This window comes from Rhamphochromis sp. 'chilingali', assembly GCF_963969265.1.
Source record: "Rhamphochromis sp. 'chilingali' genome assembly, chromosome: 10".
Lineage (NCBI taxonomy): Eukaryota > Metazoa > Chordata > Actinopteri > Cichliformes > Cichlidae > Rhamphochromis > Rhamphochromis sp. 'chilingali'.
Genome location: NC_137937.1, coordinates 15,534,124 through 15,668,917, shown reverse-complemented (window position 1 = coordinate 15,668,917; position 134,794 = coordinate 15,534,124). Strand labels below are relative to the sequence as shown.

The following is a 134,794-nucleotide window of genomic DNA, read 5'->3' as shown; positions in this document are numbered from 1 at the left end:
AATTAATTAATTCCAATTTTAATTAATTATTGACACATTTAATTAATTATTTAATGGTGTATTTAATTAATTCATTATGGCAGTCCTGGCGTTCCATAAACTAGCAAACATCATCATAGCTACATGCGGCTGTCTTCTTGTTTGATGGCAGATGCTCCCTTCACCCTGGCTAAAAAGGCTAAAATGACCAAAGAAAAAGTGGAAAACAGTTAAACATGAGAGGTTTTTGGACAAAGTTTGTGTTTTTTCCATTGTTTAAGCACTGCTTCCAGCCAAGAGTGATACCATATATGCCCCATAGCTGCAGAAAAGGCTAACATTGTTATCTTTTTACAAAAAACAGCTGAACATGAGAGGTTTTTGGACCAATTTTGTGTTCTCCATTCTTTAAGCACCGGTTTGAGCACCGTTTGAGCACCGGCACCGTTTCAAAAGTACCGATTTGGCACCGGTATCGGATAAAACCTAAACGATACCCATCCCTAGCAGTTACTGTTACTGGCATGTCAGTATCAACAAAGCTAGATCTCACACACTGTTAGAGCCAAATAGAAATGTCAGTTTTTTTATCTGAATATTCTAAGTCACATTTAAATGCTTTTCAATATTAGTTTTTTTTTTTCCTTCAGTTTGCATATTAAGATTTTTTTGCACAGTTCATCCTGTTATTGTTTTGCTGTTATAAAGTGTAGGTAATTCTGCTGATGTGCTCAGGGTTAAAGTTAATCAGAAAAGGAGTTTGAAAAGCAACAGTTTTCTTTTTATAGCTGTTTAATGTGTTTTATTGACAGGAATAGATAACCCGGACTTGAACTGAAAATGTTTTATTTTCAAACTGACAGTTTTGTGTACAATAAATTCCTTTCTTCAGTGTTTAATGTCTGCCTTGTTTTCATTATTGGATTACATTTAAGCTGCCTTTTGGAAATCACGAGTCAGAAACTTTATGTTCTGCAGAAGAGACAGAAGCTTATAGAAAACAATTGCTTTCAAAACACACGGGTCATGTGACTGTGACAAAATCTGAAGTTTTGGTGCACTTCACCCCAGTTCCAACACGTGGCGTACCTGCTGCTTCAAGGTACTGCCAGGCGCCAGAATTCACATTTTTATCAACCGGAGTGATTTGTAATAAAGATTTGTTTTAGATAGTACCGCTTTAATTTATTAAATGTGCATGTGTAAAAGAAAACAATACCCTCTCTCTGACCTGGATTTAAAGTGTAATCAAATAAATATTATATAGATAAATATTCTACTCGAATAATTACTGGCATAGAGATGTGAGAAGGCAAGATACTGCTGGGTGAGCTCATATATGCACTTGTATAAGCAGAGAGAGAGTGGCACACAGAGCTGCAAACTCTTAAAAATATCTCATTAAAAATATCTTCCTCACTACAACCGTATATTCACATACTGTGATCAAAAAATAAAGCAGACCGAGCTCAAAACCAACTGTAAACCTGTGTGGCTATTATAGTAAATGTAGTAATGTTACCCAGAGATATATTTGAGGGCTCACTTGTGACCCATCCCATGTCCATCCAAGAGAGGTGGGTTAGTGCAGCTCGAACAAGCCATTGTATCTCTGCCCAGAAAGCCAGTTAGCGGCTAGCTGACTAAGCTATCAGAGTTAGCTCCAACGACGGACACAAGTTATAGCAAGGACTGCATGGGACATAACACTTTAGACAGGCGAGGCTGCTTGTGACATTATCCACCAAATTTCCCCTTGTGGGACAATTAAAGGATTATTCTATTCTATCCACTCTGCCATAGCCTGGTTATAGACTCAGCACCCGAGTGCCTTCATTGCTATGTATGGGTGACTTCAACCATGTCAGCTTTGACTACACTGCTAACTTTCACACAGGGAGAGAATTGTAGACCTACTGTATGCTAATGTTAAGGATGCATACAGTTCCTCCTTCGTCCCCCGACTGGTACGCCATGTCCCAGTGGCCCCCAGAATTACAGGCCTGTGACTTACATGTCATGAAGACACTGGAAAAATTCATCCAGCTCCAGCTTATTGTCATGCCACAACAGGATCCCCTTCAGTTCCCCCACCAGCCCCGCCTCGGAGCTGAGGACGCCATCATGTACCTGCTCAATCATGTCTACGCCCATCTGGACCAGCTCTCTACCCTCTACACCACAGACTTCATCCACTGCACAGAGACCTGCCATCTTCAGAAGTTTTCTGATGACTCTGTGGTGGTTGGATACATGGGTGATGAGAGTGAGGCTGTGAGTAAGTCCTTTGTCACATGGTGCAAGCAGAATCCTTTGCAGCTCAATGTGACAAAGACCAAAGAATTGATTGTAGGGGTCCTCAGGAAGCACAAACTGGACTCCAACCTGCTGCTGACCTTCTACTGCTCGTCTATTGAGAGCCAGCTGACATACTGCATCACAGCATGTTATGACAGTTGCACTAAGGTGGATAGAGGAGTAGTCAAGGCAACACATATGATGACCTGTGGCCCTTTCCCCTCCCTGATGGACATCTATTCTTTCTGCTGCCTCAACAGAGCAACAAACATCAAGGACAGCTCCCACCCTGGTTTTGACCTGTTCAACCTGCTTCCCTCAAGAAAGTGCTACAGGTGCATCCACACAAAGACTGACAGACTCAAAAATAGTTTCTTCCCAAAAAGCTATAACCACCCAGAACTCACACGTTCACTGACTTCTTCTCTTTGGCTCTAACGGAGGCGGTTGCATCTCTCTCCCTCTCCCTCATCTTATCTTTCCTGCTTGGTTTCTTATGTCCTTGTCTAGTTTTGTCTAACTTTAACCCTCAGAGAGTCTCTCAGTCATGTTCTATAAAACCTAAAGATGGGCTCTGAGTACCCAGACTGTTCTTATTGAACACAGATCATTGACGGACATTTAGATCTGCTGTAAAATTGGATGCAGCTCGATCGCACTAAACCCAAACAACCACCATTTCTCTCATCTAACTACCCAAGTTACTGCTAGAAGGACCTCAAGGCCGAGGGTGGCTGAAAACAACAAATTCTTCTCCCTTATAACGAGACTGTGTTATGGCTCTCTGCGCTACACCCTTCAAGGCGCAGAGAGCCTAAAAGGTTGGCTGTAGGACTGTTTACTTCTGCCCAACCGGGTGAAGGGACACTCTCTCAGCTGAACACAGGATACACATGCGCACACACACACGTATACAGACACAGACATACCCTCATCCCCCTCCTCCCTCCAAACACCTCAGATACTTGCCTCCAGCGCAGAGATGCTGCAGGACTGGATGCTGCTGTCTACACCGGGAAACTCTTACACCATACCCACCACATGGTTTTTTTGTTTTCTGTTCTCATACTGATCTCCTACTAGAAGCTCAGTCTGAGATAAGTTCTCTTTTTCTCTCCTCCATGGATATTTAAAAAAAAAATACTGTCCATATGTATATAGCGCAGCAGAAACTTATAATCATAAAACTGGATATTTATAATTGAGCTATTTGTACATATTACATCTATTTCTTATATTTTGTAAACTTTGTACTAAATTAAAAAACAACATATGCAGTCTGTTACTGTTCTCATTGTCTTGGAGCAACTGTAACCTTATAATTTCCTTAGGATTTGATAAAGTATTCTCATTCATTAGAATCAGAATTTAGATTTGAACATTTTTATTTTTATGTACAAATATTATTTTAATATTATTATTGTGTGTGAGGGTGAAAAGCCCAAAGTTTTGGAAGAGGCATACAGGCACTGTGGAAAAAGTAAAAATGTGTGTGAGTTCTCTAAAACCGTTTTTGTGAACACTTTTCTAAGTACCGTATGTTTTAAAATGTGAAACATGATTTTATTGACATGATCATCAAAGAACATGATTTTTACAGGGAGTGCAGAATTATTAGGCAAATGAGTATTTTGTCCACATCATCCTCTTCATGCATGTTGTCTTACTCCAAGCTGTATAGGCTCGAAAGCCTACTACCAATTAAGCATATTAGGTGATGTGCATCTCTGTAATGAGAAGGGGTGTGGTCTAATGACATCAACACCCTATATCAGGTGTGCATAATTATTAGGCAACGTCCTTTCCTTTGGCAAAATGGGTCAAAAGAAGGACTTGACAGGCGCAGAAAAGTCGAAAATAGTGAGATATCTTGCAGAGGGATGCAGCAGTCTCAAAATTGCAAAGCTTCTGAAGCGTGATCATCGAACAATCAAGCGTTTCATTCAAAATAGTCAACAGGGTCGCAAGAAGCGTGTGGAAAAACCAAGGCGCAAAATAACTGCCCATGAACTGAGAAAAGTCAAGCGTGCAGCTGCCAAGATGCCACTTGCCACCAGTTTGGCCATATTTCAGAGCTGCAACATCACTGGAGTGCCCAAAAGCACAAGGTGTGCAATACTCAGAGACATGGCCAAGGTAAGAAAGGCTGAAAGACGACCACCACTGAACAAGACACACAAGCTGAAACGTCAAGACTGGGCCAAGAAATATCTCAAGACTGGTTTTTCTAAGGTTTTATGGACTGATGAAATGAGAGTGAGTCTTGATGGGCCAGATGGATGGGCCCGTGGCTGGATTGGTAAAGGGCAGAGAGCTCCAGTCCGACTCAGACGCCAGCAAGGTGGAGGTGGAGTACTGGTTTGGGCTGGTATCATCAAAGATGAGCTTGTGGGGCTTTTTCGGGTTGAGGATGGAGTCAAGCTCAACTCCCAGTCCTACTGCCAGTTTCTGGAAGACACCTTCTTCAAGCAGTGGTACAGGAAGAAGTCTGCATCCTTCAAGAAAAACATGATTTTCATGCAGGACAATGCTCCATCACACGCGTCCAAGTACTCCACAGCGTGGCTGGCAAGATATATATATATATATATATATATATATATATATATATATATATATATATATATATATATATATATATATATATATATACACACACATATATATATTTTTATCTTATTCTTTCCCAGTTAAATTTACCCTTCATTCTAATTTGTGTTGTACAGTTATTTCATTTTTAACCTTAATTTATATTTTATTCCTTCCTAGTTAAATTTACCCTTTTTAATTTTTCATATTTATTTCCTGTCTTATTCATAGCCTTTTCCTTTTTTGTTTTCTTTAGGTCACGAGCAGTTGTCCAAGCATTTCACTACATATCGTACTGTGTATGACTGTGTACGTGACAAATAAAATTTGAATTTGAAAGGGTATAAAAGAAGAAAAACTAATGACATGGCCACCTTGTTCACCTGATCTGAACCCCATTGAGAACCTGTGGTCCATCATCAAATGTGAGATTTACAAGGAGGGAAAACAGTACACCTCTCTGAACAGTGTCTGGGAGGCTGTGGTTGCTGCTGCACGCAATGTTGATGGTGAACAGATCAAAACACTGACAGAATCCATGGATGGCAGGCTTTTGAGTGTCCTTGCAAAGAAAGGTGGCTATATTGGTCGCTGATTTGTTTTTGTTTTGTTTTTGAATGTCAGAAATGTATATTTGTGAATGTGGAGATGTTATATTGGTGTCACTGGTAAAAATAAATAATTGAAATGGGTATATATTTGTTTTTTGTTAAGTTGCCTAATAATTATGCACAGTAATAGTCACCTGCACACACAGATATCCCCCTAAAATAGCTAAAACTAAAAACAAACTAAAACTTCCAAAAACATTCAGCTTTGATATTAATGAGTTTTTTGGGTTCATTGAGAACATGGTTGTTGTTCAATAATAAAATTATTCCTCAAAAATACAACTTGCCTAATAATTCTGCACTCCCTGTATAAAACTTTTATTCTTATGCTTTGAATAAACATGTCAGATTTTCATAAAACATTCATTTGTATGTTATAATGTTTTTCTACACCATGTGTAATTTTTATAGAACCTTTCTTTATTCTATGTATAATCATGTATCTTTGAAAAATAAAATATCTAATCTTATCTTTTGTACTTTGTGGTTATTGAATAAATATTAGCCACTGTGGTGGGGTGTGGTCTGCGGTGCGGCTGCAAGGTAGGCGGACGCATGTGGACGACAATCACACCTCGCTGGCTTAAAGTCTGAATTCAGTCCTGACTGTTTGTTCATGTTGGAGTTTGTGGCTGCAAGCTGGAAAGCTGCAGCCAGTGTGTGAACGACAAGCGTGAATAAAGTGCATGCTGAAAAGCATGGAAACATGGTCGGGTCTGCCGTAGATTAATTACAGCCACATATAAACTGATAAAAACAGATGGCTGAAAGAAATGTTTGATGGAAAAAGGAAAAAGAGTGTTGTGCTGCTAAACTTTGAGGTTCTAAGTCACCAATGTTTAAATAAGAAAATGCCAAGAGGAGACTAGCAGCCCTGAGTCTGCATGCAAAACATGAAAACTCCATAGCAGTGATACTTGTTCTTACATAAGTGCAAACATAGGTGGTATTGTTCAAGTGAAACAAGAACATATCATTTTACAGTACATTTTTGCCATCCTGTGATCTCATTTGCCACATTCTCCTAACATCTTAGAGCTATTTCCAAACAAGAATGTTTATGTTAGATTCTGTTTTAACATGTCACCAATTATAATTCTGACTTTGAAGTAAAGACACTTTTTGTTTTGGCTGTTTTTAATCAGTTCCAGTCGTGTTCAACCCCCATTTAGATTTACTTTCCCAAACTTTGTGGCACTAATGATTCTGTGTCCAGGTTTAAAACACCTGCTCTCTGAATTTGTACAGAAATTCTAGTGTAAGTCTGAGTTTTGGGCTGCTTTGGAGTATTAGTTGTTTTATATTACCCGAGTCCTGAGTAAAGTGTGGTATAAATGCAGGCATGGTCTCAGTGTTTTCTTCAGTGTTCTGGCTGATGTTGTTGAAGCCACAGTGAGCATTTTTGTCCGTTCACCAGTGTGGCGGTATTTGAAAAATATACATCACGGGTGAAATGAAGATGGTTAAACTGTTACATCGCAGCTTTAATTTGAATTAACGTGTTTGTCTGTCTGCAGGCTTCTCAGCCAGACGAGCTGACCATCGAGGAGCAGGAAATCTTGGAGGTCATCGATGATGGCGACATGGAGGACTGGGTCAAGGTACAAAAATAACACAAACACAGTTATGTAGCAGAAGCACTCTCATGTTTGAGGGTTGGTTGTTTTGTGTATTAGTTCACTCTCTGGCTCTTAGACTGTTTGACAAACATTTAGTTTCAGTTTTTATAAGACCTCGCACCGGTACGGACTATCTACTGGACGTTTTAGTGTTTCTCTGGGATCAGCTGGACTGATGTGGCTTCAGGAATTAGAATAATTCAACTAAAATGCGTGCGGTGCATTGGGGCAGGTCAGGTTGGCCTGGGTGGTAGAAGCTCTGCTGAACATAAAGACAAATCAAAAAATGTACAAATACACAGTTCTCTGCTTCTTTTTTTGGCCCCGCAGCTGTAAAGGGCTGATGGGAGATTCTCGTCACCCAGCCGGGCAGGCAGGTGGGCAGGCATGGCTGAGAGTCTGACAGGGGTCAAGTGGTGGAACGACACTTGACCCCCGACTTGAACGACACGTCTCCCTCATGCATGAGTAACACGAAGAACTTTGCCTACTTGGTGTTCAATGCTTTTGCTGTGTAATTATATTGTCTTCAACGTTCCAGCGAATAGGTTCAAGCTACAAACCTATCATTAATTGGTCCTTCGAGAGCCGGAGCCCTGGAGTCGACATTCACCGAGGGGAGAAGAGACACGCTGAAAGACTGAGGTCAGCCAGGAAGTTCCTGTAGTAAAGTCCCGAGACGTGAGAATTTGTCATCGGGCAGGTGGATTAGCTGTCTGTTTTCTCTCCTCGATGAATGACGATCGGCGGGATTCGAGGCTGATATTACATGCTAAGCAACACCAAGTAAGTTTAAGTCTTTGCCACTGTGTGCAGCAAAGCACGCAACCACTGTGTGAGTTTGCGTTGAAATTCTTTATCACTGTGTGCGATAAAGTGCATGATCATTGCGTTGTAAGTCTTTGCCACTGTGTGCGGCAAAGCACGCAGTCACTGTGTGAAAACTGCGTTGTAATGGATGATGGAGAAGCTGAATTGAATATGAAAGTGCAAGTCTATGCCACTGTGGGCAAAGCACGCAACCACTGTGTGAGGTTGCGTTGCGGTCTCTTCTGAGCTGATGAGCAAGCTACACATTATCAGATCGAGAGCTGGCTGAGAACTCCTCAAAGAGAGGGAAACAGAACTGTGATAACTGTGATAACTGGAGTGTGCAGCGTTTCCGTGAGCAGTTTTTCTGCATCTTGACTCATGTGTGTAGAGTGTTCATAGCATCAGCATCATGTTTTTGTTATTTGTTTTGTTGGGTTGAAAAATAAATAAACTTGCGATCATACTCATGGATCACCATGGCACATATCACCAGCCATATGATTTATTTATGCACATGAAAAAAGTGAGTGTGAATGTGTCTGACGTCACAGTGTTTTTGTGCGCTGTGTAAAAGTAATTGCCTCCAATTGTGAGAGCGGTGATTCTGCAGGTCACCAGCTATTGTAAAGAAAAAAAAGAGTGAAAAAGAGACAAAATTTACATTGTAGATGAAAAATAATCATAGGAAAAAGGTTTTGTGTTGATCAGCCAAGAACAACTACAATTTCATTTTCTGCTTTTAAGAAAGGAAACATGCAGGCCAAGTTTCTGGCTGACTTATTTACGGTGCCATGTGTTTCTCAAACTCACAAGCGAGCTCTCACTCCTCCCTGAAGACAAGGAATGCAGCTCCAAAGAGCAATAACATGGCAGATAAAGAGACAGCAGCAAAGTCCTGAGCAAAGAGTCCCAGCAAGCAGCAGCAGTGTGGACGAACAGCATCAGAGAAGAAGAGCAAACCCATCACCCTGCCTGATTGGATGAATGGCACTGTGTTTCCAACAAGCTGCAACTTCACTGTGCATGTGACAAGAACATTTGAGGAGAACTGAGGAGACTGTAGGAGTTTGACATTTGCCACTGTCGCGGTTCGAATTTTTGAGGAAGAGACATAGGACAGAAAGTCCATAGTGGGTCAACACAAATGATTTTATTAAAATACATATGTGGTGAAGATGGGCTCTGCAAAACATCAGGCTCAATCTCCCGCCTGACAATAGGTGGGTGTGATATTTATACTTATGATGACCAGTAACTCCAGTGAGGACATATTCTAAAAAAGGAACCGCTACTTCCTCTGTTCCTCCAGATGCTTCCTGTTATTCTACTCTCTGCACTTCAGAACAGAGCATGAGCATACCGTTTACAAGCAACACAAGTCTGTGTGCAGGCAGACTTATGTCTGTATTTTAACCTCAGTACATGACCTCACTCAACAAACAAAGACATTTTAGAAGTATACTTCCTGACTCCGTTTGAGTCATCTGTTACCAGGCAAACTCCAATGCAGCAGGCTGCTGAATGCACACAGGCAATATGTAGTAAATTATACTGTAAACATGTAGGCAACCTTTCAATAGCTGAACTTTGCTCCATTGATCGGCCAGACATCGCGCTGCCCGTAGCTTCAAACCATTAATTAACTTGACCAAGCTTCAACCCTTTAATTATGCAATATGTGTATAACATGATTACAGTTGCACCTGCAATGAAAGATTATTATGTGCTTATGCTAACACCTGAAATACAGACTTTAATATAACATCATCAGTTTCAATAAATGTGTCAATGAAATGACAATAATGATAAATCATAAATGATGCAACAGTAATAATAAGGATTATGAATAGTAACATAGATTATGAATGTAAAATAATATTTCATCTCTATACTCCTCCTCTTTGGCCTCGAAAAGGCCAACACTCCTCTTATTGTCTCACTCCTCGGGCCACGCAGCCACCTCCTCTTTGAGTGAAATGATGCTCTGCGATCCTTCTCTTCTTTCTTCAACTTCCCAGGTAGACTACTGGTTAGTCGTTGCACGGGTCAGAGGGTTTATTCTGCCTCTGTTTTGCCACCCGTGTTATTTGGAGATGAGCTTGTCTCCACCAAACTCTCATCTGCTACTGCACATTGAGACCAATGGAACTAGGTCCCGCCTGTCCCCTTCAACTGGACTGCTGTTGTGGTACGAGCCGTCACTTTTGGAGCTTGGCACGCTCCCTTCATCCCTCAGGTTCTCATGTTCCAACGCTGCTGAAGATTTAAGGCAGAGCACGTCGTACACCTTAGTTGTCTTCCTCAATGTCCACGATGAATCTCTCATTTTATTTAAAACGTTGCTGTGGGAAGACTCCTCTCAATCTCCTGCAAGCTCAGTAGCACAGCTGCCTGTACTATTTCTGCCGTTCCTCAAGATGATCACTGATCCTCCTCAAGCCTCTATCCTGGCCTCCGCTTCCATCCTGTAGGCGCCCTTCCTCACTCACTTCTCGTCATGGCACCTCACGACACCTACAAATTAAAATGACCCTCCTCTTGCACCTGGCTTCCGCCATGTGTCAACTCCCTACTGAGACCTGTACAAGAATGTTACACATTCTCTCTAAAACAATCTCCCGCCAACCTGTAACCCTGTGTAAAAACATTAGTCAGCAGTTACATGTTAAGCTCATTTAACTTCATCTGCTTCTCTCACCCCAACCGGTCGCAGCAGATGGCCGCCCCTCCCTGAGCCTGGTTCTGCCGGAGGTTTCTTCCTGTTAAAAGGGAGTTTTTCCTTCCCACTGTCGCCAAAGTGCTTGCTCATAGGGGGTCATATGATTGTTGGGTTTTTCCTCTGTATCTATGAAGCGCCTTGAGGCGACTTTTGTTGTGATTTGGCGCTATATAAATAAAATTGAATTGAATTGAATTGAATTAACTCCCAGCTCCACCTGGAACCTGTATCCTGGAAAACAAATCTGTTAAATCAAACATCTTATTTACAACCAACTATAAATCATGAAAGCGATAAAGTATTCAGCATAACAGACAAGTATCATGTTCAGGATTTCTCAAATCATTAAATCACTATTAGTGCCACAATTTATTTTATCCACAATTTAATCAGTGACTTCCTTAAGCAATGTCACTCCACTTGTTTTATCACTATGAGCCCCCTATTAAACTGTTCCATAAAAACTGCATCTCTTATTTGTTTTCTCATGTCCCTTGTCTGTTTTGTACCGAATCCTCCACATGCACTCTTAACAAAAGCAAAACAAACATTAGCAACACATTGACCATCTCGGGTTAGGTGTCAGCCCTCCACATTCCAGAGGTGCTATAAAAAGATTTCCTGTAAAAAGAATCACACTGTTTTCAAGACCGGATGTGTCTCCCCCCATATTCACTCCCCTGTAGTATTCAACATTTTCCCAAGAACACAGTTTAATAGCATCACCAACTCATAACCTATAAACACAGTTTCTTCACACATAAGCCCAGAAATCCTGTAGTAGGAAAACATTATTAGAAAACATTAACTATTTGTCCAGTTATAAATCACATATTCAAAGCACATTAAGAACTGTAATGCTGTAGAGAAGAAAATGCAAATGTTAACGCTGCACAGGTGTATACACCCTTTCTCACAGTAATCTCTGTGAGCAACACAAACCCCTGAACAATACACCTGTTAGATTCACAAACACAGAAAGTGGCATTTAAAAGTTAAATCGTCATGCAACCTCAGATGTTGCTGTCATCCTTCTGCTCCTGTAAAAAGAAACACACATAAATTCATCCACCCTTTTGGCCTATCTAGGTGGAGGTTAACCTTGAGTCGTGGTCAAGTCTTGTCAGCTTTTACCAGTCAGTCAGTTTGTTTTTATTTCCAGTCTTTCATTCATTCATTCATCCATTCTTTGCTGATAGTGGAAACCATCGCCGCATTTAGATTTCCGCGCTCAGCAAAATGACGTCATTTCAAAAAGAAAAACTCATGACTCATAAAGTCACAAACATGCTGCCAGCTGCTGTTTGCAGTAAAGTCAAGCTGTGTGTCTAGTATATTTGTCATGTGACTCCAGACCTTTATTATAAACATGTAAGTGACTAAACTGGGAAGAAAGTCAGTGTATTTCACCTGTATCTGTGTCACAGATACTAAAAACTTTCTGGTTTCTCAGCAAAAGTAAAGGAATATATTAAATTTCAATTCTATTTAATTTATATAGCAACAAATCACAACAACAGTCACCCCAAGGTGCTTTATATCATAAGGCAAAAACCCAATAATAATACAGACAAAATCCCACCAATTAGATGACCCCCCCCCTTTCCTTAGAGCAAGCACTTAGTGACAGTGGGGAGGAAGAACTCCCTTTTAACAGGAATAACACTCCAGGAGTTCCAGGCTCAGGGAGGGACAGCGATCTGCTGTGACTGGTTTGGGGTGAGGGGAGGAAGACGGGAAAAAAGACACACTGTGGAAAAGAGCCAAAGATTAATAATAAATAATGATTAAAAGCAGAGTGGAGCATAAGAAAATAAATCCAATAAAACCACATCATGGGAAGCCTCCGGCAGGCTAGACCTATTGTAGTGTAACTAAGGGAGGATTCAGTCACCTGATCCAGCCCAACTATATGCTTTATGAAAAAAAAACCCAAAAGGTTTAAGCCTTAACAGTAGAGTGTGTCTGACTCTGGTTGCACAGAAGAGGGCCCTGAAAGCTGAAGGCTCTGCCTCCCTTTCTACTTTTAAAAATCCCTCAGAACCAAAAGTATATTTGATGACTTTATGGTGTACATTTGTGAGTTATACCAGGGAGTCCATTAGCTCTAAATTTGAGGAGCACAGTATGCAGACTTGAACGCACTGAAGATGTAACACTATTAACAAGATAATCAACCTCTGTGGGAGTAGCGTTTAGGTAGCTCCCCTGCACTGTGTTGGCACATGGTTCATTGAAAGCATCAACTTTCCCTCACTGTGATGCACAACAGTTTAACAGTAAGACTTTATGCCTAAAACCAGGACTTTGAAACTTCATTTAACATTTTAGGTGAATTTCTTGTTTAAAAACAGTTGCTTCTGTAGTGTTATAACAACATTTTTGTAAGGACACTGTTTTCATTTCCCCTCCCTTTAGGACCCTGTCATCAAGATACCATTCAGCAATGTGTACCAGCATGTGTGCACATATCGGGACCTGTACTATAAAACATTTGAGCTTCCCGCCTGCCCACCTGGTGTAGACCCGATCGTCACCTACCCTGTGGCTTTGAGTTGCCACTGCGGTCGCTGTGCCATGGACACATCTGACTGCACCTTTGAGAGCCTGCAACCTGACTTCTGCATGAATGACATCCCTTTCTACTACTAAAAGAAGCTCAATCATATTTAAACACATTATACAGAGTATACGGAAGCTGCCCTGTTGTTTAGAATCAACCAGTAATTACAAAAAAAAAAAAAAAGTTTCTGCTATCGAAATAAACACATGATGAATATTTCTCTCAAACAGTGTCTTAAAAAAAGATAAAAGGTAATTGACGCCTGACGTCTGAAAGTTGACGCCACAGCTGGAGTAACTTTAACTTTCCTCATATCTTAAGGCCAGCAGAGATTCAAAATGACATCTGTGTAAAATTTACATGGAAAAAAGTTCTTTCTGTAAAGTGATATATAACCTAATTCAACAGTTTATGAAGAATTTATGTCCCATTGCTAGTTTCAAGTCTTACTGATGTGACACGATGCATTCACTTCATAAACTGTGGATCCGATTACAGTCAGCCTTAGTAACTCTAATTTGTGACTCTAATTGGATTTCATCTACTTTAATTGGACATTAAAGTAGGCAAGAAAACTACATTGAAGATGGTTGAGCTGGCTAAACGCTGGTGGTAGAGATGAAGATGGCGGCTTGAATGGATCACCTATTAGTGAAGAAACGATTTGACTTTTACCAATGGGATCTTAATATCATAGCTGTTAACCTCCCTTGTGGCCATAAAATGTGGAAGCTGCAATGCCCATCATGTTGAAAAGAAAGTTCAAGTTCTCTGTTCAGCTAAAAGAGACTTTTTCACTGGGATGTCAGACCTCAGGATCTTAAGCAGAGAAACAGCCAGTTTTTTATTGATGAAAAATGTATTTCTTTATTTCTTTATGTGAAATAATTATGGAAGATAAGCAGTCAGATCGGGGTGTCGCTTCAGAACGCAACAACTGACAGCACCTTGGGTCATCCCTTTGTCGCTGACAATGTACCACCTGTTGGTCTTTTCATCATAGCACTCCAGATTGCAGAATAAGCCGCCATTGTCGAAACCTCCAACCACATACAGCTGGTCCTCCAGCACTGCAATGCCGAAGTTTTTACGAGGGTGTAACATGGGAGCAACGTTGCGCCAGCGTCTTGTTCTTGGGTCATATGCGTTGACACTACGCAACCGAGTGATACCGTTAAAGCCACCAACCTGTGCAGACAAAGGACTTGTTACAGTCTGTAACGTAAAAATGTTCTGTTGTAAAAAAGTAAATAGGTCTCCAGATTCCAAAATATCTGATTCTAGGGTAATTATAGAAATCACATTCCAATAACCCAGTACATGGTACTTGGAAAATAATACAGACTCCCAAATACAGGTACAGTAAACATTCCATGTTTGAATTTCTGTCCGTAATAAGAGTATGTTTTAAGCTCTTCTTACTACAAAGATTTCGTTATTGTAGGCGACCACGGCTCCCCCAGTCCTCCCGGTTTCCATGGGTGTGATCAGTGTCCACTGGTTGGTGTCAGGGTTGTAGGACTCAGCACATGACAGAACTTCATCTTCAGTAAAACCACCACAAATGTACACCTAGAAATTAAAATCAAGTTTAAGTCAAAATTACTAGTTAGTTTGTTTGCTTGCTTGTTTTAATCAATTTTAAATCATGCCTTTTATCTGTTTTTGTTTCTAATGTCTCTGTAAAGCACTTTGAATCACCTTGTTGTTGAATTGTGCTATACAAATAAATTTGCCTTGCCTTGCCTTACTAGAATTAAATGTTTCAGCTTCCAGAAAAAACTTACAAACACTAAAAATGTCTGTGAAGGTTCTCAGTCATCCAGGTCATCGTATTCTAAGGAGCTTGGAAAGAAAAGCATCTGGACTTCTTTAAGTTGCTTGAAGACTTTTCACCTCTCATCCGAGAAGCTTCTTCAGATCTAAGAGTCAAATGGTGGAGAGTCCCAGATTTAAGCCCTGTGGGAGTTTCCCCCCAAGAGGGACAAAGGACCCCCTGATGATCCTCTACCTAATTACATGAGCCAGGGTGTGAAAGAGGGTGTGGGTCACAATCAGCCAGGGTTTCAGGTGAGCTCATTGTGAAACCTGGCCCCACCTTATCAAGCGAATTCCTGAGATCAGATGGCCCAGGATGTGAGTGGGCGTTAAGACGTCTGGGAAGGGAACTCAAAACTGGATTATAGATGGCAGACAGCTGGTGTCGTAAGCCACCGCCTCTGTTCAAAGATGGTCGCTCACAGTGGTCATAAATGGCTTCTTTCACTCCTCTTTCAAACAATCTGTCCTCCCTGTCCATAATGTGAACATTGGCATCCTCGAAAGAGTGACCTTTGTCCTTTAGATGCAGATGGACTGCTGAGTCTTGTCCCGTGGAGGTGGCTCTTCGATGTTGTGCCATGCGCTTGTGAAAAACTAAAAATGTTTTCATCAGATTTCTGTGTAGCTACTTTGCATAATAGTAGTAAAAATCTAAAAATGATGGTGTTATCCTAAAACATTTAGTTTTAGCAGAGGTTTGCTGCATTTATTTTCTGTATTTTGCAGACTTAAAAAATATGGATGCAGAAATTATAAAATTGCTATTTTTCACGATGTGAGGGTGAAGTAACCATAACCTTCTCCCTGAGCTGTTGGATTAATGGTAATAGAAATATTTAGCTTAAAAATAAAATATTATAAAACTGATACAATTCATAAACTATTCATATTTTCCACAGAAAGGTCCAGTGATGATTAAGCCCTCAAGCTGAAAAGTACATTTGCAAATCAGTGCCATGTTAAGCAAAACAAATAAAACAGGAATAAAGAAATTGCCAAGCCATAATATTCTTTAAAAAAAAAACATATATTTACTGAGATTAAATTAACAAAAAGATCCCAACCGAACCAAAAAAAACCCCAAAACAATCCTTTGCAGGATTGTTATAAGTTTGCAAGAAAAAAAGTACCAACCAAGGAAAGAATGTCTTTCTCAATACTCATGACATAAATCTAAAAAAAAATATTCACTTTTTAAAAATTACTCCCATTGGCCAGCTTTATAAGACTATTAAAAAAATGTTTTTTGCACAGAAGCTCACAGAAAAGTAATATTTTACTGTGGGCTCATGTTCCAGTGCATAAATACGTTGGTTGGCTGGCTCCAAAAGATAATAAATCCCCATATGTTGTAAATCCAACTACATAGCCTTAAAAATCATTTTTACAGCCAGACACAAAAGACCAAAAAAACCCTAATCCATATGGATAGCGTCCTGGCTAAAATTTGGGTTTGTGACTGCTTTGGGAAGTGTACTTCCCAACCCCCCTGAGCCAAGGTCACCCCGTTTGTGGGGCGACCTTGGCTCAGGGGGGTTGGGAAGCGTATCTGTAACCGGAAGGTCGCTGGTTTGATCCCTGGGCTCTCTGTCCTGATCGTTGTGTCCTTGGGCAAGACATTTTACCCTACCGCCTACTGGTGATGGCCAGAGGGGCCGATGGCGCGATATGGCAGCCTCGCTTCTGTCAGTCTGCCCCAGGGCAGCTGTGGCTACAACTGTAGCTGCCTCCACCAGTGTGTGAATGTGAGAGTGAATGAATAGTGGAATTGTAAAGTGCTTTGGGTGCCTTGAAAAGCGCTATATAAATCCAATCCATTATTATTAATCTATTATTACTGACAGATTAAGGCATTGGCATCTTTTGGTGCATTTCTAATGGAATTATTTGACTGTACATTTTATTGACGCAGCTTGTTAACCAAGGTTGTTAGCATTACCAGTTAACTTTGTCCACCACTTTCTCCACAAAACCAACATGGCAGAGATCTTCCACTACCTCAATTCCACTTACCTTGCCGTGTAGTGTTGCAGCACCAGCTTCTGCCCTGCGCTTGTGCATCGATGCAATCATAGTCCACTGGTTGGTGTCAGGATCATATCGTTCTGCATTTTTCAGTGTCTTTTGGTTTTGGCACCCGCCCATAGCATATATGCAGCCATTCAGTGTGGCCACACTGAGAAAGCCCCGCTCTTCATGCATCGGCCCCACCTCTGTCCAGGTTTGGCTGGTGAGGCTGAACCTTCTCACATGACTTGAATAGCTTGTGAAATCAAAACCTCCGATGCAATAGACACATCCATTGAGGTAAGCATAACCGTAGAATCCCAGATACGGTGTCAAGCTCAGCGGCACCCAGTAGTCAGCTCGAACATTGTACATCTCAATCTTGTCACTTGGTAAAGGACCACCAACGGCCAATAAGACTTCAGACGGCAGGCGTGTTTGGGGTATAGGTCTCTCCACAATGGACTCATTTAGCATCTTCATGGCAGTGGTTACCATATCCATGCATGCCGGACTACTACTCACCACATCATTTCTGCTCACAGTGCCAACCAAGTACTCAGTGGGTATTAATAGTAGGCGGACCTGGATGAAAACAAGAATCATAAGGGAAAAAGGCAAGAAATACAACATTAGACTGTATATAAGAGTTGGATGTAGCCACCATGCCACCACCCATTAGTGAAGTATAGCACTATCCCTATAATCAAAATGTCATGGAATCACCCAGATAGCTATGGTAGCTCCTGGCATTGCCTCCAATCAGCTGTGGCATTGCCCTTAAAGACCCTAACATTACCTGTAAAGAGCCACAGCATCACCTGCCAAACAACAAAGGCAGGTCATGGCATTACCTCCAAACAAGCAGTGGTGCCACAGTCAAGTTTCAATGCCATTATCTGAGCACTGAGTAACCTCCTGCTGTAGAAACAGGTCCCACAATGAGGGTTTGTCCTGTTGTAAATGCCTAAGGTCCAGTCAGTAAGTTCTGGCAGAACACGATGGGCATAGTCAACTTTTCTGTCAGAAAAGCTAAAGTGCAGTTCAGACACATTATCAATAATGCACTTCTGAAACTACAAATCAACGGCCAGTTTTATCTGGACGCAAGTGTAAATAATACTTTTACAATTTATTAAGGACTAAATGATGAGCACCTTCTGATGCACACTCCCAAGTGAATTAGAAACACCCCCCCCCCCCACCCCACCCCCCAATGTGATTAAGAATGAAGAAGAATGATTCCCCTACATTAACTCTATTACCAAGCCTTAAGTTTGAGTAATTCTGCCATTGCAATTTTAGCTTTTTACACGTCAGCCATAAAAGGCTGATGGGCGAGCAGGTGGGCGGCCTGGACACCCAACTCTGTAAACACAATAGTGTACAATCAAACTTCTTTTTTTTTTGCATCAGGCATCAAGCTTATGTTTTATTTTTTATTCCCAATTCAAATTGCTACAGCGGAAGTTGCTTTCTATACTTTCAAACTGTACCATTCATTCAACAGCCCCTCACTGAGTAATAAACAAAATAAATGCACTTAGAGGAGCAATTAAATTGATATCCCATTTTCAGTTACCTGCTTGAGCAGTGCGGGCATGTCACACCCACGTTCCACAGGGGAATAGTTGATCCATCTGAGAATGGCCTCAAACACAGTGCTCTCCTGCTTCACATTGAGCTCATCATTCTCGATAAGATCTGATAGTTGCTGCACAGAGAGCTGAAGGAACTCCAAGGAGAGTGCACCAACCTCTTCAAAGTGATGGAGGATGTAGAGAAAGGCCTTTCCCCTGAGGTCAGGACAGTTGTGTAAGTGTGCCAGATTGTAGATACTGACACAGTTATTTACACAAAGCTTCCTCTCCAGGAAGTCGCAGCAGGCTTGAATGATGCCAGTCACGATAAAGTGGTCTGCTTCCGCCAACAGCTCCAGTACATTGTCCTCCGTCACCACAACAGATTGGGTATAGGCATATTCCAAAATGAGGCTCATTGCTTTTGGAGACACAGTGGGGAAGTTGTAGACCTTGTTTGATGGTAGTGGTTTGTAGCAGAAGAGATCCCTGTGCAGATTCAGATCAGCATTTTCACATTGTCTCTCTGTCATGGAACTTAAAAAGTACCTGATGTCGTGCAGCTCATAGTTAAATAGCATTTGTATAATTTTTCAGCTGCATGCTTACTTGAGCAAGCTGTGATCAAAGAGATATGAAATTAAAGTAACAAAAATCTAAAATGACTTGATTTCAAATGGGCAATCTCCTATTTAAGGTCATCTATTCAGACATGTGCAGAAAAACATTCAGCATTGCTGCTATGTTTAGACAGACAGAAAGATATAGAGTTGTCTAGGCATTGTAGCAAATATTCCTATACAGTAACAGGGTTAGAGCGACAGGGGACAGCAGGCATTAAATAGCTGCAAATATAATAACTGAATTTCACATTATCAAATTTACTGACTAGACAGAATTGGAAAGAGCGGACATGTCCCACTGCAACAGAAATGGCATATCATTGGCCACCTCTCAGTCTGGCCCTAAATTGATTACCTGCCTATTTAGACATACAATTTCAGCTAAACTGGTGAAGGCACAGCTAATATCACCACTGATGTGGTCCTTTTGGTGCAGGCCAGTTTGTGCACAAATTTATTAGAACTGCTGCTGCTGTTGTCGTGCTGATGAAATATAATCAGAAAGCCAGTTTATAGCGTCTGTAATCTTTCAAACTACCTCTTAACGGCTCATTGTGGAGTCAAACACAAACCTACACTATATATGTATCCCAACAAACCTCCCAAAATAAATAACTAAATAAAAATACAGGACTGATTTTTTTCCCCCCTAAAAATTGCTCCAGAACATTTCTAGTGATCAAAAAGTACAGTGTAACATTGAAACCTCCCAATACCTGCTGCACTGTGTTACATGAAAACTTTGAAGTAGGATAAATGCAGAACCAAACCACAGCCAAACAACACAGGCCTGCTCACCTGAAGTATGCACTGCAGTTACAGAGGATGATCCTGTGAATTTTAAACTCAACATCTCCAGCTCGGATCACAGAGTCACAAAACTGTCCATCCAGAAAAAGCTCCCTAAAGACGGTCCTACGGGCGCTGGTCATTATTCAGATGTTACTCAAGCTGTTTAAACTTCTAAAAAATCTCCTGTTTAGTGTTTTCCTTTAGAGAGCCGCCTACAGTTTGTGAGGTACTTTGTCTAAATTACTGATTACGTTAACTTATGCTGCCTGGAAAGTGTCACTACTCTGTTTATATTTGAAAATCATAGTGCATCATTCCGTTAATTGACTGTGTGCACGTTAGCATATGCTACTTCCGGTGCGGAAACGCCTTTGGGGAGCTTTGTTTCCGGTGTCCTATTCGCGCCTGGTTTACGGTCCAAAACAAGTTAAGCAAATGAATGAATCAAGCAGCGATTTACATTTCTATAGATGTCTTGGGCATTTACCCAATATATCTGTAAATGATGTTCATCGACTTGTTAATATTTTTCCCTGCACCTCAGGGCAAAAGAGAAAAGGGATTCAAATGTTATATTTCTCAGCTGTCCCTCGTTTACAGCAGGTGTTATGTTCTAAAACTAACCAGCGATAGGTGAAATCAAGTAGCCAATTTTATTTTTTGACGCTGCAAAACGTTTCGTGGACATCCAGTAGTGCACTTCAGAGTCACCCTGCTAGCAATCGATGCAGCGATTCTGCACTGTACAGGAGAGACGTCACGGAGGAGATCGTCTGCAGTAGGGCTGCACGATTTTGCATAAAATGAGAATCACGATTTTTTGGCTTAGAATTGAGATCACGATTCTCTTTTCCAGTATAAATATTTATTGCACTTATTAACTGCACATCAACTTCGTAACAGTTGAGACTGAACATAAAAACAATAAATAAACATAAAAACAACAAATGTCTCACGTTTTGTTGTTGCCGCAAAATGTTGTACTGCTTGAAATTCCGTCTCCACCATTGCTCGACACTGCGTGTATAGAGCAGGTAGTGCAACAATAGAAAAATAGTTGCGGGACAGCGTTTGTCTAGGGTGTTGATCATTTTCCTAAATCCCTCGTTTTGCAGTGTTGATGGGAGCCATATCTTTGGTCAGGTGATAAGTGATAGCCTCCGTAATTTCTTTGTGCCTGCGGAAGTTCAGCGTGTATAGGGAAGCGCTGTATAAGGTTCCCGTTATTGATGTTTGGGTGGTTGACCGGGGCGGATTTTCTCCTGTCACTTTCTCGTCATCCCTGACGTGCTCTCCGTTGTTTTTCCCCTGCTAATTTTAGCATCCCACGGCACAGCTTCTGTATCACGTGGTATAAGGCTCCGCCCTTGTCATTTGTTGAGCAGAAAGAGTGAGCGCTTGTTTTCATGCAGATTACGTCCCGGATCAAAATGCGGTACAATCGTCGTCTTTTTTTTTTTTTTTTTTTTTTTTTTTTTTAAATCGTTGTCATTTGGAAATGAGATCGCACATAAATATGAATCGAGATTGTGATTTTCTAATGATTAATCGTGCAGCCCTACTGTGTAGGTGTGTACTTGACTAGCTGATCTCGACATAATGGGGGAAACATCTGGTTTGACTATTCTTCACCTGTAGTTTGAATGCTGAACATCTGCCTGTTTAAATCACGAGACCAGTCACTATACAGAGATGTGCTTCTGAATGTGGACGATGTGTCTTCTGCATGCAGTAATGCAGTTCTGCTTGTGTTGAGTGATGTAAACAACTGATCGATCTAAACTCTTTAAACGTAAAAATTGATCATTAGATTTTTTATGACACAACAGCGGTGAGTGTTCCCACCTTCTGCTCTTTGTAACTTAACGCGATCTTTCCGTTTTTGAGTTTTGGACATGATTTTGGAGTATATCTTTGCAGTAGCGATTGACCGCAAAGTCAAGCTACCGGAAATGTACAACCCCACATCCGGTCTCAAACCAGGAATTTAGCATTTTCTCGTACACAGGGTCAATTTGGTTCCACATATTTGTGTGAGCAAACATTCTCTGTCATGAACTTAAACAAGAACCGATTGAGATCAAGGATGAGTGACTCCCACTTGCGTGATATTTTATGCATCTCAACCACTGCCCTCAAAGCACACCTAATTGCTTTACTAAAATCTAGATCTCAGTATCACCCCTCTCATTAGTCCAGGGATGCCCAAATTCTGTACTGGAGAGCTGCTATGCATGTTTTAGTTCTTTCTGGTTTAGCACAGTTGAATCAAATGAAGAGCAGGCCTCCAGGAGTGACATCCCTGCATTACTCATGTGTTTCTCAACAGTAAAAAGCATAAAGCATGCTAATGCAATACACAAAAGGAAACGTATTTTGTTAAACTCTTAAGACTCATCCAGGCTGGAGAAACTGATCAGGAAGGCTAGCTCTGTGGTCGGCATGAAGCTGGACACTCTGGTGACAGTGGCAGAGAAAAGGACATTAAAGAAACTGCTGGACATTATGAACAATGCTGGGCATCCTCTGCACACGGCCCTAAACAATCAGAAGAGTCTGTTCAGTGACAGGTTGCTTCTCCCCAAGACAAGAACTAACAGACTTAAAAACTCCTTTGTCCCACACACCATCAGACTGTTTAACTCCTCTCTGGAGGGGAGAGGGAGGGGAAACAGGTGGACAAAGGAGGGGGGAACAACTAAGCTGTAGTGCCTCTTCACCTCACTGTACAATACCTTGTGCAATACTTTTTGTAAATAGTCAACAGTGCAATAGACTCAATACTTGAAATGTGCAATTCACTTGTATTTTTATTTTTTATTCCTATTTATTCTATTTATCCCCTTTGTATATTTTATTTATATTGTCTCTGTATTTATATGTGTGTGTGTGTGTGTGTGTGTGTGTGTGTGTGTGTGTGTGTGTGTGTGTGTGTGTGTGTGTGTGTATATATATATATATAACAATTCTGTAACTGTAACTTCGGTCGTTGCTGTGCTTTTTTTTTTTTTGGAAGTCGAATTTCCCAGAGGAACCCACCCGAGGGATTAATAAAGTTCTATCTTATCTTATCTTATCTTATCTTAGATTTGGTTTTAACTGTTGATGTTATGCTCTTAATTCATAGTTGAGTGTGTTGTGTACATATTGTGTAAATTTACAAATGTGTTTATTTCTTGCAGCAAGTGAACTTCCAGTTGTGCAATCTTCCAGTATGTGAAAAACTTTGGCTTCCTGAAAGGTCTTGTAAAAGTCAAAGGGCGAAATTCACTTTAAAAAAAACTTTATTGATAACAGAACACTTTTCATTACTTATAACGCCTGTTTAAATGTTCATTAGGCAAAGATATTGCAAACTCATGGAAATTTAGGGTATTCTATACAGTTTGTTCAATGTTGTCTGACTCTCCAGATATAAATGAAAGGCAGAATTGTGTCTTTAGAGTTGTAAATGCTTGCCTGAGTGTCTTTTTATTTAGGTACATTTCTATTTTAAAAATAACGGGTAATTGTGACTATTAAAATTGTTCTTCATTATATTTTCATGTAACTTTGTTATGAAAAAAAAAGTCAAAAGGAACCATTGGCCCCCAGGCGTCTTCACTTTATAAAATTTGGCCCTCTTTGCAAAAAGTTTGGACACCCCTGGCCTACATAATAAGAAGTACACACTTGGAGTTTTTTTTTAAATTAAAAAAACTGTTCGATACCAGGGCTGCCACGATTAGTCGACTAGTCACGATTACGTCAACTATCAAAATCGTCGAAGACTAATTTAATAGTCGACGCGTCGTTTGAAGCTTTGTAAGATCCCAAAAGACGCAGGAATAAGTAGTAGGATTTGAGAGTGTAATAACGGACTGAAACAGAAGATGGCAGCACTGCATGTACAACGATGCCAGCTGCCGTTAAACCCCGAAGAAGAAGAAGCAGTGTCCCAGAATTCATAGCGCGGCCCTGCTCAGTTTCCAAAAATGGCAGCAGCTAGTTAGTTTTAATATTACTCTTATTATTCTTTCTGGGTCACAAAATAAATGTTTAACATATTTCAGGAGAGAATGTAGCTGTGTAAACTTCAAATATCTGCTCAGTTTATCAAGACACCACATATTTTCAAAAGCGCCCCGACATTTTCGGAGACGTCTGTTACCCACTAGCTCGATAGCTAGCTGGGGTTCAAGGCTCACTAGAGCCGTGAGAACACCGGACTCCTGGCAAATCGTTTTCAAACCCACCGCCGTCTTTCGCTACTCAGGTTAAACATGATATATAAGTCACTTAGATAACTTAAAAATGTTATTGTTTGGGTTTTTTCAGTATTTTATTTGTTCCTGAGTAAATCGGTTTGGCTGAGATTAAAGTTATAGTTTATACAGTCATTGGTTTTTACACAGCTGAATAAACGTCAAGCAGACAACTGATCATCAGAAGTGTGAGATGCTCGAGAATATACTCCGGTGCCCTGTTATATTTTAGATAGCAAGGAGCAGACGGCTGAGTTTATTAAACTTCACCGAAACAATCTGCAAATTTAATTAAAATTTAATAAACTATCATCTTGTCTTTATTTTTTAGTTAGCACATACACTTAAAGCTGTAAGCTAATGATAGTTATATTAGAGCAGATGCATGCTGGTGCAGTAAGCTCTGTGTTGCATGATCTGATTAGTGGACTAATCGCAAAAATAATCGGGTGACTAGTCGACTATCAAAATAAACGTTTGTGGCAGCCCTATTCGATACTGTCAATCATGAAATTCTAATAAAAAAAATGGAAAGTATGGGTTTAGGGGAGTGGTTTTGGACTGATAAAAAGCTATGTAGTGAATAAGCAACAATATGTACAAATAAATGAGTAGGAATCTAAATTGATGGATCTTGCTTGTGACATACCTCAAAGATCAGTATTAGGTCCAAAAGAATTCATGGATTCTTTATTGTCATTCGCATCACATGTTTACATGAGGTGGAACGAAAATTACGTGCAGCGAAAGAAACAGAGTAACGAAGAAACAGAATAAAAAGAAAACAGAATAACAAGTAATAAGTATTACAATTAAATCTATGCAATATATCGGGTGTGACTGCTTTTATTTTCTATTTCTGGTACAATACTAGCCTGCAAGCAGGAAAGAAATGATAAGGCAGGGAGTACAACATTATGAGAAAACAGTGCTGAGCATGCTTCTGACTACTAACAACAGGCCAAACCATGGTCTCACACTGCCACCTACTGGTACAAAAATGGAGCATCAGCTACAAATATCCCAGACTAGTTACCAGGTCTATAGTTAAAACTAGTTAATTTAGAGGATTTTCAAAAGAAAATATCACTTACATTTAAAATAAAATAGCTTAAATATAAGTTAATTCACATAAATGTGATTAGACATTAGTGGCTATCACACACACACACACATTCATACTGTTGCTCTTTGATTAGATAACTCTATGGCTGCTGTCAATATACAGGCGAAGCTTACGGGTTATGCAGCCAACTTTGTAAGTTGGATCATTAAGTCTATGAATCACCCTGTTAAGCACAAAAAGGTGCTTACACAACTGAAAAAATCTGATATGTCTTTTCCACAGGGGACTCACCTTTGTATAGCAGACCGATATAGATTGAAGACTGGTTCGGTTGGCCAAATAGTCCATTCCAACTTTAACACTAAGACAGAGGGGTGGCCATCCTTATGGGTAAAAACGTCCCATTTCCCGTATCAACCATTTTATCTGATCCTATGGGTCCCTATGGGTCATTACTGTGGTTGGCCAACTTTATGAACTGATTTAAGCCAACATTTACGCCCCCAAATGGGATGATGAAACCTTAATTGTCTATTAATTCTCGTGAATTCTGGATATGACAACACACAATCTCATTTTAGCTGGAGGTACAAGCTGTGTGCTCTCTAACCTAGAAAGAAGCTCTAATAAGGATACTCATCCAGGGCATGCTCCGACTATATTCCTGTCCACAAAATGTTCTATTGGATAAATTCATTTGTCACTGATAAATGTCCTCTTCCACTTATTGAAACTTGCAATTATCAATCTATTGTTATTTCAGATCATGCCCCCCTATTGATGAGATGGGGGTTGGATGCCTCACTGCCCTCCGCCTCTGGCAGTGGCCCTTTCTACTAAGAAGGCAAAAGTTCTGCATGTCCTGGTGACCCTCCACCTGTTTCACAGGTGGGTGCAGCCTGATCTATCTAGTGGAAGTCTAGACAGACCAGACCAGCTCAACCACACAGACACTTCCTACCTGATTTGAGGACAAAAGCAGAGTATGCAATATGTGGGACAAACACACACAACAGAGGGGAAAGAGATAGAGAAATTGGCAAATGTGAGATCATGCTAAGCAGCTTGAACTGAAAGTGACTGGAAATAATTAGTCGAGCAGGAAAAGCCACTGGGAAAAACAGAAAGTGGTACAACGTGGAATACAGTAGGTCAGAGGAAATTGCTGGATCCATGGGTTCCATTGATGTGGAGCAAGTAAACAACCTTCAAGTGACACGGTCTGAAGATGCCAAGTCATGCACAGACAAAAACAGAGATGAAATATTAGTGGTAAAGGAAGATATCTTCTCGCAAGCCAAACAAACTGAACTGACAACTGACAACTGGAAAAGAAAAAATGTGTTTGAAGTGGAGAAAGATAAAAGTCAGAAATTTCTATCAACAAGGTGTGTGTGCACACTCAAGGAAACACCAGGGGGCATTGTACCCAAGCTAGACTGGTTGCAAGAGGCTTTGAAGAAATAAACACTCAAGAACTTTCCAAAGACTCACCAACATGTTCTTCCGAGTCCCTGAAGATGGTCATAGCAGTCATATGTCAAAATCAATGGAAACCGAACTCTATGGACATTAAAGCAGCTTTTCTACAACGTAAAGATTTAACCTGAGACATGTACATCCGACCACCTGAAGAAGCACAGAGCAAAGGAACTATATGGAAGTTGAATAAATGTGTTTATGGCCTGGCAGATGCTTCATTATTCTGGTACACCAAGGTGAAATACACCGTGCAGAAGCTGGGGGGCACAGTGTCAAAAGTCGATCCAGCTGTCTTCTACTGGCTAGATGATCTTTGTAAGGTGACGGGGTACTTGCATGTCATGTACAGTAGCAGTTTTTGATATGGGCGATACGGGCAGTTGCCCGGGGCGGCATCGTGGTGGGGGGCGGCATCACGGACATCGGCAAAAAAATAATAATTGCTCGTAGTCATGCTGCCCCGACGTCAGCCAGCGCATATTGGGAATGGTACAGGCACCGATCGGTTTTCTATCGCCCATTTGCTGAGAGCAAGGGCGCCCTCTGTTTGCGAGGTGCGCCTGCTGCTTGCGGCGCAGAGAGGAGAGGGCGGGGCGGCGGGGGATTCTCTGGCTGGCTGGAGCAGCATCTAATAACCAACTTGCAAAATAAAAACAAAACAACAAACACGAAAACACCAGACATTATAATACAGACTTATAATTTGCACCAATGTTTTTTCAAAATTCTATATGCAAAAAGTGAGCGCGAGAGCCCTCAGTGCGCCTACTTGCTGCTGAAGTCAAAGTAAACTTTATTGTCATCTCCGCTACATACAGTCCAGTACGACGAGACGAGACGACGAGGCTCCAGTTACAGCAGTGCAAGTAAACAACAATAAATATAAGAACAGTAAGAAAATAAATATACGCTTTAGGACTCGGGGTAAAGGGAGCAATAACAATTGAAAATTTATAATTTACAGTCTGATGATTTAAAGTCTCACACACAAGCCGTCGAAAGGGGAGGGGGGCGGCTGCTTCCAAATAGAGCACATTTCATTCATAATGTTGTAAATTATGTATTCATAATTTGAATCCTGGGTTGTGTGAAATCCCAGAAATACACCTTAGGCAAAGTTAATCTGTGAACTAAGGTGTAGGTCTATTAGGTTATGTTGTGGTGATCCCTGAGTTGGGGGATGGGTTTTCATACTGGAGTGCAAAATTAAAACCAATGGAAGATGGACAAGAAAAGTTCAAAGCCATTAGGTGCTCAATTTTTAAAAATGAGAAAAGAAGAGGAGGAGAAACGAGCCAAAGATACAGGTAAGCAGATGTGTCATTGGATAATTGACACATCTAACCCCTAACCCTAACCCTTTAACTACATCGGGATGGAGGTTTATTCTCTTCAGAATGAAATACAAGTACAACAAGATACGTACATAAAGAACCTACAGCCTATTCCTATTGATCCCAGGTTTCAGTTCTTGGGTGAAAGCAAATCCGTCAAATTAGTGGTGTTTAGTCATTTCTTGATGGAAAACCTCTCAGATGGAGGCACACAAGGTGGATATTTTATCATGTTGATGGAAGAAGGTGGAAAGTTTTTGCCCATATGTTGTCAGTCGAAACGGATCAGGAGAGTGGTACAGAGTACACTAGCAGGAGAGACTTTGGCCCTTGCAGGTGGGATCGACAGTGCTATGTCAGAACAGTGTGAGAATCTCCAGCATGTTCGTCACAAATGGAATGAGGGGGGGGATGGAAATAAGGAATTGTTGTGTCTGTTAAAGCACAGAATCAAATAAAAAGAGTTATGTATGCATTGCATTGATAAAAGATTAATAATAAATCATAATGGGTGTGCATGAATTAAACGGTCCTTAAGACATGAGAAAAAGGAGAAGTGATTTTTGTTTGTATGAAACTTAAGAGTTTTTAGGGAAGTTGAGCTGCAGCATTGTTGGGTGGAGTGGAAGAAAGGAAATGCACTAAAACTGCAAGTCATGCCAGTGCGTTAAAGATACAGTGGGGTAAAAAAGTATTTAGTCAGCCACCGATTGTGCAAGTTCCCCCACCTAAAATGATGACAGAGGTCAGTAATTTGCACCAGAGGTACACTTCAACTGTGAGAGACAGAATGTGAAAAAAAATCCATGAATCCACATGGTAGGATTTGTAAAGAATTTATTCGTAAATCAGGGTGGAAAATAAGTATTTGGTCAATAACAAAAATACAACTCAATACTTTGTAACATAACCTTTGTTGGCAATAACAGAGGTCAAACGTTTACTATAGGTCTTTACCAGGTTTGCACACACAGTAGCTGGTATTTTGGCCCATTCCTCCATGCAGATCTTCTCGAGAGCAGTGATGTTTTGGGGCTGTCGCCGAGCAACACGGACTTTCAACTCCCGCCACAGATTTTCTATGGGGTTGAGGTCTGGAGACTGGCTAGGCCACTCCAGGACTTTCAAATGCTTCTTACGGAGCCACTCCTTTGTTGCCCGGGCGGTGTGTTTTGGATCATTGTCATGTTGGAAGACCCAGCCTCGTTTCATCTTCAAAGTTCTCACTGATGGAAGGAGGTTTTGGCTCAAAATCTCACGATACATGGCCCCATTCATTCTGTCCTTAACACGGATCAGTCGTCCTGTCCCCTTGGCAGAAAAACAGCCCCATAGCATGATGTTTCCACCCCCATGCTTCACAGTAGGTATGGTGTTCTTGGGATGCAACTCAGTATTCTTCGTCCTCCAAACACGACGAGTTGAGTTTATACCAAAAAGTTCTACTTTGGTTTCATCTGACCACATGACATTCTCCCAATCCTCTGCTGTATCATCCATGTGCTCTCTGGCAAACTTCAGACGGGCCTGGACATGCACTGGCTTCAGCAGCGGAACACGTCTGGCACTGCGGGATTTGATTCCCTGCCGTTGTAGTGTGTTACTGATGGTGACCTTTGTTACTTTGGTCCCAGCTCTCTGCAGGTCATTCACCAGGTCCCCCCGTGTGGTTCTGGGATCTTTGCTCACCGTTCTCATGATCATTTTGACCCCACGGGATGAGATCTTGCGTGGAGCCCCAGATCGAGGGAGATTATCAGTGGTCTTGTATGTCTTCCATTTTCTGGTGATTGCTCCCACAGTTGATTTTTTCACACCAAGCTGCTTGCCTATTGTAGATTCACTCTTCCCAGTCTGGTGCAGGTCTACAATACTTTTCCTGGTGTCCTTCGAGAGCTCTTTGGTCTTGGCCATGGCGGAGTTTGGAGTCTGACTGTTTGAGGCTGTGGACAGGTGTCTTTTATACAGATGATGAGTTCAAACAGGTGCCATTCATACAGGTAACGAGTGGGGGACAGAAAAGCGTCTTACAGAAGACGTTACAGGTCTGTGAGAGCCAGAGATTTTCCATGTTTGAGGTGACCAAATACTTATTTGCCACCCTGATTTGGGGCGTGCAGCTCGGATCTCAGCTGACCCTTCTCACCCTGGACACAGTCTGTTTGACCTGCTCCCCTCAGGCAGGAGGCTCCGGTCCATTCGCACCAGAACCTCTCGCCATAAGAACAGTTTCTTCCCCTCTGCTGTCGGACACATGAACAATAACCGTATGACTGTTCCCACCACTAACACATGACCCTACGCTGTGTTCACTGCATCATTCCATGTTTAGCACTGATCACCACCTGCACTCATGTATATATCATGTATATATCTATCTACTTAGCACTTTTAATTCTTATTCTTATTTTATATTTTTATGACAGTATGTTTGCACTGAAGCACCGCAGCAATTTCCTAATGTTGTAAACCTGCTCAACATTTGGCAATAAACCCTTTCTGATTCTGATTCTGATTTACGGATAAATTCTTTACAAATCCTACCATGTGAATTCATGGATTTTCTTTTCACATTCTGTCTCTCACAGTTGAAGTGTACCTCTGGTGCAAATTACTGACCTCTGTCATCATTTTAAGTGGGGGAACTTGCACAATCGGTGGCTGACTAAATACTTTTTTGCCCCACTGTAAAAGGGTGGGCCTAAAGAGGAACATGACATGTCCGTAGATGTTGTTTCCACCGGTAGATGTCTAGACATGTCTAGATAGGTCCGTAGAGGTGTATAAAAATGAGAGGCAGAAGCAGAGAGGGGCTTTTTTACTCTAGTCCTGAGCCAGTGAGTAGGATGCGAGAAGACTGAAGATCTGCAGAGAAAAGACTTAGAGCGAGGGACGACAGAGGAGAAGTCATAACCCTTCACCGTGGATCGACTGATTGGATTATGAATTTTGAACTGCCTACTCATTGTATGCTGAGTTAGGATCGGAGTCAAGAAGGTGAAGTCCTGGAGCTTTGTACTGGGCTACACTTTATCTTTCCTTTGGACTTCTGCCAACACAGCGGGGAACTGGATTCTATCACTGCGCACGATGATCCTCCTTCCCTCCTAAAAGAAGACCCACCTCAACAACGGTTGTAGTCACTTAGCAACAGAATAGTTAGAGTTTATAGTGTGATAAATAGGATATTCTAGTAAATCGTTATAACACATCCTTGGGACCTACTGTCCAGGTCACTAAATTTTACTCAGCAAGTGCCATAGATCATTAGAGAGCTGCCGGTAACCTCTTAAGCCCCAAGCCTACCTGATCTCCTGCCTTTTGCCCCCGTATCAGGGGGCGTTGGGGCTTAAGAGGTTAATAAGTGTGGCTGACAAATATGTTTCATTAAGGTTGCCAATGAGATCATAGAGTCAGAGGGACCTTCAAGGACCTGCAGTTCAAAAAAGCTCCCTTCCGACAGCCAAACCCATCTGTTCTCTGATTGGATTGTTACATTTGTGATTCACATGACATTGACCAATCAGATGAAAGGAAGAAAAATAGGGTCAAAATTCGTACTTGTAACTTGCAGAGATTCACACGTTTGTTTTGGCTAAGTCCACACACTAATCTTTTGTACGCACACACAAATTCTTTTTACACATACAAATACTGATTTACAAGTACAAAATATTTATGACCACATTTTGAGCCCATAGACGAAGGCAGTTAGAGGCTGGGCAAGTCTCCTCGCCGCCAGCTTAAACTAGTCTCAACTTCACCTGTCAGGTAGGGTACCCGTAGAGATTAAGGGACTCTGACCCGAAGGATGGAGAGCCGGTCCAGACCACCTGTACAGGGGTAACTGGGAACTAACAGCCGTTTTTCTGGCTGCACTCTATTCTGAGCTCACCACTGGTGATGGTACACACAACATCTTCCCTATCGTCTGTGTAACAGACAACCATTCCCTTCTTGATGCTGTCAAGTCCACAAAATCTGTAACTGAGAAGAGGCTGTGGCTCAACATCAGTAGCAACAAAGAACTTATGCACACAGGGACTATTCAGCACATCATATGGACATCTACCAAAGAGCAGCTTGCTAACTGCCTGACAAAAGTGCACTGTAAAATATAACTTGTTGTTTCAACTTAAAAATATCAAGGGCTGCCTTAAAATTTTAAGTCAAGAAATAATTATAGAGTTTGTTCTTGTAACACAACCAATTGTTATCTTAATGAAAAATCACGTTGTCTAAACTTTCGTCTTAGTTTAGTTGACTGAGATTTGTTAGTCAGTTCAACTCCTTTAATTGTAATTTTTACTTGGGAAAACCCTTTCAGATAAATTAAAATAATCTATTGTTTAAACTCTTGTCAAAGTTCAGTTGACTTGGGTTTTTTAGTTAATTCAAATACTTTAGTACTTCTTTTAACTTAGGAATCTATTTTAGCTTAACTAACATAATCTGTTAGCTAAGTTGATTTAAGTTTATTAATTAACTGAGCTCCTTAAGGTAGCTGAGTAAACTTGTAAATCATTTTCATTTTAATTATCAGAGTTGATTGACTGGATGTAAAGAAAAATGTGTATTGAACATCTTAAGTTTTTTTTGGGTTTTTTTTTTAGCTTTCTAACATCCATTTCAGCAAAACTACCTGTTAGGTTTATCTTAGATCTCAGCTTTAAATATCTACATTCCTTTAAATTAATTTTCTGTTGTTTACAGAAAAAAAATAAAAACCCACAGATTCCATTAAAGTGTCTCTGATCATTTCAGGCAGAAAGTTTGTTTTAAGAACATGACAAGACAATTACTCATGAGCACCCAACATTCACCATTTATTGTGCCATCTTAGTCATCTGAGAAACAGAAAAATCAGTGACGTAGCTCATCAGGCTCACAATCCATCAAAACTCAAAAGTTGCTCGCTGTGAAACAATAAATTTGAACTTGGTCTTGAGCCCAGTTTGGGTGAAGATTAAATTCTGACCAATACTCTAGGAGCAGTAGTGATTCTTGTGAAGCAACAACATAAAGTCTGCATTAATGTAATGTATCAACGGGACACTTGCTATTTTAGAAAAGGTATTCTTTACATTTGCAAAATTTTTAAACTTCATTGTGCTCAGTCACACCTGTTAGCATAAAACTTGAAATATTAAAATAGTACAAAACCTTTGATAAGTGACTGTAAAGATCAGTTTATAACAACTAAGACATCAAACTCTTGTATTTGTCTTCGTTTACAATTGCAACAAATTCCACAGAACCAATATCTCTGAAAATGAGTGCATGCTCCTGAAACATTTGATAATATGAATATTTCAGAAACATTAGTTTGAGTCTGCTCAATTGCAAAACAAAGGAAAAACTACTGACTTGCATGAGATAAGTATCTGCAGAGTCCACCATTATATTGTTGTTCACATAAGTTTCTTAAACAATGAACAAATGAGCAATTGTTTAAGAACACTAAGGCAATTGTATGCTGTGAGCAAGAGTCTGTTTCTTAGACTATGCACTAGTGAGATGCACTGCCTTCCACCAATGTTCATTAGGACGTTCTGAATGACTTCAAAGATGTCCTTAAGTTCCGTTGGATAGTCTATGTTGAGGGCAAAAAGAAGGCCCAATAGCATGGAAATGGCACTTGAGACATCCCTCAGATTAGACAGGATTACTGCTGCCTCAAGGACAACCAACACATCGATGATGTCTTCTTCTGTCACCATCACAATGCCATCTTTCATCCTCTTAGAAAACGTGTCTTCAATACCTGTCGGCTATAAAAGGGTTCAAAGACAAAAAAAAAAAAAATTACACAATTACAATTACACAATATCCCTTGTGCTTAACCCACACCCCTCCGCATGCGGGCCAAATACACACCCCTTTACGACATCTACCAACACTTTACAACAACAACAGACTAATAAAGCAGGATTAATTTATGGAGCACAGCATATTACATTATAACATAAAATGATCAAGATTATAATAAAAACTTAAAGATCATGACAAATACTTAAATATGGCATGATGTAACTGAGTAAAATATTGGCCTGGACTTGGCTCCAACATCCTGGCCCCTAATTGTTCTTGTGAGCCACAAAACAATTACTCTTATACATACATTTATATATTGTTCAGAACAAGAAATCAAACCTTCCAGATAACGAACAGGCAAATATACAAAGTACTTTAACTGCTCATATGGCACATCAAAGTCCTTATTTCAACAGAAACGTCATTTTGTCTTGTTACAGCTGTTAGATTATTCTGTTATTATATGTTACCTTATATATGTAATCAAAATAGTTGAATTAGAATACTGCTGTAGATCACATTATACCCTTTAATATAGAGTGTGTGAGCTGTATGTAGTTTAGTTCTCGTTATACTTTTGAGTTAACAGAGAACCCCTTGATCTGCTGGGAATGTGTTACAATGTTTTCTTGACATGCTTAATTGTTGAATCATGAAGAGACGATTGTAAGCAGGAGACTCTGTGTCTAAGACAGGGGAGATAGACAGACCACATTCCATACCCCCACCTTACAGAAAGCAGAGAAACAACTGCCGAGGTCATAACTTAGGCGCTGTAACAGAGAAAGAATGTGATGTTTTGGCTTTTACGACTAGCTGGGGGCCACTAGAGACTATAAAAAGCTGAGCAACCCGTCACCATTTTGAGACATGTGCCTGACCCTCTGGTAGCATCTCTCCCGTCCGGACGTTGTAATGCTCTGACTGTTGAATTGTATGGAAATAAATGATTGTTGATTGAGCATTGATACACCGAGTATTGTCCCTCCTTCAGCCCAAAGATTCAAAGAATTGGGAGATTTCAACAACTTGGTGCCGTGTGACCCGGATCTTTGGTGTGCTGAGGAGGTGTAGATTTGGCCTTTGGTGAGATCGTGGGGCAAAGTGAACAGAAGGCCGGCCTAAAACAGAAAGGTAAGCACAGCCTGTTGTATTATAAATACCAAATGTGCATATTGGGCTTTCCAAATTAATCTGTTCGCTGAGTCACATGTATTTTCACAGTAAATTTGTCGGTGTCTGGTTTTTGGCGCAAGATACTAACAACATAAGTTGAGGCTGAATTCCAGTGTGTTAAATAAACTGCTTCTACCGAGATACTAATAACATACTACGATGGACTAGTTGCAGCCACTTTACCTTCCACATTTAATTTTGTCTAATACTGGCTTCTGTAGCAATAATACGTTAGAATTTCTTCTGAAGACGCGGCCATTAGTCCAGTACATTGAAGTCGAGGTTTGTTTATTTTGTTTATGGTGTCAGTGACGTCCTGGCTTTTGCCGGCTATGAAATAGAAGTTGATTTAAGGAAAAGCAGATGCTGGCTTCACGGTGCAGTTGAACGCTGGCAACGCGAGAGCGAAACACGTCCGTAGATTTGGTTTATGATACGGCCGTGTTCCGGTGGTGCGGCCATGAAGTGCAGTAGTGGTTGGTGCTAGTTTTAGTACATTGGATAGAGGTTTGACGGTGGTTTGTGGCGTCAGTCGAGTTTTAAGGGCTGCGGTCATAATACAAAGTAAAATTTTAAGTACATAGAGTAACACCTGGTTTATGATGTCAGGTATAACTTCGGGGATGCAAGCATCACTTTTATGATGCGACTTTGCCCCGTTGTGGCGGTCATAAGCGCAGAGAAAGGGGTATTTTGGTCTATGGTGCAGTGTGCTTTAAGAAGATCTAATAGTTGAGCTCAGAGGTTTCTGTGCAAATTTCTGCTGATGAGAGGCGCTCTCTGTGTGTCACACTGATGGTGTAACGCGCTGTGTGTGTAAGGCGCGCTCTGGCCGTGGGTGAGGCGCGCTCTGAGTGTGCTTTTTGTGTGTGTGAAGTCTGAACACAGTGACAGTGACGGTTGATGTGTTTGATTAGGAGGACATTAGAGCAAAGACACATTTTAGGATCAAAGGTTGATGCCTAGTGTACCTGTGGAAATAATTTTGCCCTAGGAGTGGCGACCCTCCTGTTCGTGGACGCGTGGCCAGGACCGGCGGCGTCCGGGTGCCGAGGTGGTGACTTGGGGAGGTGAGGGCCCCCGCATAGCTACGGAATAACACTGGGACCGCAGCGTAATCGCGGGTTCACATTTATTCCGGACTAGAACAAGACACATTTTGCGAACAAAGGTTGAGTCTAGATTAGTAAAGAAATATGAAAAGGTTGAATTCCTCGTTTCAGTGGTTGAAATTGTTGTGTGCCTGTCCCCTGACGAGTGTGAAATTAAAATAAAGAGGGAATTTGGAGCCACATAGAGATAGACGGGCATAATTGGGTGTATTACTCTGTGGTGTAATAAAAATAAAAAGGAGAGATAGTAAGAGGTGTGCAGTGGAGAATTATGGAGGAGTAGAGAGAGGAATGTGTTGGGAGACTGGCGTACAGTTTACGCTGTCAAGGTAGGCGGGTTGCCTGCTTATCGGTTTAAAAGTGATGAAAATGAAATTAAAATAAATCTCTTAGTGTGTTAATACAGGAAGCTGCGGACCTGGACCAACTGCCCCCACAAGCACAGCGGCCGAAGCAAAATTATAGGTAATGGGAACCACACCCAGCACGAATCAGCAGCTGTGAAACAGAGCAGCGAGGAGAGAATTAGAGGAGAAATTAAGAGAAGTTTTAACACATAAAATTGGGGCCAACGGACTTGTGGAGGTTGGGAAGGCGTCCGGAGCATCACAACAAAAAGGTGAAACAAAAACACACAAGCAGAGAAATCTGAGAGAAAGGCTCCTTTTAAGGTAACGCCTAGTTTGAGAAAAGATAAAATTAACCTGCTTTTATACAAATGCACATACAGGCAATGAAGAAACAGCTTACACTCATGAACACGTGAAGATTTTCCAGCAAGGCTACAGCAGCGAAACTTAACATACATCTGGTGTTAAAGGATAAATACATTACTGACAAATAAACTCTCTGGGTTGCAGGACAACAATTTAACTTAAAAAAAAAAAGACACTGGTCTGACCAACCAGTGAAGACATGACAAATTTAGGGGTTAAAAGATTCAAATTGTGACATGTTTTCTGCTGATTGATTGAGACAAGTGATTACTGAATGAAAGAAAATTTCCTTTTGGGCTTTTAAACATGATCTTAAGAATTTTAACAGGTGCATGTTGTCCTGTCAACTTGGTGGGTTAGGAGTTGATTATATCGGGAGAGAAAAAACAAAAAAAGGGGGAGAGAAGGCTGACACAGGGCCTGGCCCCGTTGTCTCCCCTCTGAATAACACAGCCAACACAACATCATTTTCCTGTTCGTTTGTTTTTGTTTTTGTTTGTTTTTGTTTTGTTTTTGTTTTTTCTATATATATTTAATTACAGGCTGCTTTGCCGGCCCTGAAAGCCGAGGCTGACTGGACTCCTGCTCTCCCCCATACGTGACACTGACCAAATGCTGCAACAGCTGGACCCACAACAACGACCTGAGAATGTCAACAGACCTGCAGGAATGTGATCTCATGCAGCCGAGACGGAGAGCACTAAACCTAAGGCCCGTTTCACTACACGGGGGAAAATTCCCAGACTGCGTCAACTGACAGAGCTCAGCTGTGACGAGACGCCCGCCAAGCCCGAATGAAAAGTAAGGCCGAGCGAAAGAATGCTGACCTTGATAACTTTGCATTCACACTGTGCAGGACAGTGATGGACCAACACGGATGATCGGGCGGCAAAAAGGGCGTGACCGAGACAGGAGGAGTAACTGAGGTCAGAAGGCACCTCAGAATGGACAAAAAACACAGAAGAAGATGCAGGTTTCACCTGCGGTGAACATCGACACTGGAGAAAGGACTGCCCCAATTGGGGTCAGAACCAGGACGGACAGAACTTTGGGCAGCAGCAGCAGCAATGGTCGCAAACAAACTGAAAAGGAGGGGGGCAGGACCCCAGGGCACGCTTCAGGCAGTGGTTTACCCAGAACACCAGAACAGGAAAGTGATGAACAAACACACACACACACATACACACACACACACACACACACACACACGTCTCCAAACACACAGATTCAGAATGAAGTGAAATACACACATGAACACGTGCACTCGTTGAGTGAGTGAGAAATGACACACACACACATATACACACACACACACATTGGAATGCTGATTCACTGAGAAGTGATCCACATACACACACACACACACACACACACGCTGATGCAATGAAGAATGCTTTGCTTATGCTGATATGCAAAATGCTGCACACAAACATCCCAATGCATAATTTTTATGAGGAGCCATTGATTACTTAGAATGTGTTATATGTCACCCAGAGGGCATTTATGTAGATTTTAGGAATAAGCTCTAAAACGGTTTGGTTATGAAAACAATGTCTGTGCGTGATGTCTGTTTATGGCTCAAGGCCTTGACTGAATTCTTTGCTGTGCTTCACACAGCCCTGATGAGGAACAGTGGCACAGAGTGAAAATGATGAATTAATAGTGTAAGTTTTAGGTCGGAGTACGGCATTTTCTGTGATTGAGTTTTAATTCAAGGAGGAACAAAAGGTGTTACGGCACCTGAGGTTCTCATTCCCACACAATATTGTCCCGGCAGGAAGCAAAATGTTCCTGTGAATTTCTGGTTGATTGTTTGGTTTTGTTTAGCGCTAGTTTGATGTTATCAGTGAGCTTTGGCTTGTGTTCTTTCTCGTAAGCGAGAGAGGGATAGTTTTATGCTTGGACATGTCTGCAACGGGCCCTAGTTTGTGTTATTTTAGTAGTATTTTGTTGGTTATGTCTGTTTTCGTTTTTGTTACAGTGCACTGAGATAAGAAAATCTGAGAGGTGTGATCCACCGGTGGTGATATGTTGATATTTTGTGAGTTCATGATTTAACAATCAGCTCTTTAAACCAGGCCTGAAAGATTGAAATTTAAAGCGCTATAAAATATTATTACTGTAAACAGTTGCAAAGTGTGCTTCTCCATGATTGTAATTGGCTTGGGAGAAATTCACTTATAGGGAACACTGAGAAGTTCTGAGTCTAAAAGGATTGCACCGAGTCAATCCGGCCCAAAAAACAACAAGGAATTGTTTTCCTTTAAAATGATGACGTCATCTTGCTGGTGATGGATGCTCGAATATGTTGCGCGTGAGACTCCATTATCAGCAACATCTGGTATGAATGTGTATGGAGGTATGCATGTGAATGGACTGTGATGGACTGACGACTAAAAGTTTTGACTGACTTGATACTGAGACAATGACTGCACCAACTTTAGGATTAGTAAATGCCAATAAACAATTCATAAACAATTCACCCAGCCGACAAGAGAAGGGTGGATGCTTCGCTTTGTTTTGTTTTGTTTTTTCAGGAGCAGGAGGATAAGAGAGACTGGAGGAGGAGACTCTAGCTTCACATAAGTATGAACTGCAGACTTAACACTGTGGTTGCTGATTTTGAGTTACTGATGTTTGCATTAAGAAAACTGTGCTATATTAGCTGTGTTTTGATTAAGGTATCATGTTATATTATTGGGAATGCCAAATGCTACAGTGGAGATAACTATTGATATCACTCATGACTGGAATATGTTACTATTAACCACAGCAGGCCACTGTAAAAAGTCAATTAAATTTTATAGAGGAAAATCGCCAAAACCTTAACAATACCTATGAATGGCTGGCCACATTCAGAATAGAGATATGCACTAACAAACATTGGTCCACGTGATTTAGGTTCTCATTTGAAATAGTAAGTTATTAGATGTAGAATATAATTGACAGGGACATTTGATAGGATGTGGTACTGCAAAAGAACAAGAGCAAAGTAAATAAAGAAAATATTGTGTTTAGTTTGGATAAATTCAAATTAAAATGTACCATTACACTCAGAGGATCAATATGGAATAAAACATATGCAAAATTTGTAGGAAGTACATGACTGATAACTGTTCTGTCCTGAGCGTTTGTTTCTAGAGCACCCACTTGACCACACCAACAGTTTCTCGCCACCGAGGAGGGGTACTTGCAAAAAGAATAAAATAAAAATCTGAGTTTAACAAAACATTTTAAATGTAAATATCAAGCTTACCTTTCTTTTTCCATGAAATGTGCTTGTGGGCACGCCAGCCATTTTGAAAAGGTGGGCAAAACAATTGGCAAGGCCACACCCCCACACATGTGATATAATTTTAAAGGTACTGTTGCCCTCTCTAAGAAACATCAGGACTTAGAGGAGTGGCAAGTAGAGTATGCGAGCTACAAGCAAAAACTAAAATGTGTACTACAGTGTGCAAAAAATGAAATACTGGGTCATCAGGGGGTCATGAGGGACATTTATAAAACTAAAAGTCCCACTAACCTTAAAGTGCACTTGAAAAGCTCACACAAGAAGGTTAACCTAGCTTACCTAGAAGACCTCATCAGGGGGAGCACACTCCCCCTCCTTGAAGAGCTCACCCACTCAACCCGCATCCCCAGAAAACAGCTAACCCCAGATAAGGCAGCGTGATGTATCCCGAGACAACAGGACTGGGACATCTAAATAAAGGTGTGAAACAATCGCCTTCAAAAGGTTATCAATTCACTCCAACCAAAATTAGGACCACACGGTGCGGCAAGAGTTAATAGTTATTAGTCTCAACACCCAAGGACAACCAGAAGAGCATGACTGATATGATGGAACTGGGATTTTGTTACACTTAATTTTTGCAAAACACAAATAAAACTAAATTGAAACTAAGGATTTTCAGAAAATAAAAACTACACTAAACTAGCAAAGAATTGGTAAAAACTAATTACAACTGGTAAAAATTGAAAATCTGGAGTCGAAACTAAATAAAAATAACAACTAATGGAAATGGCGAAAAGTTTAAAACCCTGGTGCAGAGATTGGCAAATCTGACCAGGAAATGTTATAAAATGGATTGTCAGGATAGTCAGCGTTAAAGCCACTTTTGACAGTCCATACTAGGATGGCATTGGACATCTTCGGGGCGGAAAAGGGTTGGTGTGACCAGGGTGTGGTTTGGCTTGTTGTATGTATATTTGAGATCATATGGCTCTGGATGGACCAGTTACCAGGGCATGCAAGGATGACAGACTTTATTACATGAGGAGAAGGGAAATTTTCGGGATTGAAGATCCTCTGAGATGACAAGGCTGGAGCAACGGTACTCGAGAGAAGAATTTCTGATACTTTCTGAGATATGATGTCACTAACCTTCTCTTTTAATTGTCTAGCTCCAATGAATTGACACATGGGAGTGTGTCAAAAAGGGGGGTTGAGTCCAAATATCAAACAATGGTTTTATGAACATCTGATGACTTTATTTTTGTGTTTAATAATTTAGGTATGGTAAAACTTAAGCATATAATGGGTTAGACTTAGAGAGGATTCATTAATTTTTGATTTCTTTTACACACACATAGATTATGATTAGAATAAGTCCTGAACATAATATTTTGAACCAAATTTGAATCATTAGAAGAACAATGGATAACAATATTAGATTATCAAGGCTAGGGAGAGAGGTGTTTTGGTTTTCTTGCAGAGAAAGGAACAGACACCAGACGGGGACCCGGAGATATGAGGACCCTTCACAGCAGGGACAGATGTAGGGACTGCCGAGACAGCAACTGGGGTCAAGTGTCATGGCGTTTGGGCTCCTGGAGAACATGGATCCCACAAACACAGCAATAACCATGAAGGGGTTGGCGAAAACCAGGAACACCAGACCAACGAGGTTCAAGAGGCTCTTGGCAAAAAGGGGGACACGCCGGTGAACCCAAAACACACAGATCTTTGTTTGAACTCAGGGCCGAATAATCCCCAGAACTGTGCAATGACTAAAGGGTGGTCTAACCCCGGAGGTCGAAGAAAGAAGCTGAGAATCACCCAACTGGAAGACACTGGTAGCTGCAGCCATAAAAAATAAAGGTTAAAAGCTCCTTAGACAGAGGTTCTAGTCTAAGTACATTTGAAAGGTATAAGGGGGCATTAAAAAGGGGGTGGAAAACTGGAGCACCAAAATAAAGCTGTGGGAAAATTGGGAATGATGGGAGTGTCATCTGTAACTGCTGTTATGGTTGTAAATCTAACTTTGCTTGCATCTGAACTGCGTGAACACAGAGGTCATCCCACATATGGTCCACCCGTTAAAGGGGACAGAGGGCCTCAGGATCAAGAAGACCTGGACCTTGTGACCCTGGAGTGTATGTTATAAGTGATCTCTTTCAGAGATCAAAAGGGGGAATTGTTAGATTATTCTGTTATTATATGTTACCTTATATATGTAATCAAAATAGTTGAATTAGAATACTGCTGTAGATCACATTATACTCTTTAATATAGAGTGTGTGAGCTGTATGTAGTTTAGTTCTCGTTATACTTTTGAGTTAACAGAGAACCCCTTGATCTGCTGGGAATGTGTTACAATGTTTTCTTGACATGCTTAATTGTTGAATCATGAAGAGAAGATTGTAAGCAGGAGACTCTGTGTCTAAGACAGGGGAGATAGACAGACCACATTCCATACCCCCACCTTACAGAAAGCAGAGAAACAACTGCCGAGGTCATAACTTAGGCGCTGTAACAGAGAAAGAATGTGATGTTTTGGCTTTTACGACTAGCTGGGGGCCACTAGAGACTATAAAAAGCTGAGCAACCCGTCACCATTTTGAGACATGTGCCTGACCCTCTGGAAGCATCTCTCCCGTCCGGACGTTGTAATGCTCTGACTGTTGAATTGTATGGAAATAAATGATTGTTGATTGAGCATTGATACACCGAGTATTGTCCCTCCTTCAGCCCAAAGATTCAAAGAATTGGGAGATTTCAACACAGCAGGAACTCTTCTTAAGCTGGAACATGTCTTCGCGGATGCGTGTATGTGTGTATGTTGGGGAGATTAGGGAATGGAGTCAGAGGTTCAAGCACATGATTCACCGTAGGAGACCAGCCTTTACCGCTGTCTCTTCAGTAATATGTAGAAGGGGCGCTACATATCACACTCTAGCAGCACACAAAGCTTCGCCACAGGTCGTAGGAGAATGTTTTTGCTGGTTTTCACCTTGGCTTGACGAACCCTACCTTTGGCATCCTCAAACGTCTGAATCACTCGACCCATTAGCCATGAATTTCTTGGACCGGAATCATCCACGATGAGGACAATATCACCTTGACTGATATTTCTTTGTGGCTGGGCCCACTTTTGTCGCCTTTGCAAGTCTGGCAGATACTCCTTGATCCACCGTGTCCAAAACAAATCCGCCAAGTACTGGACTTGACGCCATCTACGCCTCGAGTACAAGTCGCTCCTGCTGAATACTCCAGGAGGTAGCGGAGTTTTGGCTTTCATCAAAAGCAAATGGTTTGGCGTCAAGGCCTCCAGGTCGTTCGGATCGGTAGAGACTCTTGAGATAGGGCGGCTATTGATAATCGCCTCTACCTCACACAGCAGTGTGTGCAGACCCTCCTCATCAAGGATCTGCTGCTCCACAACGGAGCTGAGCACTTTGCGTATGGACCGTATCTGCCGCTCCCAAACTCCTCCAAAATGCGAGGCAGCTGGGGGGGTTGAATATCCATGTGATGCCTTTAACCAACAAGGCTTCTTGAATCTTTGCATTATCCAAAGCACGCACTGCTTCCCGCAGCTCCCTCTCTGCACTTACAAAGTTTGTTCCATTGTCAGAACGCATCAACTGAACCTGTCCCCTCCTAGCAACGAACCTCCGCAATGCATGAATACAAGAGTCCGTGTCCAACGAATTTGCCAGCTGAATATGCACAGCCCTCACTGTCAAGCAGGTAAAAACTACGCCATACCGTTTGATCATGGACCTACCCCTTTTGATTTCGAAGGGACCAAAGTAGTCCACACCGACACTTGTGAATGGTGGCTCATCGGGCGTGAGCCTTTCAGTAGGAAGATCTGCCATGATCTGACTTGCTGCTTTCCCATGATGCCGTCTGCAGGCGACGCACCGGGACAAAATCTTCCGGACAGCGGCATGAGATCTTAGTATCCAGTACTTCTGCCGTACCTTTGATAGGACATGATTCCTGCCACAATGCCCAAGATCCTCGTGAGTAGATCTGAGAATGAGAGTGGCTATATGCTGATCCTTAGCCAAGATTGCAGGGTGTTTTAACTCCTCTTGCATGCTAGATCTGCTCAATCTGCCACCCACTCTCAGAATGCCATCCTGTACAACTGGCGACAACTGACAAAGAGGGCTATCCTTAGACACTGTCTTTACTTGTTGCAGCTTGGCAATCTCTTTGCCAAACCGCTGCCCTTGACTGAAGCGCACTATCTCCACTTCCACCTCAGCTATGTCACTCACAGAAAGTGGCAAGATGGGAAGGTTAGCCTTGAAGTGTGTCATTTGCTTCTCCTGCTCCAACCTTCCATCATAGAGATTCGCTTTTAAATCTTTCCTCTTTCGAGCAAGATGCTTCAGCACACCTTTTAATCTCAGGACCCATGCAACGGCTCTTTTAACCCGACGCCAGCTTGAGTAATGATGAATGAGCTGAGAGGTGGCGTCTGCAGCTTCTTCAACCACGAGAGCATATACTGATGCTTCTTTGACTTCTGGGTCATTACAGATTGGCTGGCATACACTGTCTGGCATTTCTGGCCACTCCATTTCTGGTTTCAAAATGAAATCTGGACCCATGATCCATGTCTTTGCCTTGAGAAAGGCACCAACACCGAGCCCTCTGGAAGCAAAGTCTGCAGGATTGGCCGAGGTGTTCACATATCTCCACTGAGAGACAGCTGATCTATCCTTAATGGCAGCAACTTGATTGGCAACAAACGTACGAAACCTTGCTGTTTAATTCTTGAGGTACTTAATCACCGACGTGCTGTCCGTCCAAAAGACAGACTCCTCCAACTCCAACTCCAGTTCGGCTCTTACCATCCTGTCCATCTTTGCTGCCACCACTGCAGCAGTAAGCTCGAGTCGTGGTATGGTAACTGGCTTCAATGGTGTAACCCTGGCTTTACCAATAATGAAAGCACTATGTGGCTGGTTCAGATTGTTTTTTTGAAACCAGGTATGTGGCTATGCCATACCCCCTTTCACTTGCATCGGCAAAGTGATGAAGTCGAGCTGAAGAGATCTTGCCAAGGTTGACTGGTCTCACACACCTGTCTACCTCAAACCTAGCTAAGTGGTGCAAACTGCCGACCCATTGTTGCCACTGCAGAGACAGAGCTTCTGGCATGAAATCATCCCACGCACCACTGAACCCCTAAAGCTCTTTCAATAGGGAGGCAGTCCCTTTCAAGATCAAGCTCCTTGACTTCTTTGGCCCTGTCATCCTCAGGTATAGACGCAAGCACCGCTCTGCTGTTGGAAATCCACTTAGTGAGCTTGAAACCTCCTGCAGCGCACAAAGTCCTGAGGTCCCGAATCAATGAGATTGCCTGCTCTTCAGTGCTGACAGACTTCAGGCAATCATCCACATAAAAGTTCCTTAGAACAGTGTTCGTTGCAATATGGTTGAACCTCTCCTGATTGTCCTCAGCACACCTTTTCAGCGCGTAGCATGCACAGCTTGGTGAAGAAGTTGCACCGAACAAGTGAACTACCATTCTGTATTCCTTGAGGCCTTTACCAAGATCTCCCTGTGGCCACCACAAGAATCTCAACAGATCAGCATCTTCAGCGGGAACCCTGACTTGATGAAACATGCCTTCAATATCAGACATGAAGGCAACTGGTTCCTGCCTGAACCTCATCAAAACACCTATGAGGGAATTGGTTAAGTCTGGCCCCTGCAACAGCTGTGAGTTCAGTGACATGCCTTGATACGTGGATGCACAGTCAAATACCACTCTCAACTTGTGCTTGGTTGGGTGGTAGACCCCATGATGCGGGAGATACCATATTCTGCTACCACTTTTACAAGTTTCTGCCACAGGAACTTCTTCGGCATAGCCCCTTTCCAGTGTCTCTGTCATAAACTTTGTGTACTCCTGATGAAACTCACTGTCTCTTAACAGCCTCCGTTTCAGGCCTTCTGCTCTTTGTACCGCCACAACACGGTTGTTTGGAAATGCAGCCCCCTTGTTCTTTAAAGGAAGGCCAATGGTGTAGTGACCGTGAACCTGCTTCACTGACAGTGACACAGACTCCATAAATTGTCTGTCTCTGGCTGACATTTCCATTTTTTCAGATAACTCATGCTCAGGGAAGTCATACTTCATTTGCTGCTGCGAGAGCTCCTCTAGCTTTGTCACCGATATCCTGTTCACCATCACCGGTGACCACTCAACAGCTCCTCTTCTCTTAGCAGAGGTCCATTAATCGTCCAGCCTAGTGCAGTTTTTACAGCATATGGGCCGTTGCCCTCACTGTTGATAACCTTCCAGGGCTCAAGCGCCTTTGGTACATTCGTCCCTATTAACATTCCAATTTTTCCATCAATCTGCTTGAGCTGAACCTCCTTCAAATAAGGCCATCTGTCCACATCGCTTTGTTGTGGAATGTTCTCCTTTGTTACTGGAATCTCTGCCTGTGTGAAAACCTGGGGAATCTTCAAAAATTTGTCCTCATCCAAACCACTGACCTCGAGACCCTTAACGACATGAGTACTGATTGTCGCTTCCTTTCCCATGGTGCGGAGCAGAATGTTGGACTTTTTTCCTGTGACCTGTAAATCCCTCATCAGCTCGTTTGTACAAAAGGTTCCAGTGCTTCCTGGGTCTAAGAACGCGTATGATTCAACTGTTGTGTTGCTCTTTGAACATCTGACCTTCACAGGCACAATTGAGAGTGCACAGACTGCTTCGCCAGCCCCAGTGCAACCGCATGTTTCACTGCCTGCTGCTGGAGAAAAACTTGCTGCTGGTTCTCTGATACTTTTACTGTCACTATCAGGAGAAGAGTACTGCTCCTTATGCAGAATGATGGGATGTTTCTGAGAACAAGTCTCACACGTGTGTCTTTGCTGGCAGCCTTTGCTCAGATGCCCCTGTGACAGGCAACCAAAACACAAGCTCTTTGATTTGAGGAAATCAAGCCTTTCTCTGTGAGGCTTTTGCTTGAGGAGTCTGCAGGTACTGAGGTTATGCCCTCCCTTATGACAGAAAAGACACCGTCTTCCACCTGTAGAGCCTACATTTTCCCTTTCCCTCTTTGTCTGCTCTGCACTGTTTGACATAGGTGCTGTATTAGTAGCAAAGATGCTTTCCCTCTCCTTGAATTTCAGAGCATTCTCTGGGTCTCCCTTGGGTGAACTGCTCCAGGAAGCGCAACCTATCTCTATTGCTGTCCGTCCTTTCCTCAATCCCATGCTCGAACGCTTTCATAAAAAACCCAAACTCCAGTGGATCCCCACTGAATACTGGAACATCCAAAGGAGGGAGAGTGGATGCTTTCTGTTGTTTTACTAGGAGCTCTGTAATCTCGTTTTGTCGCTTCATGACATCCAACAAGTCTTTAACATCAGCCATCCTGCCTTGACTAGTAATAGACTGGCTATTATCCTTCTTATTCAATGGATGAGGAAGCCTGCTACTCCTTTCTGAGCCCTGCATTACCTCCGACTCACATTCTCGACCGACATCTCCATGTTCTGGCTGAACCAAACCAAAACTGGCCCCAATACTTTGGCCCGGAGCTCTTTGGCAGGTAGCCATTTTGTTGACCAAGTCAGCAGAAGTGTTATGGGCTGGCTCCTTCACAGTCAGCACCTCAAGCTTTGCGTTAGCTGCAGCAATAGCTGTTTGCAACTCCCATTCCTCCCTTTTTGCCTTAAGAACAGCTTCTTGTCTGTCAATCTTCATCTTTTTCTTTAATGCCTCAGCACGCGCTACCAGAGCAGCCCTCTCTGCCTCAATCTTTAGCCTGGCAGAATATGTGGTCAAAGACACAACAGAAGAGGTTCGACTGCTTCGATGTGCTTTACTGCGTCTGGACGATATTGCTGAAGCACTGTCTGCAGGCTCAACTTCAGCATCAACCATTCTTGCTTCATCTGCTTGCATTTCCACTCTGTTGGAGCTATTTGTTCTTTATTTTTGTTTTTGTTCTTATTTTTGAAATTAGTTAAAGTTTGTTGTTAGTGTTATGATATTTTGATACCACGGTAAGCATTTACAGGATATTGTTTTATACAGGAAAACTGTTACTCAATATGGCCCATCTACTAGTTGTTTTTCTCTTTCTCTGTGACCCAAGAATTAATGTGTAGGACTCACAAGCTGGTACCCCAAGGTCGAAAACACCACAGAGATGAGACCACTTCCTTACTCCCATCCTCCCTTTTTCTTTATCTCCTGGAAAAGGCTCGTTAAAGGCTAGGTGGTTCGTTTCAGAATTCACTAATGAAAGAACTCTGTATTTTATGTCTAGGAGTGTATTTTGCTGGGATGATCATAAATTATAGCTGAACTGATAAACTACACACAGGATACTTCTTTGCTCACAAGGCAGGAAGACGTTTCCTTATTTAGTCTGTACCGGTTTGAACTGGGAAAGCTGACACACAAACCTTTTTTTTCATCTATATAAACTGCTGTGTATCAAATAAACCTTTGAGTTGATTTGGGAAGGCAACCTGAAGCAGTCTGTGTTTCCTTGTTCTCCCAAGCTGCTCCCGGCGCTGTAACTAACCCAGCTGAACGGCATACCTGAGTGTTACTTTAAATAATTAGGAATCTTAGAAGGAAAGGACAAAACTCTGCTTATCGCTCACGCCACGGAGGAAACCCGGGACGGCAATTTCCTTCAATTTGGTGTCAGAAGTGGGATAACTGACAGAAGGTAAATATGCGTCTTTCATATTTATATAAAGACCTATTATACCTCTCTCAGTGATCGATCCATAAAGAAACGGGATATGCTGACGAAGTTTCACTTAGTGATCCAGAGAGATACACTGACGACTTCCTCAGTCCCCGAATAAAGTAAATTAACCCTTGTGTGGTGTTGGTGGACACAGGAAGTTGCCTGTTGTCTTGAAACGTACGTTAAAAAGTGAGAAGTTGCTCACTCAGAAAAAGTGACATAGGAAGTTGCCTGTTGTCTTAAATACTTCTCGTTAAGTGAGAAGTTGCTCACCAAAGAGTGACACAGGAAGTTGCCTGTTGTCTTGAAACGTACGTTAAAAAGTGAGAAGTTGCTCACTCACAGAAAGCTAGTAAATAATTAAATTTAATTTTGTTAAAAAAAAAAACAAAAAAAAAAAAAAAAAAAACGAAAGAAAACTGAAAACGGGTCTCACAGACCCGATTACCATACAAGGGTTAAAAGCAGTAAATTAAAAGCAGAAAGACACAGGAAGTTGCCTGTTGTTTTACGAGAAGTTGCTCGTTAAGCGAGAAGTTGCTCGCTAAGTGAGAGTTGCTCACACAAACAAAAAATTGCTAGCAATAAATTTAAAGTGACCTCAGCTGTGCCGCAGCGAAAATACTAACCTAAATCCTCCTAGCGTGTAAACCCCTCTGGAAATCACTGAACATGAGTCAGAATTATTCAAAGACCACAGACAGGTCCGATAAAAAATCTAAAGTACCTGTAAAACCAAAAATTAATAAAATACAAAATAAAGTCTCAAATAACGGCTCAGTACAACTCCCATTTCCGGTTACGTGTAACCTACGTCCGCGAATCGGTGAAGACGTCCATGATCACGTATCCAGAACATGCGGGAGTGCTTATGTGACTGACTTTGTTTACAACTTAAGAAGTTCAATGCATTCTAATTTATTTCTGGAGCCTTATCCCGAACGATTATCGCCAGAAAACAGGTCAGTAGAAATGTTGAATATCATTTGTGATAAGAAAAGTAGTCTGCTTAAAAAGTCCTGTAGAAAATATATGATAGAATGCCGCGACGTGATACATCAAATGTTACCACTATGGAAAAAGGGACCGGAACCAGGTGTAGATACTTTTACATCAAATAAAACTAGTGCAGGCTCTGGCATAGAAAATAAACCTACCGCAGGAAAAGCTAGTCTTGCATGTTCAGCCGTTCAGCCTACAGCCCCACACCCTTACGATGAGACCGAATTAATAGTCGCTGTAGCAGCTGCACGTAAACAATGTCAGCATTCTGATCCAACCAGCTCAAAAGAAAGCGACGAAAAATCTGAATCACATGCAACGGATCTTAGCCATCTCTTTAAACAAGATCAGGAAAAACAATATATACGCCGCAAGGAAGAATTAGCAGAACATAAAAAAAAGAGAAAAACTTTTGAAAGAAGAATGTGAGGAACTTATGAAAAACAATTTAGACGACTATGAAGAAAAACTTTTGCATCAGGCAGTGTCCACAATAGACACCCACATGAAACGCCACGATATCGTAGCTAGAGGTTTAGAGGTAGCTAAAGAAATACCTGTTACCCGAACTTTAATAAAGACTTATCTAAAAGGAAAAAAGGAAAAACAAAGCCGGAATGACAAAGGTCCTCACGCCAACACTCGCGGTAGTAAACAAACAGACCCAAAGCATGATAAAGCATCCACAACTGCAGAGTTTTTGTGGGTAAATAATGACAAAATCACCAATTTCTTTAAGAATCTAAAGAAATTCCTGCTAACAATGTCCAGAGACAAAATTGACTTAAATGCAGTAACTATGTGTAAACAGAAGCCTGATGAATCTATCCTAGTATTCATAAAACGCTTTATGCACTGTTGGACAAGCTAGAGGTGCAAATTTAGCTCAGTTTTCCAGCAGCCGCAGACACCCAAAGCAAAAATGAATTTGTGTATTTAATTTAACACAAAGGGTGAAATGTTTGCTGACACTGATAACAGCTTATGTTTTCTCTGCCCTATGTACCGACATGATGGAGAAGGAACATCCTCTGTGTCAGCTGGACCCTCAGCAGAGAATGAACTCAACATCCTTTTTGTCCGGTACTCTATGTCACACACTGTGCCAAAAAAACGTGTACAGACGCCACTACCAGGTAATCCCATGACTGGGAGCCACACTTTTGTTTCTCTCACACTGTTCAACAACATGATAACTGCTCACACAAGTGAAGGTCAAACAGTGATTTTGTCACATAACTCAGACATAGGTTATGATATAACTACACCATGTCGTCACATAGATCTAACCTATCCTATCCACTGTACTATTTCTGCACTTATGTTGCCAGCTGAATACCAGAATATGACATTGTGGTCAAGAAGTGAGAATGATATAGGATTTATTGACTGTACACTTTATCACGTACACCTATTAAAACACAACAAGCCAGTATATGTCAAGCAACATCCCATTTCTGCCGAAAAAGCCGCAGCTCTAGATGTCATCATAGGAGATTTATTGACTACAGGAGCAATAAAGCCCACACTCCTGTCAATCCTGTGCCAAAGCCTAACAAACCTGGCGTATGGCGTTTCATACAAGACTTAAGGCAAATTAATGCAGTCAACATTCCTCTGCCACCTCTCGTTTCAGATGTTCACAGCATATTGACATGCATTGCATACACATTTTACCGTGGTGGATTTATGCTCCGCTCCTTTTTCTCAGTACCTGTGACACACAGCCGTTATTTGCATTCACACATAGAAATAAGCAGTACACTTGGACTCGTTTGCCCCAAGGCATGATAGACAGCTCTGCTGCTTTCTCAATGGTGCTTCACTCCTCCAGGGCTGCACCCTGATCCACATGTGGATGACCTCCTCCTCTGTGCTGAAAGTGAAAAACTGTGTCAAACTGCTACACACATGCTTCTCCAGCACCTCCAAAAGACTGGCCACAAAGCATATGCAAAGAAAATGCAGTACTGTCAGACTTCTGTTCAATATTTGGGATTCACACTGTCTCACGGAAAACGTTCCATGACTGCAGACAGGGTCAAAGCTGTAACCTCTGTCCCTCGTCCCACTACACAGAAGGAAATGTTGTCCTTCCTGGGCATGGTGAACTATTGCAGACAGTGGATACCAGACTGTTCTTTTCATGACCACATTCTGCGTGACTGTTGTAAAAAAGACAAGCCTCCTCGAATACTGTGGTCCACAGAAATGACTGCCTCTTTCAATGCATTACAGGGAGTGCTGACCTCCGCCACTCAAAGGTGCTGCCTGAATTGTTCAGGAATGCCGGCCTGCCTGAGGGCAGTAGCAGCTTGCTCTATCATGATAAGGGACTGCGAGAAGCTCACACTCTCACATGACACTATTCTACACACCAATCACTAGGTCACGACCATTATAGCAAACATAACTATACAACACATGCAAATCTCACTATAAAAGCGAGCAGCACACCTGATTCGCCAGCACATTTATTGATCCTATGCTGTGTTCTTCTGACCGACAGGATGGCTCAGACAGGCTTGACGATCATGACTGCATGACACGTATACAGGAATCCACAGCACCACGTCCAGATTTAGAGCAAACACCTATCTCAGACTCAGCCACGGTTTATGTGGACGGGTCCTGTTCAAGGCCGAATGACAACTCATTTCTTTGTGGCTATTCAGTGGTGACATTGCCTGACATAATACTAGAGGCTCACTCATTACCATTTCACTCAGCACAAAAAGCAGAGCTCATGGCTTTAATACGCGCCTGTGAGCTACATTTGGATAAGCATGTGACAATTTACGCAGACAGCCGCTATGCATTTGGCGTTGTGCATGACTTTGGCACATTGTGGAGACAGAGAGGATTTAGATCTGCTGATGGAAAATAAATTGCTAAATTGTGATTTTGTTAAAAGACTTTTTCAGGCTATACAGCTGCCATCGGCCGTTGCAGTTGTAAAAACGAAAGGACACAGTACAGCTGACACAGACGAAGCAACAGGTAATGCCTTAGCAGACGTGACAGCCAAGGCTGCAGCTGCATCACAGCTCCCACCTCCGCAGGAAGTATTATCTGTGCCCCTACAGCTGCCACTTGTTACACTCCCAGACTATTTAGACAAAAATGTTGATTTAAAATTCATAAAAGAGCAAGCCTGTGCATGTGATTACACGTATTGGGAGAATAATGACTGTACCTTAGATGACAGAGATGGCCTATACAAAATCTTAAGGGTTTGATTGCCCTCCCATATTCCCTGATGCCAGTCCTTGCCCGACATTTTCACTGTGTGAGTCATGTCGGACAAAGAGGGGTAATAGGGGCAATAAAATCAAGATTTGTAATTGAGAAAACATTGCATGCAGTAAAAAGCATATTAGCAACCTGTCTAACATGTGCGCGAACTAATGTAGGTAGCTCAAAAGCAAAACATCAGCATTTACCACAACCAGATTTTCCATTTCATACATTACAAATTGATTTCACACATATGCCAGCACAAGGAAGCATCAAGTACTTACTGGTAATAGTGGATCAATTTAGTAAATGAGTAGAAGCTTATCCAACCTCAAAAGAAACTGCAGAAGTAGTCTGTCAAAAGTTGTGCAATGAAATAATACCCAGATTCGGAATACCTCACCAGATTAACAGTGATAGAGGATCTTCATTCACATTAGAAGTAATTCAAAAGTGTGCTAAAACTTTAATGACCTGGGTCAAATTACTTACTCAAGTCCTGTGTGAGATTAGAATGACTCAATCTACAGTAACCAAATTATTTCCATTTGAAATAAGACTATTTCCAACACCATGGTCAGCTTCCAGAGGGGCACCGCTAGTAGAAGGTGATGTATATTGCATTGTCCACTGATGTTCACAACCTGGTAGAAAAACTGAATAATAACTATCAGAAAGTTTGTCTCTCTCAGCTTTTCCCCTCCACAGTTCCACCAGTGGAGACAAGGAGATGCATGTTGGAGAAGCCACTAAAACCAAGGACTCTCTGGGAGGCCGCGCGTGTTCCAGCCCCAGACTGTACTGGCAGTGACGAAGAACCAGCATCCTCACAGACGGACAACCTCAGTGGATTCATGCCAGCAGGGTTAAGACCAGCCCAATCGGACCATCTCAGGCGTCGGATCAAGCAGACGACATCTCCGGCGAGCCAGCGCCCGGAACTAGAGCAAATAAACACACACGGGTAGATGACATCTCAGGCGAGCCAGCGCCCGGATCCAAAAGTTACATACACACACGCAATCACTGATTAACACACAACGTCTGAAAGAACAACAACAAGGTACTCAAACATCCAGCAGGAACAGAAAGCCAAAAGTACCACATGATGTCTAACCTGATAAAGCCAGACTCATTTCATCCTGATAATGGAGAAAATGAAATGCCCATTGTCATCATACGACGCTTATTCTGTGTCTCTCGAACCTGGGACCAGGCCAGGAGACGACTGAAGAACTGTCTTTCTTATATATTTAGGTTATTTATCACATCTATCGCAGTAACCTTAGGATTTCTCTTTGCTATTTTGTATTGTAAACTGCAACCATGTTCACATTTCTGCAGGTCATATTTTGCTGACTATACCTCATGCTCCATTTTGCAAGACACCTACTTAATGCACTCCTCACGCTCCCTAAAATCAGTATATAGCAACATAGACGCCACTAATAAACCATCTTATGCGCCCTCTAGAACAGGAGCTAACGCCTGGTATGAAAATGCCAGAACAGCCGCTCGTGATTTAGGAAACAGTAACTGTTATGTCTGTTCAAAGGCTAATCCAGAACAGGTAATAGTAGGATACCCCATATCCGGTTTCCCCCTCACTGAGGGACTAGAGAAAATCGGCGGAGATAATGCTCTCTTTAAAGACACTTTACAGTTGACTCTGAGCCCTCTCGACTGCCTACTTAGACACACACACACACCAACTAACCCTGAGACTCCATTAGGCGAATTATTGAAGTTATCTAATGACACCGCAGGGACCTGCGCCCCAATGAAACGCCCTAAGAATAGGTTAAAGCCCTCACTGCCCTTAGGACAGATCCCTCTCCATTTTAATACTAGTATGATATGTCTGCGCAGACTAAAGTTAACTGGCCCAGACACACACATAGATTATACAAAGGATAACTATACATTCTTCTCTGACTCCCCAGGTGCACGCTGTAATGAGACATGGCTAGCTGTCTCTGTGGCTGAAGTTGTATCATATCTGGAGGAACACACACACAGTTCAAGTTCGAGCAGAGAATCGATCATTGTTCCCCCAGATGGTGTATTAAATGACACTGACTGGGGGGAGTTAGTTAAATCACACATGGTCACGCGCCTAACTAGAGCAATCCCACATGCTTATTGGATGTGCAATAATACTCTTAGATTAGCTTTACCTGTTAATTGGACCGGTACCTGTGGTCTAGTAACCGTTGATGTATGCTGTACTTTCATTCCCAATAACACCGCTCCTAACGGTTCATTCACACAAGCTATGAATAAACTTGAAGCATTGCAGATAGAACTAATTGCCAATGCAGGTCACGGTCAGTGGCTACATAAGTGGCTACAGGACACGTTTGGAAGATGGAAGAAACTAATTGTAGCCTTTGTAACCGTTGCAGCATGTTTTTGATGATTATTGTCTGTTGTGTGATACCATGTATACGCTCTCGGAATTTTTGATATTAAGCTCACTCGAAGGACTAGTTACATTTATGATTTGTTTCACATTTATGATTTGTCTTTATATTATGTTATTACATTCTGTCTTTATACTATGTTATCATTTCATGATAAAAGGGGAGAACTGTTATGATATTTTGATACCACGGTAAGCATTTACAGGATATTGTTTTATACAGGAAAACTGTTACTCAATATGGCCCATCTACTAGTTGTTTTTCTCTTTCTCTGTGACCCAAGAATTAATGTGTAGGACTCACAAGCTGGTACCCCAAGGTCGAAAACACCACAGAGATGAGACCACTTCCTTACTCCCATCCTCCCTTTTTCTTTATCTCCTGGAAAAGGCTCGTTAAAGGCTAGGTGGTTCGTTTCAGAATTCACTAATGAAAGAACTCTGTATTTTATGTCTAGGAGTGTATTTTGCTGGGATGATCATAAATTATAGCTGAACTGATAAACTACACACAGGATACTTCTTTGCTCACAAGGCAGGAAGACGTTTCCTTATTTAGTCTGTACCGGTTTGAACTGGGAAAGCTGACACACGAACCTTTTTTTTATCATCTATATAAACTGCTGTGTATCAAATAAACCTTTGAGTTGATTTGGGAAGGCAACCTGAAGCAGTCTGTGTTTCCTTGTTCTCCCAAGCTGCTCCCGGCGCTGTAACTAACCCAGCTGAACGGCATACCTGAGTGTTACTTTAAATAATTAGGAATCTTAGAAGGAAAGGACAAAACTCTGCTTATCGCTCACGCCACGGAGGAAACCCGGGACGGCAATTTCCTTCAGTTAGTTTACTTATATTTTGGGGTTTATTTGTCGGTTAATATTTTGTTTTAAATGATTTGTTTTGTTTGTTGTTATTTTGTTAAATTAGTCAGTAAGAGCTGTAGGGCCATTTTGTTTCTATAAATAAAGAGACTGGTATAGGACCAGCATGCATTGGGGTGGGCCTATGGTTTTTTACCAGAGCAGGAGAAGCAGTAGGAAGGATCTTGTTATTGCTTGCCAAATGGATAAATAAACCAAAACTCTCAACTAAAAGGTTTGGACAATGGACTTCTTTTGCCTGCGTACGAAATATTACCTCAGTGCAGCAGTGGCTTGTGGACTTTAAGTTGTGGGATGTTTGATCTTACAAAAGTAAAGGAATTGCCACTACACAAAGTAAAAAACCTTCCCGTGGACAAAGGAATAATCCTTCATTAATGGATATAAGGATTTCAAGGATCACCATCGAACTCGAATAAAAGGTATTGGATCGTCTGGTGAGTAATCCAGACGGATTTGATGTTGAAGCCTGGATCAACATGTCACTCGTTCATCAAAGCTGGTGAGTGATAATATTGTTTAAGCCGTAAAGGAAAACGGTGAAACTATTGGAGTTTAAAGACATAATTTCACTACAAAGACTGATGAACTGAGTTTTGACGTACTAAATTGGTGCATAATTGGATTGCTAATTGAAACATGCCAACGCCCTCTGTGGAAATGTTTGTCCGCTGCAAAAGGCAGGTAAATGGATGTCATGTTTGTACTTTAGGCTATGGACTCTCAGTGTGCTGTGCATCTTTATAAAGTTTGAAATAATCCAAGAGGACAATAAAAATGTCGGATATTAAGAGTAAACGAGAGGATGACACTGAGATGCAAGCAGAGAAAAGAAGCGTTAAATTTACGCCAAAAGGTTTGGATTTGTATATAAAGACATGCCAAGAAAAGCGCAGTTCAATGTGTAAGCAAGCATCTAAGTACATGGGGAAAATTTCCGCTTTAATGACCTCACATGAAAACGTTAAGGAAGTGTCTTCTGAATTTGGGAAGTTTATTAAATGCTATCAAGATGCAAACGCTTTGCAAGAATCCTTTTTAAGTTTGCCACTGCCAGAAGATGAAGTGAAAAGGCAAGTTGCACATTTTCAGTCGAAGGTGACAGCATTCTCTGTTTTTATGGACAAAGTAAAGGTTTGGTTGCAGGAGGCGGGCGAGCCGTATACTGAACAAAACAATACTGTTCGCAATGATAAAGCTGTTGAAAGTTTGGATGAAATAAAACCTGAAGACAGTGTCTCTAATATCTCAAGTGTAAAACCACCTTCAAAAACCTTGTCACAGCAAAGTCGAATTTCATCAACATCTTCCGCATGCATTAAAGCTGCGGCTGACAAGGCAGCGCTCATGGAGCGACTCGCTGCATTAAAGAAAAAACATTCTATCGAAGCGCAAGAGGAAAAACTGAGAAAAGAAAAGGAGAAACTGAGAAAAGAAAAGGAGACATTATCCTTGGAAACAGAGCTGGCAGCCACTAATGCAAAGCTTCGTGTCTTAAAAATAAATTCAGTTTGTAGCTCTGAGCATTCTGATGGAATGAACTCTTATTTTGAAAGAGGGCACGTACAAGAAGCGCCTAGTTTAAATCCTTGTGCCGATACATTTGTTCCAACATCAAGAGATTACTCTGGTATAAATTCTGCATCTGAATCACAAGTAATCGTACCTAGACAAAGTCAAACCCAACATCAGGTTGATGATTCAGCTCAAGTGACGCAGCAAACACAGCCTCAGTCTCCTACTTTGACTGGGAACTGCACGAAGGAGATTGTAAATATTATGCAAAAACAAAATGACATCACTACTTTGCTTGTAAAACAAAACTTATCTTCTGTCCTCCCCGCCAGAAACATCCCTGTGTTTGATGGAGACCCTTTACAGTACAGATCATTTATGAATGCCTTTGAAAATGGAGTGGAAGCTAAAACTGATAACTGGAGCGACTGTTTGCATTTTTTAGAGCAGTTCACTAGGGGGCAGCCTAGTGATTTGGTGCATAGTTGTCAGCACTTACCACCTGAGCAGAGCTATTCCACAGCCAAAGATCTTCTTGAAGAACATTTTGGGAACGAAAATAAAATTGCCTCTGCATATATGGAGAGGATTGTGAGTTGGGTACCTATTAAAAGTGAGGATGTGAAAGGTCTACAGTCATTCTCTCTTTTTCTTCAAGGATGTTCGAATCTAATGCAGCAAGTTGTTTATATGAAGGAGTTGGATTTGCCCTCAAATATGAGAATGGTTGTTATGAAACTTCCATACAAATTGAGGGAAAAATGGAGAGTTGTTGCCTATGAACTGCAGGAACAAAATGGTTACAGAGCAGTATTCACTGATCTGGTTACCTTTATAATAAAACAGGTAAAAGTAGCATCAGATCCAGTGTTTGGCAACATACAAGACTCACAATCTGGAAGCAGCTTTAAAGCTTCAAGTTCTACCAAGCAAAGAAAAAAGGGAAGTAGTTTTGCCACTAATGTCAGTACAGTGCCAGGAATCAAAACTCAATCAACTGGAAGCAGAACAACTTCCGCCGTTCTGCATAGTTGTTTGTTTTGTTCACACAGCAACCATTTACTAGAGAATTGTAAGCAGTTTAAAGCTAAAACGCATCAGGATAAGTTGACTTTTATCAAGGAAAGGGGAATTTGTTTTGGTTGTTTAAAAGTTGGTCACACAAGCAAAGACTGTAGGAGTCGTTTGGATTGCGACGTGTGTCACCAAAGGCACCCAGGGGTTCTTCATATAGAGCGAAAGGATCCAGGTGCGTCTTCGGAACAAACTCAACAGAGGACAAACTCTAATGTCAACTTTTCAACTGCAACCACTCAGACATGTGGGTATATTGGGGCTGGTCATGAAGTTGATGCAATTTTTTCTATAGTTCCAGTTCAAGTTAAGAGCCAAAAGAGTAATAAAATTGTGCAAACTTATGCGTTTTTGGATCCTGGAAGTTCAGGTACATTCTGTACAGAAACTTTGGCAAAAAGGCTGAATGTAAAAGGTAAAAAGACCAATATCTTTTTGAGAACAATGAGTCAAGATAGGATTGTTAGTACACAAGTTCTGTCTGGTTTGGAAGTGTCTGGTTTGGAAGCAAATGATTTCATGCCATTGCCAGATGTTTTGACTCAAAAGACTATGCCAGTTTCTACAGTTAATATTCCCCAGCAAAGCGACATCGATCAGTGGCCTCATCTTAAACCTGTTAAACTGTACAACGTTAATGCAGATGTGGAGCTACTGATAGGCACTGATGCTTCCAATGTTTTGGAGCCATGGAAGGTGATAAACAGTGTGGGAGGTGGACCTTATGCTGTAAAAACAAAAGTTGGCTGGGTCATAAATGGTCCCCTGCGCACTGGAAGTAACAGTGGAAATAAAACCAACTGCACTGCTGTAACAGCCAATAGGATTTCTGTTGAGCGTCTTGAAGACATGTTGATTAAACAGTACAATCATGATTTTAATGAAAGATCATCAGAGGAGCAGACTGAAATGTCTAGAGAGGATCTGTGTTTCATGGATATTGTTAGTAGTTCAATAAAGCTTATTGGAAATCATTATCACATTGATTTGCCTTTCAGGAGAGAAGGTTCCAGTTTGCCAAATAACCTCTGTGTCGCGGAGCAGCGTCTCCAGAGTCTCAGACGGAGATTTGAAAAGGATACTCATTATAAGGATGAATACACTAAATGTGTAAACAACATGCTTGAACGAGGATATGCCGAGTTTGTGCCTGTAGATGAGTTGCACAAAGATGATGGAAAGGTGTGGTACATCCCTCATCATGGAGTGTATCATCCCACAAAGGGCAAATTAAGAGTTGTATTTGACTGTGGAACAACTTATAAAGGAGCATCATTGAACAGTCAGCTTCTACAGGGACCTGATCTCACAAACTCGCTGGTTGGGGTTCTGATCAGATTTAGACAAGAGCCTGTTGCATTAATGGCGGACATTGATTCCATGTTTCACCAAGTTCACGTCTCAGAAAAACATGTCAACTTTCTCCGTTTCCTGTGGTGGCAACATGGCAACACTTCAAGGTCTGCACAGGAATGCAGGATGAAAGTGCATTTGTTTGGAGCTGTATCTTCGCCAAGTTGTGCAAATTATGCTCTACAGAGAACTGCAGATGATAATGCACAACAGTTTCCAGCTGAAGTGGTTGATACAGTCAAAAGAAACTTTTATGTGGATGATTGTTTGAAATCTGTTGCTTCAGAAGAGGAGGCAGTGCACATGGTGAAGAGGCTGACAGATATCTGCGCTAAAGGAGGATTTAAGCTTTCAAAATGGATCAGCAACAGTCGCACAGTGCTCATGTCAATCCCAGAGGAAAGAAGAGCAAAGGAAATTAAGGATCTGGATTTGGACACAGATCAACTTCCAGTTGAGAGAGCACTGGGTTTACAGTGGTGCATAGCAACAGACAAGTTCCAGTTCAGAACCTCCCTGCAGGACCGTCCAACAACCAGAAGGGGCATTTTGTCTGTGGTCAGCTCACTGTATGATCCTTTGGGAATCTTGTCTCCCTTCAGTATGCCAGCTAAACTGTTGCTACAAGAGCTTTGCCGACAAAATTTGAAGTGGGATGAAGTTATTCCCCACTCTCTTTCCCAGCGGTGGCGTGATTGGCTGGAGGATCTCCAGCTGATTTCAAAGTTTAAAGTGGAACGTTGCATTAAACCAAATTGCTTTGGAAGACCAGATAGGGCACAACTTCATCATTTTTCTGATGCAAGTCAAGATGGGTATGGAACGGTGTCATATTTAAAGTTGGAAAAGAATAACGTCACGCATGTTGCTTTTATCCTGGGAAAGGCTAGAGTTGCTCCTCTCAAGCAAACTACAATTCCCAGGTTGGAATTGACGGCTGCAGTTCTTGCAGTTCGGGTGAATAGGCTTCTGCAAAAGGAGCTGCAAGTCAGGTTGGAAAAATCAGTTTTTTGGACTGATAGCACAACAGTACTGAAATACATCTCCAATGAAACCAGAAGATTCAATACTTTTGTTGCAAACAGAATTGCTGTTATTCAGGAAGCAACAGATGTGAATCAGTGGAGATACGTTTCTTCTAAGGAGAATCCTGCAGATGACGCATCCAGAGGTATGAGAGCTGGGGATCTCCTCAAATGTAGGAGATGGATAAAAGGGCCAGAATTTCTCTATGAGTCAGAAAAGGAATGGCCTAAACTGGATGTGGAGTACAGTGTAATTTCTGCAGATGACCCAGAGGTCAAAAGGGACCTGACAATGAATGCCATTGTGAGAGAATTACAAAATCCTACCAGCTATTTTATCCTCTACTTCTCGTCTTGGGCAAAACTTAAAATCTCTGTAGCCTGGCTTTTAAAGATGAAAGAGGTCTTGGTGTTGTTGGCACAGAAGAGGAAAGAGTTGCTTGCTGCAGGTTTGAATAAGAATGATCCGGAAGGTCAGAAAGAAGTGGCGATAAGAATGGAAAGATTTAAGACCACTTTGAAGAAAGGAAATCTCACTCCAGAAGACTTGGCAAAGGCAGAACAAGCTATTCTTCAATATGCACAACAACAGAAATTTACGACTGAAATGGCTTTAATCCACAATGGCCTCAAAGGAGTCTCTAAGGGAAATTGTCTCTATAAACTTGATCCAGTGTTGGATGCAGGAATCCTCAGAGTGGGTGGCCGATTGAATAAAGCAGCCATGCCTATGGAATTAAAGCATCCTGTAATTTTGACAAAAGATATGCATGTGTCAACACTGATTTTACGCCATATCCATCAAAGGTTGGGACATGCAGGAAGAGCACACATGCTGTCAAAACTAAGACAAAATTACTGGATACTAAATGCAAATTCTGCTGCCAGGAAAATCATCTCTCGTTGTGTCACGTGTAGACGCAACAGAGGAAAGTTTGTTGAACAAAAGATGGCGGATCTGCCTGAAGAGAGAGTCCTGCCAGACATAGCCCCATTCACAAATGTTGGAGTGGACTATTTTGGACCTATAAGTGTTAAAAGAGGACGAAGTCTCCTTAAAAGGTATGGAGTTCTTTTTACTTGTTTCACCAGTCGTGCAGTACATCTGGAGATTGCATGTACACTTGATACAGACTCTTGTATAAATGCTGTGAGGAGGTTCATCTGTAGACGAGGCCCAGTTTCGACCATCAGATCTGATAATGCTACAAATTTTGTTGGGGCGAATCGAGAGTTGAAAGAAAGTTTGACTGAGCTGGACCATGCCAAAATTCAAAAGGCTTTTGTTCAGGATGGCATGAAATGGAACTTCAACATTCCAGCAGCCTCTCACCAAGGTGGTGTGTGGGAGCGTCTCATTCGTTCAATAAAGAATATTTTAGCCTCAGTTCTTAAGGAGCAAGTTCTGGATGATGAAGGACTCCACACAGTCTTCTGTGAGGTTGAAGCTATAATGAACGACAGACCCATTACTAAAGTTTCAGATGACTCAAATGATCTTGAAGCACTGACACCCAATCACTTGTTGTTGCTGAAAAATAAACCAGTTTTTCCACCAGGACTGTTTCATCCAAGTGATTTGCATGTCAGGAAAAGGTGGAAACAGGTACAGTACATGGCAGAGTTGTTCTGGAAGAGATGGCTTTCTGAGTACCTACCTTTGATGCAAGAAAGACAAAAATGGATGAGGACTAAAAGATGTCTTATACCTGGAGATGTTGTTTTAATTGCAGACGCTACAGCTCCAAGAGGATCATGGATGATGGCGAAAGTCTTAAATGTAAACCAGGATGCAAAAGGCTTGGTGCGTTCTGTGAGACTACAAACAAGGACCAGTGTTTTGGAAAGGCCAGTGACAAAACTTATTTTGCTACTGGAAGCCTCATCGTGAAGAAAATCCTCAATGAAAATTAAGGATTTGTTTAAGGGAATAGCTCCTCCTTTTGGGACTTTAAAGTAATTGTGATTGTATGCACAATTAGGGGCCGGAGTGTTGGAGCTATTTGTTCTTTATTTTTGTTTTTGTTCTTATTTTTGAAATTAGTTAAAGTTTGTTGTTAGTTTACTTATATTTTGGGGTTTATTTGTCGGTTAATATTTTGTTTTAAATGATTTGTTTTGTTTGTTGTTATTTTGTTAAATTAGTCAGTAAGAGCTGTAGGGCCATTTTGTTTCTATAAATAAAGAGACTGGTATAGGACCAGCATGCATTGGGGTGGGCCTATGGTTTTTTTTACCAGAGCAGGAGAAGCAGTAGGAAGGATCTTGTTATTGCTTGCCAAATGGATAAATAAACCAAAACTCTCAACTAAAAGGTTTGGACAATGGACTTCTTTTGCCTGCGTACGAAATATTACCTCAGTGCAGCAGTGGCTTGTGGACTTTAAGTTGTGGGACGTTTGATCTTACAAAAGTAAAGGAATTGCCACTACACACTCCTTTTAACCATCTCTCAACTTTCTCCACAAAACTTTTCAAATAGCTAGCCTTTGGCTCATACCACTGTGTCTGATCATGAAGAAGTTCCGACTCAGTCAAGTGATTTTTAACTGCATCGTTGTTTTCACAAAACTCGATATATATTTTTGAGAAGTCAGTGGCTAATTTAACAGACACTTCCTCAAAATTGCCATCATCTTCCATAAGCTCCTCAATCTCTTTTATCTTTCTAGTAAGATAACCCAACTTGGTTTTCCTTGTCACTTTAAGATGCTGAAGCTTTTCCTCTTGTGCTTTAAAGGTTGGCTTGGAAACTCTTTTTTTCCTGCTGCTCCATATTAATTGCGCTGCCATAAACCTTTCAATGCAATTAATCCTTTACACAGGCCATGTACCACTTAACCATACAGGAATTTTCACAAACCGTAAAGCAGGCACAGCCTCTTACTTTTCAGATGCAGGGTTTTCTTACTGCCGAAAGGATCCGGAAAACACGGGAAGACTGAAGCGCATCCTCTTTCACGTCCCGTTTTCCAGTTTTCCCTTGCCGCGCAGCGGGCCGATTACCTCTGAGCGCCGGTGACGCGTGCGTAATCCTCTCACTTTCGGAGCAGTTTTCTGACTATTACAGCGGCAACCTTCGGTCCTTCTTTGACGCTTCTGCAGAACGTAAAGTTTCTGACTCGTGCTCTTGTTAAGTCGCTTGGATGCCTTCCGGTAGCAAAAAACGAGGCGAAGGAAAAAAAAGGGGCAAAACATTTATTTTCCATACAAATCGAAAGGTACAAAACAAATGCCTCTGGTGGGAGCTCCGTTTATATTCCCTTTATGTTACAACAAAAAATAACATTAAAACGGCGACGGTCAGAAAACTGTTGCTCCACGTCCTGCTTGCTTACCTAACCTTTAACCCACACCCCTCCGCATGCGGGCCAAATACACACCCCTTTACGACATCTACCAACACTTTACAACAACAACAGACTAATAAAGCAGGATTAATTTATGGAGCACAGCATATTACATTATAACATAAAATGATCAAGATTATAATAAAAACTTAAAGATCATGACAAATACTTAAATATGGCATGATGTAACTGAGTAAAATATTGGCCTGGACTTGGCTCCAACAAAAATGAAGAAAAGAATTACAATAAAATCTCTGACTTCGAAATGAGTCTTTAAACACTGAAAATCAAATAAATGAACATTTTATTTTAAAGCACTGAAAGTCCCGTTATCCTTTAGGATATCACATCACTCTCCTCCTAACTCTTTTTTTTTTTTTTTTCCCAAAAACGGTAGGAGATGCAGATGTACTTATTTATTTATTTATTTTAATTTATTTATTTATTTATTTATTTATTTATTTATTTATTGTCATTGTCAAGAACAATGAAATTGCGTTTGGGGCTTCCATACAACCCCCAAAAAAAGAAGAAAATAATAAATACCCCTTAAAACCCAAGTGTACATATTTAACCCAGTGTGACTCCAATGCAATAAGACAATCCTTAGCAATAATGTTCGTAGAAATTCAGACAAAGACCTGAGAAACATGACAAAATACAACAATGCAACCCATTCAATATTATTGTACTGTGAGATATGATATCAGATATGATAGTTATCTATTTAAGAAAGAGGGGGGGGGGGCAGGAGGGGGAAGAGAATAAAGATATGATGCACCAATGCAGACCAGTTCATTGCTATTAAGAAGTTGGATATGGTTATTGTCCGGGAGAGGGGGGCAGAGAGTTCAGGAGCCTCACAGCCTGTGGATACAGGCTGTTGGCCAGTCTGGATGTTCTGGCCTGTATAGACCTGTACCTTCTCCCTGAGGGCAGCAGATGGAAAAGGTGGCGCGCAGGGTGATGTTGGTCCCGCAGGATACTGTGCACCCTCCTCAGACAGCGAGTGGGGAAGATATTACTGATCTCTGGCAGACTTGTTCCAATAATTCTGCCAGCTTCTTTCACCACCCGCTGGAGTGCTTGCTGATCGGCCTTGGTGCAGCTGGGGAACCACACTAGAAATCCATACGTCAGAACGCTGCTGATGGCACAGTTGTAGAAGTTCAGCATCAGAGATCTGGGAATGTGTGCGCTCCGCAGTCTCCTCAGGTAGTAGAGGCGCTGTTGGGCCTTCCGTGCAACTAAGGTGATATGGTTGCCCCAGGACAGGTCCTCAGTCACAGTTACCCCCAAGAATTTAAAACTGCTCACCCTCTCCACCGCCTCACTGCCAATGAAGAGAGGCAGATGGTTGTTATGACCCTTCCTCCGGAAATCTACAATGATCTCCTTGGTCTTTTTGGTGTTTAAGACCAAGTTATTGTCGTGGCACCATGACTCTAGTTGTTGCACCTCTGTCCTGTAGTTTGTCTCATCGTTGTTGGATATAAGTCCGAGCACTGTGGTGTCATCGGCGAACTTAACAATGAGATTGGACGCGCAGGAGGAAATACAGTCATGGGTGAAGAGAGTGTATAGCAGAGGGCTCAGAAAACACCCCTGAGGGGCACCGGTGTTGACCACAAGGGTGGAAGAGGTGTTCTTACCCACTCTGACACTCTGTCTGCGGTTAGTGGGTCTAGTGGTATCAAACAGACGGACAGCCAGGAGGTCGACTGAGTGATGGGCCCCGAAATAGGAGGTAAGCACCACCTGTTGATGTATAATAATTTATACATGTATAAATGACTTTTATACAGTAATTGGTCCGTGCCGGGTTATGGCTGAATTCCAGTGGAATGACGGTCCCGCCATAATAGACGTTCCAGCCATGTGTTCCAGCACTAAACCTAACCTTATCCCTAACTATAACCTTATTCCTAACTTTTACTAGCAGTTAAATGACGTAAAATAGTGTTTTCCAAAGCAATTTTTAGAAAATGAACAAACATGTGTAGATTGAGTCCAAACGGTTCTCATGTGCTCTCCTTTTTCCGATGCCGTAATTTAGGAACGTGTTGGGTACCCGAAAGCACAAAATGTTGACAATTTGTCACCTAGCGAAAATCATTACGCTTTGGGAGTGAGAACGTGTCTGACCACTACCCGCACACTTTTGCACCGGAGGTTTTCGGAAAGCTTTTATTTTGGTATTTCCGCTGATCCATGCAATAAATTTGCATGTTAGCCTAAACATTTAGATTTAACATTTAGATTTAAATATAATATTTAGATTGAACATTTGACATTTAGATTTAACATTTAAAATTCTGTTTTAAATATGAAAGTTACAAATATTTTACTAAATGTTGTAAAAAATGACTTGTTTTGAGCTAAATGTGGAAAAATGTTGCCGTTAATTTCAGCATGTTTCACTTTACAAACGGCGCCCCATACTCACAAGCCAGTCATGTTGAATGGTCACGGTCGGGTCGCACCCTGTCGGTCAAACAATGCAGTATAAAGGCAACCAACGCTAGATTGCCTAGCCTGTTAACGGGAGTCCGAATCCCCGCGGAAGGCCACTCCGGGCTAAAAAATAACCACGCGTCCGCGGCTATTGGTCGGTGCCAAACGCTGAACAAAACTGCATTCCTCGGAGCCGCGCTCCGGTCCTAAATCAATATGTTTACATGTTTTAAAAGCATCACTGTGGGCTCTCAGCCCTCTAGTTATTACCTGATGCCCGAACCGCGTTCTGCTGGTCAATCTGACCAAATACCCTAAACTAAAACTTGCCTGACTGGCATCACAGTCAACGAATATAACATCAATTTAAACACATAACATCTTAACATAAACACCCCAAAATCCCCACGGACACAAACCAGAAGCTCATCTGAGTGAACATTTAATTTACCTTACATTCCAATTTAGCACCTTTGGACATTATTTTAAATCAACAGGTGGTGCTTACCTCCTATTTCGGGGCCCATCACTCAGTCGACCTCCTGGCTGTCCGTCTGTTTGATACCACTAGACCTCAGCCAAACCCCATTAGTCCCTCCTCAAACTGGTTTCGGCACCAGAAAGCACAAGTCATATTAGCCTACTGTAAACACAGTATACAACAATTATCTACACCATTTAGCATTTTTTTAGGTTACTGTGACAAGCTTAAACTATGGATTACAGCTTTAACTTTCATGTGCTAGTGTCTTGTTGTTCACCTTTTCAATCCACGATGGTTGTCACTGGCCAAATATTTGTTGTTGTTGTTTTGTTTTTTGTGATCTTGAGGATTTTGTTTAAGTGTGGTAATGAGATGATGATTCTTTTTTCTGTATAGCTGAACAGGCTCTTGAGATCCTACATGTGCTGCCATCACTGTTCCCATCCACCTCTGCTCCTCCAAAGAGGGCACGGGATGCGAGTGAGGCTCTGGTGCATGTCCTTGAGGTGAGTTGTGTAAAATGTAGTAGTTGTTTTTTGTTTTTGTTCTTTTTGGGACAACAGTATTAAAAAATGCTTCTGATGAGTGCCAAAGTATTTTATATTCACATATTATATGTTCTAAGCCTTCAAAAGGCACCTAAAACACATTTTTGGAATGAGGGTTCTCACAGGTTAGATCTCTGTGACCAGTAAATACAAAAATGGATGCATTACGTGGTAGCACATTTTTATCACCTCAATGATACCTAATTAAATGTAGCCTTGGTTTTCTGTTTTTCAGGAAGGCTAGACAGATGTGAACAGTAATTCCATCGAGAATAATTAAAAGTAGCAATTTCAGATGTGTTTTCTCAGAACCTCAACTTTTGTTGTAATTTAGCTTTAGTTATGTGTTTGAAACAAAAGTGCATCATCCTTACAAAAGTATGTCTGTGTTATGTGTTAAAGGACCAAGAAGACCCTAATACCTATCTGATGAAACGTCCTCTCTCCTGCCCAGTCCTGATTGTGAGTCCATCCAACTGCATCCTAGCGGTAGGAGATGTGCCAATAACCACATTTCCAAAAGACTTGGTTACAGAGGGTGCTTTATACCTTATGGCCTACTATTACACCCTTCACTTTACATACCCAAAGTGTGTAGCCACTCTGCTTTCCGTCATACAGACGGAGGTTCTCTTGGACAAAATCCATGAGAGAGATCTCACATCATCTTACAAGAAGAGCATGGCTGAGTGGACTGCTTTTATTGGCCAGTAAAGCCAATATGGTCAGATGGACTATAGGAAAGGACTTCCTCTCTCGTTCCACGGCTACTACAGTCCATGTTGGTTGTGATTGATTTTTGTTTGTAATTTGGCCAGGTTAGCCCAGTGTTATAATTAAGGGTGCACGATAATATTGGCTAACATGCCGACATTTTGTGTTTGGTTTGTGCAGTGCAGAGACAGCCTCGCTTTTAGTTAATTTTAAGATTTTTTTTTTTTTTTAATCTTGAGTTTAGACAGAAGACTATTCAGAAAATAGGCTCTACTGTGAAAGAGTAAATTGACTAAGCTGAGACTGACTAGTTTAGTATAAAAGTAAGAATTGCTTTATTGGGTATTGGCTAGTACAACTGTAAAATATTGGATACATCCTTACTCAAACCTATAGACTGTTACCAGACAGAACCGCAGCTGAAATAACAAGGGAGAGTGAAAACTTCCCTTTATTCTTATGGTGTTTACCTAGCAAGAGTTGAAAAGTCCGACATGCGGCTTATTGTGATCTGGTCACCCTGTGTGCATGTCTGGTATGGCTGCTCAGCAGCCATACATTACAGGGAATGAAAAAATCTTTTCAATTTGTTATTGTTGCAATTGCATTCTCTTAATAAAACCCAGTATCTACAGTGCAGGCTCTCCTACTGAAAGTTTTTGAGATACATACATAAAATGTCCAGTTCACCAGCAGTTTAATGCTCTAAAGATTTATTTCAGTCCTTCATGTTGGAGACTCACATGTTGACACATGGCAGTACTGCACTTTAAAGATTTTACGTGGACTCTGCTGACTCCATTGCTAATTGTAGAACGTTTTCAACTGGCAGGAAGTCACGAGGAAAGGTGTACTCAGTCAGGTTGGAAAGTCCGGACATCACACAGCAGCTCAAGTCTGTGCGGAAAATATCCATGTCGCACGCCTCATACCACTCATTGGTTAAAGCGGTGTAGTACTCGACGTCCGAAGTGGTGGTGAAGCCGTTGAAACCCCCGACGACAAAGAGGCGATCATCAATTACCTCAATGCCAAAGTTGCTGCGGGGGGTCAGCATAGAGAACACGAGGTTCCACGTGTTGGTATGCGGGTTGTAAGCCTCAGCGGTGCGCAGATAGTTGTTTCCATCGAAGCCACCAACCTAAAAGTAAATACGTGGCTCAAATGATTGAATGTAAGTGTAACCAGCTTCACCGTACCCCTGTAAGAAAATGCACCTGCTATATGTCTTTAGCTGCTTTTGCACAGATACTCCAGAAAGTGACGGAAGAATTAAGTTGCAATATTGTCCAAAGTTGCCCTTAATATGTAGCAGATACAAGGAAATTGTTTACCTTAGGTGTGATCTGACTACTGGAAATACTCTGATTGGTTTAGGGTTTTACCTGGATAAAGCGAACAGCTACCTGACATATTCTCATGCTGTTATATGGAGTTTACACATAAAAGTTGTTTAAAAAAGGCCCATTAACGTCCCAGTATTTGCATTTTCACAGGCCCGCATTTGTTGGGAATGTCTAGAAAAGATCAGGGTGCAGTGGTGTGTGAAAATGACTTCTGAATTAAAAGGAGAAAGTAAAATAAAGTAGAAGCCAGCTCTTGTGGAAGTCTGTATGAGACCTTTTTTCACTCAAGCCTCAACTACAGCTATTAAAGTGCTGTTGTCTATTACACCACGCTATTATCAACAAAGATGAATAGCCCTCGACAAAAAGTATTTGTGTTTTCAGTATAAATGTCTTCACAGCTCTTTTGCCTTTAGTCCAAAAAGGAACATTGAGTTCCAGTCCTTTCTTCCTATAACAGATTAAAATAGCCCTGACAGGCCTTGGTGCCTATAAGCCTGATCAAAGACCCTGAGGTCAGCACCAGGGTAAGGTCACTGCATTCTGCTGATGATAACTTTTCCTTTTTTTGAATAGAGACTTAGTCTGAATAGAAAATAAATACTAAACGGTAGCTAGCTAAATAAAGAAGTGTGTCTCAGAAGGTGAGACTAAAATCTTTGCTTTTTACCAAAGGGTGCAGCTGCAAAACAACTAAATAAGTGGTTTTAAGGCAAATAGCAAGATAAATTTACAGCTAAAATGCCTACCGTCCCCAGAGGATGAGTTCTAATCACTTGGCTTATTCCCTCATTTTTCTAAAGGTATTGCAGGATAAGTTTGAAATTGTCTCTAACATATGTCCTCTATGGAACGATGAGGATGACAATGTTGGTTTTGAATAAGTATTTCTGTTGTACTGAGTGAAATGTGAAATCATCAAAGACACAACATTTTGGGAATGAGGCACATGAAAAAAAAAAGAGAGGCAGAGACATCACTAATCAGTTAAATTAATACATAGAATGAGTAAGAATGCCTTCTCTGAACCTGTGGTCAGGATAGGAATCTGATCATTGATAAATACAAAACAAAGTTAGCCAAATTCTGTGTCAGCCAAATCTGTGTTAAACCTTGCTGATCAAAGCACATTACAGATTTGATTTGTATGTTACGTGAGTGTCAGCACTACTTTGTGGTCTTACTGCAAAGACATGATCCGCATATGCAATGACACCTATCCCGCTGCGGCGGCTGTTCATGGGACTGATCATCGTCCACTGGTTGCTCTCTGGGTTGTAATATTCAGCTGTCTGCAGACACTCGTTGCCATTGAGTCCACCACAAATGTAAATCTGAAAACAAAAAAGGGACATTAAAAATTTTTACATTTCTTAGATTTCAGTTGGAAACAATGTTACCTGTAAGTGAAATGTTTCCACATCATTTGTGAAGTAAGACCGATACTCAGTACCCAAGTGTCCAACTGAAAAATATGACAATTAACAAATGTGTGTGTTTTACAATTTTTTTAATATCTGTTATATTTTAGTTGACAAGTCAACTCAACTAAAGTACTGTACATAAATGCAAAGATGCACTTGTGATCAGTTAGAAACAAAATAGATATATATTAGTATATTTTTCAACTTTTTAAACTATACTTTTAAATTTGAAAACATGAACATAGAAACCAGTTTGTGACCTATCTTGCACCTCGCTTCACTGTAAAAATGTGTATTCCCTGACTGGTTGGCAAGTGGTTGCTGGAGGTTGATGGCTGTCACTACTGTGAAATTGTAACCAGGAAGGTTTTGCACCACAAGCCTCCTTGTGTTTCCTTTGGTCGTAAGCAGACTGTTGAGGTTTGCATGGAGTACTCTGACTTACTGCAAATACTCAAACTATTTGCTGTAGAAATCTGTAGAGTCTTTCATACAACCACTGCCTAACCAGCTGAGGAGTACACATTTTCCCCTAGCAACTGGTTGTTACCAAAGGTTTCTGACAGGTCTCTAGGCCTGTGTGCCTTAGACCCTACTCTATTTCTCTGCTACTGTTTTACTTCACCCACCCGGTTGTTAAGTGTTGTGCAGCTGGCGTGGCTCCTCTGTTCGTGCATCGGTGCAATAAGACTCCACTGGTTGATTTCAGGTTGATAGCGCTCTGCACTGCTGAGTCGTACATGCCCGTCGTGGCCTCCCAGGGCATAGATGAACCCGTTCAACACAGTCACGCTCACATAGCAGCGGCGGGAGTGCATGGGCGCCACCTCATTCCAGGCGTGAGTGGTCAGGTCAAACCTACGGACGCTGTTGAAATGCTCCACCCCGTCGAAGCCACCAACGGAGTAGAGGTACCCGTTGAGGAAGGCGGCTCCATGATAAGCACGAGGACACTCGAGGTTGTTCGTTACGTTGACCCAGCGGTTAGCCCGGCAATCGTAGGCCTCGATGCCGTTAGTTGGCTCACCACCACTCCACCCCCCAATGGCCAGCAGGATGGAATGAGGCAGGCGGGGACGAGCAAGAGGGTGATACAAGGCAGACATGAAGGGTCTGCTTCCTAGATCATGTATGTCTAAGATGGCATTACTTATCATGGACAGGCACTCAGAATTGGCCTCCACCAGCTCACTAGACAGCACATTGTCCTTTAGGTAGTCTGACGTCATCAATCCCAGTCGGACCTATAGAGAGATGACAGAAGAGAATGTGACTATGAATTTCAACTACATCAGTTTTAGTAAACTCAAGCTTCTTTAGGATAATGCTCCTAATGTTGTTTAATTTTCTTATTGCTAGCAAGAGAGCGACCAAAGTCAGACACCATTAGCCTTTTCGTCAACAGGGACAGTTTTTAGTCATAGCCCTAGCAACTATACTTAATAAATATAATTTATTCTATAGTATGTGTGTAGAGATCTGATACGGTTTTAATGCTCTTGAAGAGAATTTCTTAAATGTGGTTTGGCTACACCTGAAAAGAGCAACATCTCAAGATATTAAAGCATCCTTATACCCAGATGGATCGACTCAATCTATGACTTAAATGCTGAAGATTTAAGTCCAAACTAAATGTAGTAATGAAAGTTTATAGACCTTGGACAACAGAGCGGTGAGGTGTTGTTTCCGTTGTACAGGTACATGGCTAATCCACTTTGTAAGCGCTTCATACACAGTGGTCTCCAACTGCACATTGAGGTCCTCTCTATCAAGGATGTCAGCAAGTTCCTCCACAGTTAGCTGCAGGAACTCCTCCTCAAGAACAACCTGCTCAAAGTTACTGATGATGTAGTGGTAGGCCTTGGTGCGTAGTTCGGGTGATAAGCATACTTTTGTGAACTGCCAAATGCCAACGCAGTTCTCTGGGCACAGTTGCTCCCCGAGGAAGTCAGAGCAGAGTTTCACAATGTCCATTGCATTGAATTGATCAGCTGCCATGAGAAGTTCCACTACATTTTCCCCCGTTATGGAAACTGAGCCGGTGTATGCAAAGTTAATGATGAGTGCCATCATCTCAGAAGACAAGCCAGGTATGTTGAAGACCTGTTTGTCTGGGTCGCTGCAGTGGGTGAAAAGAGCCCTGAGGGTAGAGATGGAGACAGAGTAGAGAATATTAAAAGGTGTGGAGGCAACAAGATAATAAACTATGTCATGCACAAGTACTCCAAGTAACTCCAAAACAGAGTTTGTACATGTTTAGTGCACTTGATTGTTGGGTTTTCAATGTCTTTATTACATTGGCAGCATGTTTATGAAGCTATTGCCAAACACAATGCAGTCCCACACCATGACAGAGCCTCCACCGTGCTTTAAAGTTAACTCTAAACACTCACTGTTGTACCTCTATGACAAATATTGAAATCAACTCCATAGGGCCAGTTTACCCTGATATTTAGTCTAGTTATTGCGTAATTTGGCATACCTCAGTCTGTTTCCTTTCCTTATGGAAGTTCCAGTGCATGTTGCTTAATTACAGTCTCGGTTTCCCTTCCACAACCATTTCTTTTCTTTTCTTTTTTCTTAACATTTATTTATTGGTTTTAACAGGTTTTACATGAACCATGAAACCATTTCTGATGAGGATGAGGAAACCATTCCTCTGAAAATGATCGGGTACAAGCACTGGACTAAAAAGTGTGAAAATCGTCCAAACGAAACCTTTATAAGTCTTCAAAAAAACACTATTGCTCAAGTAGACTTTTAAAAAATCATCTGTTTCAAAGCAAAATATAAAAAAATGAGAGGCAACTCAAAACTTTTGCTCAGCGTATAACTGTATAACACAGTTCAACCTTTTTAGTATCAGGAAGTCTGGTGTGTCTTACTGTCTCAATAACAGTGGGGAAGATATTAATGTAACTTAATAAAACACTTCAATTAGACTTCACACAATCACCAAGTGATTCACAGTGCTTTTTAAATGGCACATTTACTGAAGTGGAATCTGGAGCTCTGTGAAGGTAATGATGAAATCTGCAAATGTTTGCATTATGTTTTGGGTGTATCTGTCAGTTGACCGTGACAAAGTCTTTCTATCAGAAAAGTTTTATGATTCAACCTGTTCCTTTTGGTTGGCACTGTTTCACCAACTAAGACCATGAATTACATTTTTCACAGGTATAAATCAGTCAACTGTCCTTCACATTATCAGGTAAGCAACTCACCTGAAGTACGGCGTACAGTTACATAGGATGATCCTGTGGACCGGAAATTCAACATCCTCCACTTTGATGATTGCATCACAAAATTGTCCCTCCAAACGGAGTTCATTATACACTGAGCTCGACTTGTATGGCAGCTGGCCTTCTTCACTCATCTTGAGTTTTGTGACTGCTTTTCTTAGTTTTTTTTGTCTGCAGTTTGTCTTGAAGTGTTCAGATCACAAAATCAAACCTAACTGAGGAATTTGGGGAATGGAGCCCATGACATCATCATGACTTGGCAACTGTTGCCATGAATTGTTTTGAAATGTATATTTACATTGTTTTAATGAACCTTTCATTGCATAAAAAAAAGCTTTGTTTTGATTTGATTTGGATTTAAGAAATTGCATATGAGCCTCACAGATAGCATACAGCATTTTGTATGTTTGCCTCACAGAGGTCACCTAGTAAAATAAGCACTTCAAAACACTCTTACGAATGGACTACAATATCATATTTAGCTCATATTTAACCTTAATAGGCCATTTTGTTTAATAAAATCACTTTGTAATATCCAAACAGATATTACAAAGTGTGATTCATGGCTAAGCTGTTTTCTTGGGTTGTATTAGACTTTTATCTAGTTGGAAAAATGGGCTCCTGCACTTTACTGATGTACAATAGTAGTAAGAAAGAAAGAAACAAAACACATATATACACTGTATGTATAGTACAAGACTGTTATAATGACGGTGCTTGACAGTATTACCTCAGACAGGTGCAAGCAGTCACCTGTCTGAGCACAGACTGCAGATCTGTTGTTGAGCAATTTCTTTCCATTCATAGATAAATGCAGCATCCAGCTGCAATGGGTTCTGGTTGCCTCTAATGAACATGCCAGCCCAAAATTACCCAGGCATATTCAGTGGGAAAGACATCAACACTAAATGCTGGCCAAGGAAGTGTCTGGATATGCTAGTGATCTCTGGCAATGTGGAGGCGACACGCAAACTGCCACAGGCCAGGTTGTTGTACAGGTTAGAGAACTTCATCTCGATAGCTCTGTCAAGTCACTTCCACCAAGAACAGTCAGATTGATAGGTTTGTAGCTTGAACCCATCCGCTGGAACGTTGAAGACAATATAATTACACTGCAAAGCAAGACACAAGTAGGCAAGCTTCTTCATGTTTCTCGTGCACGGGAGAGAACCGGACAGGCACCGTTCCTTCGCTTGACCCCAGTTGCTCTCGTCCGTTCTCCCGTACCACTGTTCTTTTATTGAGGTTACATGAATATGCATAAGTTCATTAACATATGACGTCTACATACACACAAAGAGTACCTTGCCTGTGTGTGTGTGTGTGTGTGTGTGTGTGTGTGTGTGTGTGTGTGTGTGTGTGTGTGTGTGTGTGTGTGTGTGTGTGTGTGTGTGTGTGTGTGGACTGCTGATCAAAGGGTCAAACATCCTTGGTCAGGAAGAGGGTAGCCTCCCCCTCACCCTAGATGGTTCATCCTAGATAACACGGTGAGGAAGTCCTGCAGTTCATCTAAACAAAGAGCACTTAGACTAGAACAGACGCAACTACGTTAATCCTACCATAAAACAATAAGACACGGTATGACCTCTCATGCTCCCAAAGTGCTGTCTAATACACACAAAGTTTGCAGACTATCAAGGATCAAAACCTCTACCAATCTACAACTAATTACAAAACTCTAAGCATATATAAGTAAATATTTCTAAGCATAAATGACAATCAACAATACAAATCTAACACAGATGGTCATGCAAGGGATCACGCGGGATCATGCGTCATGCATGCTCAGCCTGGCATCAGGATTCTTCAGTCAGTTGCAGCAGGGTGGCAGTGATGACAGTATAAGGCATAGGTGTCAAACTCTGGCCCGCGGGCCAAATGTAATTGTACCAAATTATTATTAGAGCTGGCCTACTGGTATTATACAACTAATATACATATTGTTTAGTATTAAACTTTGCTTGTTCCATATTCAGTTTTTCAGCAAAACTTGTTTGAGTCCATAAGAAGAGATTCATTCTTAAATCTGGAGGAAGATTTTTTTTTTCAATAAATATTAATGTTAGCCCGCGACCTTGTTCCAGTTTTGAATTTTGGCCCACTGTGTATTTGAGTTTGACACCCCTGGTATAAGGCATACACCAGAGAAGTCATTCCTTTGTCACTATCAGTGGCTTCATCCACCTGCAGAGGAAAGCAGCTACCATGCACCTTATCATTAAGCACTCGATAGGCAACTTTACAGGGGTAGAGCACAGACGCAGTTTTAGCAGAGACACTGTTGAGCACGACGGTTTAGAAGTGTGTGTCTGAAAAAGCCCTCTGACTTGTCTTTGTGCTCTGGATGTTTGGCGTCTTAGCTTGTTAAGCTTTAAACTGTCACAAACTTGCACTTTAAGACAGACACGCTGCGGCCTCTCCTCATCACCCACCGCTGCGCAGGTATGCTTCAATTCAATTCAATTCAATTTTATTTATATAGCGCCAAATCACAACAAAAGTCGCCTCAAGGCGCTTCATAGATACAGAGAAAAACCCAACAATCATATGACCCCCTATGAGCAAGCACTTTGGCGACAGTGGGAAGGAAAAACTCCCTTTTAACAGGAAGAAACCTCCGGCAGAACCAGGCTCAGGGAGGGGCGGCCATCTGCTGCGACCGGTTGGGGTGAGAGAAGGAAGACAGGATAAAAGACATGCTGTGGAAGAGAGACAGAGGTTAATAACAGATATGATTCAATGCAGAGAGGTCTGTTAATACATAGTGAGTGAGAAAGGTGACTGGAAAGGAAAAACTCAATGCATCATGGGAATCCCCCGGCAGCCTACATCTATTGCAGCATAACTAAGGGAGGATTCAGGATCACCTGGTCCAGCCCTAACTATATGCTTTAGCAAAAAGGAAAGTTTTAAGCCTAATCTTGAAAGTAGAGATAGTGTCTGTCTCCCGAATCCAAACTGGAAGCTGGTTCCACAGAAGAGGGGCCTGAAAACTGAAGGCTCTGCCTCCCATTCTACTTTTAAATACTCTAGGAACAACAAGTAGGCCTGCAGAGCGAGAGCGAAGTGCTCTAATAGGGTGATATGGTACTACAAGGTCATTAAGATAAGATGGGGCCTGATTATTTAAGACCTTGTATGTGAGGAGCAGGATTTTGAATTCAATTCTGGATTTAACAGGAAGCCAAAACAGGAGAAATATGCTCTCTCTTTCTAGTCCCTGTCAGTACTCTTGCTGCAGCATTTTGGATTAGCTGAAGGCTTTTCAGTGAGTTTTTTGGACATCCTGATAATAATGAATTACAGTCGTCCAGCCTGGAAGTAATAAATGCATGAACTAGTTTTTCAGCGTCACTCTGAGACAGGATATTTCTAATTTTAGAGATGTTGCGCAAATGGAAGAAAGCAGTCTTACATATTTGTTTAATATGTGCTTTGAAGGACATGTCCTGGTCAAAAATGACTCCAAGGTTCCTCACAGTGTTACTGGAGGCCAAGGTAATGCCATCCAGAGTAAGAATCTGGTTAGATACCATATTTCTAAGATTTTCAGGGCGGAGTACAATAACCTCAGTTTTATCTGAATTAAGAAGCAGAAAGTTAGCGGCCATCCAGGTCTTTATGTCTTTAAGACATTCCTGCAGTTTAACTAATTGGTGTGTGTTATCTGGCTTCATGGACAGATAGAGCTGGGTGTCATCGGCATAGCAGTGAAAATGTATGCTATGTCTTCTAATGATGCTGCCTAAGGGAAGCATGTATAATGTAAACAGAATTGGTCCTAGCACTGAACCCTGTGGAACTCCATCATTAACCTCAGTGTGTGAAGAGGACTCTCCATTTACATGCACAAATTGGAGTCTATTAGATAGATATGATACAAACCACTGCAGTGCAGTACCTGTAATACCTACAGCATGTTCTAATCGCTCTAATAGGATATTATGGTCAACAGTATCGAATGCTGCACTCAGGTCTAGCAGGACAAGCACACAGATGAGTCCACTGTCAGAGGCCATAAGAAGATCATTTGTAACCTTCACTAAAGCTGTTTCTGTGCTGTGATGAGCTCTGAAACCTGACTGAAACTCTTCAAATAAACCATTCCTCTGCAGATGATCTGTTAGCTGTTTGACAACTACTCTTTCAAGGATTTTTGATATGACAGGAAGGTTGGAGATTGGCCTATAATTAGCTAAGACTGCTGGGTCTAGAGATGGCTTTTTGAGTAAAGGTTTAACTACAGCCAGCTTGAAGGCCTGTGGTACATAGCCGATCATTAGAGATAGGTTGATCATATTTAAGATCGAAGAATTAATTAATGGCAGGACTTCTTTGAGCAGTTTTGTAGGAATGGGGTCTAAAAGACACGTTGATGGTTTGGAGGAAGTAATTATTGAAGTTAACTCAGAAAGATCAATTAGAGAAAAAGAGTCTAACTTAACATCAATGGTACTAAGAGTAGCTGTAGATAATATTACATCTGTGGGATGATTATTGGTAATTTTTTCTCTAATGATAAAAATTTTATTTGTGAAGAAGTTCATGAAGTCATTACTAGTTAACGTTAAAGGGATGGTTGGCTCACAAGAGCTCTGACTTTTTGTCAGCCTGGCTACAGTGCTGAAGAGAAACCTGGGGTTGTTCTTATTTTCTTCAATCAGTGATGAATAGTAAGATGTTCTGGCTTTGCGGAGGGCTTTCTTATAAAGCAGCAAACTATTTCTCCAGGCTAAATGATGATCCTCTAAATTTGTGACACGCCATTTCCTCTCCAGATTACGAGTCATCTGCTTTAGGCTACGTGTTTGAGAATTATACCACGGAGTCAAATACTTCTGATTAGAGACCTTAGTTTTCACAGGAGCTACAGTATCCAGAGTCGTACGTAGTGAGGAGGTGAAATTATTAACAAGATAATCGACCTCTGTTGGGGTAGCGTTCAGATAGCTGCTCTGCTCTGTGTTGGTACAGGGCATTGAAGATGATAACAGTGGGTGGATTATATTCTTAAACTTAGTTACAGCGCTTTCAGAAAGACATCTACTTTGATAAAGTCTACTCTCCACCGCTGTGTAATCAATTATTGTAAATGTAAATGTTATCAGGAAATGATCAGACAGGAGAGGGTTTTCAGGAAACACTGTTAAATGTTCAGTTTCTATGCCATATGTTAAAACAAGATCTAGAGTGTGATTAAAGTGGTGGGTGGGTTCTTTTACATTTTGAGAGAAGCCAATTGAGTCTAATAACAGATTAAATGCCATGTTGAGGCTGTCATTTTTAGCATCTACATGGATGTTAAAATCACCCACAATAATTATTTTATCTGAGCTCAGAACTAAATTAGATATAAAGTCTGAGAAATCAGACAGAAACTCTGCGTAAGGCCCAGGTGGACGATAGATGATAACAAGTAAGACTGGTTTCTGAGTTTCACAGCTGGGGTGGACAAGGTTAAGCATCAGGCTTTCAAATGAATTAAAAGTCTGTCTTGGTCTTTCATTAATTAATAGGCTGGTGTGAAAAATTGCTGCCACACCGCCCCCTCGGCCTGTGCTTCGAGATTTCTGGTAGTTAGAATGACTCGGGGGTGTTGATTCATTTAAACTAACATAATCATCCTGCTGCAACCAGGTTTCTGTAAGGCAGAGTAAATCAATTTGTTGATCAATTATTAAGTCATGTACTAACAGAGACTTGGAGGAGAGAGACCTAATATTTAATAATCCACATTTCACTGTTTTACTCTTTGGTTCAGATGTGGATACTGTATTGTTCTTTCTTTGTAATTGTTTATGTTTAAGTCGTTTGTTGCTGGTTTTTAGTTTGTTTTTTGTCTTTTTGGAAGCTGACACAGTCTCTATGGAGATGGGTTTTTGGGGGGGTAGCAGGAGGAGAGAAGCTGCAGAGAGGCGTGTAAGACTGCAACTCTGCTTCCTGGTCCCAACTCTGGATAGTCATATTTTGGGGGGTTTAATAAATTTGTCCATATTTCTAGAAATGAGAGCTGCTCCATCCAAAGTGGGATGGATGCCGTCTCTCCTAACAAGACCAGGTTTCCTCCAGAAGGTTTGCCAATTATCTATGAAGCCCACATCGTTTCTGGGACACCACTCAGACAGCCAGCAATTTAAGGAGAACATGCGGCTAAACATGTCACTCCTGGTCTGATTGGGGAGGGGACCAGAGAAAACTACAGAGTCCGACATTGTTTTAGCAAAGTTGCACACCGATTCAATATTGATTTTAGTGACCTCCGATTGGCGTAACCGGGTGTCATTACTGCCGACGTGAATTATGATTTGCTTGTGATTATGCTTCATCTTATCTTCTTTGGTTTGGAAACTGTAAGAAACTCCATTCCGGGTTTCTCTGAGGCGTGGGCTTTCATCATCAGAGTTCATCCTCCTATAACAATTAAAATATTCTCAAGCATGATCAACGGTTAATTACGGCACCGGCCGGAGTACCGGGAGCAGTTTGGAAGAACAAAAAGACGCGGAGCAGGTCGCAGAGAATGGGGGTGAGGGAAGACTCCAAACCTCCCTCCACCCGCTCATTGTAGTGTTGATGCATGTGTGTTCTAAGGTGCATTTAAAACCCAGGAGGGCATGGAGCTACCTGCCAGAGAGCAGCAGGTAAGCGCATGGTCCCTCCTGCTAGCCCTCAATGTCTACCGGTATGTGTATTTAACCTTGAGAGCACTTTGTTACTAGCGGCCTGTCACAAAAACACATTTTGTATAGTGTTTTTTTATTATCTTGTTAATAAAATGTATACAAATGTGTGTGATTAATCACAATGTGTTAGTGTGTAATCACCCTGAGACATGCATGCCTGTCTGTAAGAGTCAGATCTAAAGCCACTTGTGATTTGGAGATGCAGCCTGCAGATTCTGTCCAGATTATCCCAGCTCTCTTCACTATATATCCAGGCTTCACTTATCAAATCTGTAAAATTCAAGGCTGGTCCTTAAAAGTTCCCAACAATGCAAAAACTGCATAGCCACACAAGTCCCAGCGTTTCCCACCGCAGCAGCTGTGAAACGAAAGAGGAGAAAGGATGAATGAGTGTTTGCTTATCGGCTCTCCGCTCTCCCCCAAGCTGGCGTTGTTCTTGGTAGCCATGACAACGGAGATAGTCCCAGCTTTGTAAATACAGGCCCCAACACCCCAAAAAAGAAAAGAAAAGGATTGGGATTCCCTGCGCAGACCAGGAATCCCCCTAGCAGACTGAAGACACAGATAGGACCTGAACTCAGTGAGTGTGTTCGAGCCGAGGCTCGAACCAGGGCCTGTCTGTGCTTCAAGTTGCCAGGGGCCGGCAAGTGTTCTGCGCCACCTGCCCGCCGTGGAAGCCGTGCAAATTTGCTATATTTGACTTCTCTGAATATAAATTATTTTTGAAAAGGAAAACTAATAATTTTAATGTGAGGCAAAACATGTATGGTGCTCGATAAAGATGACACGCCGACTCACTTCTTCTTCTTTCTTTTTTTTGCAAAGTTTGTTTTCATATTAAACCAGTGTCAGTGACGTCATTCTATGCGACTACCACAGTAAAGGAAAAGCCTGGATCTGTACATCTTTTTCTTTTATTTTTGTTGTCTAAAACACAAAAATCGCGAAACAGTCAGCTCACAAAGTTGCAGGTTGGTGGCAATTTGGCAGAACAGCCAATGACTTAAAACATTTAAGTGCATATATCTTGCCACAAGACATGTGCGCTAAGCTAAGTCGGCTAACTACACAGCTAATTTCATCAGGCTGCTAATGAAACATCTAAAATGATAGATGGTTAACTACACAACGGAAGTAACAGCATTACAATCACTTGATTTAATTACATTTTCCCCCCAAACTTTTGATCCAAATTAGCAAAGTACTGCAGCCATCTGAACCTTCTAGGTGTTACATGTTACAGTGTTCCACTCTGGCCAGCTTTGAAAATGGAAAACTCTTTGCGTGGTTTACTCGGTTCTGTAAATAAGGCTCCTTTCATTTGTGAGACTGTATTCCACAGCCAGTTGTCTTCTCTCCCCTTTGGTCCGCCCTTACAAGGTGAAGGTGCTGCCCACCCATGATACCAGCAAGGTGCGTGCAAGTGGATCCGGCCTTAACACCACTGGAGCGCCCACCTCTCTGCCAGTGAAGGTCACCATTGATGCCAAAGATGCAGGTGAGGGACTGCTGGCAGTGCAGATCACTGTGAGTGCATGAACGTGGACCACACAATAATGTATTCAAAGCATTGATATTTAGGTAACAGTTTTTGTTTTCTCCTGAAGGACCCAGAGGGGAAGCCCAAGAAGCAGATATCTGTGACAGCCATGATGGGACCTACCTGGTGTTTTATGTGCCAGACATGACTGACAGATACACCACTCTCATTAAGTACGGAGGAGACAAGATCCCTTATTCACCCTACTGAATCAGGGCTCTGCCCACCGGAGATGCCAGCAAGTGCACTGTCACTGAATGTTGTCCAGTGGCCAGGTAGGACTCACTTCCTTGGTTGCTTATACACTTTTAGTTTTCTTTGAAAACGGCCCTTTAAGTCACTTGATCCATGACTTGAGCGAGCACTCTCCATTTGTTCATTTGATAGTTATTGTAGAAAAGATAAGAAATGATGCTTTAGTCTTTTTGTAAATTATAGTCAAACATACAATAAACTGAGGTATTCCCTTTGGTTAACAGAGCAATCCGATAATAAAAGTGGACAAAGCACATCGAGTTGCCACAAATATCTTTGTATATTACGCAGTGGGGCAAAAAATGAGGTGACCAAATACTTCTTTTCCACCATAATTTGCAAATCAGTTCTTTAAAACTCGGACAAGTTAGAGGTATACCTATGATGAAAATGACAGGCCTCTCTCATATTTTTAAGTGGGAGAACTTGCACAATTGGTGGCTGACTAAATACTTTTTTGCCCCACTGTATTTGATCCTGTCTCCCTCAATACTATTTAATATCTAAATGCTTGATTCATCATATTATAACAAATGTGCTGTTGTAGCTACTGACAGTGAGTTTGATTCCATTTTTTCCATCTACCAAAGAGAAATAATATCTCTTAGTGGCAGGTGGATCACACGTTGATTCTAACACTTTGCATATGACTGGGTAGGATGAGCATTTTATAAGCGCTTGTGTGACATTTTGGAGACGTTAGCTCTTTATACAGTAAAGTTAGAGTGGGATACAAAAAATATCAGGCTGATCCTGCCACGATTTGTTCCCCCGGTTCAAATCACGGAATAACAGTATCCCACTGTGACACACGCTAGGCACAGATACACCCACACACAGGTCGTTGTCATCAGATCCCACATTTATTAAGAGTGTGCACTGAATTACAACAGAACACCTTCTGACAGCGGTCGGTTTCCCCAGCGTCTCTCTCCTCCGCTCCTCTCCACCTCACTATATAAAGGAAAGGAAAACCACCATCAGTCCAAAATCGCCATCAGCTGTTCTTACCAGCATCGCCCCGTTGAGCTCACTGCACCACTCCTCCCCTGCAGCCGCGCCCCGGACCACACCTCCGCCACACCCACAGTTTATGTTTTTAATCCCATTTTGCACAGAGAAGCATTTTTTGAAAAATGTATTGATAGCAATGCTGAATATTATTACACAGTAAAAAAAACAACTACATGTAAAATTACACCGTAGGGGTGTATGTCTAAGGAGCTCAATGAGGTAGCTTGGAGCTATATCGTTAATAATTCGGAAGGTGAGCAGCAGGATTTTGAATTGAATGCGATACTTAACGGGAAGCCAATGCAGGTCAGCAAGGACAGTGGGTGATAGAGGCATTACATCGGTCTTTCCATCACATTTGTGGCTTCTTCTCCGCTGCTTCTAAGTGGAAATTGGTACATTTGACTTCACTACAATTATCTGACATCTTTAGTTGTTATTTTACAGATGAAGATTTGTGCTCATGAAACGCATGAAGTACAATTTTGTTTCTGTAGTTGATCAATCAGTTATTTGACTTGCATGAATTCAGCAACTATTATTATATGTTAAGTCTTTAAAAGTACTTACTGTTGATATTATTTTCTGTAAATTGTTCAAAATCATAAATGTGTGAGAAGCACTCAATCAGGGGCGACTCCAGCATCAAACCTTTAGGAGGGCTCAGCTCAGTCTTAATGTCATGCTTTTAGTGTTGCCTTCAAAAGAAATGTAATTTTTGGATGACCTACAGCAGTGTCTAAGAATAACAGATTTTAATATAATACATCAGCTTTACGGTGGTCACTTTAGTTTAAAACCCGATGCAATGGCACAGTCATGTTGACAGTAAATTTCAAAAACAGTTTAAGAAAAAGCAGATCAGAGGAGAAACCTGCACGGCATTGTTTCAGTCGCTTAACCACATAGAGGCAGGTCCACCAAATCATCAAGTATTTAAAGTACCATTATACAATACAGACAGTTCAAAATCCCCCTGCGACTCCACGTACCTGCACAAGAAGCAAACTGGTAATAGAGCTGATTTTAAATGACAGCTTTTGAATTCATGCAAACCCAAACACTTTGTTGTGCAGACTCAGCACAGAGACTCGTGTACACCAATTCAGAGAGTGGAGAACAGATTTGTAGTCTGTCACATCAGTATAGTGGCATTCATCCTGTTCAAGTTTACAGTGATGTGAATGTTGCTAAATGCTATTATTCACATTAATAGCAGAGTGCTACTGAAAAGCACACAACGCATCCATTTAATGCATGTAGATGTTGTGAAAAATCCACCTGATCTCTGTTAGTTCCAGTCTCTCTGTCCGCGCTTCCTCTTTGTACTGACAATCACACACAAACATTTTATATTCAACTAAAAAAATAACAAAAAAAATATGTATATATTCTTGTAATAATTATTTTAAGAGCAGTTTCGGATCATCGTTTGATAAGAGCATAGCACCCTGCTTAGTTATGAGCGATCACCATAGATGAATGTGGGCAAAGCAGAAGTGACATATATGTAGCCAGGTGGAAGGTCTTTATTATCGGACATGTCCCTGACTTTGACTTCATGTCCACTCTTACCTGTTTCTTATGTGTGCTGTGTTCCTCCATCTTTCTCCCTTTTTCTCCCCAGCCATGAAGTCTTTTGAATTTTCACTCAATAACAGCACCTTTTAAAGTTATTTGTTTTTATTTATTTAAACATATAGTAAAATTAATATAAAGTGGTACATGTTATGCACTACCTAAAGTGTGAAGTCACAGAATGATACTATTTAGTGCAGTTTTTAATCATTACCAGTCTTCATCTTAGAGCTTGTGCTCTTATTGTGCCATGATGTCTCCTTTTAAACTGTGTGGATATTCACCTCTTCTTCATCCTTCCTGTTCCTTTCACCAAACTGCTCACTCTTGTTCTCCTCTGATCTCACTTCCTGTTCTGGTTATAAGAAGAATGCAGTCAGCATGTGTCAAAGACACTCCCTTAGATTAGATATTTAACATTTTATTTATCAACTATTTTATGCACTAAATCAATCAATTATTAAACAAATATCATATTGTAGAAAAGCAAATAATAATGCACTAAGCAGTTTCATGCCACAAGAGCTAAATGGTCACTTCACTGTATTTATTTCCCACAAACTACTATACCTAGGATCTTCAAGTTTCCACTATAATTCATTAATCTGCAGCGACTGTAGAACATAAAGTATATTGACCTCTATTGCTTTCTTTATGACTTGGCCTGAATACACACACATACACATCTTTGAATAGCACAACAAATGAGGTAATTTTCCATGTGTTTTAATAGGTTTTAGTGATTTATGGGTTTTATGTATGTGTGTGTATTTTGGTCTTCAGTGTAAATTTATACAAACTGTAATTTTTTCAGATGAAAGATCCATTATTTAATGTTGCTTTATGTTGACTCTATGGAGAATAAAGCCTTGCATGAGTGTTGCTATTTTTAATTGTGGAGTGGAAGACCTACTGTACTTGTTGTTTAGTCTGTGATCTGAATGCCAAATTTAACCAAATTGAAAGCAAAGGTTACAGCTGGGATATTCCACACATTTGAAAGACTCATTGTGTAACTCAGATGTTTATGAGCTTTGATCACTCCAGCATAATAATTATCATGTAACTGCAAGAAGACTTAATGAAACTGAAACAATGCACCCTAACACAGGCATTTGAACTGTACGCTAAGGAGTGCATGAAGTGTACCTCTACAGCTGAAAAGAGTTTGACTCTATAATTTCTGGATCTACTGATTTGTTTCTGATGTATCTCTTCTTTTATTTAGCCTGTATTTGTATAGTGCTTTACTAGTCCCTAAGGTCCCCAAAGCGCTTTACACAACCAGTCATCCACCCATTCACACACTGGTGATGGCAAGCTACATTGTAGCCACAGCCACCCTGGGGCGCACTGACAGAGGCGAGGCTGCCCGACACTGGCGCCACCAGTAGGCAACGGGGGAAGTATCTTGCCCAAGGACACAACGACCGCGGCCGTACAAGCCGGGGCTCGAACCGGCAACCTTCCGGTTACAAGGCGAACTCCCAACTCTTGAGCCACAATCGCCCCATTATGAACAGAAAGATGATGAAATCCTCTTTATTTGAGAAAATGTCCTTAAACTATTTTTCCTCCTTCTTACTGAGTTTCCAAGCTACCTCTTTGTTAAGTGAATAAACTATTTGAACAAGAAAGATATCATGGCATTTATGATGATTGTGTGTGTGTGTGTGTGTGTGTGTGTGTGCGCGTGCGTGCGTGCGTGCGCACGCGCGCACGCGCAGAGGGGAGGTCAAGACAGGAGCTCGCTGAGTTGACCTGGTACATCAAGTTTGGATTTCCCCAGTTATTGGTAAACAAAAAAGATTTAAACTTAAAAGATTTTGAGTTCATGCACACTAGAAAAAAAAATTCTCTTCATCACAATCATTTGTTTAAAAATATGGCTATTTTACTGATCTATGGTTATTATTAAAGAGGAAGGAAAGAAGAAGAGGAAGCCTGAGCCCAGGTTCTGTCCATTTTCATAACAAGTGACAGCACAGACATCTGAGCTTTTTCGTCATAAAGATTGTGATGTGAAGCATCAGCAGGTAAAGTGTCGTTAAAGTGTCACTTCAATAATGCTGCTGGGAGAAAGAAGTGTTGACACATACTAGTTTTGAATAAAAGGTTTAAAACACAAACAGTCGAATCCTAGGTGTTGCTTTTAAGCTTAAAGAATATAATAAGTTCTAAGACAATTCAGTTTACTTCTTACTGTCCATGTTGTGTTGTGGTATTTACTTTATCATGAATGTACGCTACTTTGTTCTAGCGACTGTAAAAAAAATAATTGTATTCATGAAATAAACTAGACTTTCACAGTCTGCATCTTCCACAGTTTTTATGCTTTTTTTCCACTCCAAGTTTGACACAACCCCACAGACAACCAGAGTTAACTAACTATGTGAAGCAATCACAGACACTGTAATGGCTGATTTTTCTAATAAACACAATCAGGTTAACATTAAGGTTTAACATTGAAGGAGATTTGTTCCATAGTCACAGTTATACTTGTATTTCCTTTACTTACATCCAACACTACTATGTTCTGTTTCAGTCCAGGTGCTGGCAGTTTATCCTTTGTTGTTTGGACAAATAAGCTTAAAGCTAAACCTTCATGTTTTTGATGGGAAAGTTTGTTAAACCATTGCTCAACTTATGTCTGCATGAGAGCAGATAATTATGATGTACTTGTAAAAAGACTTGATAAGCAGGTCACAGCTGAATCAAGGGGTAATAAAAATAAGACCACGCGGTCTCAGCACGACTACACATGCAGTGGGTTATCGCACACATTTGAAAGACTCATTGTGTAACTCAGGATGTGACCCCTTATAAAGGAGACAGAGAAGTTCTGTTGTTCAGTCAAGTAAAACCTGGTGAAAGCGCAATTCTAAGACTCTGGTCGTTGCTTAAGTGTATAGATAAAAAATCTTTTCTTCATACATTCTTTTCTTACTATATTAGTATAATCGCCAAATCGATCATTTAATATTTATCTCCTGAAACGATCTACATTAACTTTTTATCCCTAGAAATGTGTTTCCAGAGTCCCAGGTTTAGTGACTTCCTGTCCACCATCACATTAGCCGAGTAGTTGTCAAATTTGAGGGGAGCAGAGAAGATCAGACACCAGTCAGCAGGTCAGAGGCCATCTCTCATTTCACAAATCAATCACTTGATTTATAAATGGAACAAACACCCCATCAGACCAGGTAATGACCCATTATGAGACAACAGCCGTCTGAGAGGAGATGTTCTGTATCACAAAACATGGGAAACAAACAAACTCTAGGCATTCTGAAATATATAAAGCTCAACAAAAAAAGACAACCATATCAGATCCTGATGTAATTCATGTTGTTGTTGTCTTTATTAGTCATTTAAAAAGAGGTCCAGAAAAAGTGTCCAGGAAGAGATTCTACTATTTATGCAGCACTGCCCCCGTGTGGCCACAAAGACACACAACAGCTTCATTTCTCAGCCTGTTGCCTTCTTTTTCCTTCATGATGTAAACAGTGAATGAACCGAAAGAAGTCAACCCATAAACTGTTAAACTGATACAACAGTCATGATGATTATGTAACAAGTTGTAGTTGACTTTCTGGTGGTCGTTTTGGTATACAATTTAAAAGCCATTTTCTTTTATAAATACACCATACACTTTGTTCTTGACCATTTCTTTTCCTCATATCCTTAACGGACAGTGGAGGAACACTACATCTAGCTTCTGTTTAACATTTATCCAGGCGCCCCCACACTGTACCTCTACAGAAACCAAGGGAGAGACAGACACACAAAGATTTCCACTTGAATCTTGATCTCAAAATAGAAAAAGTTTTATCACAAAATAATTACAAGAGCACAAATAAAAACTCGAAACCAAAGACAAATGAAATAAAAGGGCAAGGCCCTGCGACTGAACACAGCACATCTTGCACACCTTTAAAATTCACAAATTTCAGTTTTCTTTGTCAGTCTGTGGTATTAAAAAAATCTCAACATGATGACCAATGTTTGACCTTTCACCTCTAGCATAGTTTTCTCTGGATTTCAATCTGGCCACTCCTGAAATGACATTTATCAGTGTATGTACAGCATCCATTTTTGGTTTAGACAGTCTGACACAGACCGTCTCCATGGCAACCTCCGAGACTCTTCTTTTCCTAAAAAAAAAAAAAAGTCTCTATATGACCACCAACAAACCTGTTACACCATATTTTTTCACCAGCTCACCTTTGCTGAAGGTTCTCATACAAATCTAAACATCTTTTGAGAAAGTCCACATCACTCTGATCTGTAATGAAAACAGAAAAACAATGACAACACCAGCAGAGGCCTCCGACATAAACCTGGCAACATAAATCTAGATAACTTTGCTTATTTATCTCTTAAAACATTCAACAAAGATTAAAAATTCTAACAAATATACCAATATAAATATATATTCCAGAAACAGGACATTCCAGTTAGATCCTCTCCAAACTTATACTGGGCGGCTCAGCCCATCATCCACTTTCACAAAACAGAAAGCCGCCTGATACAACAGCCCCAAAAGTGACAAAAATCCACCTCCAAAAAGCAAAACTTCTCATAATGGAAAAACAAAAAAGATTGTCAATCCTATCAAACACTTTCTCTTAATCTAAAGAAATTATTCCAACATCAAACTGTACAATTTACAAATAACTACCAAGTCTCTCATGAGAAAACTCTTGTTCACATTAGAGCTGTGTGGTACACAGTACGACTGATCTCTGTGAGCGATTCATTTCACAAAGTGTTTCGGCCTGGTGGCCAGTACTTTTGAAGGAAGTTAGTAATCTGTGCATAACAGAGCCACGTCTCCATTTCTAAGCAGAGACAAATCTCTGTTTTTTAGGGAGAAGAGAGAGCCCCACATGATGGCTCGATGCCAGTAACAGTCTTTTACAGAAGTCTGCAGGCAGCCCACCCTGTGCAGGAGCCAGCTGACCAGCAGCAGCACTAATCTCCTCCAAAGAAAAGTTAGCATCCAGGACAGCTCTGTCCTCAGAGCTCAGCTGAGGAAGCCCCTGCAGCAGCTTCTCCACTCAAGCTTTATTACTTTACTCCATCCCTAACATGGTGGTGTAAAAGTCCACGGCATACTGACCTGCTCTGCATCCAGGAAAAACCACTAACGCCACATAAACTACGCTAACAACACCATACACAATTACACTAACTCATAATCAGCCTCACAACACACCACACATAAAAAAAACACAACTTTCAGCCAGACAAACCACACAGTCCACCAAACTTCCATCATTCACAAGAGAGAGGGAGAGATATAAAACGAGAGAGTTTAGTGGATGTGTGTTTGTGTGTGTGATACACACAATTTATGAATGTACTCTCCAATAAAGGTTATGTAGTTGATGAAAAGTGGGTTAGATTAAATGTTTACATTTCTTGTGCATGAAGTAAACTATAATATTTATATGTAAAATTCCACACCTACACCTGTGCGCCCTCACACTGCAGCACATTTTACTCCCCTGGTTGCAGAAACCATTCTATATTTTGTCACAGCTGCAAAAGAAGCTCCACTCAAAGAAACTCAAAGTTGATGGAGAGGAAGAGATTTCAGAACATGAGGCAGGAAGGTGGGGAGAGACTGAGGCGGTATGGCACACAGGAAACGGTCGAGGGCAGACTCAAACCCAAGCTCCTGCAGTGGGAACTCTAACGTTTAGTACATGTGTCCCCACTCAGCCAGGTGAGATATAGCAGAACCATCAATTCAGAGTCTGACAGTAAGGGTGAAGACGAGCCTGACTGTTGGTCTGCTCCAAAACAAGCCCATAAGCAAGCTTTGAAATAATATGTTACAAAAGTGTGAAACTGCGACATGAAATTTGATTTGAAAATGAAATTCATCCTGATCAGGAGCTGTTATGATCTAAATGGTGTTCTAGATCCAGTAAGCATTCATTCAACTTGTATGCAGCAAAATTAAAAATAAGTTACCACATGTTGTTTTTTAATTTGGTAAATAATTGATAAAATGTTAAAAGTACTGGTCGTACCTTAGCCACATGTTTTTTCTGTGTCCTGAGCTACAAGGTTTCTGGACAGGGTATTTTGCTATTATGTCAACTGTTCTTGGGGTAACTCTTCATCCTTGTCCTCTGATTGCTGTATTTGGGATTCCTGTTCGCTCACTTACACTTGATTCCACACAAAAGGATATTATAGCCTTCACATCCCTATTAGCGAGACGTCTAATATTGTTGCATTGGAAGTCTGTTAAGTATCCTACTGTTTCCCGGTGGCTTGAAGATGTCATGTTTTTTTTAAAACTTGAAAAAATTAAATATACGTTGAGAGGTTGCACAGCCAAATTTTTTCACAAGTGGCAACCCTTTATCTCTTATTTTGCTAGTCTAGAGGTATTGCCTGTTTAAATCTACTTTTGTTACTGTTATATTCCTCTAATATGTTTGATGGTTGTGTTGATCTGTGTGGGACTGGGGGGCGTTGTGGTTTGTTTTTTTTTTGTTACTTTTATTTATATTTTTATATATATACATACATACATACATACATACACATATACACACACACACTTAGGAAAATGAAGAAAGGTTGACTGTATTTCGGTAACTACTTACAGAAAAAGATTGATGAGCAGAAAAAAAGAAACAAACTTTAATTGTTTCTGATTAGAAGCTGTACAATCCGGACTGACTTTAACAAATGTGCTATAGGCTCACCTGGAAAATAGTGAGCTTTAAAAGACTGATTTTGTTCCAAAGGCTTGCACAGACCTCAACCAATCCTAAGGCTAATTAGCACGGCTAGAATTTTAAAAACATTTGTTAAATGATGTCATTGCTAACATATACCTGTTTTAGAGCATGGTGAGTAGCGAGAATGCAAAGTTATTGTTACCTCTAAAAAGAAAAATGTGAAGATGTGATATTAGCACGAGCTATATAGTATCTCCAAAAGTTGATTCTGTTCATCTGGACTTTACGTTTTGTGGGAAAAACGTTTCGTCACTCATCCAATTGACTTCTTCAGTCTCAGCTGACTGCAGGTTTCCCCAATCTTATAAACAGTGCATGTATATGGTTACCTGCCCCCTTGCAAAACTTTGCTAGACCCGTCCCTGCACAGTTACCAGCTGTCAGTAAAAAAGGATCCTGATGTTATTTGTCTCTCAGAAACAGTTCATAACTTCCCTTCAACTTATTCATGTCACCTAAAAGGTAAACCTGTTTCTCCATCACCTGTTCAGCTCTGATGATTCAGTAAGGACATCTCCTGGTTTCATCTTCACGTTTCCCTCTCACCATATATCCAAACCGATATCATGACCAGCAGCTGTTACAGCTGTGGCTCCAGCCAACATCAGCTGATACTAGAAAGTAATATTAAATAAATTCTAATAGCAGCTGATCAAGTTTTAACCTGCTGCTGTTGTTTAGAGCGACCACCGCTGGTTTCCTCTTTCTGGCTCGAAATGCACGATAAACAAACAAGAGAGAAAAGCGATCAGCTGATCATTGATCAGTTTCATCATTTAAGTAGCAACAGGAGAGAGAGGGAGAGAGAATGGGAGAAGAAGAGGCAGCTGGCCACGTAAAGACACAGAAGAACTCCAGCTTTGTGTATTTTTTTTTCATTCAAGCTGGACATTCAAGCACACTTTACTTTCTGAACCTTTTGTTCAGTTTCAGCAAGAGCTGGTTTTCTAAATTAACAGAGGCAATCCGACTTCGTTTGGCTGTGAAGAGTAGACCAGCACAGCTAAAAAGTCGTTCACACGCAGCAGAAGCAGGCAGAGCTGTGTTCAGTTTAAGAGAGAGGTTTTTGATACCTGAGAAGGAGTGCAGCAGCTCCATGGTGTCTGTGGCACAAGCAAGGTAACCATCAAGCTCAACTGCACTTTGCAGCCTTCTGGAGATTGGTCTGGAGAAGAATTCATCTTCATCAGATGACTCTCTTTGCTGATCCTCACTCTCATGCTCTGTCGTTTCAAGATGTTGTTTGATGTATGTCAAGGCTGTAATTGCAAGTAGATAACACAATTTTGTTATTTAAATTTCAGTGATTATTCCTGAACACAAATTTAAAAACGGCAAATTCTCAAAAAGGATTGTTTAGTATTCGGGACAGACCATCAATAACTTACAATGTATTAGGTGAAATACTCACTTAAGCATGTGTTCAAATGTAAAAATACACAAAAATGGGATCACATGAATCCTTACCAGCCTCTGTTACATCTGCTCTGTCAGTCCAGGAAGTCTTGAACTTGGGTAAGAGGACTGCAGCTGCAGCCAACTCTGGATCCTCCATCATCGCTCCAAAACGCTTTTGAAGGCCATTTTGCAGGACTCTGATGAGTGGCACGCATGTCTTGCTTGATGTCTCCAGCCTGCTAAGTTTGAACAGTAGTTGTTGGATTACTGGCAGGAGCCATCCCATAAAGGAAGTGGACTCAGACTGAAGAATGTTTGAAGCTTTCACCAGTGGCTTCATGGTGGTACAGTACTCCCTAAGGAATGCAACTTCTGCAGGACTCAACCTGTAAGACACAACAACAAAACCCACCATGACTATAACAGGGATCTTCTGATTTAATATTAAGAGTCTGCTCACGTTTTTAACCATCCATTAAGGAAAATTCACAAGATTTGCAACCATATTGGTAGGTGTCCAATTTTACTCACATTTTCACCTTGAACTCCTCACAAATGCTCCTGATGGCATTTTCCCCCTTCTCATCAATGATGCGTATTATCCTTTCAATGGCAAGGTAGGTTGAATTCCATTGTGTTGCATTGGGACGAATGATCTGTAGCTCACACTTGTCCTCTACCACTTCATTAGCCAAATGAGATCGGCCAGTTTTGTTCCAAATGGCCTGGCATTTTGCAAAGCATGCACGGGAGAGCCTCTCGTAGGTTTCATTCATGCTCTCTGCTAGGGCAGCATCAGATGTTGCCACAAGGTTTAGCAGGTGACATGCACATCGCTGATGAGACGGGAGTTGATACTCCAAACCAGAGTCTTCATCAAGAATTGCACTTGCCTCATGGTAGTCAATATGGTCAGTCAGGTCAATAGTTTCTGGGTCTGTTTCATCTTCAGCTTCATCTGCATCATTTTGTGCCCCAAACAGTGGATCCAACTTTGTCAAGGCCTTCCACATATCAGTTGTGGTTCTTACAACTTTGCCTCTAATCTTGTATTGGCAATGGATATCATCAAGCGCACCAGCAAGCATGTCAAATGTGTGAGACCCTCTCAATCTTTTGCATGCTGGTGCTACAGATCTTCTTTCCAGGGACTCTTCCTCCAATGGCATGTGACTCCAAGGTAACTTTTCTGATGAGCTGACCAACAATCAGTAGTGGTAGCAACAAATTTGACTTTATCCAATGCTGCAACCAAAGTCATCTTCATGTGATCAGCAGCTTCACAGATTCTGGCACGGACAGTGGGTCTGGAGAGGACTTTGGCTTGAGGTTGTAATGTGGTAACCAATTCTTTGAAAGATGGCTGTTCTACCACTGCAAATGGCTGTAGACCCTCACATATGAAATTGATGACAAGCATGTCAACAGTTGCTTGTGGAACATGTTTGTTTGCAGCTCTCAACATCAGGTCTGGTAACTTGGCTTGTGTATTTGCTGAGAGCTTGTTTGGTGTGGCTGTGGCCTTTCGCTGACGAGATGTTGATGCCACAGTGATATTGTACTGCTCAATCTTCGATGGATGTTTCCTCTGTAGAGATAAATATTATCATACGTCAGGTTCATACATTACTTCATAACATCACTGTGATTAACACTACAGGAAAACATTTTTAAAACATCATTCAACTAGACATGAGCTAATCTTTGATTGTTTAGCATAGTATAAAAGAGTGGTGAATTTGGTCAAATCTTGCAGATATATTGCTGTATTTATTTACAAATGTAAACCAATTTTGAACGATCATTGCGAAAAACATGAATTTCTGTATACATTCCAAGTTCTGTAATCTGTATACTATCTGTAAAAAGAGTACCGACCAATGTATCAGTATCTAAATTTTTAAGTCCTTTTTATCAGTATCACCCTAAAGTTTTCAGTATTAGTCAGGTTCTAAAAATACTAAGAGAGCAAAATATGTGTATATAGCAAATGTAATTTAAGGAAAGGGATCACATACACAAAAATGCTGCCCATACAGCTAACAAATAAAAACAATCCACATTATGTTCTTTAAAAAAAAATATCATATTGGGAAACATATAACCCTACTGATTAAGAGCCACGTCACTATGATAGACCTATATCAGGCCAATGATCCTGATCAACTGATCCATCAAGCGGGCTCTGGTACATGTCAGCTGAGAGCTGGAAGATTAATTTGAGATGCAGCTCAGCACTGTGTTCAAATTTTGTTTTTGTTTTTTTATATAGGCCAGCTGATTGTAGGCCTGTGAGTTTTAAATGACTACAAATTTAATTTATTGTAATGACGGTGGTTATCCAAATAATAAGCTAAAACATTCCTACGAATTTAGCTCAATTATGCATGCACACACGCACATTAGCTAGCTCCGTCTTATTTTAATATCAGGCTAACCAATGGCGGTGACAATATCTCAGCCAAACTAATAACCTTAACACACATGAAAAATAAGAAGGCAATATTGTACACGTATAGTTGTAAAACCTCTTACCTCAATGTGGTTTTTTTTTTTTTTTAGATTAGACGCTGAAGTCTTGTAAGCTGAAATGACTGTAGAGGTCAAACAAAGTTTGCACTGCATCTGGACGCTGTCTCCTTTTCTCCCTCTGCACATGAAAAATTCCTCCAGGTATGGCCACGGGCACACGTCCTCCGTCTTTTCTACGTCGTTTTCATGGTTGACAGTTGTCCTCTGTCTCCATTTTGGCTTCTTTGTCTCCACATCTTCCGTCTATAAAGTAGTTTGTACTCCACCATGTAGCACCTCCAGACACCTGTGCCTGCTGCTGCATCAGAGTTTATTCTTTGCTTACGTCTTAAATTGGCCGGTGTTCCAGATCTACTGGCGTTTAGATCAACTGGCGTTGGTCGAACAGATGTGTGGCAGTCTTGCGTTTCAGTAGCTCCTACCGACAAACCAGCAAAAAAACGCCAAATGTGTCACCTGTGACACTTGTGAGGTTGTCTCAAACACACTCCGTCAGTCTTGATGCTGTTGAACAACAAAATGTTTAAAAATGTGGCGAGTTTACCTGGTGATATCCTCGTGCGCGACGCGATCGCGAAAACAGCAAACAAGTAACACCACGCCGTTGTTGTTCACGGGACAGCAAGAGTAAACGATCGGGAGACTCTTGTCGTCGTTATCGTTCCCCTCGCACGGTTTATTTCTCCGAATTCAGCGTTTTTGCTTCACAACTACAGCGTGCAGTTTACTTTGTGCACTAACATGGACTCGAGTCAACCAGCGCCACCTCTGGCCAAGTGCCACAGCCTACAGCCAGATCAACCTGTGACACATCTGCACCACGTTTGAATTCGTGTCATGCACATTTGTACCTTTCAATTGTGTCTGTTTGTGCGTCATGCAAATAAACCTTTGGAAAGAATGAAATGATATCATGTATTTATTATCAGCCTACATTTGTACAAAATGCCAAATGACATACACATAAGAATCACCATCCTGATATCAATACTTTTGCCCATACGAAAAATGTCGTGAACACACTAATATTTCACCAGTGTTGTAACATCACATGTCGTTAGCGTAGTCTGTCTGTGTCTGCCCTCTGCAAACAAACATGTTAGAGTTGGTTGTGATATACAGTCTGCATAAGTGTGGTCAATCTAATAAACATTTATAAGGAGATGGCAGTTACTGTGAATGTACAGCAGGTGATTAGTAATAAACAGCCAGACAATGACTCTGACAATCTCATTCAATCTTGCAGATTGCACCTTCTGTGGAAAGTGGTACCACACGGTGTGTGTGGACTTCCCCTGTGCAGAAGGCGACTACAAATGTTGTGGGTGCTAAATAAACAGAAAAAATTGATCCCTGTTGTCTTTGCTTACTGATTGTTTTCAGTGTTGACAATCCACATTGCTGGCATTGCATCTTTCAACATGTTTGTGGGCAGATTTGGATGTACCAGGGGTAAGTGCAGCCACTCAGCCTCTACTCAATGTGATCATAGCAGCAGGTGCAGATGTGTCACAAGTTAATCTAGTAGTGGCCTATGGTCATGTGTTAGTGGTGGGAACAGTCATATCCACTCACTCTCACTGGCTGTTTATTACTAATCACTGTGTAACTGCTGTGAATTCACAGTAACTGCCGTCTCCTTACAAATGTTCATTAGATTAACCACACTTATACAGACTGTATATAACTCCAGCCATGTTGATGAATTGCCTATATTGGCTGGAAATATTCATTTTCAGGGAAAAGACACAGACAGACGATGCTTACAGGATGTGATGTGACAACACTAATGAAATATTGATGTGTCATATTTGTCCAAGGCGTATTTCATTGTTATGGAAAAAGAGAATATTAAAATCATGATGACCAATTGGAGTGGTGATTTCTATGACTTTGTGTATATAATTTGGAATTTTGTACAAATGTAGGCCAATAAGGAATATATGATATCATTTCATTCTTTCCAAAGGTTTATTTGCATGACGCACAAACAGACACAATTGAAAGGTACAAATGTGCATGACACGAATTCAAACGTGGTGCAGATGTGTGTCACAGGTTGATCTGGCTGTAGGCTGTGGCACTTGGCCAGAGGTGGCGCTGGTTGACTCGAGTCCATGTTAGTGCACAAAGTAAACTGCACGCTGTAGTTGTGAAGCAAAAACGCTGAATTCGGAGAAATAAACCGTGCGAGGGGAACGATAACGACGACAAGAGTCTCCCGATCGTTTACTCTTGCTGTCCTGTGAACAACAACGGCGTGGTGTTACTTGTTTGCTGTTTTCGCGATCGCGTCGCGCACGAGGATATCACCAGGTAAACTCGCCACATTTTTAAACATTTTGTTGTTCAACAGCATCAAGACTGACGGAGTGTGTTTGAGACAACCTCACAAGTGTCACAGATGACACATTTGGCGTTTTTTTTTTTTGCTGGTTTGTCGGTAGGAGCTACTGAAACGCAAGACTGCCACACATCTGTTCGACCAACGCCAGTTGATCTAAACGCCAGTAGATCTGGAACACCGGTCGGGATTGCACGGCTTTATTGGCTGCAAAAATGCAGACGAAAGGTTTGAATATTAATTCAAATTGTGGGCGTACTCAGTAGATTACATGGTGTAAGTTGTACTCAAGTATGAGTAAAATTACACACTTGAAAAATTACTCATAAAAGTACAAGTACCCAAAAAATCTACTTAATTACAGTAACGTGAGTATTTGTAATTCATTACTTCCACCCCTGACAGTAAATGACCATAAATTAACTGTAAATTACACTGCGGTGAGCTCCATTCATATCCGGTTGTTCAGTGATGACGCCACGAATCCTACTTCCGGGTCTAAAGTAGTCTGCGTTTAATATGGCTTTTGTGTTGTTAACATGTTTAATGTTATGTATTTTCTTCTATTTGATCTCAAAAGAAAGGGAGGTCAACAGGGATCACTGACTGTCAGTGATCCCTGTTGACCTCCCTCGGCTTTTATTACCGCTAATCATTTATTTAAGCTCAGTTTTTAAAACCTTAGGATGTAACTACAGCCCAGCCCATGCAGCAGTATATGAATGACTAACCTCGTATTTTGGATGGATTATCTCAGTTGTTCTCCTCGCGTATAGGTGTAACGGAGAAACAGCCAATCAAATCGCAGCTTTTCGGGCATTGGAAAAAAATGGGGTTTTTTTACACTGAACTGTCTGAGCGCGGGTTCGAGTCCTGGTTGGGACAAAGGTTGTGTTACATTATCAAAAGTTAAACACCATTTTCAATTTACTTATTGTGGATAACATTTATTTTTCACTTTGCTTTTAATTTTTATTTCATTATCATTTTATTTAGATTATATAGTGTTATGGCCTGTGGAGCAATTTTTCTGCATTACGTACCTATACTGTCATAACTCAGACTGTATCATGACAGTCTTGAGATGATACATACCAGACATATAGTCTACAATTATGCAGACATCCAACTTTTAATAAAAAGACTAAAGCTAAAACTATAATACAGATACATTCTGATGACATAGAAAATGATGCTTATACATAATTTAAACAAGGCATGTCTGTAATAAGTCATCTGTCTGCTTCCTGGTGGCTGTTAGTTTATATCTATTCATTTTCCAGCACAAACTCAGTACTGACATCATTACTTTATTCCAGTCATGCTCTTGCCAGCCTCCACTCTGCATGCTTTAAATCTGTTGCTCTTCTGCTTCTACCATTCTGTGTTTCAGATCCTCAGCTATGCAGCCCGCCTCCTCTCCTTTCTCCTCCTCACCGTGGTCACTCAGAACCCTGTCCCAGCCTCCATCTTCATCACTACCAGCATTTTGACTCTGGGGTGTGGCTTATGCAAAATCCTGTCACTGCTGAGATTTCTTCTGCTATGATGGGTCATTGGAGTCTAACTGCCTAACAGTTACATTTATTTCTGTATCTCAATAAATCATGTTCGGTTTTTCCACATGATCTCTCCTTATTGAACTGCTTTTGTAGATAAGCTTCAAGCCAGAAAGCAACAATACCTAAACCAAAAATATTATCATCAGAAGTGAGAAAGTGTCTGGACTATCTCCAGCTGTGTTGCATGTATTAAAGATAACTTCAGACACTGTCTGGTTGTCATGTCTGAAACAGGCTGTATAGTCACACAGATAAAAGACAGCAGTCATGTTTCTAATATTACAAATCAACCAGAAAGATTATAAAGATAAAAGCTGTGAGACCCCACTAGAGAAAGGATGGCTTGTTATCATTACATGAAGTGATTTAGAAATAATATGTAAGCTTTCAGGGCTGCACTCATAGCTTTTTAAAACTGATTACCTGATGGTGAGCACACACAGGTATATAAACATACAGGTGAACTCTAAGAGGTTATAAAGAAGAGAGCCTGACTTATGACTTATGGCCTTGGGTCCCTATTTCGTCTACCTTTAACAACGGTGGGAGTGAAGCTCCCGTGGAATGTGCTCTCTGTCTCCTCTATTATCAGAAAAAGCAAGGTCCTGACTCTCTGAAAACAGTATTTCTTATAACTCAGCAGTATAATGCATCATAAAACAATATCATTCATTCACAATAAATCAGCAGCCTAATGTAATACAAATCAGTTTAACAAATGTAATAGTTATCACCTTCTTCTAATTCAGGAGAATAATGCAAACTAAAACTACATAATAATTTCACAATCATTAATCAGGGGCATAACGTGGCATAAGATAATATAATAATCTCACAGTCCCCCTTTGATCTCTTTTAAAAGAGATCACTTACACCCTAGAATCCAGGTTTGCGAGGTCCATTTCTTCTTCTTAGTCCTGAGGCCCTGTGTCCCCGTTTAACGAGTGGACCATATTGGATGACCTCTGTGTTTGCACAGTTCAGATGCAAGAAAAACTATGATTACAACAACAATAGTAGTTACAGATGACACTCCCATCGCTCTCCAGTTCTCCCACAGCTTTATCTTGGTGCTCCAGTTTCCCCAACCTCATTTTGGTGCCACCTTGTACCTTTCAAACGTACTCAGACTAGAACCTCTGTCCAAGGAGCTTTTAACCTTTACTTTATTGCTGCAGCTATCAGTGTCTTCCAGTCGGGTGATTCTCTGCTCTTCTTTCTTCGACCTCAGGGGTTAGACCACCCTTCAGTCGTTGCACAGATCAGGGGATTATTCTGCCCCGATTTTCAAACAACGATCTGTGTATTCTGGGGTCACAGCCGTGTCCCCCTTTTTACCAAGAGCCTCTCGAACCTCGTTGGTCTGGTGTTCCTGGTTTTTTGCCAACCCCTTCATGGTTATTGCTGTGTTTATGGGATCCATCCTTTTGAGGTGACTAGCTAGAGCCCAAACTGCATGACCCTTGGCCCCAGTTGCTGTCTCGGCAGTCTCCACGCCTATCTCTGCTGCGAAGGATCCTCATATCTCCGTGACCTCGTCTGGTGTCTGTTCCTTTCTCTGTAAGACAGAAAACCAAAACACCTCTCTGCCTAGCCTTAATAATCTAATGTTGTTATTCATTGTTCCTCGAGTGATTCAAAATTGGTTTAGAATATTCAGAATGTTCAGGACTCTCTGGCCCAGGGACTTATTCTAATCATAATCTATGTGTGTGTAAGCGTGTTTGCATTTAGCCCTCTGCACTCAAAGTCAATACCTGCAATATATCAGTCCGGTCCATCACGCCGAACGAAGCTTATGACCTTCTAAAGACTGAGTGCCAACTCATTATGAGCACATTTGCAATGCGTATATGAAAATAAAAATAACCACTTATTTTAGTAAAAGAAATCAAAAACAAATTAACCATTTTTACTTCTAATCTTTGCCACCTTTTTACAAAAATCATGTGTTTCTTTCAGCCTTCCGTCCTACGATTTCCTCTCCAGTGCGATACTCAGCTTCTCATGAACACAGGGATTTTATCCTCTAAACCAGGGGTCACTAACAGGCGGACCGGGGTCCGAATCCGGACCCAGTCGCCATCCTATATGGACCCGGACCTATAGTTAACAAAATATTAAATTATATTTAATTTTGACGGGGCGATTCAATTTTAAGCGGTAACCTTACATTGTATTAGACCAGGGAACATACTAACCAATTGTGTGCGAGTTACGCCACCCACGTGACACTACTTAGCCAATCACATCTGCGCATTCAAGGCGATCGCAACGCTGAGTGCAGACACAGACAGACAGAGGAAAGACATGGTGAGAGGTGAATGACAAGCGAGACGATTAACGATACAGTGAGACAAGACGTGAGCGGGAGTCACAAGAGGTAAAACAACTATGGCGCTTTCAAAAAAGAGAAAAGTAGACACCGAAAATAGAACTTTCAAGACTGAATGGACTGACGCATATATGTTCATTCTTCCGGCCGCAAGCAGCAAACCAGTGTGTCTCATATGTTCAGAAACCGTGGCACTGATTAAAAGTGGCAATGTCAAACGCCACTATGAGACAAAGCACAAAGCTTTTGAACAATCATACCCACCCAAGTCTGAACTCAGGTCCCAGAAAATTAGCAGTCTCAGAGCCCAATATGATCAGTCCACAAGGATCTTAACCAGTTCTTTCACCGCCCAACAACGTGCTCATGAATGTTCCCTCAGAGTTGCTTGGATTTTAGGTCAACACAAAAAGCCCTTTGCAGATGCAGGTGTTGTCAAAGAGTGCATGAGTGCAGTAGCAGAAACATTACTTGAGGGTAAACAAAAAGAAGAGCTTCATGACAAAATAAAGCAAATACCTATGTCAGCATCAACAGCCACAAAGAGAAGTGAATTATTAGCTCAGGATGTGCTATCCCAGCTGGAAGAAGCTATTCATAAGACACCATGTGTAGGCTTGGCTGTAGATGAGTCCACTGATGTGTCTGACAATGCTCAGCTGTTAGTTTATGTAAGGTTCTTCAACAATGATAAGAAAGAGTTCTGTGAAGACCTGCTAGGTGTAACTTCCCTTCACAGCACTACAAGAGGAGAGGATATTTACCTGGCCATTAAGGAAATGTTAACAAAGCGAGGAATAGAGCCAAACCAAGTGGTTTCAATAACCACAGATGGAGCCCCTGCTATGATGGGGAGAGAGAAAGGAGCTGTAGCAAGAATGAAAGAGGACAATCCCGAGCTAATCTCTTATCATTGCATTATTCATCAGTCAGTGTTATGCTCCACCCTGTCAGACGAGTATGCTGAGGTGATGAAAACAATGATGAAAATGATTAATTTTCTCAGGGCATCTTCTTCTTGTCAGCATCGCATGCTCAGGGAATTTCTCAGAGAAGTTGATGCACACGCTGATGATCTTCTGCTTCACAACAATGTGAGATGGCTTAGCAAAGGCAGGGCATTGGAGTGATTTTGGTCCATCAGAAGTGAAGTAGCAGCTTTCTTGGAAGAGCTGGAAAGTCAAAAAGCAACAAACTTTTCTCTCTTTTTAAATGATGGGAAAAACATGGATATTGTGGCCTTTTTGGTTGATATCACTTCACACCTGAATGAACTGAATTTGAAGCTGCAGGGCAAGGACAATTCAATTTGTGAACTGATGACAGCTGTCCGCTGCTTTCAGAGGAAACTTGAAGTGTTCAAAGAAGACCTGCAAGGAGACTATGCACACTTCCCAACAGTGAAGGAACAGGCTCAGGGACAGAGAGATGTGTCCTCTTTTGTTGACTTTGTTGATAAGCTGATTGAAAACTTCAGCAAACGTTTTGATAGCTTCAGCTTTGGACAGCAGCTCACCATGTTCATAAAGAACCCATTTGCCATCACTGATGTCAGAGGGTTCTCAAAGGAAGTCACACAGCACTTCAAGTGGGCAAATGCTGGGCCTCTTCAAATGCAACTAATTGATCTCCAAGCAGATGTGGCCCTGAAAGAGCAGTTTGGAAGAACTGAACCTGCCATGTTTGGCTCCACATACAGCTGTGAGGCAGCTTTCTCCACAATGAACATAATAAAAACTAAATATCGTTCCAGGATCACCAATGAGCACCTACACATGTGTATGAGAATGGCCCTGACACCATTCCAGCCCAGATTTAAAATCCTAGTAGAGCGAACTAAAGCTCAGTTCTCTCACTGAACAACAGAAAGTTGGGACGTGGAATATAAGGGGGAAAGAAAGAGAAACTGTAAAATTGTTAAAATGTTTTGATGTTATCTGTTGAAAATGTATTGAGACTGTTTAGTCGAGATGTAAAATGTAAAGAAAAAGGGAAACTTTTTTTTCTGAAATTAATCACTTTGTTTTAAGATGCACAATTTAGCCATTTTATTTATTTTCTCTAATTCATTTTAAACAGCAGCCCTATTTCTAATGTAGGCCTACTGTGTGTTTCAGTGTTAACAATAAATTTTGTTGAAATGTTTTAACTTGTATTTTCATTGATTTGACAATCTATTGTTCATACGTTCAGATATAAATTAAAAAAAAAAAAAAAAAAAAGGTTGCTTCTCTATCACAATCATAACATAAGTTAGACATTATGATGTCCCGGACCTCTGCTTGAGAAGATTTTCTCCAACTGGACCTCCTCAAATTTTAGTTTAATACCCCTGCTCTAAACGCTATTCCGTTTATTTCAATCATTAATGCTTAAACATGCAAATCATGCTTTAAACTTCTCACTGGTTCTCTAAAAAAGTCTGGGAACTTTTGGGTCATTACAAGCTTAAGTTTTACCATACCTAAATTATTAAACACACAAATAAAGTCATAGAATATTCATAAAACCATTGTTTGATGTTAAAACTCATCTTCCCCCTTTTTGACACACTCCCATGTGTCAATTCACCTGGAGCTAGAAATTAAAAGAAAAGGTTAGTGACATCATATCTCAGAAAGTATCAGAAATTCTCCTCTCGAGTATCGTTGCCCCAGTCTTGTCATCCTGTGTTAGGAAATGAAATCAGTGTAGTTATTATGTTAAATCTGTTAAACTCCTGGCTCCGCCCAGAGCCTGCATCTGCACAATTGCCTAGAAACAAAACCTGTATTAATATGAACTTCACATTTGAAACGTCGTGTTTTTTTTCGCCACTGTTTTTCCCTCACTGACCACAGCAGGGGAACCTATGTCTTGATTCAGCCATGAATCCAGCTCACCTGATTCATCACTGAGCCCAACCGTCACTGGCATCTGATAGTGCTGCACTGCATGTTTTTCCCTTGATGTCACTATTTTCAATGTGTTAAGGAGTGAATAGTGAACTTCTTTTAATGGTGTGTTTAATTAATTTGATTTAATAACTTGTGACCTTTGAGTCCCTTCCTTGCAAGAATTATGGCCAATGACGGAAATGTATGTATTACATTTAAGATTGGAAAACAATGTCAATGCCACAAACGTGAGTTGTCATATACATCTGTGAGTTAATCTGCACAACCGTGTGCACATGTGCTCTGTGCATGTACACACACAAAGAATTGACCTTCGTTCCTTAAATTTGTAGCATTGCCTCTGTGCTGCCTGATGGTGCTCAGTGGCTTTTGCTTCTTGCTTTTAAATCAGATGTCACTCTCAACATAAACACAAGCTACAGCAGCCAAGCAGTCTTAGCTGAGGAAACAAAGATACATTTCCTCATTTAATGTAAAATATTGTGGTGATGTTATGTTATATTAGGCAGGCAGCTGCCCAAATAACACTGTGACAATCAAAAGTACAGGGAGTGCAGAATTATTAGGCAAATGAGTATTTTGTCCACATCATCCTCTTCATGCATGTTGTCTTACTCCAAGCTGTATAGGCTCGAAAGCCTACTACCAATTAAGCATATTAGGTGATGTGCATCTCTGTAATGAGAAGGGGTGTGGTCTAATGACATCAACACCCTATATCAGGTGTGCATAATTATTAGGCAACGTCCTTTCCTTTGGCAAAATGGGTCAAAAGAAGGACTTGACAGGCTGAAAGTGGCATTGGTTTTGGTGCCATAAATAGTCAAAAATAGTGAGATATCTTGCAGAGGGATGCAGCAGTCTCAAAATTGCAAAGCTTCTGAAGCGTGATCATCGAACAATCAAGCGTTTCATTCAAAATAGTCAACAGGGTCGCAAGAAGCGCGTGGAAAAACCAAGGCACAAAATAACTGCCCATGAACTGAGAAAAGTCAAGCGTGCAGCTGCCAAGATGCCACTTGCCACCAGTTTGGCCATATTTCAGAGCTGCAACATCACTGGAGTGCCCAAAAGCACAAGGTGTGCAATACTCAGAGACATGGCCAAGGTAAGAAAGGCTGAAAGACGACCACCACTGAACAAGACACACAAGCTGAAACGTCAAGACTGGGCCAAGAAATATCTCAAGACTGGTTTTTCTAAGGTTTTATGCACTGATGAAATGAGAGTGAGTCTTGATGGGCCAGATGGATGGGCCCGTGGCTGGATTGGTAAAGGGCAGAGAGCTCCAGTCTGACTCAGACACCAGCAAGGTGGAGGTGGAGTACTGGTTTGGGCTGGTATCATCAAAGATGAGCTTGTGGGGCCTTTTCGGGTTGAGGATGGAGTCAAGCTCAACTCCCAGTCCTACTGCCAGTTCCTGGAAGACACCTTCTTCAAGCAGTGGTACAGGAAGAAGTCTGCATCCTTCAAGAAAAACATGATTTTCATGCAGGACAATGCTCCATCACACGCGTCCAAGTACTCCACAGCGTGGCTGGCAAGAAAGGGTATAAAAGAAGAAAAACTAATGACATGGCCACCTTGTTCACCTGATCTGGACCCCATTGAGAACCTGTGGTCCATCATCAAATGTGAGATTTACAAGGAGGGAAAACAGTACACCTCTCTGAACAGTGTCTGGGAGGCTGTGGTTGCTGCTGCACGCAATGTTGATGGTGAACAGATCCAAACACTGACAGAATCCATGGATGGCAGGCTTTTGAGTGTCCTTGCAAAGAAAGGTGGCTATATTGGTCGCTGATTTGTTTTTGTTTTGTTTTTGAATGTCAGAAATGTATATTTGTGAATGTGGAGATGTTATATTGGTTTCACTGGTAAAAATAAATAATTGAAATGGGTATATATTTGTTTTTTGTTAAGTTGCCTAATAATTATGCACAGTAATAGTCACCTGCACACACAGATATCCCCCTAAAATAGCTAAAAGTAAAAAACTAAAAACTACTTCCAAAAACATTCAGCTTTGATATTAATGAGTTTTTTGGGTTCATTGAGAACATGGTTGTTGTTCAATAATAACATTATTCCTCAAAAATACAACTTGCCTAATAATTCTGCACTCCCTGTATATCTATTTTGAACGCCTCAGCTGGAAAAAATTCAAAATGGTTTATAAAGTTGGCCACAGGTCTGTATGTAAATGGCAGTTAAAACATTGCTTCATATTTGGATATGTATGATGTTAGTTTCTAAAATACTAAAAAATGTGTTTATTAACAAAGTAAACTAAAAATAGACATTATTAAATTTTATACTTTTAACTACTGAATTGAACATAATATGAAATAATGTGTTTCCACTGTGGGAATGATGGATCCAATGACAAATAACTTTCAGATTAGTAAAGCTATATTTTTAATTTTTCTAGTTTTCCATTTCTATTTAGATGATTTATATTTATATTTAAAATGAACAGGATCATAACAAAATAACACCACTGCAAGTGTAACAAAAATATGTTGAAATCAAATGGTATGTTATTTGAAATCAATATGAAACAATGACACATGCATTTTATCCAATTTTTTTATTTATTTAATTTTTCCCAATTGTCCAAATTAGTCTGTGATTTGTCTTATTGTCCAACAAATCATATTTATATACAAATATATGTGACTCTTTAAATGGATCATTCCTCACTTGATGACGAATTATCCATTTAAATATTTGCAGAGTCCTAAACTTGATGCCAGTGAACTTATCAGCGGTTGGTTTTTAAAAAAAAAAGCCCAAAAAATCCCCTATGAGCAAGCACTTGGCGACGGTGGGGAGGAAAAACTCCCTTTTAAAGGGGAGAAACCTCCGACAGAACCAGGCTCAGGAAGGGGTGGCCATCTGTCGCTGCCGAGTGGGCTTAAAATGTTCACTGTCCATCCTCCTTCTGACAGGAACTTCCTACAGACCAGGTATGAAGGATGCCTGAGTGGACATACAAAACTCACAAGTTCCTGGCTCTCACGGCTCCAATGCAGAGGGTTAGTCGAAGACGGAGGGGCATCGCGAGGGGCGTCGGGGGACGGGGGACTGTGCCTCACTGCCCTCCCCTTCTCCAAGAAACCCGTCTTCAACAGAGTCGAGAGAGCCGGGAACTTGTGAGGTGTGCATGTCCTGGTTGAGCCTCCACCTTTTATAGGTGGGTGCAGCCTCGACTGTACAGAGACAGACCAGACCAGCTGCACCACACAGACACTTCAAACCTAATCTGAGTACAAAACACACACACACACACACACACACACACACACACACACACACACACACACACACACACACACACACACACACACACACACACACACACACCTTACCATTAAAAAAAATAGGGTTCCTTTACAATGTCAGAAGGAGGAAGGCACTAAGGCACCGCCTTCCGCCCCTCGACGCCCTCGCGGTGCCCCCTCCTTCTGACAGGAACTTCCTACAGACCAGGTATGAAGGATGCCTGAGTGGACATACAAAACTCACAAGTTCCTGGCTCTCACGGCTCCTATGCAGAGGGTTAGTCGAAGACGGAGGGGCATCGCGAGGGGCGTCGGGGGACGGGGGACTGTGCCTCACTGCCCTCCCCTTCTCCAAGAAATCCGTCTTCAACAGAGTCGAGAGAGCCGGGAACTTGTGAGGTGTGCATGTCCTGGCGAGCCTCCACCTTTTATAGGTGGGTGCAGCCTCGACTGTACAGAGACAGACCAGACCAGCTGCACCACACAGACACTTCAAACCTAATCTGAGTACAAAAAACACATACATACATACATACAGACACAGACAAAGACACACACACACACAAACACAAACATCTTACCATTAAAAAAAATAGGGTTCCTTTACAATGTCAGAAGGAGGAAGGCACTAAGGCACCGCCTTCCGCCCCTCGACGCCCTCGCGGTGCCCCCTCCTTCTGACAGGAACTTCCTACAGACCAGGTATGAAGGATGCCTGAGTGGACATACAAAACTCACAAGTTCCTGGCTCTCACGGCTCCTATGCAGAGGGTTAGTCGAAGACGGAGGGGCATCGTGAGGGGCGTCGGGGGACGGGGGACTGTGCCTCACTGCCCTCCCCTTCTCCAAGAAACCCGTCTTCAACAGAGTCGAGAGAGCCGATAACTTGTGAGGTGTGCATGTCCTGGCGAGCCTCCACCTTTTATAGGTGGGTGCAGCCTCGACTGTACAGAGACAGACCAGACCAGCTGCACCACACAGACACTTCAAACCTAATCTGAGTACAAAACACACACACACACACACACACACACACACACACACACACACACACACAAACATCTTACCATTAAAAAAATAGGGTTCCTTTACAATGTCAGAAGGAGGAAGGCACTAAGGCACCGCCTTCCGCCCCTCGACGCCCTCGCGGTGCCCCCTCCTTCTGACAGGAACTTCCTACAGACCAGGTATGAAGGATGCCTGAGTGGACATACAAAACTCACAAGTTCCTGGCTCTCACGGCTCCTATGCAGAGGGTTAGTCGAAGACGGAGGGGCATCGCGAGGGGCGTCGGGGGACGGGGGACTGTGCCTCACTGCCCTCCCCTTCTCCAAGAAATCCGTCTTCAACAGAGTCGAGAGAGCCGGGAACTTGTGAGGTGTGCATGTCCTGGTGAGCCTCCACCTTTTATAGGTGGGTGCAGCCTCGACTGTACAGAGACAGACCAGACCAGCTGCACCACACAGACACTTCAAACCTAATCTGAGTACAAAAAACACATACATACATACACACACACACACACACACACACACACACACACACACACACACACAAAAATCTTACCATTAAAAAAATAGGGTTCCTTTACAATGTCAGAAGGAGGAAGGCACTAAGGCACCGCCTTCCGCCCCTCGACGCCCTCGCGGTGCCCCCTCCTTCTGACAGGAACTTCCTACAGACCAGGTATGAAGGATGCCTGAGTGGACATACAAAACTCACAAGTTCCTGGCTCTCACGGCTCCTATGCAGAGGGTTAGTCGAAGACGGAGGGGCATCGCGAGGGGCGTCGGGGGACGGGGGACTGTGCCTCACTGCCCTCCCCTTCTCCAAGAAACCCGTCTTCAACAGAGTCGAGAGAGCCGGGAACTTGTGAGGTGTGCATGTCCTGGTGAGCCTCCACCTTTTATAGGTGGGTGCAGCCTCGACTGTACAGAGACAGACCAGACCAGCTGCACCACACAGACACTTCAAACCTAATCTGAGTACAAAACACACACACACACACACACACACACACACACACACACACACCTTACCATTAAAAAAAAAATAGGGTTCCTTTACAATGTCAGAAGGAGGAAGGCACTAAGGCACCGCCTTCCGCCCCTCGACGCCCTCGCGGTGCCCCCTCCTTCTGACAGGAACTTCCTACAGACCAGGTATGAAGGATGCCTGAGTGGACATACAAAACTCACAAGTTCCTGGCTCTCACGGCTCCTATGCAGAGGGTTAGTCGAAGACGGAGGGGCATCGCGAGGGGCGTCGGGGGACGGGGGACTGTGCCTCACTGCCCTCCCCTTCTCCAAGAAACCCGTCTTCAACAGAGTCGAGAGAGCCGGGAACTTGTGAGGTGTGCATGTCCTGGTGAGCCTCCACCTTTTATAGGTGGGTGCAGCCTCGACTGTACAGAGACAGACCAGACCAGCTGCACCACACAGACACTTCAAACCTAATCTGAGGACAAAAAACACATACATACATACATACATACATACATACATACATACATACATACATACATACATACATACATACATACATACATACATACATACACACACACACACAGACACAAACATCTTACCATTAAAAAAAATAGGGTTCCTTTACAATGTCAGAAGGAGGAAGGCACTAAGGCACCGCCTTCCGCCCCTCGACGCCCTCGCGGTGCCCCCTCCTTCTGACAGGAACTTCCTACAGACCAGGTATGAAGGATGCCTGAGTGGACATACAAAACTCACAAGTTCCTGGCTCTCACGGCTCCTATGCAGAGGGTTAGTCGAAGACGGAGGGGCATCGCGAGGGGCGTCGGGGGACGGGGGATTGTGCCTCACTGCCCTCCCCTTCTCCAAGAAACCCGTCTTCAACAGAGTCGAGAGAGCCGGGAACTTGTGAGGTGTGCATGTCCTGGCGAGCCTCCACCTTTTATAGGTGGGTGCAGCCTCGACTGTACAGAGACAGACCAGACCAGCTGCACCACACAGACACTTCAAACCTAATATGAGGACAAAAAACACATACATACATACATACACACACACACACACACACACACACACACACACACACCTACCTTACCATTAAAAAAATAGGGTTCCTTTACAATGTCAGAAGGAGGAAGGCACTAAGGCACCGCCTTCCGCCCCTCGACGCCCTCGCGGTGCCCCCTCCTTCTGACAGGAACTTCCTACAGACCAGGTATGAAGGATGCCTGAGTGGACATACAAAACTCACAAGTTCCTGGCTCTCACGGCTCCTATGCAGAGGGTTAGTCGAAGACGGAGGGGCATCGCGAGGGGCGTCGGGGGACGGGGGACTGTGCCTCACTGCCCTCCCCTTCTCCAAGAAACCCGTCTTCAACAGAGTCGAGAGAGCCGGGAACTTGTGAGGTGTGCATGTCCTGGCGAGCCTCCACCTTTTATAGGTGGGTGCAGCCTCGACTGTACAGAGACAGACCAGACCAGCTGCACCACACAGACACTTCAAACCTAATCTGAGGACAAAAAACACATACATACATACATACACACAGACACACACACACACACACATACACACACACACATCTCACCATTAAAAAAAATAGGGTTCCTTTACAATGTCAGAAGGAGGAAGGCACTAAGGCACCGCCTTCCGCCCCTCGACGCCCTCGCGGTGCCCCCTCCTTCTGACAGGAACTTCCTACAGACCAGGTATGAAGGATGCCTGAGTGGACATACAAAACTCACAAGTTCCTGGCTCTCACGGCTCCTATGCAGAGGGTTAGTCGAAGACGGAGGGGCATCGCGAGGGGCGTCGGGGGACGGGGGACTGTGCCTCACTGCCCTCCCCTTCTCCAAGAAATCCGTCTTCAACAGAGTCGAGAGAGCCGGGAACTTGTGAGGTGTGCATGTCCTGGTGAGCCTCCACCTTTTATAGGTGGGTGCAGCCTCGACTGTACAGAGACAGACCAGACCAGCTGCACCACACAGACACTTCAAACCTAATCTGAGTACAAAACACACACACACACACACACACACACACACACACACCTTACCATTAAAAAAATAGGGTTCCTTTACAATGTCAGAAGGAGGAAGGCACTAAGGCACCGCCTTCCGCCCCTCGACGCCCTCGCGGTGCCCCCTCCTTCTGACAGGAACTTCCTACAGACCAGGTATGAAGGATGCCTGAGTGGACATACAAAACTCACAAGTTCCTGGCTCTCACGGCTCCTATGCAGAGGGTTAGTCGAAGACGGAGGGGCATCGCGAGGGGCGTCGGGGGACGGGGGATTGTGCCTCACTGCCCTCCCCTTCTCCAAGAAACCCGTCTTCAACAGAGTCGAGAGAGCCGGGAACTTGTGAGGTGTGCATGTCCTGGTGAGCCTCCACCTTTTATAGGTGGGTGCAGCCTCGACTGTACAGAGACAGACCAGACCAGCTGCACCACACAGACACTTCAAACCTAATCTGAGTACAAAACACACACACACACACACACACACCTTACCATTAAAAAAATAGGGTTCCTTTACAATGTCAGAAGGAGGAAGGCACTAAGGCACCGCCTTCCGCCCCTCGACGCCCTCGCGGTGCCCCCTCCTTCTGACAGGAACTTCCTACAGACCAGGTATGAAGGATGCCTGAGTGGACATACAAAACTCACAAGTTCCTGGCTCTCACGGCTCCTATGCAGAGGGTTAGTCGAAGACGGAGGGGCATCGCGAGGGGCGTCGGGGGACGGGGGACTGTGCCTCACTGCCCTCCCCTTCTCCAAGAAACCCGTCTTCAACAGAGTCGAGAGAGCCGGGAACTTGTGAGGTGTGCATGTCCTGGCGAGCCTCCACCTTTTATAGGTGGGTGCAGCCTCGACTGTACAGAGACAGACCAGACCAGCTGCACCACACAGACACTTCAAACCTAATATGAGGACAAAAAACACATACATACATACATACATACACACAGACACAGACACAGACACAGACACACACACACACACACACACAGACACAAACATCTTACCATTAAAAAAATAGGGTTCCTTTACAATGTCAGAAGGAGGAAGGCACTAAGGCACCGCCTTCCGCCCCTCGACGCCCTCGCGGTGCCCCCTCCTTCTGACAGGAACTTCCTACAGACCAGGTATGAAGGATGCCTGAGTGGACATACAAAACTCACAAGTTCCTGGCTCTCACGGCTCCTATGCAGAGGGTTAGTCGAAGACGGAGGGGCATCGCGAGGGGCGTCGGGGGACGGGGGACTGTGCCTCACTGCCCTCCCCTTCTCCAAGAAACCCGTCTTCAACAGAGTTGAGAGAGCCGGGAACTTGTGAGGTGTGCATGTCCTGGTGAGCCTCCACCTTTTATAGGTGGGTGCAGCCTCGACTGTACAGAGACAGACCAGACCAGCTGCACCACACAGACACTTCAAACCTAATCTGAGTAAAAAAAAACACATACATACATACATACATACATACATACATACATACACACAGACACACACACACACAGACACAAACATCTTACCATTAAAAAAAATAGGGTTCCTTTACAATGTCAGAAGGAGGAAGGCACTAAGGCACCGCCTTCCGCCCCTCGACGCCCTCGCGGTGCCCCCTCCTTCTGACAGGAACTTCCTACAGACCAGGTATGAAGGATGCCTGAGTGGACATACAAAACTCACAAGTTCCTGGCTCTCACGGCTCCTATGCAGAGGGTTAGTCGAAGACGGAGGGGCATCGCGAGGGGCGTCGGGGGACGGGGGATTGTGCCTCACTGCCCTCCCCTTCTCCAAGAAACCCGTCTTCAACAGAGTCGAGAGAGCCGGGAACTTGTGAGGTGTGCATGTCCTGGCGAGCCTCCACCTTTTATAGGTGGGTGCAGCCTCGACTGTACAGAGACAGACCAGACCAGCTGCACCACACAGACACTTCAAACCTAATATGAGGACAAAAAACACAGACACACACACACACACACACACACACACACACACACCTTACCATTAAAAAAACTGGGTTCCTTTACAATGTCAGAAGGAGGAAGGCACTAAGGCACCGCCTTCCGCCCCTCGACGCCCTCGCGGTGCCCCCTCCTTCTGACAGGAACTTCCTACAGACCAGGTATGAAGGATGCCTGAGTGGACATACAAAACTCACAAGTTCCTGGCTCTCACGGCTCCTATGCAGAGGGTTAGTCGAAGACGGAGGGGCATCGCGAGGGGCGTCGGGGGACGGGGGACTGTGCCTCACTGCCCTCCCCTTCTCCAAGAAACCCGTCTTCAACAGAGTCGAGAGAGCCGGGAACTTGTGAGGTGTGCATGTCCTGGTGAGCCTCCACCTTTTATAGGTGGGTGCAGCCTCGACTGTACAGAGACAGACCAGACCAGCTGCACCACACAGACACTTCAAACCTAATCTGAGTACAAAACACACACACACACACACACACACACACACACACACACACACACACACACACACACACACACACACACACACACACACACACACACACACACACACACACACACACACACACACCTTACCATTAAAAAAATAGGGTTCCTTTACAATGTCAGAAGGAGGAAGGCACTAAGGCACCGCCTTCCGCCCCTCGACGCCCTCGCGGTGCCCCCTCCTTCTGACAGGAACTTCCTACAGACCAGGTATGAAGGATGCCTGAGTGGACATACAAAACTCACAAGTTCCTGGCTCTCACGGCTCCTATGCAGAGGGTTAGTCGAAGACGGAGGGGCATCGCGAGGGGCGTCGGGGGACGGGGGACTGTGCCTCACTGCCCTCCCCTTCTCCAAGAAACCCGTCTTCAACAGAGTCGAGAGAGCCGGGAACTTGTGAGGTGTGCATGTCCTGGCGAGCCTCCACCTTTTATAGGTGGGTGCAGCCTCGACTGTACAGAGACAGACCAGACCAGCTGCACCACACAGACACTTCAAACCTAATCTGAGGACAAAAAACACATACATACATACATACACACAGACACACACACACACACACATACACACACACACATCTCACCATTAAAAAAAATAGGGTTCCTTTACAATGTCAGAAGGAGGAAGGCACTAAGGCACCGCCTTCCGCCCCTCGACGCCCTCGCGGTGCCCCCTCCTTCTGACAGGAACTTCCTACAGACCAGGTATGAAGGATGCCTGAGTGGACATACAAAACTCACAAGTTCCTGGCTCTCACGGCTCCTATGCAGAGGGTTAGTCGAAGACGGAGGGGCATCGCGAGGGGCGTCGGGGGACGGGGGACTGTGCCTCACTGCCCTCCCCTTCTCCAAGAAATCCGTCTTCAACAGAGTCGAGAGAGCCGGGAACTTGTGAGGTGTGCATGTCCTGGTGAGCCTCCACCTTTTATAGGTGGGTGCAGCCTCGACTGTACAGAGACAGACCAGACCAGCTGCACCACACAGACACTTCAAACCTAATCTGAGTACAAAACACACACACACACACACACACACACACCTTACCATTAAAAAAATAGGGTTCCTTTACAATGTCAGAAGGAGGAAGGCACTAAGGCACCGCCTTCCGCCCCTCGACGCCCTCGCGGTGCCCCCTCCTTCTGACAGGAACTTCCTACAGACCAGGTATGAAGGATGCCTGAGTGGACATACAAAACTCACAAGTTCCTGGCTCTCACAGCTCCTATGCAGAGGGTTAGTCGAAGACGGAGGGGCATCGCGAGGGGCGTCGGGGGACGGGGGACTGTGCCTCACTGCCCTCCCCTTCTCCAAGAAACCCGTCTTCAACAGAGTCGAGAGAGCCGGGAACTTGTGAGGTGTGCATGTCCTGGTGAGCCTCCACCTTTTATAGGTGGGTGCAGCCTCGACTGTACAGAGACAGACCAGACCAGCTGCACCACACAGACACTTCAAACCTAATATGAGGACAAAAAACACATACATACATACATACACACAGACACAGACACACACACACACACACACAGACACAAACATCTTACCATTAAAAAAAAATAGGGTTCCTTTACAATGTCAGAAGGAGGAAGGCACTAAGGCACCGCCTTCCGCCCCTCGACGCCCTCGCGGTGCCCCCTCCTTCTGACAGGAACTTCCTACAGACCAGGTATGAAGGATGCCTGAGTGGACATACAAAACTCACAAGTTCCTGGCTCTCACGGCTCCTATGCAGAGGGTTAGTCGAAGACGGAGGGGCATCGCGAGGGGCGTCGGGGGACGGGGGATTGTGCCTCACTGCCCTCCCCTTCTCCAAGAAACCCGTCTTCAACAGAGTCGAGAGAGCCGGGAACTTGTGAGGTGTGCATGTCCTGGTGTGGTGAGCCTCCACCTTTTATAGGTGGGTGCAGCCTCGACTGTACAGAGACAGACCAGACCAGCTGCACCACACAGACACTTCAAACCTAATCTGAGTACAACACACACACACACACACACACACACACACACACACACACACACACACACACACACACACACACACGAAGCGCTGCCTGAGGAAAGCGGGGAGGATCATCAAGGACTCCAGTCACCCCAGCCATAAACTGTTCCGACTACTTCCCACAGGAAGGAGGTTCTGCAGCATCCGGTCCCGTACCAGCAGACTGAGAGACAGATTTTTCCATCAGGCCATCAGACTGCTGAACACTTCATAGACACCTCAGCTTCACAACTGGAACTTCAACATTAATTTCACTCACATGTACTGTACCAATGTACCTGCACATGTGATGTGACAATAAAAGTGATTTGATTTGATTTGACATGTATATTCAAACCTCAAGGACAAAAACCAGAGGACAAAAACTACAAGAACAATATAAATATGGAGAAAACTAACCTTAGAAACATGCAGGGTGACCGGAGACAGCAGCACTGCAGACATGAGGACAGGCAGACAGTTAAGGCTGTGTGAGAGTCAAGTTCACTCCTATATATGACCTCCTATCGCAGAATGCGTTACTGTGACAACGCAGGCTTTGTGCTTTGAAGTGTGGTGATTGGTGACGTCATTGGAACGGCCTGTGATCTTACGTCACACTAGCCCGGATCAATTTGAAAAAGGCGTTTTTGTCTGAAAATGCTCGTGTCCAAACTACCGTTTTCACAGAGTTGTGTGTCCACATTGAAACGGCCGAAAACGCTTACGTTCCAGTACTGCGCATGCGTGAAACGCAAGGTGACTGGACCTGCCTCATTTCTGTCTGCCGTTTATTTACTTTCCGGCTCTTTGAAACGTGCAGGAAAATGAAAAGGAAAAGCGACGAGTTTTTTAAATGGACTAACAATGAGGTGGAGTTGTTGCTGCAAGTAATACAAAAGTACAAAGTTGCAAAAGCGATTGAGAATTAAAGAATTTGAAGAAAAGCTATCTGCTATCTTTGTGTTTTGCAGCAGAGAAAAAATATAGTTTATGTCAATAAAGCCTTTGATCCGGAGAAGAAAAGGATGTCAGGAGGGGACCTGGATCTGTGTGTTTACGCCTGCGTGTTCTGACGCCATGACATCTTGAAGATGCCGTTACCACAGAAACTGATTTTTGGGCATTTTACAAATTTTAGTCCATTAAGCTATTTTTAACCATTTCATTTTAAAGAAAAGTGTCAAATTTGAAGCCTTCAAATCAAAGTAACACCTTTTTTCATATTCATACACCAGTCGTTAATAATTTCTACACCTCTCCCGGAAAATTTAAAACATACAAACAATTTACGGGAAACAATCTTGGAATACACATATTTGATCACGTTAGAACTTGATATTCACACTGGAACTTGTTAAATTATTACAGTAATTTACATTTAAAGAAATTTTCAAACGTACCTGCAGCGAAGTCCAGGTGACAGTCGGGGAGTCCGGGTCCACGGCGAGCCATCTTCAAACTTGAAAAACAAAAACAAGTACAAACGATCCACAGATGAAGTACTTGTTGTGCTCTCAAATTAAATCCGCTTTTAGTAAAATGTTTTGCAAAACTTAGCTTTCCACAGGCTGAGGTTGGAGCAGGTCGAAACAAGTCCACGAGCAAGTGTAAACGGACGTTTGGAACCTTGTGCAGCATTTAAATACCCTCGGCGACCATGGTTACGGTTGTCAACGTGTACACGTGCACGTGATAGAACTATCCGATTGTTCAGTCTGACGTCACTAGCCGTGTCTGGGTCTAAACTCCGCTGCAGGTCCATATATCAAACGATCACTATGGCATTACTGAGAGTTGAAAAACTGTCTAAAGTCTTTCATCTTTAATAAAATGATCAGCGTTCTGCTCTACCAGGTGTAACAATTGAGTTTAACATCCAGGCATCCATGAAAACGGAATTTATGACATTTAACGGAGTTAGAAGTTAGCAGGGAGTTAGCTCGCTAGCTTCTATCTAAATACAATATAACATGTCCTGACTGCGGGGTTTTGGAAACAAGTTAAAACGTACAGCTCTGCTATCACTTCCAACATAAATGAAGACAGAAAACTAAACAGCAGTGACGTTTGTCGCGCGGGAGCCTGGGATTGTTTAGCTAAACGGCCTAAACCGTTTCCCATTCATTCTCTATGGTAGTGCTAAACCACTACGGATGTAATATATTTTTGGCCACTACGGTCTTCCGGCGCTGTAACGAGTTTGAGATGCGGCGGCACTTTTAAAAAATCTCCTCTTTTACGTTTCGGGAGAGAAAACAAGTAACTCAACGCTCGCAACACATCCCAACGCTCCTCATTCATTGATCAAAGGTAAGAAACGTCGTTTGAAATAACAGTAAACCAAACAGAATACATTTACAGGTGTATATTACAGGTAATAGGCGTGTTGCGATTGCATTTACGAAGCATCCATCGCTCAGTTAAAGACGGTGGGAGTTTATCTGCTGTTGTAAAGTGGCACGGTAAAAAATGAATGAACGTGATCCTTAAATAAATTACGTGTTTCATTGACGTGTTTTGCCATTAAATAAACTTTGTAGGTTTCCGACTGCTGTGACACTGACATTACTATAATGTGGTACAATTAAATAACCAATAAGTGTCTTGTTATGAGATGACATGCTAAATGACTGAACCTGCTTTAAAAGAAAATGTATTGCTTTCATGTTGTAATGGTCAGTCACCTTATCAATGCGAAAATCTGTTTTGATATCTCTAACATGAGCAATGCCCACTCGTGTATGAATAAACACGATAGCTTAAATACATATATGTTGTTAATCTACCAGCAATTCTTATGTGCCATGACTACTAAGCAGTTACCACAAATTTTGCAGATATGCCAATAATCATTCAACCATGAAAGGTTTTTATTTACAGACAGAACAGTTTGTTATACCTGGAGGAAAAAACACTTTTATCCCAAATGTTGTCAATGTTCTTTCAAATTGAGTCTCGTTATTGTTCTCCTGCATCCTGCTGTGTAAACCCAGCAGCAAGATTATAACCTGAAATGTCTTTGTTTGTGTTTGGAATCAATTTTGTTTAATATAATTGTTTATTTTTTCACTGCTTGTCAAGATGCAGAAGAAAGTTGCGCCATATCCAGGGAAAATCTCTGTGGTTGTTCCGCAAGGGGCCACTTGGATACCTTCTCCAGGACCCGTCAAAAGAAGCTCGACGGATTAAAAATGACCCCAAACTGCAGGACAAGTCTGCACCTGTGAGGGATGATGTTGTACATCAGAATGCTCTGACTGTCATCTATCAGAGAGGAGGGGATGAGTCTGACATGAAGGAAGTGCAGGGAGAGTACATTCTGCAGTTTGGAAAGTATAAAGGGAAATCTTTCCGGTGGCTTCTGGGGAATGATGTCGGGTACACCATGTACCTGATCAAAGATCTCCAGAAGGAAGAGGCTGCAGGGACCTCTGTGGAAGAAGGGCATGGCAAGGAGAGCTTGCATTCATTTGTACAGTATGCCCTCAGCTTTACAGAGATAAAGACTCTTCTGAACTGCAAGACCAGCAGAGTGAGTGTTGCTGCAGAAGCCTCTGAGGATGATCAGCTGGTTGGCTTTGGCTCACGAGCCAAGAGCACCTGGAAGGAGATTCAGGAGTCTCCTTTCTACGAGGCAGAGAGACAAAGATGGGTGGAAGAAAAGAGGAAATAGGGGAGAAACTGTTGATATTGTACATAAGATAGTTTTGTTCTACTTTTGTAATGTTTATTTTGTTTATATAAATAAAAACTGATTGTAAATATAAAAATGTGAATAAATTGTGTTCTGTAAAAATAGCAGCACAGCTCTCTTCTTTATAACCTCTTAGAGTTCACCTGTATGTTTATATACCTGTGTGTGCTCACCATCAGGTAATCAGTTTTAAAAAGCTATGAGTGCAGCCCTGAAAGCTTACATATTATTTCTAAATCACTTCATGTAATGATAACAAGCCATCCTTTCTCTAGTGGGGTCTCACAGCTTTTATCTTTATAATCTTTCTGGTTGATTTGTAATATTAGAAACATGACTGCTGTCTTTTATCTGTGTGACTATACAGCCTGTTTCAGACATGACAACCAGACAGTGTCTGAAGTTATCTTTAATACATGCAACACAGCTGGAGATAGTCCAGACACTTTCTCACTTCTGATGATAATATTTTTGGTTTAGGTATTGTTGCTTTCTGGCTTGAAGCTTATCTACAAAAGCAGTTCAATAAGGAGAGATCATGTGGAAAAACCGAACATGATTTATTGAGATACAGAAATAAATGTAACTGTTAGGCAGTTAGACTCCAATGACCCATCATAGCAGAAGAAATCTCAGCAGTGACAGGATTTTGCATAAGCCACACCCCAGAGTCAAAATGCTGGTAGTGATGAAGATGGAGGCTGGGACAGGGTTCTGAGTGACCACGGTGAGGAGGAGAAAGGAGAGGAGGCGGGCTGCATAGCTGAGGATCTGAAACACAGAATGGTAGAAGCAGAAGAGCAACAGATTTAAAGCATGCAGAGTGGAGGCTGGCAAGAGCATGACTGGAATAAAGTAATGATGTCAGTACTGAGTTTGTGCTGGAAAATGAATAGATATAAACTAACAGCCACCAGGAAGCAGACAGATGACTTATTACAGACATGCCTTGTTTAAATTATGTATAAGCATCATTTTCTATGTCATCAGAATGTATCTGTATTATAGTTTTAGCTTTAGTCTTTTTATTAAAAGTTGGATGTCTGCATAATTGTAGACTATATGTCTGGTATGTATCATCTCAAGACTGTCATGATACAGTCTGAGTTATGACAGTATAGGTACGTAATGCAGAAAAATTGCTCCACAGGCCATAACACTATATAATCTAAATAAAATGATAATGAAATAAAAATTAAAAGCAAAGTGAAAAATAAATGTTATCCACAATAAGTAAATTGAAAATGGTGTTTAACTTTTGATAATGTAACACAACCTTTGTCCCAACCAGGACTCGAACCCGCGCTCAGACAGTTCAGTGTAAAAAAAACCCCATTTTTTTCCAATGCCCGAAAAGCTGCGATTTGATTGGCTGTTTCTCCGTTACACCTATACGCGAGGAGAACAACTGAGATAATCCATCCAAAATACGAGGTTAGTCATTCATATACTGCTGCATGGGCTGGGCTGTAGTTACATCCTAAGGTTTTAAAAACTGAGCTTAAATAAATGATTAGCGGTAATAAAAGCCGAGGGAGGTCAACAGGGATCACTGACAGTCAGTGATCCCTGTTGACCTCCCTTTCTTTTGAGATCAAATAGAAGAAAATACATAACATTAAACATGTTAACAACACAAAAGCCATATTAAACGCAGACTACTTTAGACCCGGAAGTAGGATTCGTGGCGTCATCACTGAACAACCGGATTGGCCTGATATAGGTCTATCATAGTGACGTGGGTTTTAATCAGTAGGGTTATATGTTTCCCAATATGATATTTTTTTTTAAAGAACATAATGTGGATTGTTTTTATTTGTTAGCTGTATGGGCAGCATTTTTGTGTATGTGATCCCTTTCCTTAAATTACATTTGCTATATACACATATTTTGCTCTCTTAGTATTTTTAGAACCTGACTAATACTGAAAACTTTAGGGTGATACTGATAAAAAGGACTTAAAAATTTAGATACTGATACATTGGTCGATACTCTTTTTACAGATAGTATACAGATTACAGAACTTGGAATGTATACAGAAATTCATGTTTTTCGCAATGATCGTTCAAAATTGGTTTACATTTGTAAATAAATACAGCAATATATCTGCAAGATTTGACCAAATTCACCACTCTTTTATACTATGCTAAACAATCAAAGATTAGCTCATGTCTAGTTGAATGATGTTTTAAAAATGTTTTCCTGTAGTGTTAATCACAGTGATGTTATGAAGTAATGTATGAACCTGACGTATGATAATATTTATCTCTACAGAGGAAACATCCATCGAAGATTGAGCAGTACAATATCACTGTGGCATCAACATCTCGTCAGCGAAAGGCCACAGCCACACCAAACAAGCTCTCAGCAAATACACAAGCCAAGTTACCAGACCTGATGTTGAGAGCTGCAAACAAACATGTTCCACAAGCAACTGTTGACATGCTTGTCATCAATTTCATATGTGAGGGTCTACAGCCATTTGCAGTGGTAGAACAGCCATCTTTCAAAGAATTGGTTACCACATTACAACCTCAAGCCAAAGTCCTCTCCAGACCCACTGTCCGTGCCAGAATCTGTGAAGCTGCTGATCACATGAAGATGACTTTGGTTGCAGCATTGGATAAAGTCAAATTTGTTGCTACCACTACTGATTGTTGGTCAGCTCATCAGAAAAGTTACCTTGGAGTCACATGCCATTGGAGGAAGAGTCCCTGGAAAGAAGATCTGTAGCACCAGCATGCAAAAGATTGAGAGGGTCTCACACATTTGACATGCTTGCTGGTGCGCTTGATGATATCCATTGCCAATACAAGATTAGAGGCAAAGTTGTAAGAACCACAACTGATATGTGGAAGGCCTTGACAAAGTTGGATCCACTGTTTGGGGCACAAAATGATGCAGATGAAGCTGAAGATGAAACAGACCCAGAAACTATTGACCTGACTGACCATATTGACTACCATGAGGCAAGTGCAATTCTTGATGAAGACTCTGGTTTGGAGTATCAACTCCCGTCTCATCAGCGATGTGCATGTCACCTGCTAAACCTTGTGGCAACATCTGATGCTGCCCTAGCAGAGAGCATGAATGAAACCTACGAGAGGCTCTCCCGTGCATGCTTTGCAAAATGCCAGGCCATTTGGAACAAAACTGGCCGATCTCATTTGGCTAATGAAGTGGTAGAGGACAAGTGTGAGCTACAGATCATTCGTCCCAATGCAACACAATGGAATTCAACCTACCTTGCCATTGAAAGGATAATACGCATCATTGATGAGAAGGGGGAAAATGCCATCAGGAGCATTTGTGAGGAGTTCAAGGTGAAAATGTGAGTAAAATTGGACACCTACCAATATGGTTGCAAATCTTGTGAATTTTCCTTAATGGATGGTTAAAAACGTGAGCAGACTCTTAATATTAAATCAGAAGATCCCTGTTATAGTCATGGTGGGTTTTGTTGTTGTGTCTTACAGGTTGAGTCCTGCAGAAGTTGCATTCCTTAGGGAGTACTGTACCACCATGAAGCCACTGGTGAAAGCTTCAAACATTCTTCAGTCTGAGTCCACTTCCTTTATGGGATGGCTCCTGCCAGTAATCCAACAACTACTGTTCAAACTTAGCAGGCTGGAGACATCAAGCAAGACATGCGTGCCACTCATCAGAGTCCTGCAAAATGGCCTTCAAAAGCGTTTTGGAGCGATGATGGAGGATCCAGAGTTGGCTGCAGCTGCAGTCCTCTTACCCAAGTTCAAGACTTCCTGGACTGACAGAGCAGATGTAACAGAGGCTGGTAAGGATTCATGTGATCCCATTTTTGTGTATTTTTACATTTGAACACATGCTTAAGTGAGTATTTCACCTAATACATTGTAAGTTATTGATGGTCTGTCCCGAATACTAAACAATCCTTTTTGAGAATTTGCCGTTTTTAAATTTGTGTTCAGGAATAATCACTGAAATTTAAATAACAAAATTGTGTTATCTACTTGCAATTACAGCCTTGACATACATCAAACAACATCTTGAAACGACAGAGCATGAGAGTGAGGATCAGCAAAGAGAGTCATCTGATGAAGATGAATTCTTCTCCAGACCAATCTCCAGAAGGCTGCAAAGTGCAGTTGAGCTTGATGGTTACCTTGCTTGTGCCACAGACACCATGGAGCTGCTGCACTCCTTCTCAGGTATCAAAAACCTCTCTCTTAAACTGAACACAGCTCTGCCTGCTTCTGCTGCGTGTGAACGACTTTTTAGCTGTGCTGGTCTACTCTTCACAGCCAAACGAAGTCGGATTGCCTCTGTTAATTTAGAAAACCAGCTCTTGCTGAAACTGAACAAAAGGTTCAGAAAGTAAAGTGTGCTTGAATGTCCAGCTTGAATGAAAAAAAAATACACAAAGCTGGAGTTCTTCTGTGTCTTTACGTGGCCAGCTGCCTCTTCTTCTCCCATTCTCTCTCCCTCTCTCTCCTGTTGCTACTTAAATGATGAAACTGATCAATGATCAGCTGATCGCTTTTCTCTCTTGTTTGTTTATCACGCATTTCGAGCCAGAAAGAGGAAACCAGCGGTGGTCGCTCTAAACAACAGCAGCAGGTTAAAACTTGATCAGCTGCTATTAGAATTTATTTAATATTACTTTCTAGTATCAGCTGATGTTGGCTGGAGCCACAGCTGTAACAGCTGCTGGTCATGATATCGGTTTGGATATATGGTGAGAGGGAAACGTGAAGATGAAACCAGGAGATGTCCTTACTGAATCATCAGAGCTGAACAGGTGATGGAGAAACAGGTTTACCTTTTAGGTGACATGAATAAGTTGAAGGGAAGTTATGAACTGTTTCTGAGAGACAAATAACATCAGGATCCTTTTTTACTGACAGCTGGTAACTGTGCAGGGACGGGTCTAGCAAAGTTTTGCAAGGGGGCAGGTAACCATATACATGCACTGTTTATAAGATTGGGGAAACCTGCAGTCAGCTGAGACTGAAGAAGTCAATTGGATGAGTGACGAAACGTTTTTCCCACAAAACGTAAAGTCCAGATGAACAGAATCAACTTTTGGAGATACTATATAGCTCGTGCTAATATCACATCTTCACATTTTTCTTTTTAGAGGTAACAATAACTTTGCATTCTCGCTACTCACCATGCTCTAAAACAGGTATATGTTAGCAATGACATCATTTAACAAATGTTTTTAAAATTCTAGCCGTGCTAATTAGCCTTAGGATTGGTTGAGGTCTGTGCAAGCCTTTGGAACAAAATCAGTCTTTTAAAGCTCACTATTTTCCAGGTGAGCCTATAGCACATTTGTTAAAGTCAGTCCGGATTGTACAGCTTCTAATCAGAAACAATTAAAGTTTGTTTCTTTTTTTCTGCTCATCAATCTTTTTCTGTAAGTAGTTACCGAAATACAGTCAACCTTTCTTCATTTTCCTAAGTGTGTGTGTGTGTATATATATATATGTATGTGTATATATATGTATGTGTATATATATGTATGTGTATGTGTATATATATATATATATATATATATATAGCACTTCAGATACTGCAGGAGTCTGACTCCGTCTGTCTTTTCTTTATATATATATATATATATATATATATATATATATATATATATATATATATATATATATATATATATATATATATATAAAAACAAACAAACCACAACGCCCCCCAGTCCCACACAGATCAACACAACCATCAAACATATTAGAGGAATATAACAGTAACAAAAGTAGATTTAAACAGGCAATACCTCTAGACTAGCAAAATAAGAGATAAAGGGTTGCCACTTGTGAAAAAATTTGGCTGTGCAACCTCTCAACGTATATTTAATTTTTTCAAGTTTTAAAAAAAACATGACATCTTCAAGCCACCGGGAAACAGTAGGATACTTAACAGACTTCCAATGCAACAATATTAGACGTCTCGCTAATAGGGATGTGAAGGCTATAATATCCTTTTGTGTGGAATCAAGTGTAAGTGAGCGAACAGGAATCCCAAATACAGCAATCAGAGGACAAGGATGAAGAGTTACCCCAAGAACAGTTGACATAATAGCAAAATACCCTGTCCAGAAACCTTGTAGCTCAGGACACAGAAAAAACATGTGGCTAAGGTACGACCAGTACTTTTAACATTTTATCAATTATTTACCAAATTAAAAAACAACATGTGGTAACTTATTTTTAATTTTGCTGCATACAAGTTGAATGAATGCTTACTGGATCTAGAACACCATTTAGATCATAACAGCTCCTGATCAGGATGAATTTCATTTTCAAATCAAATTTCATGTCGCAGTTTCACACTTTTGTAACATATTATTTCAAAGCTTGCTTATGGGCTTGTTTTGGAGCAGACCAACAGTCAGGCTCGTCTTCACCCTTACTGTCAGACTCTGAATTGATGGTTCTGCTATATCTCACCTGGCTGAGTGGGGACACATGTACTAAACGTTAGAGTTCCCACTGCAGGAGCTTGGGTTTGAGTCTGCCCTCGACCGTTTCCTGTGTGCCATACCGCCTCAGTCTCTCCCCACCTTCCTGCCTCATGTTCTGAAATCTCTTCCTCTCCATCAACTTTGAGTTTCTTTGAGTGGAGCATCTTTTGCAGCTGTGACAAAATATAGAATGGTTTCTGCAACCAGGGGAGTAAAATGTGCTGCAGTGTGAGGGCGCACAGGTGTAGGTGTGGAATTTTACATATAAATATTATAGTTTACTTCATGCACAAGAAATGTAAACATTTAATCTAACCCACTTTTCATCAACTACATAACCTTTATTGGAGAGTACATTCATAAATTGTGTGTATCACACACACAAACACACATCCACTAAACTCTCTCGTTTTATATCTCTCCCTCTCTCTTGTGAATGATGGAAGTTTGGTGGACTGTGTGGTTTGTCTGGCTGAAAGTTGTGTTTTTTTTATGTGTGGTGTGTTGTGAGGCTGATTATGAGTTAGTGTAATTGTGTATGGTGTTGTTAGCGTAGTTTATGTGGCGTTAGTGGTTTTTCCTGGATGCAGAGCAGGTCAGTATGCCGTGGACTTTTACACCACCATGTTAGGGATGGAGTAAAGTAATAAAGCTTGAGTGGAGAAGCTGCTGCAGGGGCTTCCTCAGCTGAGCTCTGAGGACAGAGCTGTCCTGGATGCTAACTTTTCTTTGGAGGAGATTAGTGCTGCTGCTGGTCAGCTGGCTCCTGCACAGGGTGGGCTGCCTGCAGACTTCTGTAAAAGACTGTTACTGGCATCGAGCCATCATGTGGGGCTCTCTCTTCTCCCTAAAAAACAGAGATTTGTCTCTGCTTAGAAATGGAGACGTGGCTCTGTTATGCACAGATTACTAACTTCCTTCAAAAGTACTGGCCACCAGGCCGAAACACTTTGTGAAATGAATCGCTCACAGAGATCAGTCGTACTGTGTACCACACAGCTCTAATGTGAACAAGAGTTTTCTCATGAGAGACTTGGTAGTTATTTGTAAATTGTACAGTTTGATGTTGGAATAATTTCTTTAGATTAAGAGAAAGTGTTTGATAGGATTGACAATCTTTTTTGTTTTTCCATTATGAGAAGTTTTGCTTTTTGGAGGTGGATTTTTGTCACTTTTGGGGCTGTTGTATCAGGCGGCTTTCTGTTTTGTGAAAGTGGATGATGGGCTGAGCCGCCCAGTATAAGTTTGGAGAGGATCTAACTGGAATGTCCTGTTTCTGGAATATATATTTATATTGGTATATTTGTTAGAATTTTTAATCTTTGTTGAATGTTTTAAGAGATAAATAAGCAAAGTTATCTAGATTTATGTTGCCAGGTTTATGTCGGAGGCCTCTGCTGGTGTTGTCATTGTTTTTCTGTTTTCATTACAGATCAGAGTGATGTGGACTTTCTCAAAAGATGTTTAGATTTGTATGAGAACCTTCAGCAAAGGTGAGCTGGTGAAAAAATATGGTGTAACAGGTTTGTTGGTGGTCATATAGAGACTTTTTTTTTTTTTTAGGAAAAGAAGAGTCTCGGAGGTTGCCATGGAGACGGTCTGTGTCAGACTGTCTAAACCAAAAATGGATGCTGTACATACACTGATAAATGTCATTTCAGGAGTGGCCAGATTGAAATCCAGAGAAAACTATGCTAGAGGTGAAAGGTCAAACATTGGTCATCATGTTGAGATTTTTTTAATACCACAGACTGACAAAGAAAACTGAAATTTGTGAATTTTAAAGGTGTGCAAGATGTGCTGTGTTCAGTCGCAGGGCCTTGCCCTTTTATTTCATTTGTCTTTGGTTTCGAGTTTTTATTTGTGCTCTTGTAATTATTTTGTGATAAAACTTTTTCTATTTTGAGATCAAGATTCAAGTGGAAATCTTTGTGTGTCTGTCTCTCCCTTGGTTTCTGTAGAGGTACAGTGTGGGGGCGCCTGGATAAATGTTAAACAGAAGCTAGATGTAGTGTTCCTCCACTGTCCGTTAAGGATATGAGGAAAAGAAATGGTCAAGAACAAAGTGTATGGTGTATTTATAAAAGAAAATGGCTTTTAAATTGTATACCAAAACGACCACCAGAAAGTCAACTACAACTTGTTACATAATCATCATGACTGTTGTATCAGTTTAACAGTTTATGGGTTGACTTCTTTCGGTTCATTCACTGTTTACATCATGAAGGAAAAAGAAGGCAACAGGCTGAGAAATGAAGCTGTTGTGTGTCTTTGTGGCCACACGGGGGCAGTGCTGCATAAATAGTAGAATCTCTTCCTGGACACTTTTTCTGGACCTCTTTTTAAATGACTAATAAAGACAACAACAACATGAATTACATCAGGATCTGATATGGTTGTCTTTTTTTGTTGAGCTTTATATATTTCAGAATGCCTAGAGTTTGTTTGTTTCCCATGTTTTGTGATACAGAACATCTCCTCTCAGACGGCTGTTGTCTCATAATGGGTCATTACCTGGTCTGATGGGGTGTTTGTTCCATTTATAAATCAAGTGATTGATTTGTGAAATGAGAGATGGCCTCTGACCTGCTGACTGGTGTCTGATCTTCTCTGCTCCCCTCAAATTTGACAACTACTCGGCTAATGTGATGGTGGACAGGAAGTCACTAAACCTGGGACTCTGGAAACACATTTCTAGGGATAAAAAGTTAATGTAGATCGTTTCAGGAGATAAATATTAAATGATCGATTTGGCGATTATACTAATATAGTAAGAAAAGAATGTATGAAGAAAAGATTTTTTATCTATACACTTAAGCAACGACCAGAGTCTTAGAATTGCGCTTTCACCAGGTTTTACTTGACTGAACAACAGAACTTCTCTGTCTCCTTTATAAGGGGTCACATCCTGAGTTACACAATGAGTCTTTCAAATGTGTGCGATAACCCACTGCATGTGTAGTCGTGCTGAGACCGCGTGGTCTTATTTTTATTACCCCTTGATTCAGCTGTGACCTGCTTATCAAGTCTTTTTACAAGTACATCATAATTATCTGCTCTCATGCAGACATAAGTTGAGCAATGGTTTAACAAACTTTCCCATCAAAAACATGAAGGTTTAGCTTTAAGCTTATTTGTCCAAACAACAAAGGATAAACTGCCAGCACCTGGACTGAAACAGAACATAGTAGTGTTGGATGTAAGTAAAGGAAATACAAGTATAACTGTGACTATGGAACAAATCTCCTTCAATGTTAAACCTTAATGTTAACCTGATTGTGTTTATTAGAAAAATCAGCCATTACAGTGTCTGTGATTGCTTCACATAGTTAGTTAACTCTGGTTGTCTGTGGGGTTGTGTCAAACTTGGAGTGGAAAAAAAGCATAAAAACTGTGGAAGATGCAGACTGTGAAAGTCTAGTTTATTTCATGAATACAATTATTTTTTTTACAGTCGCTAGAACAAAGTAGCGTACATTCATGATAAAGTAAATACCACAACACAACATGGACAGTAAGAAGTAAACTGAATTGTCTTAGAACTTATTATATTCTTTAAGCTTAAAAGCAACACCTAGGATTCGACTGTTTGTGTTTTAAACCTTTTATTCAAAACTAGTATGTGTCAACACTTCTTTCTCCCAGCAGCATTATTGAAGTGACACTTTAACGACACTTTACCTGCTGATGCTTCACATCACAATCTTTATGACGAAAAAGCTCAGATGTCTGTGCTGTCACTTGTTATGAAAATGGACAGAACCTGGGCTCAGGCTTCCTCTTCTTCTTTCCTTCCTCTTTAATAATAACCATAGATCAGTAAAATAGCCATATTTTTAAACAAATGATTGTGATGAAGAGAATTTTTTTTTCTAGTGTGCATGAACTCAAAATCTTTTAAGTTTAAATCTTTTTTGTTTACCAATAACTGGGGAAATCCAAACTTGATGTACCAGGTCAACTCAGCGAGCTCCTGTCTTGACCTCCCCTCTGCGCGTGCGCGCGTGCGCACGCACGCACGCACGCACGCGCACACACACACACACACACACACAATCATCATAAATGCCATGATATCTTTCTTGTTCAAATAGTTTATTCACTTAACAAAGAGGTAGCTTGGAAACTCAGTAAGAAGGAGGAAAAATAGTTTAAGGACATTTTCTCAAATAAAGAGGATTTCATCATCTTTCTGTTCATAATGGGGCGATTGTGGCTCAAGAGTTGGGAGTTCGCCTTGTAACCGGAAGGTTGCCGGTTCGAGCCCCGGCTTGTACGGCCGCGGTCGTTGTGTCCTTGGGCAAGATACTTCCCCCGTTGCCTACTGGTGGCGCCAGTGTCGGGCAGCCTCGCCTCTGTCAGTGCGCCCCAGGGTGGCTGTGGCTACAATGTAGCTTGCCATCACCAGTGTGTGAATGGGTGGATGACTGGTTGTGTAAAGCGCTTTGGGGACCTTAGGGACTAGTAAAGCACTATACAAATACAGGCTAAATAAAAGAAGAGATACATCAGAAACAAATCAGTAGATCCAGAAATTATAGAGTCAAACTCTTTTCAGCTGTAGAGGTACACTTCATGCACTCCTTAGCGTACAGTTCAAATGCCTGTGTTAGGGTGCATTGTTTCAGTTTCATTAAGTCTTCTTGCAGTTACATGATAATTATTATGCTGGAGTGATCAAAGCTCATAAACATCTGAGTTACACAATGAGTCTTTCAAATGTGTGGAATATCCCAGCTGTAACCTTTGCTTTCAATTTGGTTAAATTTGGCATTCAGATCACAGACTAAACAACAAGTACAGTAGGTCTTCCACTCCACAATTAAAAATAGCAACACTCATGCAAGGCTTTATTCTCCATAGAGTCAACATAAAGCAACATTAAATAATGGATCTTTCATCTGAAAAAATTACAGTTTGTATAAATTTACACTGAAGACCAAAATACACACACATACATAAAACCCATAAATCACTAAAACCTATTAAAACACATGGAAAATTACCTCATTTGTTGTGCTATTCAAAGATGTGTATGTGTGTGTATTCAGGCCAAGTCATAAAGAAAGCAATAGAGGTCAATATACTTTATGTTCTACAGTCGCTGCAGATTAATGAATTATAGTGGAAACTTGAAGATCCTAGGTATAGTAGTTTGTGGGAAATAAATACAGTGAAGTGACCATTTAGCTCTTGTGGCATGAAACTGCTTAGTGCATTATTATTTGCTTTTCTACAATATGATATTTGTTTAATAATTGATTGATTTAGTGCATAAAATAGTTGATAAATAAAATGTTAAATATCTAATCTAAGGGAGTGTCTTTGACACATGCTGACTGCATTCTTCTTATAACCAGAACAGGAAGTGAGATCAGAGGAGAACAAGAGTGAGCAGTTTGGTGAAAGGAACAGGAAGGATGAAGAAGAGGTGAATATCCACACAGTTTAAAAGGAGACATCATGGCACAATAAGAGCACAAGCTCTAAGATGAAGACTGGTAATGATTAAAAACTGCACTAAATAGTATCATTCTGTGACTTCACACTTTAGGTAGTGCATAACATGTACCACTTTATATTAATTTTACTATATGTTTAAATAAATAAAAACAAATAACTTTAAAAGGTGCTGTTATTGAGTGAAAATTCAAAAGACTTCATGGCTGGGGAGAAAAAGGGAGAAAGATGGAGGAACACAGCACACATAAGAAACAGGTAAGAGTGGACATGAAGTCAAAGTCAGGGACATGTCCGATAATAAAGACCTTCCACCTGGCTACATATATGTCACTTCTGCTTTGCCCACATTCATCTATGGTGATCGCTCATAACTAAGCAGGGTGCTATGCTCTTATCAAACGATGATCCGAAACTGCTCTTAAAATAATTATTACAAGAATATATACATATTTTTTTTGTTATTTTTTTAGTTGAATATAAAATGTTTGTGTGTGATTGTCAGTACAAAGAGGAAGCGCGGACAGAGAGACTGGAACTAACAGAGATCAGGTGGATTTTTCACAACATCTACATGCATTAAATGGATGCGTTGTGTGCTTTTCAGTAGCACTCTGCTATTAATGTGAATAATAGCATTTAGCAACATTCACATCACTGTAAACTTGAACAGGATGAATGCCACTATACTGATGTGACAGACTACAAATCTGTTCTCCACTCTCTGAATTGGTGTACACGAGTCTCTGTGCTGAGTCTGCACAACAAAGTGTTTGGGTTTGCATGAATTCAAAAGCTGTCATTTAAAATCAGCTCTATTACCAGTTTGCTTCTTGTGCAGGTACGTGGAGTCGCAGGGGGATTTTGAACTGTCTGTATTGTATAATGGTACTTTAAATACTTGATGATTTGGTGGACCTGCCTCTATGTGGTTAAGAGACTGAAACAATGCCGTGCAGGTTTCTCCTCTGATCTGCTTTTTCTTAAACTGTTTTTGAAATTTACTGTCAACATGACTGTGCCATTGCATCGGGTTTTAAACTAAAGTGACCACCGTAAAGCTGATGTATTATATTAAAATCTGTTATTCTTAGACACTGCTGTAGGTCATCCAAAAATTACATTTCTTTTGAAGGCAACACTAAAAGCATGACATTAAGACTGAGCTGAGCCCTCCTAAAGGTTTGATGCTGGAGTCGCCCCTGATTGAGTGCTTCTCACACATTTATGATTTTGAACAATTTACAGAAAATAATATCAACAGTAAGTACTTTTAAAGACTTAACATATAATAATAGTTGCTGAATTCATGCAAGTCAAATAACTGATTGATCAACTACAGAAACAAAATTGTACTTCATGCGTTTCATGAGCACAAATCTTCATCTGTAAAATAACAACTAAAGATGTCAGATAATTGTAGTGAAGTCAAATGTACCAATTTCCACTTAGAAGCAGCAGAGAAGAAGCCACAAATGTGATGGAAAGACCGATGTAATGCCTCTATCACCCACTGTCCTTGCTGACCTGCATTGGCTTCCCGTTAAGTATCGCATTCAATTCAAAATC

The 134,794-nt window shown here is 41.7% G+C and overlaps 4 protein-coding genes and 3 long non-coding RNA genes across 10 annotated transcripts in view; 3 read left to right on the top strand and 4 right to left on the bottom strand.

The window, feature by feature from the left end:
* Positions 1-13,937: 13,937 nt before the first annotated feature.
* Positions 13,938-64,823, bottom strand: LOC308403463 (kelch-like protein 10). Of its 3 annotated transcripts, none has more exons than XM_080892904.1 (5): positions 64,328-64,823; positions 18,602-19,088; positions 17,026-17,604; positions 14,614-14,763; positions 13,938-14,379 (listed from the first exon to the last, which is right to left on the bottom strand). In XM_080892904.1, exons 2-5 carry the CDS (start codon positions 19,016-19,018, stop codon positions 14,080-14,082), a joined length of 1,446 nt encoding a protein of 481 aa, XP_080749030.1. In that variant the 5' UTR covers positions 19,019-19,088; positions 64,328-64,823; the 3' UTR covers positions 13,938-14,079. The 3 variants fall into 3 exon arrangements, with proteins under 3 accessions (XP_080749030.1, XP_080749029.1, XP_080749028.1); XM_080892903.1 differs by lacking the exon at positions 64,328-64,823 and adding an exon at positions 20,971-22,933; XM_080892902.1 differs by lacking the exon at positions 64,328-64,823 and adding an exon at positions 20,021-20,962.
* A 4,233-nt stretch (positions 64,824-69,056) lies between these two features.
* Positions 69,057-75,251, bottom strand: LOC308404797 (kelch-like protein 10). The gene is made up of 5 exons (XM_080895022.1): positions 74,985-75,251; positions 73,417-73,900; positions 72,390-73,004; positions 71,521-71,670; positions 69,057-70,131 (listed from the first exon to the last, which is right to left on the bottom strand). The coding sequence occupies exons 1-5, from the start codon at positions 75,134-75,136 to the stop codon at positions 69,769-69,771; spliced, it is 1,764 nt and encodes a 587-aa protein (XP_080751148.1). The 5' UTR covers positions 75,137-75,251; the 3' UTR covers positions 69,057-69,768.
* A 14,158-nt stretch (positions 75,252-89,409) lies between these two features.
* Positions 89,410-97,595, bottom strand: LOC308404798 (uncharacterized protein). The gene is made up of 6 exons (XM_080895023.1): positions 96,770-97,595; positions 94,766-95,822; positions 94,304-94,620; positions 93,910-94,095; positions 90,297-90,357; positions 89,410-90,226 (listed from the first exon to the last, which is right to left on the bottom strand). Exons 2-6 carry the CDS (start codon positions 95,401-95,403, stop codon positions 90,022-90,024), a joined length of 1,407 nt encoding a protein of 468 aa, XP_080751149.1. The 5' UTR covers positions 95,404-95,822; positions 96,770-97,595; the 3' UTR covers positions 89,410-90,021.
* A 474-nt stretch (positions 97,596-98,069) lies between these two features.
* Positions 98,070-100,733, top strand: LOC308404139. 2 transcript variants are annotated; one of them, XR_013973069.1, is made up of 3 exons: positions 98,718-99,082; positions 99,214-99,338; positions 100,504-100,733. It is a non-coding gene; the product is annotated as an uncharacterized lncRNA (long non-coding RNA). The 2 variants fall into 2 exon arrangements; XR_013973068.1 differs by lacking the exon at positions 99,214-99,338 and having other exon boundaries at positions 98,070-99,082.
* A 12,932-nt stretch (positions 100,734-113,665) lies between these two features.
* Positions 113,666-119,143, bottom strand: LOC308403882. The gene is made up of 3 exons (XR_013972995.1): positions 119,015-119,143; positions 118,032-118,066; positions 113,666-117,795 (listed from the first exon to the last, which is right to left on the bottom strand). It is a non-coding gene; the product is annotated as an uncharacterized lncRNA (long non-coding RNA).
* Positions 119,144-119,790: 647 nt separating this feature from the next.
* On the top strand, positions 119,791-122,975 carry LOC308403881. The gene is made up of 3 exons (XR_013972994.1): positions 119,791-119,924; positions 120,696-122,846; positions 122,902-122,975. It is a non-coding gene; the product is annotated as an uncharacterized lncRNA (long non-coding RNA).
* Positions 122,976-123,624: 649 nt separating this feature from the next.
* The window catches only part of LOC308404483 (uncharacterized protein), an 11,604-nt gene continuing 434 nt past the window's right edge, over positions 123,625-134,794 (top strand). The window contains exons 1-4 of the mRNA XM_080894552.1: positions 123,625-124,639; positions 124,785-125,101; positions 125,310-125,495; positions 129,198-129,258. Of these exons, the coding sequence (XP_080750678.1) occupies positions 124,002-124,639; positions 124,785-125,101; positions 125,310-125,495; positions 129,198-129,258 (1,202 nt within the window). The 5' untranslated portion in view covers positions 123,625-124,001. The remainder of the gene's footprint in view (positions 124,640-124,784; positions 125,102-125,309; positions 125,496-129,197; positions 129,259-134,794) is intronic.

Coding starts and splice junctions, on each gene's coding strand:
- LOC308403463 (XM_080892902.1), bottom strand. CDS start 20,154: ATGACCAGCGCCCGTAGGACCGTCTTTAGGGAGCTTTTTCTGGATGGA. Junction 17,605..18,601: donor TGCCCGCACTGCTCAAGCAG/GTAACTGAAAAT, acceptor GTTTTCATCCAG/GTCCGCCTACTATTAATACC. Junction 14,764..17,025: donor CTGCAACACTACACGGCAAG/GTAAGTGGAATT, acceptor TTTAATTTCTAG/GTGTACATTTGTGGTGGTTT.
- LOC308404797 (XM_080895022.1), bottom strand. CDS start 75,136: ATGAGTGAAGAAGGCCAGCTGCCATACAAGTCGAGCTCAGTGTATAAT. Junction 73,005..73,416: donor TCACCGCTCTGTTGTCCAAG/GTCTATAAACTT, acceptor ATCTCTCTATAG/GTCCGACTGGGATTGATGAC. Junction 70,132..71,520: donor ATGCGGATCATGTCTTTGCA/GTAAGACCACAA, acceptor ATTTACTTTTAG/GTTGGTGGCTTCGATGGAAA.
- LOC308404798 (XM_080895023.1), bottom strand. CDS start 95,403: ATGCCATTGGAGGAAGAGTCCCTGGAAAGAAGATCTGTAGCACCAGCA. Junction 94,621..94,765: donor GAGGAGTTCAAGGTGAAAAT/GTGAGTAAAATT, acceptor TGTGTCTTACAG/GTTGAGTCCTGCAGAAGTTG. Junction 90,358..93,909: donor GCTGCTGCACTCCTTCTCAG/GTATCAAAAACC, acceptor TTTTCATTACAG/ATCAGAGTGATGTGGACTTT.